Source organism: Spea bombifrons, chromosome 5, assembly GCF_027358695.1.
Source record: "Spea bombifrons isolate aSpeBom1 chromosome 5, aSpeBom1.2.pri, whole genome shotgun sequence".
Taxonomy (NCBI): domain Eukaryota; kingdom Metazoa; phylum Chordata; class Amphibia; order Anura; family Pelobatidae; genus Spea; species Spea bombifrons.
The window spans coordinates 22,990,441-23,109,319 of record NC_071091.1 but is presented as its reverse complement, the minus strand read 5'-3'; the positions used below and the strand labels follow the sequence as shown (position 1 = coordinate 23,109,319).

Here is a 118,879-nt window from a genome sequence, read left to right as displayed (position 1 = left end):
CTGTAAAACAGAGAGGAAACAATGAATGGATATTGTTTAAATTTTTGTAGTTTTTGTGGTGCAAGTACACAAAAAGATTCAAATACGAATTTAATTGGAGTTTTTCAAAGAGTTAACTTTCACGGAACAGACTGAAAATTATGCAATGTGTACATTCTCCTTTCATTAGAGTGTTAAATAATATTCCTTATTAGGTTGTATTAAAAACAGTCCTCATAAACTATATTCCAATACAGCTGAGATGATTTAACATATCACATTTGACGTGAAACAGAATTGCAAATGTGCTAATTATATTCTGTTTACTAAAGAGTTTACCACATACCATTACCACTTACTTTGTAATGCCTTAACAGGAAACAAATGACTAGTATGAAAACATTAATGGACAAACATAAAAAGCTGGATAGTGTTCTGTCTGGCGAAAAAATGCTAAACACAGGCAGAAAAATAAAGTCAGGACAGGCAACCAAGAACTGCATATTATATTTAAGAAAGTCCAAGTTTGCCTATTGTCGAAGAAACTAGTTTTACTTACACTAGTTGTGTTTCTGGTAAAAGATGCTTTGTACATGTCTACGTGGAAATTGCAGTGGTACAGCTTGCCTTTCCACACTTAGGAAATGGGTGACAAATTGAAATCTAACAGTGACCGGATACCCCTCCCCCATCTCAGCACAGAGTGGATATTTTTTAAACCATTATATTTGTACAATAATAGTCTAATGGTCATACAGTTATTCTAGTGGTATGTTTCACATGTTAGTATATATATTCATGTATATATATATATATATATATATATAATCATCATGGGGATATTTCTTCTTTCCCTTTCATCAAGTGAGTCCAGTGCTTAATTGGCAGCCTTCAGTCTGGCTAGACGACCACTTTAGCCTTGACCTTGGCCTCCAGCCGTTGAGCTCTCATGTAGAGCTGAGCATACCTTCTGTACTGTGCTCAGGGTATCTGTCCTGCGCATTCACACTACTTTGTTTTTTATTTTAACATTTTCACTGAGCATTTCTTCCTTAAGCCTAAATGTAGACAACATGATGCATCTAAACTATTTGGCTGGGTGTGTAAGGAATTGAAATAAATATTCTGAGGGGTGGTACTGGTAACCTGCTCAATAAAACTGCATTATACAAACATTGGATGGTTATGAGAAGATGATTTCACCAGTGGACTTGGAGAATAACACGCGAGTTTTCTATATTTATTAACTCTGCAGATGAATGTAGAGATTGAACTCCATACACTACACACGATGGAAAGTCGAAAATGTTAAATGTAGGATATTTAAATTAGTTTTAGAAAGTAAATTATAGATATCAGTATATACTATTTATTATTAGTAGTGTTAGTAGTAGTAAAAGTATGTATATATATTTTTATTTATTAAGCAATAATGTTATCATACAATAATGTATACTATTTTAATAATAATAGTAAAACATACGATAGATCAAGAGGCGAGCGACATCCAAATTGTAACAAAAGTAAGTATTATTCTGAATTTGTTTCAATAAAACATCCATGATATATGTGCGTGCGTATGTGCATATATATATATATATATATATATATATATATATATATACACACACACATATATATATATATAGATATAGATATATATCTATATATATATATATGTGTGTGTGTGTGTATACATACACACACACACACACAGGTGAACATTGTATGTATGTGCCTTATACAAGATTAAATATATTACAACTGCATATCTCTCTGCAGTGCCGTTTATTTCACAGATCATGCATCGTTGGATTTTGAGTTCAGCTTTAAACTGTGAAAACACAATATATTGAACAAAAAGATTGGAAGTTGTAATTTTAATGTTCTGAGCGCAATGGTATCATAAATGCTGTTTCTGGTAGTTACTAAAGTAAAATAAACCTAATCATACATTACATAAGAATAGGATTGGTGCAAAAACCATGTTAAAGGGGAAAATCAAAGGAAATCTGCACATAATCCTCTTTAATCATGTTTAGCAACCTGCAGAATAGTGGACCGCAAATACCGCTAATTTTGCCAAGATGCGCTGAGGATAACGCTATAATGCTGATTTATATATTTAAAATAACAAGGGGGGAAGAAAGAAGGAAAAATGAATTATCTGCATTCTGTTCCTCTGTGGTTTAGTATCTGCTTTGCATATCACGTGCCCCGACGCAGCCAATCAGGAGGCGCCCTGTGCGAGGCTGGCGCGTCAGCCCTGGTAAGGCTGAGAGATTTCGAATCTCTTTTTTCAGTCTTTGGGGCTTTTAAAAAAGAGCCACTAGTCTCAATGCTGGACGGGCTATGACAGCTTCAGTGCTCCTCCATCCACGCTGGGCCGAGCCGGTGATGTTTCTTTACGACAACAGCTTGGATGAGATTAATAAAAACATGGAAGGTTTTGCAGGAAGCAATTTTGCAGCGAACCAGTGCAGGAATCTAATGGGACACCCAGCATCTCTGGCACCCAGCAGCGCCTACTCTTCCAGTGAGGTGCCAGTGTCTGGCATTGCTGAACCTGTCAAGCAGTGCAGCCCGTGTTCAGCAGTGCAAAGCTCTTCCAGTGCCAGCTTGCCCTATGGATACTTTGGCAGCGGATATTACCCCTGTAGAATGACACACCATAACACCATCAAGTCCTGCTCCCAGCCTTCCTCGTTTGCAGACAAGTATATGGAGACCTCAGTGTCTGCTGGAGAAGACTTTTCCTCCCGAGCTAAGGAGTTTGCTTTCTATCCGGGATATGCCACAGGACCTTACCAGCCAGTTCCGGGTTATTTGGATGTGCCTGTAGTGTCCACCATTGGAGCTCCAGGAGAACCGAGACATGAGCCTTTGTTGCCTATGGAAAGCTATCAGCCCTGGGCTATCACAAATGGCTGGAATGGGCAAGTATATTGCTCTAAGGATCAAGCCCAACCAACTCACCTTTGGAAATCTACTCTCTCGGGTAAAACACCTTATACATGTTAAATGTGTTTAAATCGCATAATATCTAATATATAGTACTTAAATATGAACACGATCATATACTATATAATTAAATCATATAAATGACATAATGAATTAAAAAAAATAAGATATGTAATTATAGTAATTAGAGGAAATCTACTTTAATATTTCATGTTTAACTTTATTGTTTACGATCTCAAACACTGGCATATTTAGATTATATATATATATATATATATATAAAGATATATATATATATATATATAATTTGGTTAATAAAAAAGTGTTAATTTTGGAAGAGCATATGAGATCGTTGAAACCGTGTATTAAATAATTGAGATTTGTTAATTGTATATTTTACAATATAGAACTGATTATTTAGTGATTGATCACTAATAGAAAATTAGGGTACATTGTATAATTGTTAATTCCTTTTGACATTCACTTTCCCTCTTTAGATGTGGTTTCCCATCCACCAGATGCCAACTCCTATAGACGAGGCAGAAAAAAGCGAGTGCCATATACTAAGGTGCAACTTAAAGAACTGGAAAGGGAATACGCTACAAATAAATTCATTACCAAGGACAAAAGGAGAAGGATATCTGCGACCACCAACCTTTCAGAGAGGCAGGTCACTATCTGGTTCCAGAACAGAAGGGTGAAAGAGAAAAAGGTTATCAACAAGCTGAAGACCACTAGTTAATAAACGCATCGCATGGAGATGGGAAGGATCTTTGCTTCTGGAACTCGGCAATTCTAGACAAAGTAGACAAAGGTCATCTCGGGAACTTCTCAATATGATTTTAAGAAATCGCATTTTTGGGGTGGGGGAGGAGCAGTGAGAAATATTGCAATGTAATTACCAGTGAAGGCCAAGACTCACTTGCTGGTAGCCAAGAAGCGCTTAATCAAGCATTGGGATTATTGGAAATCCATAAACGTATGATGACAAACAAAAATCTCGATGCTACAGAATATGATTTGTGATTTAAAAAGGGACACACGTAGCGTGTAATCAAGATGCAGCTTAATTCGAGAATATAATTCTAATAATTGCGCTTTGAACCTTCAAACCAGACTGCATGTTGAGTGACTGCTCAGGTAAATTATAGATGTAACATGTACTGTATGCTTTCTATACATTCTCGCATATTAGGGATGTATGGATATGTTTTTAAGAATTGTACAGCTAAAAAAAAGTTTGGGGAGGGGGTTAGGGTGGGGACAGGGAATATTGGATAATTTAGATAATTTCCAACGTTATTCACGTCTAATGCAAATTACAGAAATCCAATGAAAACCAAAGTTTAAATCTGGTTATATTATCTATAAATGGGCATTTGTTTTAGAATTTATACAATTTATGCCTCAGGTAGTAGGATCTCACACTTTTCAATTATTTCTGAAAATTTGGATAATAACCTTTTTTCAGGAACAAAATTGTTCATACATACACGGAAAAGCATTTCACAAAACCCGACTGTATTCAATTAATATTACAGTTTTTAAGTATTGGAAACCGTAAGTGGAAAATGTTTAAACATTGAATGTTTTAATATGAAAACTAATTCTTGTCGCTTTTATTGTTTGTAATTGGGCCATATTAGAAAATTGTAAGCAATCTTTTTTCAGCACTTTTAATCTAATCAGCTATTTGAACAAAGCGCATTATTTTTTCATCTTTATTCACTCTAAATGTTATCCTGTAAATAAAAAAAATTAGCGCACTGTGAACGTGTGTGTGCCCACTCGATTTTTATTTCCACCTTAAAGAAAAAAACGCTATGAAGATTTAATCTGTAATCATTTTACACCATTTAATAGTATACTAATGTGACAATTTATTTTGAGATACAAAAAAACAGAAATTCAGATCCTAACATTGGAAGCCCCATAACCTCAATTAGTTAAATCAAACCGATTAATTTCCATAACAATTAATTGTAGACAAACGAATTGTCACTGTTATTACTGCTTTCTAGGGCAAATTAGTTAGAGCCTGAATTATGAAATAGTGTCTGCAAAATCAAGAGAAACTCCCATGATAGAGCTTTTGCTATTACCTCAGACCTGCCTCCTGGAAGAAAAAAAATCTAAGGCGATAGTTGAAACGACTGGATTGGAAGGGCTTTAAACCTTGACCTTGACAAAAAAGAGACAATTTGTGACCTTGACTTCTGACGGCTCACGAATAGGCATGAATTGGATTAATGGATCATGAGCGCCATCTGGTGTTCAAAACTATTTCTGCAGCTGTGCTGCTACATAAAATTACTACAGGATTCACGTTCGCTTTTAAACATGTAAACTAATCAAGTGACACAAATTACAGGGGCTATCAAATAATATTATAATATATTTGTCTTTTATGATTTGCTTTTACACTGTTCAGAACGTATAGCTGGTAGAAATGTATATAGCAAACATGTTTTTTGATTTAGCAGTGAGTTTTTACGAAACTGTTTAGTGTGGAATGGTTAAATTATATTAATTCTTATTTTAAGAAAATATCTTTAAACAGCCACATGTTTGTACTTCTTATACTTTAGATTTTTTATTCCAAAATCTAATCAATGCATTTTTAAATGTTATCCTAGTTAAACGTCACATTAAATTTGTAATATTTTTGAAAACAACAAACAAGAAAATTACGTAATTCCACAGCTTTATGTATTTATTTACTTCATATTCAAAATACAATATTTAGAATTAAAATATTATTCTGGGTAAAAGTGTCAGTAAATGAAACATTACAACAGTATTGGATTGCGGTGTATTATCTCTCATTATGATAAAATGTAATTAACACTAGTCTATCTATCTATCTATCTATCATCTATCAATCTATCTATCTATCTATTCATGTATCTATCTATTAAAACTATACAGGAAGAGAGAGATATTTAATCGTCTTTTCTTTTCAAACATTAGCTCTTATCCTAATAACTGTAATTTCACATGTTTTATTGTTGTGTGTTTATTAACATTGACCATGGAATCAGACTTTAAAAATAATTAGAAATAGAGATTTTTAAATATACAGTATAATTAAAGTCATAAGACGCAGTGACTGATTTAGATGTATACATCTTTTGACTGTGTATCTCTTTCTGCCTGTATCTTAGTAGATGTTTTTGTATCATAAAGTGATTAATTAGAGGAAATTTTAAGTTGTTTATTCAAAAAATGGACTTATATGGAGGTTAAATATAGATTTTGTTCAAATATTTTTTTAAGTGCTTCATTTAAAATTGATGGTAATTGAGCTACCATAAACATAGTGTGCGTTAGGGTAATGTGCAGCTGCTCCTAGAATTCGGATTTGTTGTCTTCTTTCTTTGTTTCGCTTTTACAGGGAAGAAAATGTTACAAATAGCTTAAAGTGATTGAAGCACGAATTAATGCCTTATTCGTTATTATCTATTTATTTTTTACTAATAGTAACACCCAGTGGTTTAAATAGCATAATTCACATCTAATATTAAAATGGAAAATGCTCCAGTAGTGTTTCTGAGTCACATAGGCCAGCGTCTCATCCCAAGACTCTCTCGAGTCCTCTAATGTGACAATCCGCTTTGTAAAAATTTTATTCTCCAAATATATTTAAGAGCGAGGAAAATGTGTCACTCTATCCAATACTTTGCCAGGGAAATTAATATTTCACCAGAGCATCCCGGGATAGCATTAAAAGATTACTACAGGTTCAACTTTATTAGATATAAAATGTCTTGCTGTCCATATAATTAAATACTAGACAACTGTTGACATTCTACATGTGCCAACAAGTTCATAAAAGTCCTTGCTTATGATTAACAAGTTCAGAAAGTCCACAAGGTAGTGGGTGAGATGGTCTACAGTAAAGCTGTTGTGTCTTGTGACTAGCTATTTGCCTGCAGTAGTTCAGACATTGCTGAGCGAGGAGGCGGTCTTGGACTTTTAAGGCCACTAATTCTTTTCTCGCCAAATAATCTAATATGAATCTGTAGCGATTGTTAGGTCTCCGGGTTATATAAAGTGACGTAATTAAATCGCACCTAAGATATTAACGTACATCATAAACCATTCTAATTAATGCTGACATCCGAGGCCCCAGCATGTTTGTGGTGTAGCATCTAATGCTTTCTGTATCCCCTCCTGTTTAAAAAAATTCTTCATCCCTCAATTAACTTCCTTTCCACCACTTTCTTCTTTAGCGCATGATATTTAACTGGTTGGTATTGGTATTTAACAGAAATGTTTATTTATTAAAGTAGTTGATAAGTATAGATTTAAATAAAGATATATAGTCTATCCATTAGAAGACTCGTGATATTTTAATAACCAATACGTATTTTAAAAATAATATAAGGTGATAGATCTTATATATATATATATAGATCACTCTCAATTCTGGAAATAGTAAACCGTATCCAATACAATTGCTAGCATTTTCCAGTGTTTCATTTCAATTTCCATAATTTGTATTTATTCATGTTATTACCACAATGCTAAATAATATTAAATGTATGTATATATATATATATATATATATATATATATATATATAGTAAGAAATGCGAAATTAACGTTTGCAAGTTAAGTTATTATACTAAGTATATATATATATATTTACAAATAATTACATACTGTGTTAAATTTATATGCTAAATATAAATTGTAATGTATAATAAATATAATAATAGAACACATAGTGTATATATATATATATATATATATATATATATACATATACACACTAACATGTATACAAACACAGACACTAGAAAGATTAAGTATTTTATTACCAAGCTATAACGCTTACTTCCATACAAATTCATAACAGAAAACATTCTTCAAAAGTTCTTGTTTAATATTTATTCACATCAATAAATGTTGTTATTAAAAAAAAGCCATGAAGGGTTGATCATCAATGATGAAATTTATTACAAATATTACATATCTACTTTCTTTTAATCGTCATTAGTATTTTAAATAGGGGTGGGCATTGTAGACCCAAGTGAAATTTAGCTTCTATCTATCTATCTATCTATCTATCTATCTATCTATCTATCTATCTATCGTCTATCTATCTATCTATCTATCTATCTATCTATCTATCTATCTATCGATCCATGTGTACGTGTGTTTCTTCTAGGAACGACAGACTCTCCCCCACTAACATTACTACTTACAAAGAAGAAACAATTGCGCAGATCAATATTTTTGTTATTTACTATTTGTAAATTATTTAGTCAGCTCTCTAAAAATATTTTGGTAAGATATAATTTCCTATGTTTAATTTTAGTTTCTGTATGTATAAGGTTGGTTAGCACACTGCAGTTGTTGATTCTATAGGGGCTGCTATAAGGAATGGTGTTAAATTTCAATGGCTTCGGCTACATATGTGGAAACAGACTATTCACTGACTGCCAGACGGTCTAGACTGCACTTTTTCACAATGCTGAAATTGCCTGCAATAAGCTGAATGACTTGCACCTGTAAATGACCACTAAGGACAATGTACTATATACCGCTTTCACATATTATAAAACACGTACACAGTACAATTTAGAGTAATTGTGACGCTCGGTTCGATGGTTTGAGAAAAGCACAAAACACAAACATATGTATATATATATATATATATATATATATATATACACACACACACATATATATATATATAAATCTATATCTCTCTCTCTCTATATATATATATATAGATATATAGATATATATATATAGATATATATACATTTATATATAGATACATAGATTTATATATAGATACACATTTATATATAAATATAGATACACATTTTTATATATGTAGTTATGTGTGTGTATGTGTAAGATAAATTCATTCTTTTGCTTAGTCCAAACGCCCAAAGTAATGATTAGTCCAGTTGACTTCTGTTTGCAAATTGTGCTTTATATTGTTCAGCAAAAAAGAACAGAATGGTTAAACAAGTGCGTTTTGTTAAAGAAAAAAATAACAAAATCGTTTCTATTAAGTGGTGATTGGCGATCGCAGCATGTGAAATTATTGAATAATAACTCATCTTAACCCTTTTTTTTCTTTAAGAAAATTATGCAGCACACAATCTAGAAAACAGATATATCTGTACATTATGTTTGAAAATTACAGAACATATTTCATTTAGATGTCAACATATTTGTATCACTCGAAAGGGCAGAGAAACTAAACAAAGCGCGTTTGATGTGTACAAATTAAATTGAATGAAGAACCCGTGGCATGTGAATGCAAAAATCATGCACGCAGTGCTACTGAAACACCAAGCAACACATTTCAGGATAGAACAAATAATTATGACCTATTTGTAGTTAAGATGCATTAAAAACAAATGTATACAGAGGAAAAATATTTATGTGTTAAGATGGACGGGCAGAGCCAGAGGGTCAGGAATTGCAGAGACCAGACGCTTCCTTAAGAGCTCCAGTCTGTGTTTAAGGTCAAATGCAAGTCCTCGGGTAGGCTTAGAGCGAAACAAATGTTCACAAAGAGGATGTTTGGATGAATATGCAGAAAACACAGATATAAACAACAGATAATTAAGAAGTCCCAAAGAGCTCTCGAATCCCATCCAGTCTTTAAACCTTAAGGAAATCTGTCCTTTGTGTACTTGCTGCATTGAAGATAATGTGTAAAGCTGTTTCAACACCAAACCTCGGTTCGTATTCATACCCCAAGATGTTAAAGCCTTCTCCTTTAATCTGTTTCTGAAAAGGAAATCATTATCCACATACAAACCTCATGGCAAAGGGTTGCAAGTGATATCACATAATGTCAGGATGTATGTAACATATGTAGTGAACGTCATGTAGGTGGCGTCTCTTGCGAGCCTCTGGTCGGGTCAGCCATGTCTGCTCTGACACAGGCTGAAGTTGACTGCCAAAAGAGCTATAAAACCGCAGGGTCAGTCTAGAGCTGGACTCACATCTCCTTGACGCACCTCGTTCAATTATAGCGTTAAAAACCCAATACTAGTTTAAGAAGTTCTTCTCCTTAACAGGAGGCGGGGTCAGCATTGGGAGCGGTGGTGCCTTTGTCTCACGGTCAGAAAGCTTTAGCTGACAGTTCTATATATCTGCATACATATAATATATCTAAAATAGTTTAGGTTTCATCACATTTAGTGGAATGATTTAATTTTTAGATGTGTAGTTTTAATGGGCGATTAATAAAATATATAGTAAGTGAACAGTATTATAATATTGATATTAGACATTGCACGTATGTTGTGTGTGTGCGAACATGAATGTGCAGTAAAATATTGTAAAAGTATATTGTATGTATGTGTGCGTTTTTTTATAGACTGCTCAAATGTCTACCTTCTAGCTCTATTTGATTACGTGTTGCAGTTATCTATCTATCTATCTATCTATCTATCTATCTATCTATCTATCTGTCTATCTCTCTATCATTACACACTATTAAGAATGGTTTGTTTACTAATCTGTCTTTGTCATATTCAACCTTTAAAGTTGATACTTTTTATTGAGCCAACATTCAGTAAAATGAAAAAGTTATATAAGCTTTTAGAACCACATAGGTCTTTCCTTCAGATAGAATCATATTTAGACTGATATTTTTCCTGGTGTAGCTAATTAAATATAACACAATTACTCGGGAAGCTAACTTTATAATAATATGTCAAGAAAGTATTTTAAATTTGTCAAACCGAGACAATTACTCAGCACTCTTTAACATTGATAAATTAGAATTTGGATAGATAAATCTTATCACAGATTAATATTTATTTCGCATTTTTTTTTCAACAGACAGTGAGATGTTCAAATTTTTATTGTTGTCAGCTTGTAGACTTTTCAGAGCAAAATTAAATGATCAGGTTCAAGTCTTGGGAAGGAATAGTGAACTTAACATTTGTCTGTAATTGTTAGTCAGGGAGTAGGAACAAGCCCTGTGATCCCAGAACACAACATGCCCCCCTCTCTTCTCCTACACAGTACAGGCTTTTGTCACATATCAGTTACTAGTCCAAACACTCAGTTTAACAGATGGGATTTGGTTGTAACTTTGTGCAGCATTGAAGTTGAACGCCATGGCAATCAGGTTCCATGCATTCCTTAGCAAATCACACAGACATCTTCTTTCCATTAGTCCAAAACGTTTCAAGGAGAAAGACAAAAAAATCTTTAGTTAACATTACTTTAAAAAGACCTTCAGAAGCAATTACATTAGATGAAAAAAGGGGTCCACCAGTGCCCTACACTCCATTAGCACTACATGCTCTCCTTCCTGACCAGAGCTCTTGAACAAATGCTCTTTTTTCTAGCTTCTCCCTCAAAGAGACGAAGAAAAAGCACGAGTTAAATTTCAGATTACATGCTTCTATGTAACTAGCAAGTGACGATCTGTTGCTTCCCTTGAGATGCCTACAAAAAGAAAAGGACCCATACTCGCAGCTTGTCAATTTCAACATCTGATCACATGACCAGCACCTCCCTGCTTAAGGATGGGGATAGATTTCCACGTCAGCTTACGTCTTCAAATTTCTACTTCACGGATCTGCTTCAAAGAGGCAGCTGCATTAGAGAATCATGTTAAGCTCGGCTAATGCGGACAGCCCGAGGTAGCCTAATGATGGATTTTGATGAGCGTGTTCCTTGTTCCTCTAACATGTATTTGCCAAGTTGCACTTACTACGTCTCGGGTCCTGATTTTTCCAGCCTCCCTTCATTTCTACCCCAAACCCCATCTTCTCGTAACATGACATATTCTTATTCTTCAAACCTACCCCAGGTTCAACCAGTGAGAGAGGTTACGTTCAGGGAATATGCCATTGACACCTCTAGTAAATGGCACCACAGGAATAATCTGCCCCACTGCTATTCAGCGGAGGAAATCATGCACAGAGACTGCCTTCCTGCCTCCAATGCTGCTACCATGGGGGAAATGTTCGGGAAAAATGCCTCTAACGTCTACCACCATAATGCCAACGTATCCTCCAATTTCTATAGCACGGTGGGCAGGAATGGAGTCCTACCACAAGCCTTTGATCAGTTCTTTGAGACAGCCTATGGCACTACGGAAAGTCAGCCCTCCGACTACTCTGTGGACAAGAACTGCGACAAGGTCCAAGGAACTGCATCCACAACTTCAAGTTCGGAGCCCTGCAGGGACCCAGAGGAGAAGGAGAGGAGAACAGAGAGCAGCAGCAGCTCCCAGTCTTCTTCAGGCAACAATGAGGACAAAGCCAGCAGCTCCAGTACGTATGAATACAGAGCCTTCCTCATGAAAAGCCTTTGCAATCTAGCGCACTGCTGTTAAATTTTTATATGCTGTTTTATAAGCATATAAGGTTTATAGAGGGCCTTTAGATTTCCCCCAACAAAACTTTCTTATAAAAGGCAAGATCACGTGTTTAGCACTGAAATTGGCCGTGAAATACCAACGACCAATGGATGCTTTAAGACAATCCTTCCCCTTTTTCCTTTTAAAACTCTGGGGTCGGTTTGTAGAGAATACAGTAACGAAGAATTTGCGCCAATAAAATTGCACACAAAGCAAGCTACCTGCTTTGATATCAAAGTGATCTGTGCATGCATTGCCAGCAGGACTTTTCTGACACTTTTCTAGGCTTAAAGAGATATTTAAACCCTGCTAAGACTTCTTAGAACGCTAGGTATGATCAACAGTTAAACCTATGTATGTTTGATGCCAAATACCTTGCATTGTTTATAGCTAAAAAGCAAAGCACCATACTATCATGTCAATAGTTACTTAACTTGGTGCATATATATATATATATATATATATACATGTAAATATGTATATATATATATGTATATACATATATATATATATTAAGGTGTATATAGTTGTTTTCAGCTATAAGTATTGTAAACTTAAAACAGTGATTATACAAAAGAATATAGTTTAATCAGTCTAAACAAAACCAGAGTATTACATGTTTTAGACTCTCATTTTTCCGGGGATAAATTGCATAATCTGTATATTTGTTTACTTAATCTGTGATAATGCTAATTGATGACATTGGCCTTGCTCCTGCTCTGGGGTATGTTTCAAAAAATTAGTCGGTTTTATTAATTAAGTGTAACTGGTTATTCTAAAATAATTTTCTTAAATGTTTCAGGCGTTACAAAATAAATCATTACAATTATTGTACAACTAGAAGCACTGTAAATTATATGATATATTATATTTTGTTCCATAATCAGTCATTGGTCGGCGTCCAATAATATTTTTAGGAACTTTTTTTGTTGGAGAATATACAGCATTCCCCATTAACACTTCCGTATTTCTTTAATTCCACAGGTGGACAGCGTACCCGTAAAAAGAGATGCCCATACACTAAATATCAAATTAGAGAACTGGAAAGGGAGTTTTTCTTCAGCGTTTATATCAATAAAGAGAAGCGCCTACAACTTTCACGAATGCTGAATTTAACCGACAGACAGGTCAAAATTTGGTTCCAAAATAGGCGAATGAAAGAGAAAAAAATTAACAGGGACCGACTGCAGTATTATACTGCTAATCCATTGCTATGAGACTACATTCCACATATCATATCTGTTACGTGCTTTGCTCACTAAAAGGTCAAGTCACAAGGTTACATATATTTGTCAAGGTGAAGCTCCAAAAAAAATTGGAAATAATATTTCCCCTCGAAACCTCCTACTGTTTGGACTTCAAATGATTCTAGATGCCTGTAATTAGAGAAAAGGACAATAGTGGTGGTTAAAATATCCATTATACCTTGTATTTCCAGGCAATATGTTATGAGTGCGGCTCATACCAATGAATTATAAAGAACTTATAGTTGTCAACATAACAAAATGCATTGTATGTTGTGTTGAATGTTCCGAGGACCAGAAAATGCTATTAAACTTTGGTTATTATGACGTTCCTAAGGATATCATCTGCTAAATCAAGAATTCCTTTTGGCAACTACATGATATAAATGCAATGGAAAAACAATGCACATTTTGCAAGTGTTGTTTTAATGGGCTTTAAAATTGAATTTTTTAATGAACAGGGTTCTTGCGGAGGGGAATTTTGGTGATTGTTGTAATTTCAGATCTCTCAAGTCATCTGATTAGTTCGTACCTACCAATTATTTGCTATCAAGATCTCCAGTCAAAACCCAGCACTTTGTTTGCTATTCTAAATCCCTGCGTGGGACATACATGCCAGAGTCACAGTTTTTGAAAGACAAAACATTTCACCATTTGTTACCTGCTTTAGACAACAAGACAGCCAGACGGTGATAAAGGAATTTACAAATAAATAATAAATATATATCTTTTTCCATACCAAATGACATCAGAACTGAATATCGCCTCAGTGTGCACATGTTTGTTCATATTATTTCGTCGACATATATATATATATATATATATATATATATATATATATATATATATCTATACAAAGTAGCATAATGTTGCAGACAACAAGTTTGTCTTTATTGGACAAACAGTATTTTGTAATGACAAGATTTCGAGAGTCTTTCTTTTATCAAGTGAAAAACATTTCTGACCAGCAAAATATAACAGACAGGTTAAATCTCACATGTCCTGATACAGACTGTGTGTGTTGAAAACAGGGGTTAAAACAACAGGGCATTCCAATAAAACAAGGTATAACAAGATTCTGCAACATTCTGCTGCTTTTTAGGGTTTATACGAACGTATACAGAATAATACACCCTATATATAAGTTATCATAGTTATATATATATATATATATATCTAGATATATATATCTAGATATATATATATATATCTAGATATATATATCTAGATATATATATATATACGCTCTCTATGGATTTTAGGGTTTATACGAACGCATACAGATTAATACACACATACAATGTAACACGAAGAGACATTAAGGCATATGCTATATCGATATGGATATCACACATATGCATATGTTGGTGCGTATATATCTATATTTAGATGTAGATATGGCATACGGCTACATCGCTATGTGTATGTTTTTTGTGGGTGCGTGTATATATATGCGGGTGCCTATATTTTCATGTTATAAAGAACCAAAGTTAACAAATGCAATTATTATAAATGATATATTGTTTTATGGAATAGAAGGTCCTTTTTGTATTATCTTCGTTTGTGCATTTGAATGTAAGTTTCGTATAATACTTTAATAAGGTGTAAATAGGTGTCATTTGGTATTTTGTTGAAATACGTTTTTTTACACACGTGGTGGAAGACTTCTTACTTGTGCAACAATTAATTATGAAGGTGCTTGTTTTCAATCATACAGCATTCTTAAAATGCTAAATTTTCTTGATGGATAGGATTTTGTCACACTTCACAAACGGAAACGTCACTTATGTCACTGTTTACTTACTAATCCATGCATTATATGTATATATCGTTTGTTTAATGCAAATGAGTGGGTTGCATGTATAGAGCAAGATCACGCACAAGTTAAATAAATAAGGTTAAAACTGAATTCACGTCACATTGTGGTGCCTATAACGACCCGATGTATCTGATCGTTTGTGTGAGAGAGATGGGTTGATTTCTGGAAAATAACAGATATTCAAAAACAGGAAAATATTTCTAATCCTTTCTATCTCTCTCTCCATGGACATGACGGATCTCACTAAATCGATTGACTGAGTTTGCTGATGCTGCAGTCTGTAATGGAGGAGTATTTACGACGTTCAAATACTGATTGCAAAATCTTAAGTGTCAGGTATACCCTAATTCATTAATCTGGGGAGGTGTCACTTTGCTGACAAAATTCATTGTAATTAAATAAATGAATCTTCTGAGCATATTTAAAAGCAGTGCCCACATTCAATATTAAGATTGGAATCAGTTCTGCTTTCCATCCTGTAATCAGTTGCATTTCACACAGCATGTTTTTTAATTATCAATGTCATATTTGGACGATTTCCGAAAGCCACTGCCTTTGAACTTCTGCGAGGCTTTAGTGAGACAATACACATAGCCTTGAAAGGAAGGCTTTTTGTTCAAACCTTTGTTTACAAATTTGTAGAATGCTTATATTTTATTACTCAAGAAATGCCAGAAACTGCAAAGACTGGCACCCAGCTCCATCTGGATAGGTGTTTACTTATTTTAGTTGTTACTTGGACAAAATGCATCAACCCAGCTCTAAACAAAAAATGAGTCGAAAGAATGGCTTTAGACAGATAAGGAGAAGGATGACAATGGGCCTTTTACAGGATATTTCCTTTTCGGGTTAAATATTAACTTGTTTCCCTTGCAATTGCTCTAGACCCTGGAGGCCTGCAGTTTATCCGCCAGAGTCTTTGGTCTTCTGACCCAATAAAAGAACATGCTCTGTGTTTCTAAGGCAATTTGGTAATAAAACGTGTCTGTGATTTGCGATTTGCATATTTGGAATGCAGGGCTATAAACTAAACACAGCCTATGCAGCCATTTCTGAGAAGGTAATATCAGTGCTTTCCAACAGTTGCTTGAATGACCATTCAAGCATCTCTTTAGGATAAGGGAAGAATTTCCATAAAATCTTAATCGCCACGAGATGGCGCTCTACAGATCAATGTCAAAGCCGAGCTGGTAGTGGCATCTAGTCCTAGCATCATGGCCTTTGTTCCTTTCCTATCATGCGAGAAGGATCTACACAGATACAACTTGTTTTGTCTTAGGAAGAAAAAACTCTCACAAAATTATTGCTTAAAAGAAGCCAAAAAGCCTCTACAATGTCAGAAAAAATCGGATAATTATGATGGATGTTACTTATTGAGGTAAGTAGTTAAACAAGCTGTATATTACGTCATCAGTTTATATAATTTGTGTTAATAATATTCTGGAATAGTAAATGTACACGGATTATTTTTAGTTAAAAATAGCATGTTTAGTTTTCTACATACCAACACCTCTACAAAATTTTAAGCAGTACAGCTATAATTTAATAAAAAAATGGATGTTAAGCAAGAGGGAATCGTTTACAAAGATGAAAGAAAGAAAAGAAAGAAAGAAAGAAAGAAAGAAAAGAAAGAAAGAGAAAGAAAAAGAAAGAAAGAAAGAAAGAAAAAAGATATAGACAGATAGATGATACATACATATATTATAGATAGAGAGAGATAAATAGATAGATAGAGAGAAAGATATGTCTGTGTGCATATATATATGGTTTACAGTAGTCTACAGACTACTGGGGTACAATATGTATGAATATTGTAGCAAAGAAGGTCCCTGCCTCATAGAGTTTACTGTACACGTGAGGGTAAATATTATTTAGCATTGGCTTTTACTTTACATCACACTTATTTATATATCACCAGCATATTCCGTAGCGCAACATTTCTGGTACAGATTAGGGGAGAATTAGTCTCCACTTTATTGTAATATATTTATCCTAAGTAATTTAATTCAGCCCATGGTCTAATACATAAAAATAACAGGAAACACACTTTTCTCTCACAATATTACTTACATGTACACGGAACAATAATTAAATGATTGAGTTCCTTACTGTAATCATACATAGAAATCCAGTAGAAAATGTGTAGCATGTGAATACATTTTCTGTTTCAACTGGTCATGTTTATTCAGTTTTAAAATGATTTGAACGAACTAACTGTTTTCAGAGAATGTTTTATATAATTAAGTATGAACACATTCTGATATGTGTATATATTAAATATACCAAGCGCCAACATTAAACATAATCCATGGAAAGACTGTGAATGCATTATTATTATTATTATTATTATTATTATTATTATTATTATTATTGTTATTATTATTTAAAGTGTTAACGACATTAAATACTGGTCCAAGCAGCGCATAACTACTGCACCACAGCCTATGTGTACAGGGCCAAAAATAATGTCTGGCTCCCTATGAAATATTGAAAACAAATGTAACAGGATAATTAATAGCTAATACTAAACTAACTGTGTAAGGAAATGAGGAAATGCACGTTGTTAACATTTTAACTGCCCTCCGAGGCGACATTGTATTCGGGTTTTCTTGTGTGTTTCACGTATAACTATAACGTTTATAAGTTACCATTTTAAATGGATAGACACTAGGTTTTCGAAATTTACTATATGTCTTAATTCGCTGTCTGGCAGAAACATCGAACAAGCTAAAGTACCCCAAATATTATAACGTCTTATGTGCCTGGCTTGAATACTGCAGCCTGCTCTGGTACTCAAAGGGTTTAAAATTGAGTTCAATGAATGTGGTGCCCATGATGCCTTGTAACTGCCTCCGACTACATTTACTGTCTGCCACAATTTAAAAATTTCTGTAACCTAAAAACCACACTGTTATGTAATCCAGGGCAGTACATCACGTCTGACCAAGTGTATTTTATTTGGGGATCTGACAAATTCAAAAGTTTTTAAAGAATCCTGTTGTTTCAAGCTCTCAGCATGTTTAACCCATTGAGGCCCTTTTTCTGTTCAATGTAAAGATCAGCTCGCTTGTACATAAGTGGTTAACCAGTAAGTAGCAAATATATGGACATTAGTCACGTAATTGAATATGAATAATGGGAATTTATTCACAAAGCATATCTTACTGTAGTGTATGTACGGGTTCTTGTGTAGGAAGTTCAATAAACTATTCCAGTGTTGAGACCTGTTAAATTTTTATATCCCAGATGTAAAGGGCCCAAAAATACTTTTTTTCGTATTTCATATGCAATAACATAGCTTTACTTTTATGTGTGTGTCTGCAAGTATTTTTCTGATGGCAAAAATACATTTGTCCCAAATCTTGGCACCAAATAGAGCTCTGAAGCCCTCCATTTGATTCAAAGCACCACCCTGGATCCGGTCCAGAGGAAAAAGAAAGTAGTTGGCAAACCACACACATTCTTGACAGTTTACAGTTGTCAAATAAGAACATCAGAACAAAATTAATTTGTAAATTGTCACCTTTCAGAAAACGTATATATATATATATATATATATATCTATATATATACATACATATATATCTATATCGTTTATAAGAGAGTGTGTCACTAATAATCAGTTATTAATATGTATATATGTGTCTGTGGGACAGTGTTTGTTTTACTTTTTAGTCCAAGAGGGTTGTTGAAATAATTTTTAATTCATATTTTGTCTCAGGGGAGATCTTATCGTACTGAATTGGGAAATATACCTCACCTCCTTACTTTAAATCCCTATAACCGAACACTTGAAGAGCCATTCACGCCAAGCTTTCCTGCTTGATCTGCCAGGGAAAAACTTCATTCACTTTAAGACCCATTAGTTTTTGAAAAGAGATTTAATTCGGTATTTAAAAAGTAGTTTGGCACAAAACACCTCTTTCCCTCTCTGGGTTCCCCCTTAAAGCTGGAAACTGACCATTTATCGCTTATAGTTAAGATTTAAATGCGCTGTGTTAGTCTTACTTGAATGAGTTTGATGATACTAGTTTACTGTTTGCCTTGGCCTTGTTAGTGACGAAACAAAGGCTGGATGGTGCACACCACTGAGCTATTAAACTTCACGATCAAGACGTGTGCCTGACTATAAAAGGCTGCGATATTTCTTTGTATAAACAGTTTTAAGCAGATTCACTGCTGCAAACATTTACATTTTTAATTTTAATTTCCTATTAATAAGAAATGTAATGAATCGGGGTAATGTTAGTTTATTCACAAAATATATCTTCCTGTGGGGAAAAAAAGTGTATATACGGGGATCTTGAGTATGAATTTCAATAAACTATTCCAGTATGGAGACCTGTTAATGTTTTATATCCCAAATGCAAAAGGCCCTAAATACATTTTCTTATTCTATATACAATAACATAGACTTAATTTTTGTGTGTCCACAAGGATTTTTCTGATGACAATAAGCATTTGTCTCAAATAATAAAAAATACTGTGCTTAAGTTTGAGTTTACCAAAATAAGTGAAAAATACTCACAATTTCAATTGATGGAAGCAAAATGATAACTGGCATATATATCTGAAGATTAATAATTATCCCTTGCAGTTTAGGTGGCACTCAACGTTCCAAATATGGTATCAGTTTTACTAAGACGTCAAGGAAGACACTGGGTACCTCCTCCTAAATCTCACTGTGTAAAATTAAGTTTGTAAAACACAAATTGCATTTGTGGGAAATAAAATAGTTATATATGAATAATGTATTTCTCAAACAACTGTAGCTGTGCAATAAAATAGTTTCCCTGGTAGAATATTGTCCAATTAAGGTCTTATTGCACTTGTATAAAAGAGAACGTCTTTAGTCGTTTGATAAAGCTGGAAAAGGGTTCACTAAGTGTTTTACTAGGTTGCTGGTAGCAAGAAGAATTCATCTGTAATTCAACGCGTCCACCAGGGCAGCAACCTTACAGAAGGGCCCCTAGGCTTTCTGTTCTTGCAGAAACATCTGAACTCTGTTCATTTTGCACGCCCTTCCCAGAAGAAATCCAGAAGTGGAGGCTAATAAAAATGTACAGTTTTAAAAGCAGATTTTTTCCCCTCTATGAGCTTAGAAAGCCAGGGTTGCGTATTATACTCCACAGATCGTCTGAAAGCCAAGGGTAAGTGCTTTGTTATTGCATTACTAAACAGTGCACTGATTTTCTTACTAAACCACTAATAAACGCTTTGATTCATTTCTGGTATTCCCACACCACATCCGAAATGTGTGGTGTGATAAAGAAATAGATTTTCAATAATATATATTTTTGAATCATTAGAATTTTTTCTGTTGCAACCATGAGAAAGCACCCGTGAACATCTGTAAATTAACGTGTTTATCACATAGGGTTGTAAACAATAGACGTTCGGTCATATTTCCTCTAGCACGAGGATGTAACAAAATAATTACTTTAAAGGCATAGGAAGAAAGTAAGTTTTGTGACAAAACACCAGATTGGATAGTGCAAACGAAGGACAACAATTCTATTGTGCCCTATTTGGTGGTTATTTTGAAGAAAATTACTTTTTTAATACCTCTAAAACTCCTTCTTTGTGGAATTAAAATAAGTGATCCAAAAGCATCCAGAGATCGTCCACAAGTATATTTCTAGAATAGACCAAACGCGAGAAAATAAGACATATATATATTTCTCGAGTTCAAAAGTCATCATCGTTGTGATTCAGAACAGTTCCTTGAATAATATTTGGGATATCCATAACAGTGGCATATAGAAACATATTGTGGAGTTCTTCATTCAAAATATTTTATTGAACTGCTTTCATAGATAAAATATTATTTCAACAGTATAACAGTCTTTTTCAAGAACATTTGTAATAAAAAAACTTAGAATATAAATAAAGCATAGATATATATATATATATATACATATATATATATATATATATATGTATATATATATATATATATATATATATATGTATATATATATATATATATATATATATATATATATATATATATATATGAGGTCGAGCTATGATGAACCTTTGCATACGAAACTGGACTGGGAGGGGTTGATTCTAGAAGCGAGTTTCCATTGGCTGCATGCTTTTGCCGTGGTGCAGGGGTATCTCTAATCATATTCAGCATGTTTTGCACAAGAAATGTCAGCCAGAAAGGAATATCTGCTCTCTTCGCCAAATTATTCCACAACAATGTCATGCTCGGAGAGTCCAGCCGCGAACTCTTTTCTTGTAGACTCTTTGATCAGCGGAGGCAGAGGAGATTCTGGGGGCTATTACCAGAGCAGTGGGGTCTACCTGCCACAAGCATCCGATGTGTCTTATGGACTGCAAAGCTGTGGACTTTTTCCAGTTTTGAGCAAAAGAAATGAAAGTATACCCTCAAGTAACACTACCCCCACATCTCAGAGCTATGCTCCAGGAATGGAGGTCTGGCAAGATAATCCAAGGTCCTGCCGAGTGGAACAGTCTGAAAGTCAAGCAGCCACCTCTTGCTCCTTCACACAGAACATTAAGGAAGAAAACTCCTATTGCCTTTATGATTCAGACAAATGCACTAAGAGTTCATCTGCAACTGACCTGTCCACCTTCCCTAGGGTAAATTCTGGATCTAGCCCTGTCCATACTGTCAGCTCTGTTCCAGTTCCAGGTTATTTTCGCTTATCCCAAGCATATGGCACCTCTAAAGGGTATGGCTCTGGGCAGATTGCTGCTCCCCAGTTTACACAACAGCTCCAAGTTCGTTTTGATTCTCCTCAGTCTTTGCCTTCTGTGTCTGCAAACGCTCCAAGAAAAGACAACGTAGACTCTTCCCCAAATAAGTTACCCAGTGGCTCCCGCCACAGAGAAGATGAGGCTCACACGTCTTCTTCTGGAGCTGAGGAATCTTCCCCTGCTCCTTCTGACAGCAGCAAGCATTCTCCAGAGAAAGATACCGTAGGTGAGCACTAAAAATCCATGATAAAAATGAAATTACATCCCAAAGAAAGGAGGAAACTTAGCAGAGATCACAGAGGAAACCTCAGTTTTATTATGATCCTTTGAACTATTTAATAATTGGGCGTGAGTATGTCATAAAATCCTCTCTGTCCTAAACTTTACACCACATGCTTTAATGTGGCTTCGCTTTGTCCTACAGGAAGCTAGAATCCACTATAAAGTAACACGGTAATTTATTGGTCTTCAATTCAAGTGCATTGAAGGTGCCATTACATGCAATGTATCCAAATATGACATTAAGTAGCAGCAATATAGGCGCTATTAACTGGCTATGAGGTGCCGTCTGAAATAAGATATCACATCCAGAGGCCGAACCCGAACACTATGTAAATTATAGTAACCTACCAGGAATTTGTATTGGTACCATTACAATATATATATTTATATATGCATACACATACATATAATGATACCTTTAGCAATTACACTAAAATTGTGTCCTTGGCTGTCCTGTATTTCAGCAGAATGCTAGTTAGATTTTTATGCTCGCAATAGGTACAGATTTTTGTTTCGAAATCTAGTAAATTATAATTTTTAATATAACCCCAGACATTAATAAGGATGTGTGTGTGTTTATATTTGAATTTCTAAAGACTGCGCATACATGTGAACATTTATAACTATAAATATATACATATATACACACATATATAAACATAATATTTTGTATGTATGTATATATGTATATCATATGCTTATTATATTAATATATTATATTACATATCTATCTATCTATAATATATCTAGTTATTTATAATATATAAAATGGATACATAGCACATACCACTGTACATGCACATATTCAAATAATTACGTAGGTGGGTGCGGATGATACGCGCAAATGCATTTGTTTCTACAAATATCTCTCAAAGGCTCATATATTGTAATATGTGCCTGAAGAAGAGAAAACTAGACTTTCTAGAAATGTTGCGCTGTATTAACCAATATTTACCAACTTTGCTAAAATTCTCTATGTTCATTTAGTTGTCATGTTTTTTTTCTAGGAAACGGGAAAAGTGAAAATGCTGCAAATTGGTTGACTGCTAAGAGTGGAAGGAAAAAACGTTGCCCTTACACCAAGCACCAGACTCTGGAGCTTGAAAAGGAATTTCTGTTCAACATGTACCTGACTCGAGAGCGGCGCCTAGAGATCAGTCGCAGTGTGCACCTCTCAGACAGACAAGTGAAAATCTGGTTTCAGAACCGCAGAATGAAACTTAAGAAGATGAACCGAGAAAACCGGATCAGGGAGCTCACAGCCAACTTTAACTTCTCCTGATGACCCTGCAATTATTTTTTTGTCATGTATCAAAGAGCCAGTAACTTTTCGCATTCTCTTTACCTGTACGGATTTTGCATTATCAATATGCCCACTATATCACCCCGATTTCTTAATCTGGGTTTTAAAGCCATAGTTGCACACCTCTTGTTTCAGAGTTTTTTTTTCTTCATGCTTTTATTAATTATTTTCCTAGACAAAGATAATTTAATGAAATGCAGTCGCAGTGCGTAATTTTCATAGAAAGACCATATATATATATTTTTTTTTTTAACTCTGGACGGCTTCTTTTTTACATTGCTGTTTTGTATTATTTTATTTTGGAAGCAAATTAAATGATTTTTTTAATTTGAAATAATTAAGAATGGACACGCTCTAGAAAACTACAGTTTAACGTTTTATTTGGGTCGAATTAAATGGTCTTAATTTGTCCTGAAAAAAAACAACTGTTTTCAAATAAGGATAAACATATCGCTATATGGACTATATATATTTATCTCATTTCTGTACTTTACTGGGATTAGATAATTCCTTGATGCAGTCATGTGTATGTGTATTTGATTTTATAATGTTACCCTTGGTAACTTTCGAAAAGCACACGGCAGAGAATAATTTTGTTTACTTTTGCTGTTTAAATACATTGATTTTTTTAATAATAATTTCAAATTGCAAAAGCCTGGGATATATAAGAAGCATTGAAAAGGGAGGAGTCTGCATTCCCAAATACTGTGAATTTACGTGTTTTAAGTTTCAAGACTATACGTAGAAGGAAAAAAATGAACTTTATAGATACAGATGTGTGTAAATGTTTATTATGAAAAAATACCAATGATCTTTAAGTAAATGCATTTTAAGTTTAATATTATTGTTAGTTTTAGCTGCATTGACATTACTCCAGATAAACTGATATGGCCATGATGCTGCTGTGCTTAACCAGACCAAGTTTATGTTCTCAAAGAAGAATGAAATAAAGTGTAATGAATCCTTCCTATTTCACATCTTTTGTGGTTGTTTATCTCTATGTCTTACTCTACCTCCTAAAGAACTTTTACAACAGGAGAAGTTGTCTAAACCCCCCTGCAATTACTATAGGAATCTATTTAAATATTACCTAGACAGTCGTAATTTGTCTGGGCTATAAGGCAGTGGTGCTGTAAGCTTCCCGGCTTTTGTTCACTTTTATGACATGCTAGTATATCTGGATTGTTGCAGAGCTAGAAGAGCTGTTTCAGTTGTGTAAAGGGTTGTTAGACAGAGGAAGCAAATACCAAGAGAAGAAGGGATTTTTTTATCTGAAATGCAAGAAGCTGTTTCACTTCCATCCGGGAAAACATAAGCTATGACACTGAAGAAGTCCGAGAGGTGAGATTCCGCCACATTACCTTCTGTGCTTTATATAACAGGTATATTTTGCCTTAATATATTACTTTTGTCAGATAATTTTATATTGTGGAGTTGCTTAATGATTGGATATCCCATCCAGTGTTTTTTGGTAGAATATGAATGGAAGGAGGTAATTTATTCATTGTTTCCAAACCAGGTGTGGGTCATGTGTTCTGATATCCCGTTAGTTTATTTTTTGTGCACATATTCTTTTTGATAGCATGCCATGTTGTACATGTTTTAGCTCACATGAAGATCAGGACTCATTGCAAGACTAGCAGGGAGGCCGAATGTTATGCGAATGTTTCTGTTGTATTTTTTTCTCTTTATAGCGGATCCAATTCTAGAAAACTGGAGATCGCCAGTCCAAAAAGTATTAGGACAGAACTGGCCTGTGGTTTAGGTAGTTTCATGTTGTTGGGGCTGAAGTTTTCTCTCTCTACAACACGAAACTGCCTTAATTACAACAGTGAAAAGCATCACCCTGGTAGAAGAAGCCTTTTTACTTACTGTATGTATGTGTGTATGCATGTGTGTTCATCTTGCCTGCATGTATGTACATGATTTTTAAAAAACAAACAAAACAAGAAATACATAAAGAAAATTCAAGGTCAGGTGTAGAATAATAATGAATATGTGATACCTCCATCTTGCTTCTAGAAATCCTTTGTCTTTAAGAGCCCGCCTCGCCCTTACTCAATATTCAGAAGTCATTAGATTTTTCCCGTGATGTTCCAGCATACACAGTTATTAGATAGTATATGTATGAAGGTGATACGGGAATAGCCCTTGGACTGAACTGAATATAATGATTTCCTGCTCACAAGGCCTCGGTTATGACCATTATTACCATGTGCCCACAGTCTGACATTCCTAAGAGCTGCACCAACAACAGCGAAGCCACACTGCTCTCCAAATAAATAGGCACAAACTGCAAACACACAAGATATATTGTTTATTCAAGAGATCTCTTCCTTTTCCATCTACATCTCAACCCGCATCAAATTTACTTAGATAAACCCATGTTATTGACCTTTAATCCACCGAAAATAACAAACCAATGGGATTTCATAAAATAAACTGGGGGGGGGGGGAGAGAAAATCCATCTAAGTGTGAAGATAAAGCTATTTTTCATTATAAGACCCATAAAAGAAGTAAAACTTTTTTATATATATATTTTATTTGATTATCTATTCGTTATCCTGCTCAGCCGGTTGATGCATTATTCATTATGAGAATTATCTTTTTGGTTTGACAAAAAATATAAAGAGTTTGTCTTGCCAAATATCAACACATTGGTGTTATAAACATCATTTGTGAATATTGAATTACCAAGAATTATTAGAAAATAATCAGTCAATGGAAAGACTTGAATTTCCACCCTTTCTGATTAACAGATTTCTGTATCAATAATACTACTATTTCACTGAATCCGTCGTTGGTGTGTTTATGGATATTTTTAACAATATATTTCATAAATACGTGTTGACAAAAAAAATACAGTGCCACATTCATTTACTTGAAAGAATTTTCTCCTATGGATATTTGATCACGATTTTACTTATTACTGACCTAGGTTTTGAAATTTCGGTATTCACCTAATAATACACAATGAAATAATGGTATTATAGTTTTCCATACTAATAACCCTCTATATCACTGTAATGTGTTTTATCCCTGTGGAATTCCACCCTTAGCTATATATTTTAATATGATATATGTAGTGACTGAAACAACTAGTTATTATACTAGGTTTGGATTATTTTACCTTTAGGGTAGGTCCCTGTTTTGGTGAGGCATAATTCTTATTTAATGACAGTAAAATGTTTTCTTAACGTTAACATAAGACTCATGGTGGTAAATAATTTCAAGAGGTGTACACAGTTATGTATAGTTATATTTCTCTCTTTATATATGTATATGTATACATATTTATCGATATATGTGTATATATACACATATATAGATACAGATATATCTACATAGGTAGATATATATATATATATATAGAGAGAGAGAGAGAGAGAGAGATAGAGAGAGAGAGAGATTGATCAGTAATCTATAATATAAATGATATTTCTGCAAAAAAACATAATCCGTATAATAGAAAAAAAAATTATTTAAACTAATAGGCATATCAATAAGGATGTGTATGAATGTTTTACGCGTACCATGTTCAATGTTCAATGCCACACAACCCACACATGTATACACAGACACATAGTTGCTTGCATGCATATGTGTATATATATATATATATATATAAATATGTAAAAACAAATAATATATATTCACAGTTGTATAAATGTGTATGTCTATGAAGGTAACAGATTTGCCATCGATGCATTATTTACGAACGAGAATTTAGGCAGCTGAACTCACAACAATGGACTTGATCTGAAGACTGAGCTTTGAAAACAAAGTAACCATCCGCCTTCTGTTTATACGCTTGCGACCGTATAAAATGAGTGGATTTACCAGGAGAAATCATGCCGCGCTGCTGTGGACTCTTATTAAACTTGGTGTGTGTGCGTGTAACTTGTAACCCCTGCTGTAAGATCGCTATAAACTATAGATAATATTACACAGTCATTACTCAGTATCACTCCCTTATCATCACTCCACGCCCATATTTTCCCATGGATTGCATGTAACCCCACTCTGCTATATTTCCTGATGGTCTTTTTTTTATATTATTTTTACAAGGTAGCACCGATGTATTTCGTGATCTGATTTTTCTCCAAGTGTGAGACCCCGTAAGAGACTCATTGTAGGATTTTTAAATGTAATTGTAATGTAATATTTCGATTAAACATGTTCGCTTGATGTTGATGTACTGTGTTCCTCGTACGTGTATATTAATATATATATATATATAGAACATTTTCAAATAAATGACTTCTTACAATAATTATTTTATATATATATATAAATAAACACACACACGTTTATAGATATACACACATACACCAATGCATGCTTTTTCAATATTCTGTTACTAAATTCTAAACGATTTATGTCCTATTTCAGAGACATCGGATATACATGTTCCATTTGATCATATATTTTTATCATGGTAGTTGCACTGGATCAGATTAGTATGAGAATATGTTATGTGCTCATTTCCATACTGTTTCGAAATCAGTCTTAGTACAGATATTGAGTGCAGAACAGCTCCAGGGACGTGGACGATGAAATTTGCATTTTAACTGCACTGCTAGCTTTGATCTACACAACATACATGCTTCTGGTGCTAAGCCACAATAGTAAAATGTACCAATTTATTAGCATGTAATCTTTTCATGGTCACTGTTAAGCATGGAAGAATTTAGAATAGTTCCCTTGTCACCCTGAAGTCTTTGCATAAACTGTGTGGTTGTATTAGTAATAATGCTATTTTTATTTCTGTATGGATACCTTGTATAGCTTTGTTTTCGGTTATATTGCCATTTACACATAAAATACTTATATAGGCGAATTTCGAGTTTCAATGCAGAATGCCTACATCCTACTGTGTGATTAATAATGATGGTAAATAGTCCCTGAAATAGTAGCAGTGCAAAATCTGATCTTTTAATCTCTCTTGGCCACAATTAAAAGGGACTATATAGAACATCTGAAAAATCCTTTTTGCATAAAAACATATGACTTTGCTATAAAAAATTATGACTGGAAAACACTGACCCATTAATAGCCTGCGGACTGATTTATACCTTATTGTTCTGCTGCACAGTCACATGACCACAGCAGCCAATAGAAAGGCAGGCTGCCTTCAACTTATTAGGTGACTGTACTTCTTTGTGGGACCAAGTTGTTACATGAAATCTGCAGTTTCATAATTTCAGGAGGTCCTGCTCTGTTGAATAGCAATGTCGACTTCTGGGACTCTGAGCAATTATTATGTGGATTCTTTCATAATTCACGAGGGTGAAGATCTGGTGCAGTCTAGATATGCATCTGGCTCTCTAGCTCAGCCTCCAAGACAGACAACATTGGGGGAGCACCCTGAATTTACTCCATGCAGCTTTCAATCTAAAACTTCAGTCTTTAGCAGCCCCTGGAATTCAGTGCACCCACAGACTGCTAATAATGTTTCAAGTGTATACCATCCGTATGTACATCATCAAACACCGATAACAGCTTCTGATGGCAGGTACATGCGTTCCTGGCTGGAGCCCATGCCTGGATCATTGTCATTCCCTGGCTTACCTTCAAACAGACATTATGGTATTAAACCAGAGCCGCTCTCGAGCAGAAGGGGTGACTGCACCACCTTTGATACCCACACTCTGTCTTTGTCTGATTACACATGTGGCTCTCCTATTGACAGAGAAAAGCAAAATAACGAGGTTGCATTTTCCAGCAGCAACGGGGAACCTCTGGCAAACGCAGAGAAGCCTCCTATTGACCCAAGTAAGTAGCTTCCATCTCATTTTGTATGTGTTAGCAGTAGATAGAAAAAGTAGCAATTTTGATATAGATTATATTTTATTGGCTAATTTGAAGTAACATAGCTTGTAAAATTTCTAGATTATCTAAATCTGACACATCGAATTTTCCATTATTACAACAGCATGGGTGCAACATTATTGGAATAATAGGCATTTCTACGTTTGGATTTACTATATTTAGTTAGCTGCACACTCGGTATAGATTAAATATATGTATTATTTTAATATTTTATAGTCGCCATTTACTATCCAGAAATTGTTTACTCCAGTTTCACTATGAAATAATAATTGTATCAATTAAATGCTATTCTATCCATCTCTTACATATATGCAAATGACTGCCTGTAATTGATATGATACAGAGAGAGGCATGTCCTTCAGGTGAGGCGTCTTTGCCTCAAAATGAAAAAAAAAATCAATATCAAGCCACGAAAATTATAGAGGGTAGGCGTGATCAGAATGGTCAGTATCAATACGAGGGATTTGAAGGTTTGCCTACCCAGCATATACAATAGAAGTATCTCTTTGAATTGATTGGTTCACTCGTGTTATAGTAAAAGCTAAGTGACATGGAAAAAATCTTTTTTCTCATCTTTAGACAACCCGGCTGCTAACTGGCTACATGCAAGATCTACAAGGAAAAAGCGTTGTCCTTACACCAAACACCAGACACTGGAGCTGGAAAAAGAGTTTTTATTTAATATGTATCTGACAAGGGACAGGAGGTATGAAGTGGCCAGATTACTAAACCTTACCGAGAGACAAGTTAAAATTTGGTTTCAAAACAGAAGAATGAAAATGAAAAAAATTAACAAAGATCGATCCAAGGATGAGTGATTCTGAAAAAAAAGGATATTGCAGAGTCTCAGACAAGCAATGCTACAGTATCAAGGCCTCTTTTTATCCCTGACACAATCTTTATTATTGTAACAAAACCCAGTAGCACCATATTCTTGGTTTGCCTGTACTATCAAAGAGGTACTGTACTACTTCAATTCTTAAACAAATAAAAGGAAATGGGGCATTAGAGGTGGGCTGGCATAGAAATCTACCTGTTCTTCTTTACAAAACTACCTTTTTTCATTGTGCACAAACATTTACTGACTATAGAGTCTAGCTGAGATGTAGTTAATATAATTTGCTCTATGTGAGGCAGAGATATCTGCTGATATACTTGAATAATATGTATTGTTGTAGTAATTATATTTGTAACTAGGTTTGTGTGCTTGGTGCTGTACAAGTTATGATTGTTTAAGCTAGTACTGAATTGATCTCAGGTTGTTTAATAGGAGAGAATAGAGTTAGACTGCAATCCTGTAATGTTAATGGTTGTTTCCATATACTGCTGTTGAGACTAGTGACCAGTTAAAGTATTAAATGTTAACCCAGATTGTATGGCAATTAAAGGTTTCAGGAAATTACAATTGATTACTTCAGAATGCAGGATATGGTATTCAATGAATGTCAGTTGTATAGGCGACAAACAAAAATATGCGAAACAATACACTTAGCAAAGTGTTTTGCACCAGTGAGCAAATGGCAGTCTGGTCCTACCGAAATATATATTGAGTGAAAGGGTCGTTCAACTACCTAAAGTTTCTGTTATGTCCTACTTAAATAAAATAACGTTCATTGTATTGACGTTAAATTTATTAAGAATAAATTATTAACAATAAAAGTATTGGTTGATAGTATATTTCTATCTCTTTTAACAGTAAAAATAAAATAATTTATGCAGAACATACTCTTTATATTTTGCAATAGTTACCTCATGGCCTGTTGACCAAACTGTTGAGTTAGATTTCTATTTATGTTTTTTTGTTGTCTTTTTTTTTTTTTTTACAAATAAAATATTTTTTTTATCCATGATCTCTTTAAGTTTTCATTGAATGTGGGAAATGTTGTAGTTTACTTTTTATTTTCTTGCCTTTTTTTATCTTTTCTCCTAACCTCATAGGAATTTTGTATGAGGCGTATGTGCATCTCCTTGTAATATAGTCTAAATAATTTTAACTCATCGGTTAAAAAAGATCACTATTAGGGTTATGAAGAGATCAGTATAGAATTGTGTTTAGCTCATGGCCGCACATGGCATACCTTCTATGATGTCAGCAGAAATGTCTCATTGGGAATTATAGAAGATAATCATTTAAAAAGATATAATAATCTAGATACAAGCAACACCAAAGCTGCATGTGCAAATTATTTTTAAAATGCCGATAACAAAAAAAGCTTATTTATCTACATATGTTGATAAATAATAATACAAACGTAACTAGACTTAAAATAATTTATATGTTTGCAAGGAATTTGTAGTAAATTACCCTCTGGCTACTCACGGTCCACCATGCATCTCAATAGGAACATACAGTGTCCAATATCCTGCAAAATATCCTTTCAAACCAAGTGTTTGCATTAAGCCAAAGCACAGAAAATGCATAATTCGAAAAAAGGGGGGAAACAAGTCAGGTCAGCTTAGACTCATGTCTTGACAGAGGATGTTGTTTGGAAAATTCTGGGCCATATAGGGCAATAAAAGAAAATTACAGCTCTAACCATTTATAGAGTGTAAACCCCTGCAGGCTTTTTAGCAAAACAGAGAGGTTGCTGCTTAACAACTTCAAGTTTGCAAAAACAAATTGTGGATTTCCAAATCATGGAATAATTAAATACTCGACTGATTTAAAAAAAAATAAAATGAGTTCTTAAAGTGAGAAAAAGGAAACAAAATTACAAATGCTTAAAAAAGATTAATTGTAATTCAACCCAAAATGCAGTTGCAGGGTTTTTTTTTTTACCTCCTCTTTCCGGGGACTAGTTTGTAGGGACGCCCTCTGTTTTTGCAGACAGAATGGAACTTCAAAGAATGGACACACTAAAAGTGTGTAATAAATGGCTGGTCTGCAAACTGTCTGGAATTCGCCTTTTAATGACTTTATAGCTGTCCAGCCACAATTAAGATTTTCTATAGAAGTCTTTCCATTTGTTTTGTCTGGCGGATTGAGATAATGTGTTGAACGGAAATAACCATATTTTATTAGTTTGCAATCTAGAAATCTTAAGCTTTTTCTGTATCACTAAACCAAAATGTAAACCTACGTGGGGATGTTGCTGCTTACTCATAGTGTACCCAATATATTTATAGGAGCATTGTAGAAACACGACTTTTTGTTCTGTATTTTTTTTAAATAAAATACGGTATATGATGCACATTTAGAGTTTTGCCAGCAGATGGCAGTGTTATTCCATTAAAAGTTGTTAAAATGGCGTTGGTCCTTTGAAAAAAACATTTATATCTGTAATGTGTATAGTGTTAAAATATTTTTCAGTACTCGAGTCAATAAATTTTTGCAACCATTAAATAACTATATTAAAAAGGTGTTTGTTGAGAAAGTAGTATTGCACTTAAGTAGTGTTTTCGGGGGGATGTTGTAAAAAAAGCTTTTTCAAAATCAAACAAAATGGTGGCATTCCATACACATTTTTTTTGTTTAATATTCGATTTCATAGCATCCATGTCCGCAAATAAAATGGTCAAAATAATTAACAGATTTAATTGGATATGTTCAAGACAGTCCTATATAAACCCTTTTAGGATTTACTAAGATTCTGTCTTGAAAGACCGTGAAACCATGCAATAGGAAACGAGTGTGTCATAAGCAGTCTTTTAAATTGTTCTGGTCGGTTTGCTCGCCATAACAAATTGAACTGTTTGAGGTCAATATTTTGTATCTAGAAATGAATGCAATTTATATGGAATGTTGCATTTTTTATGGAATGCACAATGGCAACATTTGTTAATTATACTATGTATATGAAAGTAGATGGTTCTGGTTGTCAAACCCACATTGTATACAACTAAAACCATGTAAGAAACATCTCTCTCTCTCTCTCTCTCTCTCTCTCTCTCTCTCTCTCTCTCTGTATATTTGATGTTGTAAACCATATTTCCATTCCAAGAGCATTTAGATATGTTTATTTCCACAAATAGGTAACAATCGAATATTGATCTGTCTATCTATCTATATATATTTACACACAAATATATGTCTTGTCATTTTACTACAATATATTTGTTGTGTTTAATTATTGTTATTATTATATTCTAGTTGTGATCAGGCTACTTAGATATTTTTATTAGGAATAATATTAGATTACCATTTTATGTAGGTGTACAGTGTAAGTGGGTCTACAAACAAAAATCATTTGCTATAGCAAGAAAATCGTTATACATATTTAATATTGGAAAAAAAACTCACGTTATTAAAGCGAACATAATTTAATATTAATTAAAATAAGTAATTAATAAACACTTCCTGCAAGAAAGACCAATACTACACATCACTGATCTGATAAATATATTTATCGTTCATACACCCACATATATATATGTTCCTTCTTTATGTTTATTCTTTGTGTGGGCCCAAACCATGTTCTATTCTCCTCTTTATTTATTTTTTAGTATTAAATATTTTTAACATGCTTTTTACAGTAAAGTAGGCTCCTCCAATGATTCGTATATTTTTGTTATATTTCTATGTTTATAATAAATAAATGTTATTTTTAGGCATGTCTTATTTTTCCATAAGCATTATTTTGTTTTGCATATACAATGCTTAATGCAAATGGTATGTTATAGATAAATTCGTGTACAGAAACAAAACAAAATTGCAGAGCTTTCTTTTATTTACAGTCTTTGAAGATATGGTTTAAAAAAAAAAAGCTGAGATCGTGGGAAGCTCTTTGTACAACAGATGAACAGACTATATAATTTAAGGTATAATTTCCGGAGCAATCCCATTCAGCTTTTCAAGTTTATGATGTGCAGTATAGCAGGGTTGTAAAAGCTATCTCACCACTGCAGCCTGTTCTCTTTTGTCTGGGGAGAAAAAAAGACATTTTAGCGGTGGTTTAAAGAGAGGACTGCACTGCAATATTATATATTTGTTTTTGCTGCTGGATTCTTTAATTAGGGGACTCAAAGAATCATATTTTCTCTGGGATGATCCTTAAATACCAATATTCTTTTTAAGGTAGGTTACTCACGGGTGAGCAAATCACAATATTTAAATTTATATATGGATCTCAAGGCTATAGTATGCGTATATTGTATTTTTTTCCGCTAGAATTCAAATGATGCATTTAGATTTGATATAGCATCACATTTATACCAGAAAGTTATTTACAGCTTAGATGGATAGACAGATAGTAAGACCCAAACACCTATAGTGAGAGGGGAGGAGCAAATACCCTTTAAATACCATATTTTATATTAACGTATTTCTTTTTATTTATTTTTTTTATAAACACAATTATGATTAATTGCATATGTTTATTTTGCTTTTTTGGGCCGTAAATGTCAAATACGTTTGTAGAAAATGATGTTTTAAAAAAAAAATAAGTGAAAGCGGTTGGATAAAAAAAATCGATTTGTGATTATTTGCACAACCTCACATTTTAATCTTCAGCGTGTAAATATCAGGCTATTGCGTTTAGCGGATTCGGGTATTTTTCTTCAGAAACAATGCATGTTTATAAATATAGTTGTGTAAAATAACGCGCGGACACAATGCTACGGAAATCTGGGTGTTTTCCTGCAATGCACAGCGTTCTCCCACCTGTGATGCTGGAGCAGATTGGATGGATTGGTCATATGGTCGGAGATCACGTGCAGGAGGCAGCTTCAGTGCAAAAGAAAATGGGGTTTTGTGTAAATCTAGGGGTTTAATGTTATCATATATCAAGCTACCTCGTAAAAACCGACACTGAAGCCTACCGGACAACAAATCACAGGTCAAAAATATGACTTCTTCATATTATATGAATGCTCTTTTCAGCAAATATACGGCCGCTTCTTCTCTCTTCCAAAACACAGACTCAACCTCTTGTTCCTTTGCCACCAACTCTCAGAGAGGCAGTTATGGAGCCGGTGCTGGGGCTTTTTCTTCCTCCATGCCTGGCTTGTACAATGTGAACAGCACCTTGTATCAGAGCCCGTTCTCTGGATATAGTCTGGGTTCTGATCCATATAACCTGCACTGTTCTACGTTCGATCAGAACATCCCTTTGCTCTGCAGTGACCTGACCAAAGCAGCCTGTGACAAGGTGGACGAATCAACCCTGCACTCCCAGGCAGACAGTAATTTCCGCATTTACCCCTGGATGAGATCTTCAGGTACGGGTAAGCTGCAGGGAATAGCTCAGCAATGCACACATAGCAAACACAGCAGTCTTTATGGATTTAATTAGAGACCAGGCGCCATGGCAGCACAAAGCCTATAGTACTCAATGGAAATGAGCTCAGACCTTTTTTTTTTTATTGCCCACTTAATGGATTCTGTGCTTGTCATTTATATTTGTTTTATTTCATCTAGAAGTTTATCAGCTTGCTCGTATTCATTAGGTGCAGACCATCTTTATGTTTCCATAAACTGAATATTTAATTTCGTTTCATGTAATGCAATAAGACATAGCATATGGAACAGGGATTGAAATAATAACATTAACAATATAAACATATTTTATTAAATATTATTTATTATAACATATAGACAGGCGGATAGAAATATTTAAGGGCACATGGTTTTCTTTTGTGGGTGACTGTCTTCTGTGGGTAATAACATTTACAACTGTAAATAGTTGTGTAAAGTTGTTGTAGGTTGGGTATAGAGACACTACAGGCCTATATGACCCCACAAAGATTATGATGGGGTGTTTATTGTGCAACGTGCTTGGAAATGTACAACTGTAAGTAAAATATAATATAACTTTTACAATATATAGGAGCTGACAGGAAACGCGGCCGCCAAACTTACACCCGTTACCAGACCCTAGAATTGGAGAAAGAATTTCACTTTAACCGCTACCTAACAAGAAGGAGAAGAATTGAAATCGCCCATGCTTTGTGTCTGACAGAGAGGCAGATAAAAATTTGGTTTCAAAATAGGAGAATGAAATGGAAGAAAGAACACAAAGAGGACACTGGCACGTCCCCAGAAAATGGAGAAGAAGCAACACCAACAGCTACACCTACAATGACTTCTCCAGACAAGGATGAAGAGGACAAATAAACTTCGATGATCATACGTTCAGTATTTGCACGTTTCTGTGAAAGATATTTTGAAATCATTTGTCTATATTGGTATTTTTGTTGTTCTTGAAAAGGTAGATGGTGAGGCAAAGCAGGCCACAGAAAACCAGGGAGGATTCAGCTCCATCACATGTGGGATAGTCTATTAAATAAAAAAAATAAAAAATGTCAGTGTATTCGTATGCAATATACATTTGTAATAGACAGTCACCCACTACAACTCCACAAAATAAACTACCTATGTTCACTAATATTGTACAGGCAAAAGTGCATTAGACGCATACTACCTAACCTAAATATCAGCTTTATTAACAGTGCCAACAAAACTGTAACACGTAAGAATACAAGGGTATTGTACACATAAAATAAGACAACCACTAAATGTATTCACGACTTTATACTACCTATTACAACTACCTATTTCTCTAGAGCTGTGATGCTTTTGCTACATACTAGACTTTTATTTTAATAGTGCAAAATGCATAAAAATGTGAATTGTGTGTGCCCTTTTTGTTTTTTTTTAAAGAGAGACTGTTCAAACAACCCACCGATATTGTAAGGTTCATTGTAAAATTGTACGTGTACATTTTCTCCTGTCCACAATCTTCTACCATAAAGTTAAATTCCTAAATTTTCTTAATTTTGAGTTGATAAGTGAATGGTGACGTGGTCAGGTTATTTGTTTTCCAAGTTATCGTATTTGTATATACTCGTTAAATTGGAATTGTATTAATTATTAATTTTTTAAGCAGTTTCAGACAATTGTCGCACTTTGTTATCCTTGTAATGATATAGCATGAAATAATATAAAAAAAAATATATTAAAAATTCAAATGGTGTTTGTTTATTGTTAATGTGTTAGATGTGGTTTCGGAGTTTTAAAAAATATACATATGTTAAACAATAAAATCATCTCTGTTACGGTAATTTGTATGATATATATTTTTTGTTACAGGTAATAAAATCAACAGTGTTTTGTCCATAGCTTTCAGTGTATTTAATGCTGTATAAAATGTTTCACACTCAAAAGTCTGAAAAGATGAAAGAATCTCAATGTAAATAATTCGAATGGAGAGATTTTGATGAAACAGCAGTTGTCTCATAAATTGCAATAAAACAATAATATTAAGGATTTTAAGATTATCCCTAAATTTGTTGTATTTGTCCAAAAATAATAAAAAGTCTAGATCATAAAATATATGAGGCTGTCTTATATGGATGTGTGTGAGGTTTACTTAATGTAACAAAGGCAGGTCTAAATTAGATATTTGGAGGAGATGGAGGAGACATATTTTAGCTAGATTAAAAATATTATCTTAATTAATATTAAAAAAATATTTTATTTTTGAAATATTTGCGATCAGTATGTAGGCTGGGGTTATTTTGGAGTTAAGATGGCGGCTTTGTAAGACCTGCCTCTTCTTAGTGATGAGGCAAGGGCTATAAATCCGTTGTTGTTTATGAAAATTTACAACTTTGCTTTACAAGTTTATGAGTTGCTCGCTTTTTCCATTGGCCCTCGCTGGTCATGTGGCTAGTAACCGTGAACATGAAGTTTTTTATAATTTCCCTTGCGAGAATAGAGCTGCATTCTTTTTGCTCTGCTCAGTCCTGCTTCGGATCTCTCTGGCTCCTTACCCCAGCCCATTTGTTCTTTGTAAGGCAATAAGGAGAAGCACATATGGAGGTCCGGTTCAAGCAGCCTCCTCACACTCAGGATCAAGGTGGCGATTTTCGGTCCTTCCCTTGGAAGGTGTGGCATTTTGGATTCAAAGCAGAGGGGTGGCAGATTTTCAACTTGCAGCCTGGCTAATTTCCTGCTTCTTCTGGCACCAAAAGGAGCTGGATTCCTGTCCTGTGCAACCAAGGCGACAGCTGTCAAAGTGGCAAGGATTCCTGCGAGCCGGTCCCTTAAGGTGAGAGATCGAAACTCCACGCATCTTACTGAAATGTTCGCCAAGTCAATTCCAAATCCCGTTAATAGTGATGTTTTGTAATTTACCTGTCCAATTAAGCAACGTGATTGCTGTATCTATGTTTTTTTGCCGTTTCGACGTTACGTACTGTTTCCATGAAGACATGATTTGTGATATACAATAATGAGCGATTTTAGACACACACATATATATATATATCTACTATAAAATATTTAATGCAGATCTACTATTAATTGGTATATATATATATGACATTTGAAGAGGACACCGATATTTACAACAAAAATATATATTGTAAGGAATCTTATTCCAGTCTGAAAATTTTGTACTGTTATTTCTAAACATTAACACAAGTGCTAAGATAATTTTGCCTGTAACAACGAATACTATAAATCTATTTTTCTATACTATCCATCTATATCCATATATCTATTTATCTTTCGATCTATGTACCTATCTCTATCGCTAAGTAATCTGTCGCCATGTAATCTATTTATATTGTTTTTAAATTGTTTGTTTTTGCTATATATATTTTGAATTGTGTTTTTTCTTCTTTTCAAAATAACAAATTAAGTGCTTATTTTGATTTCCACTGTGTTATGTGTAAGAACAAAAAAAAGCTTGCTGTTATATTGGCGTTACATTGGAGCTGTTTCTAGTCGAGAATTTGAAGTGGAATATTTGCATTGCATTGCAGTATCTGCTTGACTGCATTGAGAGTGCGATTTATTGTCATTATATCTCAGTGCTGCCACAGTGTGGACAGAAGCGGTAAATGCTAGCAGAGCAGAATGTGGTTTTCACGCATTACGTTAGACGGTGTTGTATGTAATGGCTACTTACAAAAAAGAACAAAGTGCTTTGAAATGTGTCTGATATCGTTCTCATTCGATAACATTAATTGTTTTCAGATCGTCTGTTAGATTTTAAAATACCACGTCGTTTGTACAGCCACGTTTCTTTTCCCTATCTCGTGTGAAAATATATATTTAAATATCAGGGGACTACTTATAGTTTTTTTTCAGTGATGCTGTGGAAAAAATGCAGCCGAATTACAGGGTTTATTATTATTGTTGTTATTGTTATTATTATCAGTAGGCCCAGTTTTATTCGCACCTTCATTTAAGGTTTAATTTAATTAGTTATACGGCAGAAAAGGAGATTTTTGCTGCTATGGGAAATGTTGTTATAGGAACATGTCAATTAATAAGAGTAACGCACACACCAGTTATAAATTCATTAATTGTAAAAACGTAGTCATAAAGTAATATACCCTTTGTTTACAAGATGACTGCCACAACCAACGTGTAATGGGTTAAACAGGTTTTATGGCTAGGAAGTAAGATAAAAGCCAAACAGAAGGGGCAGTGTCTTTTAACTATTCTTCTCTTTGAAAAATCTTGTTACATTTCACAAACCTAGAGACAACTGGTATGCTCACATTTACATCTGAAAATTTCTAATACATTTCTGTGTACCTCAGTACACTAATAAATGTGCCAGAGGTTTGATTGATTCAAAATAATAATAATAATAATAATAATAATAGGATTTTAAATTGCTAAACGTATCAAGAAAGAAAATTTCACATGAGACCTTTCTTGAGTTTTACAATATTAAAAATAGCCACGGTAAGAAATGTATTTTCTTTCTTCTACTTGGCCTAAACTAAAACATGCATTTTCTGCATTTAAGGAAACTTACTGTATATTGGACAAACAAGACACGTAGTGTATTACCTGCTACACGTTCAAATGCTCGATAGCTTTTATTATAGAATTAATTTTAAGTACCGGATTAAGCCATTGAAGGCTGCGCAGCAATCAAGTTATAAATTCCTCTGAAGCATTGGCTTTTTTAAAAATGCCATGAAGGGAATTAAGCCAGGATTCCTAGGAATGGGCCATAAAACACTAAATAACACTGAGATAAGAGAAGGCGAGTCGAGCTGGAAATCCTGCATGGTAAAGGCATAAATGGTATTTATCGAGAGATGAAAGGTTTTGTAATTAATTAATGAATGATTTTTACGTGGTATGTACAAAACTGCAGCGTGGGTTCTGCATACAAACATTACAATCCTGTGAGGAGAGAAGTGTATCAAATATAACGTTTGGTATTGATAAATTGTTTGGTATATTTGATTTTGTAAGGTATTTCATACTACTTATTATGAGAGTTAAGACTAGTATACATAGACAGTAGGGTGTAACTTTATAGTAAATATGTAATGAAATTCAGTATAATTAATACATGTACAGACACGCATTTAACCCTTTGACGTGCAGAGTGTTTGCTTTTGTTTTTTTTTTGCTAGCTATCTATAGATAGATAGATAGATAGATAGATACATAGATAGATAGATAGATAGATACATAGATAGATAATATGTATACATGCCAGTACATTTGTGTACCTATATATATGTAAACCTACAGCCGATCTGTTTCCACACACATGAGATTACGGTACTAAATGTAACAATTCGTTAACTTTATTCCCTGGGAATTTTGTTCGATGGGATGTAAATTGTTTTATCTTAATTTGTTTTATTTAGAGCTATCATATATAGGGTTCTGTCCTGGAAAAATAGAACATTTGGAATGTTATTGTGTACATGTGGGGACTATAAACTCTGTCTAGGTGTGTAAGACTATATGAATTATTTTATATTTCTAAATATAGTTGATATTTGATGTCACAGTACACACGGACGAAAAAACGTAGGATGAAAAAAATGTGGGAGAATATCCCCTGTAACATGTTGTGTATGTTAGTGTTATATCTGTGCCTGAGAAGCTGTGTGTTATTGGGAAGTTTGCTGGCTCAGTCCCCAGTCCCTAGGGAGCACCATCATAACTTGCTCCTATTGGCTACTGAATGATCAGCTGCTTATATTTGCCTCTGTCGCTTTTGGCGCTCGGCCATCCAGAAACAAACCAGTTCGATGACTACTAATAGTTATAGGCAGATGTACTAATACACAACAAATCACAGTACTAGAGAGTGCAGAGCAAATGAGTTCCTACTTTGTGAATAGCACTTTTACTGGGAACCTGCCTAATGGCCAGGACTCGTTGGTGGGGCAGATCCCCCTCTACTCATCAAGTTATGATGCATTGAGGCATTTTCCGGGTTCTTTTGGGACGTCTTCTCTACAAGAGAAAACTTATCCATCACCATGCTTTTATCAACAATCTAACACAGTAATTGCCTGCAATCGAAACACCTATGACTATGGGACGTCTTGTTTCTATTCGGACAAGGACAGCACCAGCAGCCTCTCCCCATATGGGGCCAAGCAGAGGGGTAACGGTGGGGAATACCTTCATTTCTCTGCAGAACAGCAATACAAATCCGCGAATATTCAGAGCAAAATGCTGCACGAGGAAGCCACTGACCGGAAGTACAGCAGCCCTGTCTACCCGTGGATGCAGAGATTAAACTCATGCACAGGTAAATGTCTACAATATTTCTTACATACAAATATATAACGCACACCTACACACACACATATACGTGTGCATCTACACCTCTGGTGTATGAATATATATGTTTTAATAATGGTTAGATAAGTTAAAGGTAGTATATATATATATATATATATATATATATATATATATATATATATAGATCTATCTATCAATCTATCTATATGTATAAACTGATACAAAATAATTACTGTAACCGAAAACAAAATGTATAAATATTTTCCAAACGAACTGAAAATAAATACAGAGGTAAAATGCAAATTGCGGGAGGTAATAGTGTATCCATCCTCGTTTAAATTTCTCTTTTCTCTATAAGAATAATTATATACATATACTGACAATTATATACATATACGTATATATTATCAGTGTTAAAAATATATCTTAGATCAGTAGAAGGTAGCATGTATATATATATATATATATAAAACTTTCTATTGATTTAATAGATATACCATTTTTTTTTAAAATCAATCTCTTGTTTTTCTGCCAATCCAAAGAAAGGGGGATAATATTCTTTTGTTCCAATGTTTCAGGTGCAGCTTATGGAAGCCACGGCAGGAGAGGAAGACAAACCTACACCAGATACCAGACTTTAGAACTGGAAAAAGAATTTCATTTTAATAGATATCTGACAAGACGGAGGAGAATTGAGATCGCAAATGCCCTTTGTTTAACTGAACGACAAATTAAAATCTGGTTTCAAAACAGGAGGATGAAGTGGAAGAAAGAAAGCAAACTCATAAATTCAACACAGCCTAACAGCGACCCAACAGAGGACAAGTCGGAGGAGCAAAGTAACACTTAAAATCAGTCATCAGGCCTCCCCTTCACGAATCCTAAAGTCGTACTGTGACTTTTTTCATATCTATCTATCTATCTATCTATCTATTTATTATCTATCTATATATATATCTATAGATATATAGATAGATAGATAGATAGATAGATAGATAGATAGATAGATAGATAGATAGATAAACTTGGCCCTTCCCATTATTTATGCACAGCGTGGATTTCTTAATATATGAGAATCTACTTACTAGTTCAAGCTGTACATGATTTTAATTTAAAATGCAAATGCATAACAAAGGCTGGTCGTGTACATCTTGAAATATTGTACTGTAAGTATGTGCTTACAGCAGTTTCTTTTCAGGAAAATTGTAGTCATACCTAAGTGCACTATGTCCTGCAAGTCAAATCAAGAATCTGGGTTCGGATGATAGTAGATTTCCCCTCAGACATTTTTACATAGTCTGCTCTATAAACTGAACTATCCGGAGGAGATGAAGTATATGCTATGGGGGAAAATTCTAGAAAAAAAAAAACTGAAACGGAAATCTGAAGTCATCCTGTTTTTGTCCCTGTCTCTGCAGAAAATGTGAATGTCAGCTTCACTGGAATTATGAATAATCAGAAAACTCTGGAGCCAGTTAATATTTTTAAGGTAACAATACGAGTCCATTAAATCAAAGGGGAAATACGGATTAAAAATGTGATGACTTGCTCAATGTTTTTAAAAATATTCAACTTGTCTACTGAAAAGAGTTTCTTTTGCTTATTTCAAATACATTGTTAAATTGAAAACAAAAAAGAAACAACATTTGGAGATATTCCCTGCTTATAGGTACGGATGATATTCTTATTCAGAATATGAGAAGACAGACACACCCTGCTGTATTGCACAGAATTGTCTTTTCGCACGCAGTTTTATAAAAAATGATACGTTTTAAATGACCACTCGAATAGGAAATAAAACCTAATATGCTAACATCTACAACCCTTTAATGCTTATTTTTTTAGATAAATAGCGCTGTCTGTAATGTTTCTGCTTATTCGTATCGACGTTTGGCAACAAAAACCGGTCGATAATTATTGCTAGTATACAAGCAATAAATTAGATATCACAAACATCGCGAATAAAATAAGAATATACATGTATATATCTTAAAAAAACATATTTTGGGAGATATGACCGGGCAGCACCCTTTATGCATTTTTTTCGGTATTAATGTGCTTTTTTCGTGAACTGTGTCTGTGAGACGGTACATTTGGTATTCACTAATGGAGCTGTGAGGGGAATGCAATAATTTTCCTGTAATGGGATGTAACCTCAATTCGACCCCGGCCCTGCATTCCCTATAGCTTGCTGTTGGAGACTGCAATGGCAGCTAACTGTCCATACGGTGGCGCTAGAGTCTGACTAAAATTGTGCTGCAAGAGTCGGGCCCGCGCATGAAATGCTCGCTCCACTTAGCATCCTCCCAGCTCCCCCCTAGTACACCAGTTTACCTCTAGAGGTCATCAGGCAGGATTTACGACTGGACAACAAAAGCACGTGATATCAAGTCGTACCCCATATTTGGGTGCCTACGTAGGAGGGAACCAAGTACATGTCCCAGTCATTTCCATAATTCATCATAAATTGTGCAAGGGTGCTATAGACGCACAAAACGACCAAGAACCACAAATCAAGCACACATATCAAAAAACAAATGAGCTCTTATTTTGTAAACTCATTTTGCGGTCGCTATCCAAATGGCCCGGACTACCAGTTACATAATTATGGAGATCACAGCTCGGTGAGCGAGCAATACAGGGATTCAGCGAGCATGCATTCCAGCAGGTACGGATACGGCTACAATGGCATGGATCTTAGCGTTGGACGATCAGCTTCCAACCACTTTAGTGCCAATGACAGAGCAAGAAATTATCCATCCAACCCAACTTCATCATCAGAGCCAAGGTATAACCAACCTGCAACGTCTTCACATTCTCCTCCACCTGACCCTCTCCCTTGTGCTTCTGTGGCCACTTCGCCTGTCAGCGAGAGTCACCAAGGGGTGAAAAACTCTATAACTAACTCAAACAACACCACCACGGTCAATGCCAGCAACAAAAGCAATAACAACAGCTCCCACATAAACAGAGAAGGGCTTGGTACTTCTTCTGGTGCTGAGGATGACACACCAGCTAGCAGCGACCAGGCAAGTTCACAGAATGGCCAGAGCCCTGCTCCGTCAGTCCAGCCCCAGATCTACCCCTGGATGAGAAAACTGCACATAAGTCATGGTAAATAAAAATGATTATTGTTTTACTGCCGCCTGTAAGTAGGAATGCATAAAAATATAGAACAGAGCTGTATGTCTGTTAATGGCAAGGGGGCGTCCATCCTAATGGCAACTTACCCATGCCAGTGATGCCCATAGATATTTTTAACTATTTCCCAGTGTTTAAAATATTTGCAGCTTGGACAACAATTTATTTTTAGTTTTTTGTCTAACTGAATTGTGTCAGTAATAAGCACATGTAAGCATTTGCAATTAAATTATGATTTATGCTTTAGAAATGCTTAATTTAAGATTCCAAATTGGCAACTTGATATAGCCATTTAAAAATATAGGACACATTTATTCCCATCTGTATAAACTACGGGATGTTTTTTTAAAATGGTATTGCTAAATACATACATTTCGGAAAATGCATATTCCATAACTGCCTATGCTACTATTTACACCGAATTTATTTATTTTATTTGATAACGCTTGCCAATATGCAGTCATGTGACGTCATATATGTTGGCTATTTTCTTATATATTGATTCTTTCTTTTTTTTTGTATTCGTGGAATTAATATTTAATATTACAATGTTATTTTTCTGCAGATAATATAGGGGGACCAGAGGGGAAAAGAGCTAGGACAGCCTATACCCGCTATCAAACCCTGGAGCTGGAAAAAGAATTTCATTTCAATAGATACCTGACCCGCAGAAGGAGAATTGAAATAGCACATGCTCTTTGCCTCTCTGAGAGACAAATTAAAATCTGGTTTCAGAACAGAAGGATGAAATGGAAAAAGGACAACAAACTGAAAAGTATGAGCATGGCAGCAGCTGGTGGAGCATTCCGCCCATAAACCTATAATCAATGAAATAAGTACTGACTCAGTATTAGTTAAATATGTATATTGTCACCACGACTTTCTAGAACTCTTCCCTGTGACTTCTGTGAAGACCCCTTGTTATTGTTCTCCTTTAAAGTCTAGCCAGGAGCCTTTATTTGGTTAAAATTGCTACAAATAAAATGCTTTATGTAAATGTTTTGTTTCGAATGGCAATGTCTTGAAAATTAAATGTTTTAACTTATTTGACTATGTAAAGCGCTCTCTGTTACTTGAAGTAACTGTAAAATAATGTTTATTACAAATGTTCTGTGTTGCATTGGATTGACAAACTCAGTATGTGTTCGTAATGCGTGATTATGCCTGAATGCCAACAAATTTCACTAAACTATCTAGAATTCCCGTGAAAAATAACTATGTTGTAGAGGTAACTTGTTCAATCCAGTTTATCCTGTGATCTTGTGGTGAGTAGTAAAAAACATATTACAGAAACTGTTATCCCAAGCACTCTGTCCTAGCTGTTCCTTTTGTGTACCCTGTCTCTCTGCACGATTTCCTAAAGGTGGCTGTGGTCTCAGCTTCGTGTACGTTAATATGTGTTTTGTTCATAAAGTTAAGAATGTAGTCAAGCTTGGCTGTTAAAGCAATTGATAAACTTTATTTTTTCCCTTTGTAAATGTTTTCCTTTTTTCCAAACAACATGACTGGAAGTAAAAGAAAAAAAAAAATAAACTTTTTACTGAAAATAATGTTTTATTTATCATTAGAGAAAAAGTTTTTGGACTGTGTTGTGCATGCTGATTGGATTCATATTGATTTGTGAAAGCCATGTTTCAAGACAATAATTTCATCAGGAGAGCTATCTGTGGTGTCCACTTACTTGAAATATCAGTATTGGGTGCAATGTGGTAAATAAAATTTCACTTTGAAAACTGTAAATGAAAATCCACTTGGTATGACTACTGTTAACTCTACTATTCCCAGTTAAACTGCATTTGTGAAATTAAGACGACGTCTTATTACAACTTTTGAAGCCACACAGGGCACCTAAACTTTCCCCAAAACCTTTAGGTTGTACTTACCTCACCTTAGCTTGGATGGCTAACTCTTCTCATCTTGTAAAGGAAATGAAAGGGATCCTTTGCTAACTGCTTACATTCTTGCCTTCCCTAAGTTATATGACAGTAAACTTTATAAGCCCTAGTTCCGGCTATGTGACATTTGGATGCCAAATGAATAGGGTTTTGTCTATGAATTAGATCGTAAAATCCTCCATAGCACAGACAGATAGGCTCACTGGCTATAAAATGTCACGTGGGGCTATTAAACTAAGTTTTATGGTTTTGGGGAGTAGACGTCCAACATTATATAGCACATATGATATAATCTCACTGATGCTGGACATCATTTGGCTTTTAGTAGGGCATGTAAGACTTGAGGACAGCACCCATTAAACATAAGAGAAGCCTTATCCAGTTCACTCACTCTTATGATCAGATTGCATGTGAAGGTAAGTTTTATGCACATGTTAATTCTTCCCTGTTGAGTGTATAAGTAATTTAAGTTTAAATGAATAAATAATATGTTAACAAACTGGTCAGGGTAAGATAACAACAGGTCAGTCTGAAAACGAATTTAGACATACACAACTGAAAGGCCTAATGCTAATTTATGATACTGGTACCAACTATAATTAGTGAACTTATTGTTACATCTAATCGAAACAATCTAGTTAACTGCTAACTTTGAAACCTTAGCCTGTGAATTATTTGATATTGTTCATCCATGGTCCAGCCAGAGTGTATTTTCAGGGGCGATTCTAGATGAGCTGTTTGTGACTAAACAGAAATGAAGTTTTTTTTTAGCGAACTAATGAACAGGTTTCCTTGAGTGCTACATAAGATCTGTACTTACCTTAAAAAACTCCTTTTTCTGTAACAAGATTCTTATCTACCCCAAAAAACGAAAGTGGGTTATTTCAGAACAGCTGTTCCAATCCTCAAAGCAGATTGTAAGGAAAAATCACCCACTTCCAAATAACCAAAGGATATGTTATGATTCTCAATTTCTGTTTTAGAGAGGAATCTGGATAGGCCACAGCTGTGTGTTAAACTAAACATTCTTTTTAAGTGCAATTCGCACTGTTCTGTGATTACCCAGCAATGAACTTTATGACCGGATTTAACTGTAGTCTGAGATTCAGTGCTAAAAAATGGGGTGATGAAAACCCTACCTTCGTTTCGCAGATCTAAAAAGAAAATGTTTTGGGGATACTTTTATACACCAAACCTGCTTTTTGCTACGTTCTGATTTGCTCTGAAACAAAGAGCACTATTTCTCTTGAATACTCTTGTAATGTAATATAGAATCGTATTTAAATGGTAGTTATTGTTAACTGAGAAGTGTATCCGTGATCAGTTGACAAGAGTTCAAACATGCTATAAAGTTTTATTGGTGTCAGTAGAAAACATTTGGTTACTTGAAAGCTTCCTCCTTATTTACTGATCTTCTTTCTTCTGAACCATCCAAATTAGCATAAAATATGACCTGCAATATAAATGAGACGTTTCTTTTTTTTCCCAAAACCACTATGACTTTAGCAAGCCAATAAGAATGCCAGTTTATTTGGTTATTTAGTAAAAACTCTTACAAAAAAATTTCAAATTCCCCAAATGTTACTCTTGTTGGCTGGTACATTAAAATGTAACAGAAATGCTTCTGTCTGTGAAGTTTCTTTAAACAAAATATGCGGTGAAATGATACATTTCTTAGGTGTAGTGGTTAAATTTGATGCTTTTCTTTTGGTTTTCCTTTTTCACATATCCCCCACGATTTATTGAAGTACTGTATCTCACTGTGGGATTTCCACATCTGGATTTGTCTCTTGGCAAAGCATGCAGTATCATCCTATTGTGTCCAAAAGGTCATGCTTATGTTTGAAATGCCTAACATTCAGCAAGGAAAGAAAGTTAAACTGTGATTTTAATACACTTAATAATTTATTCGTTATTCAACCCTGAAGTGACCACTGAATTTTAATATTCTTATGTTATCATGAGAATACTTTTTAAACATATCATAAAGAATGTATTTTGGTGTTTGAAGGCTACACATTTTAACATTGTAATGTTTTCATTTATTTAAATGTAAGTTAAACTATAACTGGGTGGATTGTATAGGTTATGTTTCGGAATTTGTAAATATTAAATATTTGAAGGTACACTCGAGAACATTTTAGACACAATACATACGTGTTACTGTGCCTCCCGAAATGTATCTGATCCTAACTATAAAATTAATTAAAATACAAATATCCCTGTTTATCTTATAAGATTTATTTCTTTAAAAAAATATACTTTTATCAGGTTGGAACATGACTTTCAAAGAGGCTGAGGCATTTAATTTACAATATATAGGCACAAATATCACACCAGTGGTTTGTGACTTGATTTCCTCAGCACTTAAAACGTAACCATGACTCAAACAAACTACTTTTAAGCCTTGTTATCATTTTTTCATAACCTTTAACACTATCATATTTCATATCCGGCCTTTTTAAGAACAATGTTTGACCAGTTTTAAAAGTGTTATATAAACAATGTATCCAAATCTATGTTGGAAAAAAAAGATTTTTTTGAAAAATTTAAAAAAAGGACACACTTTTTGTTTTATAAACATTGCCATCATCAACCAGATGTGGCTGCCTTGTTATTATAAGTTAATGCATCTCCTTCCAGGTGCGATAGCATTGCTTTTCTCTTCCAATACATACCACTTAATGTATAAAAACACTTAGGGGACACATTTTTATGTAATAATAATAATAACAACAACAATAAAAATAATGTTTATGTATGTGTGTATATACATACATATCTATATATATATATATAGATATATATATATTTCGTGTAACTTTTTTATAACTTTTTTTTATATTTTCTGCTTTGAAAATAATATTTACCCAACGTTGCTGTTCAAACAATTGCAATTCTGTAGAACAGTCTTGCTTAAGGTAAAGACTGTCAGTGCTTAACAAATCACAGCTCTCTCAGTTCACCGCCAGGTTAAGTAAATGCAGAATAGATAAATCTGCAAAGCTCAAGAATCACCAGCAGAGCTCGCTTCAGACCAAGTTCACCGACAACACAGTTGCTTTTTTTTTCCAAACTAAAGTTACTGACTTTTTTCAGGCAAGTAAATGAAAACGAAACATAAACAGTTAATATTGGTTGACCGAGAGAATGTTTATTTTTGCTACAATTATAAAGACCTAGTTCTGTTCATAGATGCAGACACATAAAGGGGAAATCTGCCTATTTTACTTGTATCTGAAACGTGCTTGGTATTTTATTTATTTATTTGTATAGTTGTTTTGGGGTTTTTTTTTTTACAGCCCAATGATACATTTTAAATATGGGAGATAAAATGGAATCTGCTTTTGAACAAATATCTTAAGTGTAAACAGGTAACGTGAAGCAAAAGGGATTTGCATGTGTGTGTGTGTGTATGTGTGGATTGGGTGGGCACAACCGTAGGTCAAAAAGCAGGAGGTCAAAAGTTTAGACTTTTGCGCTGGTCTCAGTCATCCATCCAGGCAAAGTTAGATGTCAATGTTATAGTGGAAATGTTGCCTATCAGCACAAAAGATAAAACGTGTTTGAGTTACGCGAGCATCTTAGACTGGACTTCTGGTGAACTCTAGCGGTTGTGTGACCTTAATTACATATGCAAGGATAGAAAAATGATTCTTTTCAATAGCTGGGGTCGTATTTCATGATGAGATCTAAGCTCGATCGTTTGAATAAAGTTGTTCCATATGCAGCAGTTAGACTTGGATACTTGTAATTGTGATACTAAAGAGAAGTGGAAAATGAGAAATAGATATGGAATCTTTCTTTCGCAATTATATAGCACATTATTTCGTTTATAGATACACTGCGCTTTGACTGCACTCAGAAAACTAAACTCTGGTCAGTTGTTTAGTCTGTAACATTTTTAGATTTCTTACACTGATAAAACAGATTTGACTACAGGATCAAAAAATATAATTATAACTATAATAAGTACAATCATGTGTTTTCTAATATCATGATAACTTACATAAATCTGTATTTAGCATTTTTCCTAATATTAAAACATTTCCTTTGCGAAGTACTATTAAGATCCATAGAAGCAGGTGGGTTTTTAGAAAGAGATTGTACTGTGTGTACCAAAGTGTCATATGAATCAAACGATCCACATCACCTTTGTGTTCTAGTGCTCTATGTTTCATTTTTAATACTATTTTACATTTCTTCTACTTTATTTATTGAGCAGTAATTATGAAGTTAATTGTTTATTTTTATAAGATAAATACTCCAATTGCCCTACTGGATGACAATTAATCACAAATAAATGTTTCCAGATTTCTCATAATGAAGGGAATTTAAGCCGTTTAGAGAAGTTGATATTGTGAACAAAATGAACATCTCTTGTATCATGTTATATATTGTAATATTGTAACAAACAAACGTTTATGCAACGCTCTATGCCCCTTACCAAAAATCCTCTTCAATGAGGTCACTTGAGTTTCCTCGGATTCAGAATCAACAAGAGTGATACATTTCATAACCTCTCTAATGTGTACTTTTTATGTTATTTATTCTTAATTTTCTGTCACAAGAAGTGACCTGGCAGAAACTCCCTGCTGTCTTAAAGACACTTAGTGGACCTTTTACAAAAGCTAAGTCCAAGGCCGAGGTGAACTTCAGGTCACCGAGTCTAACAAATATGAAAATGTCGCCTGGTGAACTGCAAACCTCCTTACTTAACAAAGAATGTCAATGAGAAAGATTAATAGGAAACAAAATGCGCACAGTGTCACTCCTCGGTCACTTCGAAGGAGCCCGAGTGCAGCCTGCAAAAAAAGCTATTTGGAAAAACATAGATTCCAAAGAAAATCATGAAGACGAAAAAAAAATTGTTTAAATAAACATATTTCTTCCTTAAATTGAGTTTGCAATCACATTTATTTTTTGCAGACAAACTGATTTTACAAGTTGCAGAAATGTACCAAAACTAGAAAGAAAAACAACAAGAACAAGCCATCTCAAGGGTGGGATTTTGACATCATCTTTATATAGGTAGGAGCTTTTTGACTAATAATATTATTTAATATCTGTTCAAAGGTGCTAAATTCAATTGAAACGAAAAAGACTCTTCTTTGCGTGCAGAGATATTGCCTCTTTAAAAAATCAGGACACAAAAGGGTTTCAAAAGAGCAGATTTGGCTGTTTATTGCTAACTGAGATAGCCATAAATCTTGCAGTGCAGTGTTTAAATGTCGTATGTGAGATAACGCGTGGTGGTCTTGGCTTAGTACTTTATGATAAAAAAAACCACAATCAGGAGTAACAGGGCTTTTGAAATCTACAGATTAAATTGAAAATAAAGAGGTAACAACAAAACATGAAGGGCAACCTCATCACAGAGTTGTGAAATAAATATGTAAGTAAAAGAAACCCAACCATTCTCATTATATTGCTCTTTATGAGTTCACTAAATTAAAAACTAGTACATGATGGGTAAAAGCTGCTAATTCTCAGAATATATTAATTTATGTTTCATTTTTTATTAGGTATGTGTGTGCAAACTATATGCCCACACGCTATATTGTTAAAAAAATGCAAGCATAAAAATGAAACGGAAACAAATATCGAAAAATAATTTTGTTTTTTTTTCCATTTTTGCAAGATTTTTTATTATGGTGAATATCTAAAATCATTTAACACTTAATATCGTTCATATCTATTTTTTTTGGCTTGAAATAATTCCTTTTCTATCCTTTGAGCCCACGCATACACAATCCTTCTAAGTCAACTTTAATATTATTGTGTATCAATATCGTTGTAAACCTCATTTTCCAAATGGTTCCATTGTGTTTTAAAATACAATTTTATTTCAAATTGTTTGGGTAGTTTAAATGTTTTACTAAAAAAAATATTTATTCATACCGATATGGGAATATAATTATAATCTAATACCAGCATATGATCAAGTTGATTTTTTATGTACTATACTTCACTTTTTTATCGAAAAATACATTTTTACATGTTGCTGCTGTTACCGTACATTTTATTTAAACAATGCACCATCTGTCCCGTCTATGCTGCATGTAGTGATTTTTATACTAGTATAGTGAAAATCTATTTCATATTTATATGTTTTTTTTGCTAAATTGTATATGTATACATACACACAAGGCTAACTGGTCTTTTTGTAAACACAAAATTACCCTGTGTGTGTAATGACATCAACCTAATGATGCAGTCTAATTGTTTGCATATCTTCATCTTTGCCTATAAATAGTTTACATGCATCTGGAATAATTCCAAGTTCCAGTGGTACAAACACTCTAATACATTGTCTACAAATATAATTATGCAGAATGTATATGTATATGGGTTTTTAGTGTTCCTAAATTGACCTGCAGCTCAGAGCAAACAAAAAAGTTAATGATTGATAATTGATTATAATCCTCCTACTAGAGTCTTTCAAATTTTTCATATAATCTGTCTGTCTATATGTCCATATTTATATCTATGAGCTATGTGCATGAAGTGCATGTATAATTGTGCATGCGTTTGGGCGATACACAGTTACACATGTTACACACTGCATTGATGTGTAACATACGCATATTTTCTGGAATTTGTTGCAGGTCAGCAAGGATTCATTACTGTGGAAAAGGGTCCTAGCATCCTCTTTGCAGTCAAATAATTACAATAAAAGAGAAGAAAACGGTAGGTGAGCGCTATTTACAACTGGGATAGAGATGCCTCTAATAATATTTACATAGTGAAGGAAAAATATTGTTCGATTATTCTGTTCATACATTCAGAATTTTGGATGGATTGTTCTGGTTTAGTCATTTTAACTTGTAACCCACACACGGTCCCTTATTTTATGCTGGGATTTCAGACACCAAACCTGACATATGATTAGCACATTTTCTAGATATTAGCAGTATGTTTGCCGTTTCATATACCGTTTGATAAAATATATATATATATATATATATAAAATAAAAAAACTGTACTAGTCTGATTCAGTGCATTTTAAAGAACAATGCCACAGGCGACATCATACCATATTTGGGAGATCATTCTGTACAATATGTGAACATAACATGTGAATCCATGTTTTTGAAATTCCTTTCATGTTGAATGCATTAGTTATGTGCAAGTTACTAGGGGAAAGAACAGATCCAGAGGAACTGCTGCCTTTTCTGTTTGATGACTCTCTAATATCACAACTGCTATTCAGAGAAGATACATTTCTGCTTCATATATAGATTGGAGGCACTAATTAACCCCATAAGAAAAGATGCTTGAATTAAAAAAAAAATCATTAGCAACTGAATGTCAATACACCCCCAATTCAACTCATCCCCTGCCCCCAAAACCTTTTTTCCTTGTGGTGTAGTTTATTACAGAGGCAGGGGATGCTATCATTGCAGGCACAAAGGGTTCTGTTCTGTAGGTACCATCACAGAGTAGACAGGATCCACCCATTTCCAGTGACCTCTCCATCAGCCTCCTAGATATGGGCTGCCCTGCAACTGGGGTATATTCTTGTTGTATGGCTGGTGTTAATTGATTCGTGTCTCTGTTAATGGCTGTTATTATTGCTATTTAATATCAGTATCAATGTTATTGATCTTTGGTGTTGTTTACCCTCTTCCCATGGACCTCTGGCACCGATTTTATACTCATGATCAGACGCCTCCAGTTAAGTACATAAGGCTCGCCTGCCAAAGCATTTATCATTCCTTGCGTTTCCTTATCCGGGGTCCAGGGGAATGCTGTCATTGGTCGGCTCGGTCACGTGGCCTGCTAACTTTGCACACTTGACAGGGAGTAGGAGGGTTTTGTGGAGAACAGAAAAACGACAACGCGAGAAAAATTAGTATTTTTTTGTTGCACTTCCACAAATTAATGGCCATGAGTTCGTTTTTGATAAACTCCAACTACATCGAGCCCAAATTCCCACCCTGCGAAGAGTATGCCCAAAATAATTACTTGCAAAACCGGTCTCCTGAATACTACGAGCGGCCGAGAGAGCCCGGGTTCGAGGCTCCTCCCGAGGCTCTGTATCAAGGTCCGAGCACGTACTCTGAAGCCAGCTATGGATACAGCCACATCACGCCACCGAGCCACGAACCCGTGGCTGTCCAGGATGGGATATCCCCAAAAGGACACAGTCAACCTCAACAACTTCTCCAGAGCCACGTCCTCAGGCAGCCACCCCAGCACTGTGAAGCTCTAGCAGTCTCCAGTGACAGTATCCACCCTGACAAAACTGCCCCTGGACTCAAATGCAAAGAGCCAGTGGTTTACCCTTGGATGAAGAAAATCCACGTTAACACAGGTAAGTAGCAGAGAAATTAAACCACCACCATCGTCATCACTGTCTTATGGGGTCTGTTGGCCAAGGAAACAGAAAGCCTTGTTTTCAGTAACATTGGGCTTTTTTACTGCAGGGTTTATTTGAGTCTGTTTAGAAAATAATTAGAAATCACATAAATGTAATTGCCCTTCCATTGACTCTGGGCCACGTGCCTTTGATGTTTTACTATCCCCAAGCCTCATCACCATAGTTTATGGCATTCTGTTGTTTCCAATTGTCAAGAGCCCGTGGAACACTTTCATTTCTGAGTGTTCTATATATTATGTGAACAATGGTAGCCAGTCATTATCTAATGATTATGTACCATTGCTTCTTTTTTTTTTTTTTTACAGTTAATGCAAATTACAGTGGAGGGGAACCAAAAAGATCTCGGACTGCCTACACCCGACAACAAGTATTAGAATTGGAAAAAGAATTCCATTTTAACCGTTACCTGACCAGACGCCGACGAATTGAAATAGCTCATACATTGTGTCTGTCTGAACGTCAAGTCAAGATATGGTTCCAGAATAGAAGGATGAAGTGGAAAAAAGACCACAAACTGCCCAATACTAAGATGCGTTCTGCAAACCCATCATCTTCCAGCCAGCAATCGAATGTACAGGGGCATCAACACACAGATGGGCCATCAGCCCCATTATTATAAATTATAGATGTATAATTGCAGTTGCTGGTAATCAGTTGGACCAAATAACTATGGGGGAAAGCAAATTTCCTTGCTAGTGTTGCATAGACAGCAGGAGGACTGCTCTCATAACCAAGGGATTCCACTGAGACTTTGTTCTCTGTTGTACTATTTATGTCAATGTTCCCATATAATATAACCAAGGGGGTAAATGTGTATATGAATATTTACATACAGTTGAATGTCTGCAAGGAACTATTTTGTATACTAAATACAAATACCACAGATACTTTTAAGAGATAGTATGTGATAATTATATGGGCCAACTAGTGTATTATATTTTCCCCAAATAGCTGTGGGTATTTAAGAAACCAAACATTTTTATGATTTATTTAATGGACTTGTAAACCGCTCTACTATGGACATTAAGGAATCGGATTTGTAAATACTAGTCTGAATAACAGCGTTTGTTCAGAGATAAAATGGTTGTCTTCCCTACTTAATTTGTTGAGACCAATGTGTTTGACATTAATGTGGATCTTAGCTTTATGGTAGGCCTTTGATCGCCTTGAAGGTGATGATATGTTATAGATACAGTATGCGTACTACATATTGTGAATTTTGTGATGTATATTGTGGTGCTAACTTCTGACAATACCGAAGAACGTTCTGTGAAAATTAAAATATTTCAAAAACAACCACAAAACTGTTTCCTAAATAAATAATTTCATTAGGCAGCTTAAAAAGCCAAAGGATAACACAAGACTATATTAAATCATTCAATTAAAATAATGGTTAAAGTAATGGGTTCTAAAAGGGGGGGGCAATAAAGATTACACATTTATATGAATGGATGCATGTTTTAGGAAAACTTAGGGATCATTTATCACTATTGTGTTTTAAAATATGCTTATAATCCATAGCTAGAAAGATAGCTTTATCTGCATTTAATTATGTGTACACATTGCTAGATATGTCCGTTGTGTTATACATTGTTACTAATACACAATTTTGTAGTTATTATGCACGTCAGATTCAGCTTGATAGCGAAAAGGAAAATGTTGTTATTTTGAAACAAACTGGGTATTTGTCTATCCTGAGTTCTTCGGTTTATAGAGAAAAAGCATATCTGCAGATACACACTCTGTAATATTGACAGGTCTGTATGTGAAATATTATTAAGTCTTGCATTATTGTACATGATTCTACTATTTTTATGTTTTAGTTGGTTAGACTTATATATAGCTATATATAAATACATATATATATATATATATATATAGATAGATATATCTATATATATATAGATATATATAGATATATCTATGTATATACAGAATTTGCTTACAAAATTTACTAAAATAACAACATATTTGTACTTCACCAGAAATTCTGGAGGATTTCCTTTGGATAACAAAGTCTGTGGAGGAGGGCTGAAATTTCTTCGAAAATGCAGTGGATTGTGATGAGTGACCATTTTATAAACCAATTAACCATGATCATACTACAAATTGATGCTGGATAGAAAAAAGAAATCACCAGACTGCCTACATTCTCATAAGGTAAATTGATTTACGTGTGTATATTTGCAGAAATTCCTATAAATGTGATTAAGGTGAAAGGACCTAGCTAAAATATATTTTCCATATCTTTTATTTTAGTCCTTAGAATTTCTTGCCTGTTCTTTGCCCTGTCACATTGTCTGCCCTTTGCTAAGGCAACCAGAGTTCACTGAGAGGACACCGTTTCTGTCTATTGATTGTTTTTTTAGAGATGCAAGCTGACCCTCAAACCCTTGACCTTTAGGGTAGAATTCCATGTAAGATGAGAGATCCCAGTTTCTGTAACTCTGGCTTACAGTCATGCTAACAATTTTTGTAGCTGACATTATTTTATTTTCGTTGATGATTATGGGTTTGGAGAATAAGCTAGCAGGGTAATTTTGGTTTTCCATTTGTATGCATATTATTTTAAGGAAGAATTGTGGAATTCTGGGTGCATGAAAATAATATCCCTCTATACTATATTTCATTGTCGGATTGTGAAGCATAAAGTAAATAATAATTACAAAATAATACAGAATAAAGGTACTCCACCAGGGGCAGTTGGCGTGTTAGAGGTAATCTTATGTTAGTGTCCCAATGTGGCTATTTTTTATTTGTCAAAAAAGGTACAAAGTAGGTACAGGTCATTATTATTATGGCTGTAATGAAGTTATGTATCTTTCCTTATAAAGATATATCGCTCCATTGTTAACATTTGTGGAAATAGATTTTTCGTTTTGTATGGTTGCTGTGTTTATAGTATTTTTTCATTGTATCAAGAATGCGCTTTTTTATGATTACAAAAGTACGATCTACAGGACCCTATTTGCTGCCCTAACGTGTGTTATGGGGTATTCTTTTTTCCTATCTGTTTGTCTCTCTCTCTGCTTGTCTGTCTGTCCCTCTCCCACTTACATATGCACACACATTTCCCCTCTTACTCTCTTTCTCATCTTTCGTTAATGTATCCCCTTTGTCTTTTTTTCTACCTATAAATCATCCAATCCTTATCGGTCTGTCTTTCTTTGCCTCTCTGTCGTGTCCATTTGTCTTTCTTTCCTTTTTAACCCATTCCACTTATGGTCAAAAAAGACAAATGGTTGGTACATAATAGTAACTTGTGGTTGGAGTGTAATTATCTCATTAGAAATCACATGAAAGATAAGAGTTTTAAAGGGGTTTCGCCCAAACCCCCGAGCCTTTTCGTATCTGGAAGTCTTGAACAGTATATATTTTATGCACTACACCCTACACATGCACTCTACTGCATGTAAAAAAAATAATGATTCTCAAACACGTGCTGTCTTTACATGTAACACTGATACATGACAGAAAAATATCAACATAAAACAATTTATTAATCTGTCATTCCTAAGGGATAATAGAAATTATTGAAAAGTGTATTGAATATTTCTGTATTTGGTCATAACATGTTTCTTAAAAGTAAAGGAGGGTATTGTTTGTAGTATTTAGAGTAAAGTATATAAGGAAGTACTGCTGTGAAAGATTTGGCTTCTGAATATAGGAAATGACTTGATCTAATTTGGCCTACATATATCAAAATCTAATATTGTGTTTGTGGTTTTAAAAACTAATGGTTTGTTGTATTTTGTTTTGGAAATACAATGTGGAAATGAATGTAACCTACTTTGGCATGGAAATATAGGGAAGGCTTGCTGTGATCTGTTTTGTTTTGGAAATTCAAGAAATATGATGATGTGACCTATTTTGGCTTGAAGATGTGGTGAAAATCACCTGATCTATTTATCTTGAGCATATAGGATCAAATTATGACATTATATTAATTTATTCTCAGTTGCTTTTATTCTAGACCTTGTCTAGTGTACATTAGTATCGCTGGGCTATATAGTAGACCAGTTTTTAAATGGCTGTGCCAGGTATGGCAGTCTAGCACCTTGCAACACTCTGGTTGATGGACTTTCTTTTTTGTAAGACAGCTACTGAAATTATTATCCAACCCTTTAAAGAAAAAAAAAACTAAAAATGAAATCCAGCATTCTTCATGAAATTACTGTTAGAGAAAAAGTAAAAAAAAAAAAAACATATTCTGTAGAAGAAGGGTTAGTTGAAAATGTATGGTTTTATGTGCCATGATAGAACATTTTTATTGTCTTATATTTTAGGTGAATTAAAATAGTTCACTTCTAATGTGCTTCTGCTGCATTATCTGATGTGCTTCTGCTGCATTGTAGGCCTCAGTGGCAAAGAATGGGTTAATCTTTTGTCTTGGCTGATCACCCTGATGTGGTGTGTGATTGAGAACCGGCAATGCTGTCACTTATATTGCCAGCTACCTGGAACACGGCATTGTTCACCTATCAGGGGTTAATGAATCAATGGCCTCTAAGCCTAGGGCCAAGAGAGCAATAAGGCTGGGCAGATGAAGGGCAAGTACCTCCAAGTGCCTGTGTACAAGTGTACTGCATAGTGAGAATAAATGGAGAATTAACACGGTTTTATATCTGCCAGGTGCCTTATAGATTGTAACCTTAAATGTAAAATTTTCTGGTGGCTATAATGGTAAGTGTTGAGTTTGTTAATTGTGTATGTAAATTGTGCCTGTGTGTGTAATTGCCCTAAAGAGAATGCTGGAAATTGGTGCCTGTGTTCTACATGCCCCCATTAATGTGCTCAGCCCCAAGAGGTACATGCCAGAAATGACCTTATCAGTGTTAAGAACTAGCACAACTTGTACTAAACTGAGAAATCCTGGGGTTATTGGCATGTCTTTATACCAGATGCAAATTACAATGTGATTCTATTGAAGCATTAGCATAGATAAATATTTGTTCCCAAAAAAATGTAAATTTCTGTTTTCAAACTTTACTCCCATAAACATATATGTATATATATATATATATATATATATATATATATATATATATATATATATATATATATATATATATACATATATATATATATATATATATATATATATATACTTATTGTTACTTGTTAATTATTCCAATTCTTTGTTTGATTCCCCCCTAATGTTGAATAACATCAGTCTTGGTTGGTTGCTTTTTATGTGCCTTTTAAACCATGATAAATATTATTACATATAAATACAGATAAGGTTATGTTAATGCCTACTCATTTTCACCATTTGTAGCTTTCAATCTAATGTTACAATTTGTATTTGAGCTGTTTTCTGGTCAGTCTTGGTGCATTTCACACTTTACGCTTTCATATATTTACCCAGATGTATGTATACATATATATAAATATGCATAGAGAGCGAGAGAGTGCAAGTGATTTAAATATGTGTATTTATACATGCAATATTCATGTATATATAAAGAAATATAGACTAATATTTTCAGTCGCACACACGCATGATACGGTGTACAATTCCGTGTTTTTTTTTTCTTCATTATAGCAAATTTGCCCAACTAGTAAAATAAGAAGGACAAAATACACAAGGCATTGCTGTGTGCTCAGAGAAAAGCTGAACATTTGCTCCACGTGGATATGTTCACATTAAGTACACGATACTATTACACTAAGCTTTAAAGAGGGGGACTTAGCTCTAAAAAGTGAAAAGTGGGTGATTTCATGCTGGTCGTATCGGGCTGCATTATTTTAAAAAACACGCCGTTTTGCTTTTTTGATGATTCTGGTGTAATATCAGATAGAGGAGTACTTTCGGGTTCCTGATAAGCTACAAACCGTACAAGTACTTACACTTAACCCCATCCACAGATCCACACACACCACATATATAACACACAGCTCTCATCTCAGTTTAGTGATTGGAGACCCACAACAATTTACCTACGTTTTTGGTTTAGTTTAGGCAAAACTACAAGTCTTCACTTGCAGAATAATGGTTGGTGGTAATAAGGAGACCACAAAACAAAGGGGAAAAAATAACAACTCAAAATAGTGTATTTTCATTTATAAACTGCATCACCCAACAGAAACAAATCTCAATCTGGTTCTGTGCTGCTGTTATTTAGTTTTCTAGTTTATCCACGAGGTATTTGCATTAAACTGCTTTGTTTAGTAGGTTTTCTTATAGAGTGAGCTTCACCGATTTGCAGCAAATTTGATTAAACGCTAACAAATTATGTGTGATGTCATTGTGCTAGAGAAATGATATAGATTTTTGAATTCTCAATCTTACCGGTTAACTTGGTACCCAAATCATTTGTTGTTTTTGTTGCATGCCAAATAGCAATAAAATACACCTTCAAACACTAAAATATTACACTCTAAAGTGCACCCGTTGACATTTTTATTGAATTTCTTTGTTAACACTTGTTTTTCAATCAAATTTATTCACAAGCCATAAATCCAAAGAAAATTGTAACAGAGATTTATTTGTCAGGTTTATATCTTAATAGCCCAAACATATGATGGTTTTAAGCAGGTCAGGCGTTTAACCATTTGATTGTATGTTTGTGCGTTTGGCTCTTAAGGTGTTAATCCATGTTACAAAAACTTGCTAGAACATTTATCCATGGCCCTATGAAGTGACTTGGTAGAAGCTCTTGGCAGTAATCCTGATTTAACATATTCTCGCTAAACATTATTTAACAATTTCAATGCCAGGAGAGTATTGTTGCTCAGTCGTTTAGAGAGATAACTTTATAATATATTAAAGAAAAGATCTTTTAGAATTTTGACAACTCTGCAAAACAAACCATTTCAGCAAGTTCGAGTATTGCAGCCCACCATCCCACACACGTAATGTAGGAGAGATAAAGTGCCCATTGTATACAGTGGCGTGGTTTAGGTTAAAGGAGTATTTCAACAGATCTATATCGGATATTCATAAAATCTGTAATAAGTGAAAGAAAAATAGAATTTGTACACATTTGTAAATTTCATAGCAGCAGTAATTACCTCCCAGTTTTGAGTTTAAATACCCACCCTTATCTCTCTTAGTATAAAACCGATTTACCAGTTTACACGGGACACAATTAGTTTGCTGTAAAGTCCAAGTCAGTAAGTCTTTAACTTGACGCGTAAAGTCTTCCAGTCCATATGAAATTAATCCAGAAATTGCTTGCCGAAAAGGAATAAATCAGGCGACTTGACTCCTGCACTTTTCTGCGCGCCCAGGCTCAGTTTGAGCTCCGTTTTATGTGCTTCTTGATCCCAGTTATTCTGGCGCCATGTTTGATTTCTGTGAGAAAGAGGTTTGTAAAGTGAGTAAATTTCACACATATATATATATATATATATATATATATATATATATATATATATATATATATATATAGTATTCTCTGGCGTTATTATAGACTGCTGGTTTCTCATAAAGCTTCTAAAGCAACGTTCACTTGCTTCAACTAGAGATCTTCTACATTACTGAGCTTCTCAACAAGTACCCAATTATCCATTAATTTCGGTCAGTCTTCTGCTGTGGGGCTTTGCTTTGAGCTTTATGTGGGCCATTATATCCTAGATATTCATTAACTAGCTGCAAAATGATACGTTCAGAGCAGAAAATCAGCTTTTATTCAGACTCCTAAGTACAATGAGCACATTTGAGGTCCTCTCCTAAATATTAAAGATAAGGGATATCCCTTTCAGAGGTTTAATATTGAATCTATTGAATACAATGGTACAGTCAATTGGTTACATTTTACCAACCAGCATCAGTAAGAAGCTTGTAGAAACAGTGGTAGCTGTAGGGTATGCTGTATGGTTACACATATGATAACATCAAAGATAACCTAAAATAGCAAGATTTTAATATTATTAGTATTCGAGCAGACTATGTGTGAACAGCGATTGGCATTTTTTGGTTACTGGCATTTTTAAGTCTATTTGCATATAATGTTTGATATCTGTCTTTAAAAAACCTTTAGGTCTGCTTCTATGGGAAATTAATACCTGCACGTTTTACAGGCTGGATTTTATAATTCCAGGGAAATTTAGATGCATGACCCTGGACCCCAGCCCTTAATGATAGTTTCAAGCATACATACTTCTCCAATAAAAGAGACCATTTTGCATTTGTCAGGTAATTAAAGGTCCTTTTAGTTTCCACACTAGAACATGTGTAATGCGTGGGAGTGAGCAAGCCTTCCTCTAAGGGGTTCTAATGGATGCAATGTGCTGAGCTTAGTAATCAAACAGTCAATAAGGTTCCCATCTGAAACTAAGATTCCATGGGCTGATCAACTCATGTAAGTTCTTGTAATGTATATTATGTCAGATTTCTAAAGCTTGATACGAAAATATGCCTATATGTTTACTGGTGTATATATTTTTTATATTTGCAAGTAGAAAAATCAACAAGGTGCAATAGTTTGCTTAATTATATTGGTATTTTGAATATTCGAGAAGGCAAAGGTTGTATCTCAGCAGAGCTCCTTCCTTATCATTGCCTTTTTTTAAAATAAAAGGATTTAAGTTGACGTATGACCACGTGAGCACATAATACAGAGCATTATTGTGGCATTTGGAGAGGAGACACAAGCAGGCTTTGCCTCTGATTACGCCTTTCCAGTATCTTCATAGAGCAAGTGCTTTCATATTCTCATGTTAAGGGTTTCTTTATTATAGGGATACTGATCTTACCAAGGATATCTTCTTGGAAAACCGATAGGACTAAATGCTTCGTTAGAAAGGATGGATTTTATTTTAAGGTATATCCGTTGATTGTTCATTAATGGGGTGAGTTATTGATGTCCTAAGCAAAGGTCAATAGAAAGGCTTAAGGGATTGTTTGTTCTCGCACATAGACTAACGCTATATTTCTCTATCTTAAAGTATTATTATGTGATATAGAATTTATGAAGGGAATATATTTGTTTCTAAAATATTGTTATCATTTGCTTTCTCTGCATTCTGCCTGCTCTACCGAGACTGATTGTGTTCCAGAATAGAAGACTATAACTATATCTATACATTTTTATTATTTTTTTTAAAGCAGTTGGGATATTTGTTTAGTTTTCGCAGCCTGATAGCTCATTTTTTTCACTTCACACAGAGTAATGAAGAAATTAGTAGTTTTATTTTTTATATGCGCTAGACAAGCCTCACAAGTATCTACAAGGTTATGTCCCTGTAAAATATTAAACCAGTTCAAGGGAAAAAAGTATCCTAAAATCTAGTAACACCTCTGAACCCTGCATTTAATGTTTGATACAGAGTAAAGAATAGTCGCTTTAATCTAGCAGTTCAAATATTCAGTGTGTTAATACGATATAGTGATATGTTATTGGCATTTTCCAACGTGAGATAAACAGCATATAAATAAATATGTTCCTAAGGTTTGTGAGCGGGGTATTATGTACAGGCACTAATGAGAGGCGCTTGGGAAGAGGTCAAAGTGTTGAGATTTGATTTATGTTGCTATTGAATTGGGGCAGAGGATCCTGATAAGATGATGTACCAAAATCGTTTACTATTATGCCTCACGGACGGTGGGTCTTAGTACATTTAGTTTATATTTTATCGCTTATATTCTATTTTTCTTGTGTGTCTGCCTCTGTCTCCTCTGTGTCATTCATTCAATCCCTGTGTGTTTGTGTGTGTGTGTGTGTATATATATATATATATATATATAATAACTGCGTGGAACTAGTGTATTTTACTCCTTTGCATTTTATGTATATTTTTATGTTTTTATGATTGAGGCGTTTCAATAGGCTTATGGGCTATTCTACCAATCGTTTTTTACTAGAAGCATATCAAACTTTGGATTACGGTTGTTGGACTGAGCTACAGTTCTTTGTTGTGGTTCAGGTTTGACTAATGTTGAGAGGGATTGCTACACGACAAGATAAATTATTGCTATATACCGGTTAGTTACATGTTACTGCACCTTTTACCCTAAAATCATAGCGGTTTAATACTACATGTATTCCATTTAGATTTATTATTATTTTTATTAATCTCTTCTAACTTTCATCTATTTATTTTGTCAGAGTAATAATAATAATATAGAAACAATGGCACCTATATATACCATTTATCAGCCTTAGACACGGAACATACAAGGGTAGCAATACAAAATGTATTGAGACAGGAGGGTTTTAAATAATCTCTTAAATTAAAAGAACTTATTTTTATATTAATATATCGACTCAAGTAAACATCAGGGAAATCTAAACTTTTTTTCATGCACATTATTTACCAAAATTGTACCTGATTTAAGCGTTGACGATAAATCAAATATCTCCCGGCAAAGGTTACATTAAGAAACATTTAAAACAAAATGTAGGGATGCATGCAGAATACAATTTCTATGTAGTACTGTACGGCTCTGCATTTTCCAAACTGGGAACCAGTACAAGATCATACAGCAACCGTCTGGAATGCCTGTTTTGGCTGGGAAGGCTCTGTTCTGAATACTGAAAAAAACAAAAACTGGGATCAGCAGTTTAAGTAGTGGGGTAAATGATTGACCAAAGTGGGCTTTCATCAAATAAAACACTGAGTATTGGCTTAAATGAAAATGCATACGGGCAGATTTTTGCCTCTTCCCCCCTCCTACGCTGGGTGATTTCTCTTTCATGTGGTTCCATTGCTATATGCAGTAAGAAGGGAGCCTTCTCTGTTTTAGTGTCCCGTTAACAGCCTTAGTGCATGGAGTCATAAATCTTGCCTGACCATAAATGACAAAATCCATTGGTATGCAGAAGAGGCCACCCGGTCTTATTTTCCCCTTTACTTCTGCTTTGTCCAATGTATTGTGTATGATTTTTATTTTTATTTTTTAATTTCTGGGTTAATATATTTCTGGTGGGCTTACTACTTTAATTTCATTTTCCTGGCACCTGGCGTGTGGAAACTCTATATTCTTTGTAATGGCAATAACACCAAAAGCTTTTTAATCTAGATTGGAAAATTGTGAATTTTTCTTAAAGACCCAAAGACACATGTCAAGAGATGTGGTTAAATTTCAAAGCATGATATGTTCTCAATAAAATATGAACTGTTAGTGCTCACATGTTTTAATACGGGTTTTTAATGAAATGAATAAACTAGAACCATGATATTCATATACAATTGTGTCTGCACAAAGGAAGGAATGGTTGTTCGCCATTAAGCTGTTAGTCATGTAGTTCATGTGGAGAGGCATTAATAATTCTACATGTCATAAAATGGCTTCACCTTACTGCATATACAGATGTATACGTTAAAGCATAACGAAACACGGTTTTTAAAACGAAATAAATGAAGTCTGGCACGACAGATTTTAAACAGACCTTTAGTTACTAACTGTGTTCATTAGCATAATTTTCCCGAATCCCAGTGACGCCTCCTTTCTCAGGATTCTAGATCCTCCTCCTCCAATTTTTTTTCTTGTTATTTTATTTTTCTTTCCATGTCTAACCCATCTCCCTAGACTTTAAATTTCTTTCTCTTTTCCCCCTCTTCCCACATATCCCTGTTCCCAGATGAATATACCTCTTGGAATCTAGAATCATTCAGCACAAGATATTTGTAAGAAACATACCATTTTTTGATGGAATTACACTTGGAAAGCACTGCCAGTTGATATCTCTTATCTTTGTGACCGGGGTCGCCCATATGTAACCTTAGGGGCTGTCCATTTTTTGGCAGACATCTCTTGTTCAGATTTCCTGAGCTCTGTTTCCATCCTGGGGTCGTGTTGTGCCTGGTGCTTGTAGGTGATAGAGCTTGTAGGTGATGTCTTGGCCCCCTTATCGTGGCTAGGAATTAATTTGGGAACCCAGATGTGCTGGTTCTGGAGTCAGACTGGAGAATAGTCTGTTGTGTTCCTCATCAGTCCTCAGGAACTAAGGTAAGCAGGCCAGAAATCCTCTATCACTTCTGAATGGTGGAGTTTATGTCCTGGTGATTTATTGCCATAGTCTTAAATCTCAGTTCAAGAAGAGTTCACAGGCTCAAACTTCCTTTCAAAAAGTGACTGATACGTATAGTTTGCTAATTCAGGCTGCCTTGCCTCTTCTCTCAGCTTTTCCACATATTCCACAGTACCTAAATTGATCTTTTTTTTATTTTATTTTTTCCTAGAAAGAAATTATGCGATTCATGCATTTGAACTTTTTTTTCCTAGAATTTAAAAGTGCAACATTTGCAAAATTAGGCAACACTAATTGACAATGAATGATATACTGTTAAAAAATGATCATTGCAAAAAATAAATCATTAACAGCAGCAGCGGTTATCAAAAGTTTGATCTGTTATTGCTATGTAATTACTTTCTAAGAATTTGTTGTATTGTTTAATAACTTAATTTTAATAGTCGTGTTGATTTAAATAGCTGTGATTAGTTTGCAATATTTTGAAAAGCATGTATGTAATATATATATATATATATATATATATATATATATATATATATATATATATATATATACAATATATATAAATATAAATATATACAATATAATTAAATGAATAATAGCATAACAGAATTTAAACACACACCATAACATCAATAGCAACATTAATTCCAACAAAGATTGCGTTAACAATATATCATTGCCATGTGGTTTAGCTGCACAAGTTACTGTACTATATTTGAATACTTTCTGAGCTCTTGGATATCAAGTACATTTCTCTTGCTGTGTTGTTCGGTCAGGGGCATTTCATTATTAAATCAATCAAAGCGGTGCCCTGAATTGTTCTGAAATATTCTAGCCTATAAATATGGCAAATTAATTTACTTAACCACAGTACACTTTACCATAAACTGTTTCAGGGCAGTCAATTTGGGGCCTACTTGATATTTAATAAACATGAATTTTGATTTAAAGTTGAACTTAACGGGTGTAATACTTATTTCGACAATGTGGTTATTTTCACACACAGACATGTAAAAGGCAATATTTCCAACAGATGTTAAAATAATTCTAGCATGCTTTGAAGACATGATAAATATTTTCAACATTGTTTGCCTTTCAATACTGCGCTAATAGATAGGTCTCTGAAATGTAGCTTTTTTATTTCTCAATAATCTTTTTTTATTTGTTCAAGAGCATTCTGAATGTTTTGCCTTTTGTGTCCAGGCGAAGTTTAAATAGTTATTGGGAGATAGGTAAACAGTAAGATTTAACAAAAGATAGACAGGATCTTCGGAGTATTTTACGGTTTGTGTTTCCTTCATCTACTCTCTCGCTAGCCAAATGACCCCCATACATCAATTTACAGGGCAGTTGCAAAGACAGAACCTATTATCGTTAGGGACTGCAAAGAAAGTTCATGCCGTGGTCATGGAGATGAACGCTGGTTTTTCTGGTTCCTGGTGTTTTTTCAAATCCATCATGTTTTAACAGGTATAATTGTGTACGTTTCATGAGTACTATTTTAAATCGCTTAAGAAGAACTGGATCTTAACATACTCAACATATGTGTGTGTATATTGCATTTTCATGCGCCTATCTAGTTGTATTATGCATATTTTTCTTTGTTTCTCTCTTTGTTATCCTCATTGTTGTTATTTGTTATTTTTATCTCTGTATTCGTTTTTTTCTGTATATTCTAAAAAGTGGCTGAAAAAATGCATTGAGAGATTGCTGCAGGTTGAAATGTAAATATTGTCCGTAGGCCTGGTGCTTAGAAAGCTGTATCTTCTAGCAGATAAACGATTGCTTACTGAATCAATATTGTGCAATGCTATCACAATCATATTATGATTTAGAATGAGCACTCAAAGCAGAGGTTATCGTCTTAACAAGCGATTTATCAGATCTATGGACGTGTGAAAATGCTCCATATATCACTGGCTACCTAACCTTTATGTAGCAAAACAAAATATATATAGTGCGTTCTTTTAATCCAATACACATTCCCCCTCTACAATTTTAAATATTAAATAAAAATTTGTAAAAAATAAATAAATAAATATATATATATATATATATATATATATATATGTATATATATATATATGTATATATATATATATATGTATATATAAATCTATGTGTGTGTGTGTGTGTGTGTATGCAAACATTCACAGGGTGGACAAATATATATAACTGTGTTTAGAAAGACCCATACTGATATTTATTATATATGTACAATATGCATATATACAGACACAAATACCATGTAGTGATATAAAATGATATAATTCGTGTTTGCATATTGTGAAGTCTAGACAGGGATGCAGTCATTGAGCACACATTTAACTGTAATTTGCGGGCGAATGAGAATTAGTTACACGTTAGTGAGAAGCCCTATCATCTTAATACACACTTCTCAATATTGCTGAACACTTTTTCCTTTATGGCTTTCATGTCACTTAGCTATTGTAAGTAAGATGGATTTGTCCTATTTCTTCACTGTTCTTCACTGTAGTGTGCTTCTTCTGCACCACAGGTCTGACCGGAGAGCCCATTGGAGGAGAAAGGCCACGTGACACAGGGGTGCCAATGTTATTCTTTACGGGTGTCAAGACCCTGTCAGTTTGTGAAATAAATATTGGGAAACAACGAAATGCAAAAAGCGACCTACTACGACAGCTCTGCAATCTATGCTGGATACCCCTACCAAGGAGCAAATGGTTTCACTTATAATGCAAGTCAGCAGCAATATCCTCCTTCCTCATCACTGCTGGAAACAGAGTATCATCGACCTGCTTGCTCCTTGCAGTCACCTGGCAGTACAGTGCCACATCACAAGGCCAATGACATAAACGAGACTTGTATGAGAAGCATTGACAGTCAATCAAACCAAGCCCCGGTCATCTCAGAGCAGCAGCAGCAGCCCACACCACAAGGGCCTCCTCCCTCTGTGTCACCACCTCAAAATGCCAGTAATGCAGCCACAGCTTCAACCACCAAGGCCACAAACATCACTTCACCTACCATGTCAAAGCAGATTTTCCCATGGATGAAAGAATCTCGACAAAACACAAAACAGAAAACGGGAAGCTCTAGCTCAGGTAATTTTCCGAATTACACACCATGGTCGGACTTAGTTGTACTGCAACTGTGGCTGCAGACTGTATGTAAAACAATCCTACCTGATGTGCAAGCTGAAAAGCCCTGTTAATATTTTGCAGTATTAGAGAGAGAGATAGCAGTGTGTTACTTGCTGACTGAATTCATTGAGTTAATCATATTGTAAAATCATTCATCTGCAACGTACTGAAATGGTTAAATATCCCATACTACACTGGTGCTGTATAATGTTATTATACTCGCCAATCCTCACCAATGCCATAGGCCTGTATAATAAAAACTATAGGGTACTGCAGGAATTCCAACTCCTCACTAAGCAAGGAACGGGTTAACTGCGCTTAATCAAATAATTCACGTGAGAACTGTATTAATCAATGCAGTGACTACATTGACCCAAAGCAAGTAATAGGAATCTGCAGACACTGCATGGTAGAATACAAAAGGTGGTTATTATTAACATGCTTTTCTGTTTGATCAGCACTTCCTAGCTAACACATAAATGTTGGCTAATTTATGGTATATTAGGAAGGGTAGTCAGGCTTAATTGATTAATTTACCAATGAGGTATCCAGACCTGAAAGTTAACAAAAGGTGTGTTGCGGGAATCACAGTCCCTTCATATTAAGGTTAAGTTTTCGATGCCGGACGAATGATTAAGTTGTTACACATCTCGCCAGTACAGAAAGGGTTAAATGTGCGTTAATGTTGTGTAAGATATCATCTATGTTAGGAAACACGTTATACATTCATATATTCTATCTCTCTCTGATGTTTGATCAAGATCCCCTGTCAGTGTTAACTATTTATAATAAAAGTATCATCTCTAGGTAGGAGTTAATTCTCGGATAGGCAGGATAAACTACAATTCGTTAGCTGTGATCATATAAACTTTTAATATGCCTATAAGTGGTATTATTTAATAAGACCAGTTGCTATCTACCAACTAACCCTCTGCTATTTATTTATTTTTTAAAATTGTAATTAGTTGTATACGTCATAGATTACTGTACACCTAATTTAAGTAATCAATTTACTGATTCAGTACCTGGAGTTGAAATACAGATAACATAATATGGGACATACTCCAGCTGCTGGAATGACAATTCATTTTTAAACAATTATTCAAGGTAATTAGATTGCAACTAATGGAGAATCACACCAATCTGTGGCTCTATATGATGCTGTCCTGTCACATAATGTCACTTGATGACTAGAGATAGCCTAATCCTATGTGACAATAATACTTTGCTATAAAAAGTAGAATCAAATGTGAGGTACAGAGAATAGTTACAACAGTGAACAGGATTTGATATTCAGAATAAACTTACTCTCTATTGACACAGTTTATTTGCACTGGCTTACTTTGTGTCTTGACTAGTCGAGCTGACAACATAAAGTAAATGAACTAAATATTACGCAATATCAGTGTTGCTCTGTAGTTCTCTTTTCTAGTTTTACTCTCCTATTGTACCCTCTGGTTCCACATATCTCCCTTTACCCCTGCAATTGCTGTTACTCCTTTTCATTCCTTATCTGCTTCTCCTCCTCAGTATCTCATTCCCTCCTGGGTTGTCTCACCTATCCATTTATGTCTTCTCTGAATCCCTTTCTGCTTCCCATTGGCTTCTATCTATCCATCCATCCATCCATCTATCCATGCCTTTCTTTCTTAACAGATATAGTAATAAGAATGCTTGATCCAGTCCTTCCACGTTTCTTTTTTTGTAGAATGCTGTCATCTGATGACAAATAAAACTAGGTAAATGTTATGGGTATTTCCAGTGTCCACAACAGTAGGCCAGGTTCTGGCAGGTATATTATATGGTTGATCAGTGGTTTAACTATTTCAGCCATGGAGCGTTAATGCTCAAGCTCGTGTTTGAGGCCATTTCACCAACATGGTAGACTGAATTGATCTGGTGATTATAAATAACATCATACTCAGACAGAGGTGGTTGTCTTCTATTGTGGGCGCCATAGCAGAGACAACCTTTCTATTTATTTAAATAATCTGGTGGTAGGGTTTCAATAAATGTAAAGCTTTTCTTTCCCTCTCTCACCATTTGTAATATGGTGAAAAGAGGGCTTATATCTAAATTAAGTCAAACTTTGTTCTCTAATATTGCATGTTTAGATCTTATATGCAAGTATGCTGGTACAATTCCTCCCCTTCATATGCTCAAAAAGGAGCACATGGAATGATCGGTATGGAACCATAAAGATAGTACACATTGTGTCCTTATTTGCACCTCTCCACCTAGAATTCTTAAACTACATAGTGCAAGATGTATTTACATTCCCTTAATATATGTGACAGATATCCAAAAGATGGAAGAGATAGATAGATAGATAGATAGATAGATAGATAGATAGATAGATAGATAGATAGATACATGGGTAGATACATGGATAGATACATGGAAATATATATTAGATAAAAACATTTCAGACTTCTCTTGTACTTTTGGATCTCTGATAGATCTGTATATCTGAATTGTAAGTATGTGTTGGTAATATGTTGGCAATTTAATAACTATAAACTCTGCGATCTAATTTTTATTAATGTTTGAACTATGTAAATGCAGAGGGGTAATCTCTAGTTATCTTGTTTCATTAGTTTGTTTCCATCTAATTTGTTGCAACCATTCACCTGGCAAAAGACAAGGCTGGTGGTCCCTTCCGAAGATAAATTGTTAATGATATGTTTGTCAGAACATAATGTCTCTATATTACAGATGTGTAGAGCAGGGTGTGTTTTCAGAAAACCAGTTCAATAGCTGTTGACGTTTCGCTCTTGTGTGTTCCCCTGCAGGTGAGAGCTGTGCTGGAGACAAAAGCCCTCCGGGGCAATCCTCTTCTAAGAGGGCCCGCACCGCCTATACCAGCGCTCAGCTAGTAGAACTGGAAAAGGAGTTCCATTTTAACAGATACCTGTGCAGGCCCAGAAGGGTGGAAATGGCCAACTTACTTAACCTTACAGAGAGGCAAATCAAAATCTGGTTCCAGAACAGACGCATGAAATATAAAAAGGATCAAAAAGGGAAAGCTATGATGACCTCTTCAGGAGGGCAGTCACCTTGCAGGAGTCCTATACCCCAACCGTCTATTGGAGGCTACCTAAGCTCTATGCATTCATTGGTGAACAGTGTCCCCTATGAGCCTCAGTCTCCTCCATCGTTTAATAAACCCCATCCAAATGCCTATGGTGTGCCTGCACCTTACCCAAGCCCCCATAACAGCTGTCCTCCCCATCAGAAGAGGTACACAGGAACTGCTGCTGTCACTCCTGAATATGATGCCCATCCGTTCCAAAACAGCAGTGGTTATGGAAATCCTCATGTACAGGGAAGCCCCGTCTATGTAGGGGGCAATTATGTGGATACCATGACCAATACTGGATCTTCCATGTTTGGCCTCTCTCAACTTTCCCACTCATCTTCTAACACGGACTACAGTGGACCTGGACCAATGAATAGCAGCCACCATCATGGACCATGTGACTCACATCCAACCTACACAGACCTATCTTCTCACCATAGTTCTCAGGGAAGAATCCAGGAAGCACCCAAGCTGACACACTTGTAATTATATTGGGAAATTAGATAACCTTTTTTTCTACCTTCAATTAATTTCTTTATTTTATACTCATCCCCTTTTTTTATTTTAAGCAATATTCATTGCTGAACATGCTCTCTATGGTGCATAGTATATTTTGTCCCCATGAACTCCACTTGGAAATATTTTCTTTTGCATTTTATCACTTTTATCAAACAGGGTATATGATCATATTTTATATGAACACAATCGTCTTGAATGTGAATTTGCTCCTATACTTCTTATCCCACAGGGAACGGATTTAAATTATTGCACTTCCTTTATCTCACTAAATGTCAGGCTAGCGATCAGTGCATTACAAACCCATTGTAGTGTACTAGTCATCCGTCTGGCGCTCAGTGGGTTAAATTGCTTGACAAATAGCAAAATGCGCTTTGGACAGGGTCATTCTGGATCATAATTATACTTGTAAGTCATTTAATGTGTGTATACTGGTACATTTACTCCGGTTAATTTATTGTTTCTTTTTTTTCTGCAAGCAAAAAATATCGAAGTGTTTACATATTATTTATCCCACATTTCATATTTATAAACACTATATACCCTTACTATTCAGGTCGTGGTACTTGGCCTTCTGTTTGATGGCATCATTACATAGGGATTCTTGTTTGAATTTTTTTTTCTTTATAAATGCAATAAAATCGGAGAAAAAAAACTTAAGATAGACAATTAGCATATTTGTTTGTAAATTTTATTAATGATAGATTCCATATTTTTGGATTAAAAACATGAAAACAATAAAACATGCATAAAATAATGCAACCTGCATTCATCACATACAGGGAAATGATAGGTTTAAGGTGACTGAGTTTATTCATTGTACGTTTTTTGCCCTTTTTTGTTATAGTTAAGCAGAGTAAAATTACTGTTGTTGGGGGACTGTTTTCTTTCTGAAATAGTCTGTTAGACATGTCGGTTTGAATGCAGTTGCTAGTGATTGATAAGATGGCTGATAATGGGGGTCCTGTAGGTAACAGAGGAGTGCTGATGAGCTCTTACGCCATGTTGAGCTGAGCCCTGTGCTCCAATTTACAGCCCCCGCTCCAAGGCATCTGTTCACATGGAATGGCTTCCTTCTGCTTCTTCAGGAAAGGTCTTTGAAAGAAGCAAAGCATTTTCCTCCTACACTTTTCTTTCCAGTGAAAAATAGACGTTTCTGTGGGTGGATTGCATTATTCAGAAAAGCATTACAAAGAAAATAAATTCAATGAGGTGTGATATATATATATATATATATATATATATATATATATATATATATATATATTCATGTTTTTAGATCTATTGCTTTCTGCAGCTCTTCTGTGGAAATTCGTTTTTACAGCACATTGGTTTTGCTCCGTCCCTCTCTTCCTTGTCTTATTTGTGCCTATGGTTCGTTATTAGATACTTCACATACTTAATGGAAGCTTAACCAGGTCATACACACAACCCTGAAAATGCATGGGTTAAAAACCTTAGTATGGATTTTTCCCCCTAGAAACAAAGGGAAAACATTAACCGACAACCTACGTATGAAAATGTACCTCGTTTAAATAAAAAACAGAATTATTGTATTTTAATTTTAAATAGTAAACATGATTTGACCAAATTAATGTGTTTTGAAATATGTAAAGAAAAAGACACATCATCGGTTACATCATTTTAAAGATATTTATTGATAAAAAAATACATGCAAAATTAAAGGATACATTTATTAGACAAGCTTCAACTTTTTTCCTTTTTTTTCAACATTTCTTACAAAATAAAATTGCAAAGAAAGAAGGGATAATATATTTGAGTAAAAACCCCAGATATTTAACTGACAAAATGTCATCAATGTAAAAAAAAAAAAACATAATTGCAAAAAATAAAAATGACCTCGCAATAGTATAGCTGTAATTAATTATATTGCTATTAGATAATTGAAAGAAAATACACAATAATTCATATATAAAAATATAATATATATATATATTCGTTTTTAATATTAGCTCTGGTTAATGCGATATTACATTTCAAAGATAAGAAAACAATCATGCGCTATTAAAAAAACAGGATGGTACAATAAGTGTTAATCCTATACATATAACATATCCTGAGATTAAACTAAAAATAAAAATGAACCAGAGCAAAATCTTCTTTACCATACTAGCAAATTGTTCTCAGGAGCATGTGTTTTAGGTTGAAGGACATATTGTATTATTTTAACTCCTGGTTCCTGGTAACCATATGTCATTGGCGCTTATTACATTGTTCTACAGAAAAAAGAGCCTTCTACTTTTTCTTATACCCACCCTTATACACATAATAAAAAGTATATGTTTTTTATTTTTATTATTTTGAACATATTTTATGTTTTACTGCCCTATGCACTAAATGTATAGGTAGTATTTGATGTAGACAGCTACATCCTTTGTTTCCAGTTCTGTTCTGCCAAAGAACAAGAGAAGAGGTTTTTTAGAAATACTTACACCCACACACACACACAGCAACCTACAAATCAGCATTAATTGTGCAAAAAATCTTTCTAGGTCCAATTCCCTAACAATTTTTTGTTAATCGTTAATTATCGGGATAAACCAATTTTTAGTCTGGATGTAAATATCAAAGGAAAGAAAAACAAAGGTGCCATACCTGTGCTACTGAAAACATCCGAACTCACAAAGCAAAAGAAGTAAAAATAAGTCCTTCTTTACTTGCATTTCTGACTCAAACTCCTTTCCCAGTAACATTTGATCTTGGAAGAAACAAGAAGCTTTAAATGTGATCTTTAAGGCCAGAAGCTGTCAAACCATTTGGCAAGAAAGATTGATCACACACAGACTTCCTTCCAGCTTTGTTTGGAATAAAAGCAAGAAAATTAAAAACCTTCCATCCAACTACTGCGTTTGTATTTCGAAAAGGCTGAATGCAAAATTTTATAAAAACATTTTTTAACTTAAAAGTGTCTTAGAACCGTTCTAATGATTTAAAATATAGATGTTCATTTACTATTTACAGTTAATATTTCCATATGGGTTTCTGGAGATAATGTAAACGTGTATAGATTATGAATGAGAATACAGCAAACAATTCGATCTATCGCTTCTTTTCATATATATTACACCTACTTATATATGTGTGTACATATGTACAAATAAGTATGTATCAGTATACATGTATAGAGAGAGCTGTGAAATAATCGTAATAGTCTATTTCCTTTCTTTCTTTGTTTCTTTCGCTCTCCCTATCTGTATATATATATACATACATATATATATATATATATATATATATATATATATATATATATATATATATATACTTATATGCATATATACACACACGAATATATATAGATATATCTATATATACTCAGATGCATTTATACACACACTATTTATATATATATATATATATATATATATATACACATACATAGAGACAGATATTGCATAGCTCCATTTCAAATGTTAAATGCACATCTAAAGGCAATCTGAAGCCTTATGTTTTGTAACCTGTATAAAAGAAATACAGTCCAAAAAAGAAAAATGATAATTTTTATATACCCCATTAACTACAGCAAACCCTGAACAGTGCATTTTATTTTTTTAAATCAAAAAGCACTCACCTCGTCGTGCCCATTGGCTGCACAGGCATATACCTTTGTTGTTAATTTTATGTGTAAGCTCGGCCATATTGCGCTGCTGCTAAATTCTTTACTGAGACATCCTCACGCTTCCCATATGTGCCAATCTTGGTAACAATAGGCTCTGTGCCTAGCTCACTGTTCTCTGTACAGTATATATATATATATATATATATATATATATATATATATATATATATACACACTTAGCTGGCATCATTGTTACTCAGATGGATAAACCTACATTCTCTGAGTAAAGTGCAGCAAATGAATCTAGATTCTGTTTGGGTGAAACTTCTTATGTATCTAGAATGAAGGGGTCTTTGGTGTCAAAACTTTGAAGATTAATGGACTACTTTGTTAATGACTTAAGGCGTCAGATTTTGGTCCTTAAATGATTTGTGGGATGTAAAACGCCTTCCTGGCAGTCTGGAACAATGCAAGGGAATGGAAGGAACTGGAACTACCAGCAGGAGCAAAGCGGAGACGCAAAGAAAATAAAAATTAAAAATATATTTCATAAGGGTCTATATCTTTAGATGTAAATAAAAACCTTGCTAGGCTACAACTAGGCGTTCCTTCTTGACTTTTTTTGGATCAATCACACAGACAGTGGCTTCTTTTGATTAAACCCCAAATTGTCATTGGACAGGAGCAATCATGTGACAACCAATTCGGTCCAATTTCAACCTTGTCTCCATGAATTCAATAGTTTAATAGTAGCACAGTCCCCATACGGCTGTAATCAGTGAATTAGAAAAAAAAAACACCAGCAAGGATTTTTATGATTTTTTTTCCCCCTCGTTGTTACCGGGCCTTTAAACGTAAAAGTAGGGGCTAACTTTTTAAAAAGGCTTTGAGGAGAGGGCCATGAATTACGAATTTGAGCGAGAGATTGGTTTTATCAATAGTCAGCCGTCGCTTGCTGAGTGCCTGACATCCTTCCCCCCTGTCGGTGATACATTTCAAAGTTCATCAATCAAGAGCTCGACGCTTTCACACCCGACACTTATTCCTCCTCCTTTCGAGCAGACCATCCCCAGCCTGAATCCAGGCAGCCACCCTCGCCACAGCCGACCCAAACAGAGCCCAAATGGGAACAGTGGCAGCCCAGTGCCAGTCGGATCATTGCCTCCGGAGTACCCCTGGATGAAAGAGAAAAAAGCCTCCAAGAAGCCCTCTTTGCCGCCAGCCACCACTGTCCCTTCCACTACAGCCTGTCTCAGCCAGAAAGGTCAGTGTATAAACTCCAACTCGGGAGTTCGCGGGGAATGAAACGCTGCATTGCAGAGATTTTGGGGGGAATTTCTTGAATTTTGGAGGTTCTTTTTAAACTTGGCTATTTTTGCGATCTTGGAATGCCTACTAAGTTTGTATCTGTGACAGCCATCACAAGGGGCTTCTGCTGCTCTAATTGTCTCGTGAATGACTGCTAATGCTTGATAAATTCATCTAAAAATCAGTAGTTTATGGTTGAGAAATATAATTCTATTTTCCCTGCTTTTTGCAAGTGTAACAATCTTTTTTTTTAGCAAGAAGTAGTGTACAAACAATGGAGTGTGTTTCACAGTGAGCGGCCATTTTGTTGCAGTGGATCTAGATATAGGTGGATTTTTTACTATTCTAGATTTTGTGTATTGCTGATTGGTGACTGTTTACTTTGTGGTTTTATACAGAAATCATTGAAATACAGGATAACAGCAGCGGGGGATCCAGAAGATTAAGGACGGCTTATACCAACACCCAGCTTCTGGAACTGGAAAAAGAATTTCATTTCAACAAGTATTTGTGCAGACCGAGGAGGGTGGAGATAGCTGCCCTTCTGGATTTAACTGAGAGGCAAGTAAAAGTCTGGTTTCAAAACAGGAGAATGAAACACAAGAGACAAACACAATGTAAGGAGAATCAGAATGGAGAAGGGAAATTAAAAAATCTTGAGGACTCTGAGAAAAGTGAAGATGACAAGGAGAAGTCTCTCTTTGAGCAAGCCTTGAATAATGTATCTGGAGCTTTACTGGAAAGAGATGGCTATAGTTTTCAGCAAAATGCCCTGTCCCAGCAGCAGGGACATAACCCACACAATGGAGAATCACAGACTTTCACAGTTTCGCCTTTATCCAGCAATGACAAAAATCTTAGACATTTTCAGCATCAGTCACCCACTGTTCCAAACTGCTTATCAACAATGGTGCAAGAGTGTGCAGCTGGTCTCAACAATGATAGCCCCGAAGCCCTGGAAGATGTAGCTTCTCTAACAGACTTCAATGTATTTTCTTCAGATTCCTGTTTACAGCTTTCGGATGCAGTCTCGCCCAGTTTGCCAGGATCTCTGGACAGTCCAGTAGACATTTCTGCAGACAGTTTTGATTTTTTCACAGACACGTTTACCACAATCGACCTGCAACATCTCAACTACTGAATCCTCCATAAATTGCACCGTATTTTTCTATCAGACAATTTCCCGCTCAGACAAATTCGGGTTTGACATTTTTAATCAATCTCATCCAAGAGCCATTTCAGTATTTAAATTACAATGCATTTTAATGTTATCTGTTCAATCAGAACCATTGAAAGCAATAATCGAGGCCTCTGAGAAAGTGATTATAACTAAATGTATCCTCACTTTCTTTTTTATTTTTGTATTACGGTAGAATGCGTTGTCACATAAGTATTTTTTGGTAGAATAAATGATTATTTCCCCAAAAGTTCACTTTCTTTTATTCCCCTCCCAGCCGAATTTTTCCGTGTTCAAATAGCCTAAAAATACAAATATAAATTGAAGGCAACGATTAGGTCTGCCGGTGTGTAGATATATTTATTATAAATCTAATATATTTTTATTCTCTATAGTTATTTTTAATAAAGCCAACGTTTTAGACATTGAAATATATTTTTCAAAGCACTGTTAAAAAACTTTTAAATAAATTGTTCAAATAGCACATTTCATTAAATATATGTTTTTATTGGATGGTAAAAACTTTACACATACAGACTAAAAAATATAAAACAGTATATGAACACAGAATCGCTCCTTGATCCTTACATTGATTTTACTTTTCTCTGCGAATTTTATCTCCATCCTAAAAGAAAGAGAATAAAATATATTCGAATCGGTTAAAACAGTTTGAATTTTTATATTAAAAAGCATGGCATAAAACCAAAAGTTTTAACTGACTCCTAAAAGTTGCAACAAGTTCATTTTTCTTTGTAAGAAAGTTAACAGTTTCCTCTGCTAATATCCAATAGCTTGCTTCGTTTTATGGTGTATGTATATTAAATGATACATAGTTTAATCATATGTTTGAGGGATATAAACACATATTTGAAATATCCCTGCATGTGCACTGTGTATTTTCAGAAGCAATGTTTGTTTTTGTAGTTCTGAACACAACACAATGGGAGGCTGCTTAAGCAATAATATCTAGAAGTGTTGGATGCAATTCTTCCTAAACTCATAAATCAAATGCTTTCTATGAATGAGACTGTCATCAAGGAGATCAATTGCACTAACGCACACACAGAGCTCAAAAACCCCTTCTTACGTATCAGTCTGGACTGGGGATTCCATCCAGAAGCTTTGTGCTAGAAGGCGTTTAGCCATAATTCATTTTTATTGCTCTATTAAAACAGCAGCTTGACTTTACTGCCGCTGCGGCAATAAAAGGGAGCCCGCACAAATCTCCCCATTAATTACTATGTAGGAGCACTCCGCATCTCTCTTCGATGTCATACACCGATTTAAAATTAAATATATTAATTTTAATATCACTGCTAATATTTTGTTAATTTAAATGCTATTATGGAAAGACAAAAATAATATATATATAGAATAAAAAAAAAAAGACTAGCAACTTAAAGTGATCATTTTTCAAGAAGGATTTCTGGATACACACATGTTGATTAGAGTTAATCGTATAGACTATATTGCAGTATTATATTTATCAAAGTTTAACCGTGTTGGATGTAAGTTTTTAACAAAAGAAATTCCTAAGAATCTAAGGTATAAAAAGGCACATTCCTTGCATAGTTATGGGTAAAATCCATTATAATTCGCATTGAAGTGCAGAAGTCGGAGCAACAGATCCCGAGTCTTTGTTAGTGACAGTAGTAACAAAAGATGCCCTCTTTACACAAAGCACAGCAGCACCAGTAGTACAAAAACACTATAAAAACCCTTCATTCAATGCATAACATTACTATATATATATATATATATATATATATATATATATATATATATATATATATATTTCATTATATATAATGAAATCATTGGTTTACAAAGTGCGCAAAAGTACTTATAAAAAAGCGTCTCTAATAAAATATTTTCCCACCAATTTCTAAATGAAATTATTTTAGTACTTAACACTCATATTTGTAGTTACAATAAGCATTTACTCTATGTGTCATGGTGTATCATATCAAGAAAATTGGGCGCCTAGAAAAATAATAATGGTAACAAAAATACTTGTAAATTTAAAAATCTTTGTAACAAGCCCGATTTATAACAAAATTGCCTTTTCTTTAGCAATTTTGAGACATTCGGCATAATCAGCAAAGCTAAGACAGAGATAAGGCTATTTTTTTTTATTAGGAAGAAAATTCACTGTGCTGGAAAATTATTTTTTAATTTGCTTTTTAAAATTAATTGAAAAACTGCGAATTCATTTCAGCTCTAAAGGTTGCGATCCGATCTCAGAAAAACAGTAATATTTGGTAAAAATAAAGTAGAGGAAAGTCATTTCCCCCGGGACTTTATAATTTCCAAACTATAGAGACGGTATGTGGCGCGCCTCCAGGTCACGTGATGAGATCCAGTCCAGGTTTTCTAACTGGCTATCCCGAGTCTGAGATTGCGCGACAGTTGTATTTTATTAAACAAATATTAAAAGAAAATACACCATGACAAAAAAAAACCCAACTTGTTTACGTGTTAAATTATGGCTTGTATTGCACTCGCGCCCCTATATAATCATTAATTCGGTCGTTAATGGCTTTAAAGTTTTCTGCATAAAAAATGTTCTACTGCGATTATCAAGCGGGCAACCTTAAAAAATGGCCACTTATTTAAAGAATTTAGAATTTCAGCTTATAGATATACACAAACAGAAACTTCATTTGCAGACACCGCAAACAGAATTATTTTCCACTTGTGGACACTATACTTGAGCACAGGGGGGGGGGCTGGGCCTTATGTGACATGGCGGCCTGGAAGACACGCCTCTTCCCCTGACGTCACGACTACGGTTTCCTTTTGCTCCTAGGCCCTGCGTCTGCCGTTAACGCTCAGGCGGTTTTCTTTATTTGTAGTTATTACACCCGCGTGTGTTGACACGGTGCGCAATGAACCGTTTCTGCGAATAACAGGCTGAATGATTTTAATATTTTCTGGATCAGGGCTTCTAAAATGAAGCACAATTCATTATGCGTTGTAGACGGCATTTACAGGGTTACTGGCAGTTAACCGGTTACGTGAATGACGCCTGTGTTTCTTGTAAGGCGTTTGCCCTGTGGATTGATAATGTTCTAATATATACAGTGGTAGGTGGCTGGCCTTTTAGGCCCTTAAAAAAAGGAATCCAGACCAGGTTCTGGAATTCCTCTGTTATCTCAGGCACAGTCCATTAATCTGCCCGGGTAAATTCCATGCCTGGCTATTACAAAAGCAAATTGTTATCACAAAGGTGTCTGCGTGTTCTTTATCTATAGTCCTATAACTGTATTCTAGGGCTCTCCCAAAGAAACATCAGTTATGACATGGCAACAATGTCTAATTTTTTTTTTAAATAGAGAAAATCTGTAAATATTACCAGATTTGTTAATATATATATATACTTTTGACTTAATTTGCTACTTTAAAACAAACTAATTTTTTGGCCAAATTTTTTTCCTAAAAAAACACTGTAGAAAACAGAGGTAATATTAAAGTGGCATTAACATCTCAAATGTATATACTTATTATAGATATCATATAGCTCAGTTAGAGCACTCCTATCTTAAACATGTGAAAAATATATAAATGACGCATTTTTAAAATGGCAAGAAAAATAAATACACAAGTATATGTGGCATCTAATACAAAAGTACCAAATATATATATATATATATATATATATATATGTTACCCCAAAATGTTCTACTAAATGGAAATCAAAGATTATTTCAAACTAAGCCTTTTTATAAGTAAGATATATGCTAGTACCCAAGCCATTGGTTAGGCTCCCACAATGCAGTGCATGCATGCATTATAGGTTTATATACAGGAACAAGTCCCCCAACATCTGGCAAAGAAGTTAAAAAAATCAGACCACTATAATGTTTGATCTATACGTCCATTCATGTTTAGTGCAATGTCCAGCTCACTGCCTGGCCTTTAACGTGCATTATTTTGTTATATGGATATAATAGTATTTGTGTAATATATGAACTTTACAACTGTGGCTTCCCTGTATGTTGGGTCTTTTCAAAAAATCCCTGATACAGGATGGGATATGGTCACTACTCCCAATTAACATCCCTTAATCTGCTTACTTTGCTGTACATCTAGATCCTTAGGTTGTACTGGGACTAGAAAAGCCCCCCCCCATATAAACGTTTTTATTAAAATGTGATCAGTATTATTTAATAAGGACAATAGTGACACATTGCTACATTGGGGGGGAAACTGAATACTACATGAAGAACACAGTTTAACTTCCATTTAAATAAAGCCCTTCTAATTTTAGTGTTACCTGCAGGTGTGGCCTAAACCTATAGGGGTTGTCTGGGGATGGTGGTAAGTTTTGGTCACATGCGCTGCAGTGCAAGTTTCTAATTCCCTTACTCTTGTTTGGGGTTAATTATATATATATATATATATATATATATATATATATATGTGTTAAGAGTTAGTATTTGAGCCATATTTTAAGTTAATAGGCTAGTGATTTTTAACCTGCTACTTAAAAATGCTAATATTTTAATATGATTCAGTTGTTTTTTTTATGGGGAAAACTGTGATCAAGGATACTTGATGGGTAATTCTATTACCTGGAGGAAGGTTGCTATACAATCCAAACAACTATTCTAAGAGTCATGTGGGGTCTCACTTTCTTCGATTTAAGGAGAGTTGTGGTTTCAGCTCCATTACTTCACTATATCTTATGACTGTCCAACCCCATTGGGCTTCTTCCTCAGCCTGACATGCCCTGTGCAATGCATTGTTAAGTATTAAGCTAGTATCACAACCTCATGCTGACGAGTCCCATTAAGGACGAAACAGATGTCCATGAGTGTTGATCTGGCTACTGCACCTCTTACCCGAGTTTTGTCTGAAGGGTATTGTCTTATACAGTGGACAATTACTTTCAAGGGTCCCATGTATAAAGTGGATATAGAGGCAAAAGGTGATCATTGTTGACCTTATTTGTATGCGCCTACCCAGAATCCCTTGTGGTTGTGGCACCATGAGATTTCTGAGGGAAAAAAACAAGCCTTCTGACTTTTCCAGTGTCTGTAGATGAGTGTTTAATAATAATACACCCTTGTTAAATAAGTGAGATTACTTAAGTCTTCTAACAAATTTAATTATGCAATACACAGGGCCTGCTCAAGCCTTCTTGTAGGAGACAATTGTCTGTGTTGGCCCTTCATAATGAACAGGGAATAGAGTGAATCACAACTCTCTCTTTAGTAAATAAACCCCACATTTATTCACAGTTGATGCCTACAAAGAGACACATTGCACCCTGTATATGGACATTTAGTTTGACTACCTGTGTTGTGATATTTCATTTCTGTTATGTTTTGCAGAGGAGGCACACCTGTCACCCTTTTTGCATGCAACAAACATTATCCTTCTATTAGCATTTAAGATATGTTTCAAACAGAGGTGTACATTAAAAATGTGATGTAATTTTTTTTTCTTTTACCAATAAATGAATACCCTCATTGTGTCTAGGGGTTTGAAAACACACTGTGAATGGGAGCTATTTATGGTGTCTACCTAAGGATAACTAGTAAAGTCTAATAACCAATCATATCACAATAATGTATACAAAGCTATATATTGTCATTAATATTGAAAGATAAACACTAGAAGGGATTGGTTAATACTTTACACAATGTGTAATTTACATCTAACCTGTGGAACATTATCATACTTTATAATTTCAAAATAAGTGATTTGAAATCACTGTGGAGAGAATGTGGAGCTATTTCAGGTAACGTGAGGTCACTCCCCCTTTTTTATGGAAAGGAGCCAACTAGTTGTTGTAAATACAGGTGATTAATGATCGCCAAGAAACCATTAGTTTTTTTAAGACTAGAAACCTTATTCCGGAGTATATTCCTACAGCAACACAGCTGGTTAACCATTTCAGATTCAGAGCAAATGTCTGTGTCTGAGATGCACGAGTGTCCACTAAAGCAGTCTACATCTGTTGACAATCCAAAAACCTCGAGATCTGAGACTGTTCAAAAAGGTCGTGTAATTAGCCAGTTAATGTAGACTTTTGTCAACCAGTATAGTTGACAAAAGTCTACATGTAGGTCTAATGTGTAGGTTAAAATGAAATACTACCTCGTCTGTGACCCAGGAGAATACTGTATGCCTACACTGCAAGTACTGTGCAGAAAGAACCACACGTTGCCATAGTAATCAGTACCCCTTCCATCAACAGCCTGCTTCCGTGTTCTTTGGAAACAATGGGGAATGCTTTTGCATTTGTGTACTTGCTACATGGCTTCGCTGATCCCTGGACTGCTCATTACAATGCTGCTTTTACACAGGCGCTGTATGAAAAAAGATTGCACTAAAAACATTAAAAAATAAAATATATAAATATATATTTACAGTTACAACTTGCTAGTTATTAATCTCCGGAATACAGTTAGACAGAAACATGGGCTAAATTACAGTAGTTACTATTAGTTGATAAGGCAATATTGCCCACATTTGAAATGACGATCTGGCGATTTCGTTAATAAACGAGCATTTTTGATGCTTAGTAACGGTGACAACATGTCATATCCATTCATTGATAAATAAATCGATGCTCAATGCTTACCAGGGCTTGAGGTGCGTCCATGAGCTCCGCTCGGTGCCTCAGAGACAGTTCACCCGGTGTCGGTACAGACCTCTGTGAGAGCTCCAACGTAGCGCTGTGCCTGTGACCGGCAGCTGCAATGCACTACCAGGAGTGCGCGTCACCTGGACGGAGCAGCGCCCGGAATTTAAATGCCTCTGAAAAGACGACCCCTCACCAGCCCGAGCAGTCAAACTTTAGGAAGCTGCGCAGCCATTGGCTGATGAACCCACGTGACGAGACTTCACTGTACATTCATATCATTTTCTGCTGGCCCTATGGAGGAAGTAAGAAAGTTGGCACGGTGAGCCTGGACTCTAAAGGCACCATCACCTTTGTGATAGATGGACTATGCGAGAATGAGCTCCTTCTTAGATTACCCATCTTTAATTAGCGGAGAACATGGGACCTGTTCATCCAGAGCCTTTCACCCTGACCATGGGATTACAACTTTCCAGTCCTGCGCAGTCAGTGCCAATAACTGCAACACCGATGATCGTTTTATGGTTACCAGGGGGGTGCAGATAGGTTCTCATCACCATCCCCACCATCAAGCCGGTGCCTTCCAACACCATACTAACCTGGGCATGTCCTATTCACACCCCAGCTGCGCTGCCGGCTATGGGTTACAGAATTTTAGCGCAAGCTACTCTCACTTTGCCATTAACCAAGAGACAGATGTCAGTGCAGGGTATCCTCAGTGCACCACTGCTGTCTACACTGGAAATATTGCTTCTTCAGTAGCCCAGCATCATCAGCACCACCAGACCTATGCAGAAGGATCAGGAGGGTCAACTCACTACATCCATCATTCATATGGAGCAGATCCACAGAACATTTCTACTTACAATAACAATGTCTCCAACATCCACATCAACCACCAGGAAGTTTGTCGCTCTCCTTCTGCTGAATCGTCCTCACCTGCTCAAACCTTTGACTGGATGAAAGTGAAAAGAAATCCCCCCAAAACTGGTAAGACACTTTTATGTAATGTGTAACAAGCGCTACTATTGTCTGTGTTTGTATATACATATATATATATATATATATATATATATATATATATATATATATATATATATATATATATATATATATATATATATATATCATCTTTCTTTCATATCAACAATACTTTGTTAGGAATGCAATGTAATAAGCTATATCATGAATTCAGGTTACATTTGATCCAACTGACGTTTATTCTTGTATTACAGGTAAAGTTGGAGAATATGGATATGCTGGCCAACCCAATACAGTCAGAACCAATTTCACCACTAAACAACTAACAGAGCTGGAGAAGGAGTTCCATTTCAACAAGTATCTGACTAGGGCCAGGAGGGTGGAAATAGCTGCTGCCCTGCAACTCAATGAGACCCAGGTGAAGATCTGGTTTCAGAACAGGAGGATGAAACAGAAAAAAAGGGAAAAAGAGGGTCTCCTTCCAATCTCCCCCTCAACCAGCACAGGAAGTGACGAAAAATCAGAGGAGCTTTCGGAAAAATCCAGCTCTTCTCCCTGTGCCCCATCACCTGCTTCTTCTACCTCTGAGCATCTTAATTCTTCCAATTAAGCTACTGTTTTCCCCGAAGGAAACCTTACTGAATATGACTTCATGGTTAATGTTATGTGAAAATGTCTTCAGAAATACCTTGTGCTCTGTGCTAAAGAACAATATTGGACGCCAGGATCAGTATTTGGAAATATCAACCCTTGGTGTGACAGAGGACTAATTGGTGGTTAATAACGCATCTGGGAGTCAATGGGTTAAATCAGACATTTTCAAAATGAACGGCTTGCTATGGATGCATCCATGGAAAAGGACTTTTCTTCTTGATTGGTCAAAATAGGGTACAGATCCTTTGAAAATAATGCACTATTGATAAAAAAAGTTTACAAAAGTTACAATGTTTAATTTAATGTTTTAATATTCATTGTGTTTATGTTGCTGTAAATATATAGTTTAAGAAATTTATCTTTAAGGTCCTTTTGTAGAGTCTCTATGTAACTGTCAAGTGGTGTTGTGGTGGAAGGAGACTGCAAAGTTTTATAGCACAATCTAACCTAATGTTTAACTCATTCCCCCTCTAATTACCCCCAATGCACACCTCATTATGGCTCATTGAATAGATTCAGCTGGCAAAGCTATTATTTTATACACACACATTATATATATATATATATATATATATTTATATATATATACACACACACGTCATAACCTTAGTGTATTAAACATCTTTTGTCATAACATTCCTCATCCCATTTCCAGAAGTCTGCCTTTTTTGACAGATATTTTTTAACCCTTTATTTGTTCAACCCATATTATCTTTATTAAATAAACTTTAATAATGCAGCTTAGCTTTCAGCATCATAATAAAAACACATAATAAAAGCCAAATAAAACAACATATCCGATGGTCAATAGTACATGTTATTTTATTGCTACATATAACTATATAGGATGTGATCTCTGTGCCAGTCTTTGCATGATACTCAATGCTACAATGTATCTAATATAACACTGAGTTTTATCAGTTGCAAATTGTGATTTAAAACCTGTTTCAATATATAAAAAAATATGGCCATACGAAATGTGTATGTTTTGGGTATGGTGGGCAAACAATACGGGTCCTGAAAATATAATAAATATATGGAGATTTTAATTTGATTATTGTTGTCTGATTGTACAAACACAACACTCACCCCACTGCATTTTTGTATTCATTGATTTATATAGCGCAATTATATTCCGCAGCAATGTACAATGTTGCATCACTATTCTCCACAAGAGCTTAAACGATTTTTATTACAGTAAACGCAATAAAAGACTAATGACATCAAAACTGAAATATACATATAAGAATTTTTTTGTAGTCTAGACCCTTAGCACCAATTAATGAGAGAACATATTGGGTCAAGAAGTAAGTGAACTTTTCACCTCAGTCTTAATGTTGACATATGTAAACAGAGGAGCCATGAAGAAAATGTGAGACTTGTCTTCAACCAGTCTTTCCTCGCATAACTCCTTATAAACACAAGGTGTAATATCCATTGGTTGCTAAGGTCTTATTTTTTCTTTCTTCCATTTGCTTCCTTACTAACCACAAAGTGTTAAATTAAAGATACAGTGATCCGACATATATCTTTTTTCCTAATATTCAAAAAATAAAGTAGTCATTATTTCAAGTCACTTTTTTAGTTTTTAATATGTGAGTTAAAATTGTAGGATGGCATGTAAGATACAGATAGACTAAGCGTTCTATGCCATTAGCGCCAGTGTAACCTAATCATAAATCTGACGCTATTATTTCTGTAAAGACGTTCAGGCGGCATACTGTACTTCAAAGTAAAAACTGAGCTTTCTTGCATTCATTCTCACTTCTTTGTCTTTTGAAGTTGGAAGCAAGGTAAAGCAGATGGTGTTTTCTTCTTATAGTGTAACTTTGTTGCTTTCAAGTCATTTGCATATCAACAAAAAAAAATTCCATTATCTAAAATAATATCTAAAGAAGCACAGAAGTAGCAGCAACTTCAAAGTGCAGCACAACTTAACATTAGAGTAGCTATTTAACGAATGTAAATGGTGGCGTAGGGTAACTTGTAATTCTTGAAAACGAACACGTAAACAATACAATGACATGGGGTCAGGGAAAGGACGCACATTGTATTACATAACGGATTTCCTATAGTGATACTGACAATTCGGATTATGAAAAGACTGTCGAGTTAAATCGAGAGTCATTATATATATATATATATATATATATATATATATATATATATTTATTTACCGGTATATATATAGTTCGTTTTGTCAAAAAAGTGAATGATACCAAGAGGAAAAATGCATTCGTTTGCAAACATTCACTATTGTAATATAATGACAAAAGTCGTTGAAAACGAATTATACGAATTAACGATCTAATTGACAATGTAAAATATACTCCAATAGCCAATTTTCTGATTATGTATCGAAAAAAAATAATAGCAGCCCTAAAGAAAGTACAAAAACTATATTTTTAGAATTTTGTTTTTTAGATTATGATGAAAAAGTCGTGACCCCATATCTTGTCCTCGGGTTTCCTGAAAAGTTTACTTTTACGCAGTATAGATACTTAAATGTGTTCCTCTGGGGTATTCTGATTGAAACTGATCAATATTTACTTAGTCTAAAAGGGCTGTTGAAAAGGCATCTAACAACAAAATGTGTAGCAGCCGACCCCTGTTTAATCTCGGGTTCACGCAAAGTTCAGACAGAAACACATTCAGTCCTAGGTCCCATTACAAGGCATTCTAATGGTATCTCTGCTAGATCAGTTAAAGACAGCAATTACACAGCACTCCTGATTACCAACCTCACACTGCTCTCTGCTAATCATCATTAGGAAATGAAATCAGAAAAAGAATGAACAATGCAAGGATCAAGCTCTGACGAAGGATCCAGAAAAATATTGACATTTGCACTTCTCATCAAACTGAAACATGGATAATTCACTATTTGTCCAGTGACCTGTCAGGTGGAATTCCTTACTGGAAGATATTTTGAACAAATATATTATTTGAAGATTTTTTTTATAATTATATAAGACGTGTTAAAAATGTATCACACAAAAATATACATTACGTTTTTACAAGATTATGTATAAATAATAACGCAAAGAATGATAATAATAATAATAATAATAATAATGTAACAGCATATAATACAATAACATCAAGTGCCTAGAACTTATCTCCTGATGCTGCTGGTAGTACTAATAAAATACACATCTGATAAAGAAATGTATATATTATTAAAGTATATAATCCATTTAAATGTCAAAGCAGAATTCTGAACGCTAAGACTTTAAGCACCCGACAACATTTCCAAGCGGGTTATAAACTGAAGTCATCTTACTTTAAGAAATATATAAAATCAAAATGATGCTCCAGTTGGCTACTTATCAAGTCCTGTTGCTTACAAAATAAAAGCTGATCTTGTTCATGTTTTTTTTTTCTCTAGCTGTAATGTTTACATAATAAAATTAATACTAATAATAGGCACTGGATGACCCAACGACAGATGCGAATTTCGTAATGCACCTAGATTGAAAACTCTTTTGAGCAGAGCCCTTTTTAATTCTTCCTATTTCTGTAAATCCAAATTGTAATGTGAGTCACTGCTTGTTAATTACAGTATATCCCTTATACAGCGCTGCATAATATGATGACATTATAGAAATGAAATGATGATAATAGACATACAGAAATAATAATAATAATTATTGTTATGCGTTATATGTGTGTGTCAATATACAATATGAGACCTGGAAGGAGTTGTTACTGTTGCCTGCTCTGTTACTGTTGCCCTATTCAAATAGATTGAGTGCTTTTTACCACCGAACTATTTCTGTCAGCAATAGTGACAGACACTTTGCAGGAAACATTATATCAGAGGCTTCACCCAGCGCTGTGCACTTCATATGCCTCTTTACCTCACCCTCTTGGTGAAAGATATTGACATGTATAGATCTTGGTAAACAGCAAATTTTCATACCACATGTGTTCTTCATCATTGCCTACCATTTGAAGACCCAACTGAAGGCTGTTCCTTCATCAGGCTGTTAATCTTTCAGTATCCTCAATCCCAACTCCCAGCTAAATTAACAAAGAATCTATAAGAAAGTATTCACTATGAGAAATTTTCACCTGATTCCAGATTTTCTCAGAGGTCATATTCAGAAGACTAAACATGGACAATGAAGGATACAGTCCACGGGATGACTTTTTATATAGTTGACAGACACATCCTATCCAGCCACCATGAATTAGAGGCACAATCAAGGGCTGCCAGATCCTATTACACAGCTTTGAGAAATAATAAAACTTTAAGCAATCAAGCACATGGCGTTTTATTATCTTAATTATTAAATTGATATATATATATATATATATATATATACACATCAAAACCAGCCTCAAGCCCCAGAGGCACTGCAAGCATCTAACTTCTGACACACTTGTATAAGCTCAGGCTATCCTCTCAATATCAGCTACAAAGTCTGTATGATTAATCACTTCTCACCACATTTGTCAAACTGAAAGGTTACATTTTGTAGAATCTTGCATTTTCCTACCATATTTAAATTATCACTGCTAATAAAGGAGACCTAGAATCAGCCTTTACAATGTATTATTATTCTAATCATTCTTTCTAATGATCAGTGTTCTTCCATACTCCAGATCAATCATCCTTTTTGATTGCCGGTCATGATTTGTTCTAAATGTTAACTGTTTCTTTATATCCCTGAAGTCACTGTCCCTCTACACATTTAGATGAGAACTGGGAGTGAATCAGATATACAAATGATTGCAATGTCAAGAAATATACTACAAATCCAGCCATTTAAGATGGTTATATAATTGGATATGGTTATGCATATAACCTGATGGATAGATCTTAGTGATTTTTAACCAACTGATAATTTGAATTATTTATCCTTTTTTGTTTGTGTCAATGAATGTACAAGTATGTGTGTTGTATCTCAAGGCATTGTACAACAAACATTTCATATATGTAACTATAGTGGTTTTCCAGATATGTTTTAGGTAGGAACAACCTTTATTTTATGGGCATTTCAATGTACTTTTGTCTTAAAGGGTATGGTTATCTCCTAGGAAGCCATTGTGGGTAGGGAGAAAATATCACTAGGCAAGGTAGATAGGGTCCTGTGATTTTCATTTACTAGGTGACTGTGGACATGTAGCATATATTTGTCTTTCAGACTATAGGCAATTTACCCCTTAGAATTGATCTGGAAAGTCACTGGAAAGTTTGAGATGTATTCATTATTCTATAAAGTTTATATGACAGATAACTAACAAAGCAGATATTTCCTTTGCCCTTATACTACAATTTAGAAAAATGTCACCTCTACAATGCATTAAATTACATTATTCACCTGCATATACCCACAGAGGCTTTCATTAAGGATCCTAAATCCATTGTGTCTAAACATCACTAACACTAATAGCACCAATATCATGGAAAATAGATACACGACCAGGAAAAACAAAATGGTTAAGTTTTGTTTAAAGAAGCTTTTGCAGTAAATGAGTGGAATTCTTAGCATGGCCAGAATTCACATATACTATATTCATTAAAAAAATTGCATAGGTCAGATTGTAAGCTCATGAGCAGGGCCTACACAAGCCCATCTTTCCCGCAAAGAACCTTGTGTAGAATGACCATGATGCTAGATGGCAAGCTTACAGGGAGGGTTCTTAACTCCTGATCTATCTTTATGTATTAATGTATCTTTATAGTTATGTTTTAACTGCCCCATTTAAATTGTACAGCACTGTATAATTTTTGGTGCTTAATAAATAAAATGTACCCTGCTCTTAATCGACATGCACCTCTTCTCCCTTTCTAAAAACACACCTAACATTTATTTATTCATGTTATTGTTACTATTGTATATTGGAAATATGAATATTATTGTTAAACTTGTCTCCTTCCCCTCACAGTCACAACACTAGGGAATATGAAGGCCCTCTACAATACATTAATAATGATGTAATAACACAGAATTGCTTTATTCAAACACCACAACCAAAGATCGTCGAAAATATTGAGAATCAAATGTCTATCATATAATGAATTCAGAACCTTGTTGTGGGTGGGATAAGTTTGTCAGTTGTCTGACTGACCAGTGCAAAGATCTGCATTATTCATGGGAACCTGGCAGCTGATTAAACACTGCAAAAAGTCAATAAACATATATACATTTTTTACATACATTCTGTTTTCTCACCAAACACTTCAATACCAGTATATTAAGAGCTAATATTTAGACTAAATGAAAAAAATATACATTGGTTGCAAACAATGATCTATATATTTGTAAATTTGTGAGAACAATTGAAACAATGAGAGAATTTATCTCATATTTACTTTTTTTGTAGTCTGAAATATGTACAGAGCCATACTTCTGATAAAGGTTGGTTGGTTGGTTCTTGATCTAGTCAAAATGATTTACTTAATTCCATAAACAGCTATTAGTTTGGAAGCAAACAAAAAAAACCCAACCAAATCCCTACATCTAGACATGTTTATACCAATATATTATAGAAATATTAGTAGGAAGGCAAACCCAAGGTAGAATTGTACTTTCCTAAACCACACATCAAAATTATTTTTATGTATTTTAATTCTGCAAATTAATTTTTATCAATAATGAATTACACTCACTCAGTGTTGCCAGGAGATTTCTCCTCACCTTGTGTTGGGTACCAAATTAGTACTTATTCATGTTGGTGCCTTTAAATTGAACTTGCCATTGCTCCAAAAAATATATATATATTTTTTTGTTCAGCAAATGTAATAACCCCATTGAAAGGTATTTACACAAAAAATCACCATAGGTTTTCTCCAGTGGGAGCAGTACCTTCATGTTTCTGGGATTTGAGTTTTCCTGTCTATCTAGTCATTTCTCCCTCTTGAAGTTAATGCCTTCTTTTGGAGGTTCCAGAAGCCTGGTCATTTATTGATTTATATTACATATTCAACGGTGCTGTACAGGCCAAAGAAGGTGGATTGAGGACAAGGTAGAGCCATTTACCATAATCAGTTTTATACTTAGAGATACCTAGATGAGATTTTGACTTTCTGCCAGGACAACCAAAGCGATGAGAAGGTGTGAATACCAAAAATAGCTCATAAAACTAGTAGTGGAAAAGATAATCTTTTGTTTGGAAAATTATTAGATACACGAAATAAATTAATACTTTTGCCTTTTCACAGACAGGATCATACTTGCTACAAATAAGACTATACAATTATAATAATGTCATTATCGTATTACACAAAAAGCTTTGAGAAATAATAAAACTTTAAGCAATCAAGGACATGGTGTTTTATTACCTTAATTATTAAATTGATATAGATAGATAGATAGATAGATAGATAGATAGATAGATAGATAGACCATTTTGCAAACTTTGCAACAGAATAATATTTTTCTACATAACCCCTATTGTTTTTTTAATGTGGTACAAAGTGTCCTCTTATTTAAGCAATATTACCACTCTTTCCCTACATCTGTGGTTTGCAGAATTCCTGTTTACCTAGCTTTGTGTAGTTCAACAATTGCCAACACATACCACCATTAACATACAATTCAAATTAAGGGCTCGAAAGGCCCGCCTACTAATGCAAGATACACTGATCAGCAATAACATCATGACCACTGACAGGTGAAGTGAATAACACTGATAATCTTGTTGTCATGGCACTTGTTATCAGGTGGTGGGGAATATTAGGCAGCAAGTGAACATTTCGTCCCCAAAGTTAATGTGTTAGAAGCAGGAAAAATGGGCAAACGTAAGCATCTGAGAGACTCTGACAAGGGCCAAATTGTGATGCCTAGGTGACTGGGTCAGAGCATCTCCAAAACTGCAGCTCTTGTGGGGTGTTCCCAGCCTGCAGTGGTCAGTACCCATCAAAAGGGGTCCAAGGAAAGAAAAGCAATGAACTGGCGACAGGGTCATGGGTGGCCAAGACTCATTAATGCACGTGGGGGGAGAAGGCTGATCCATGTGATCAAATCTAACAGATGACGGGTCAGGGCTGTTTTGGCGGGAAACGGAGGGCCTACACAATATTAGGAAGGTGATCATAATGATATGGCTGATCTGTGTATATATTAACTGGCTTACAGTGAGAAAAACTAACCAAATTTGAACTGATTAAAAATGCTACTACTTTTGGTGGCCACTTTAAATCAGACAAGCACAGCCTGTAACATCACTGTCTAATTCACCCTGTTATAAGAAATAGATAACAACTCTTACAAAGAGAATGTATGGGTGATATGAAAGCTGCTGACGGGACACTTCACATTGTACAGACATGGGAGGGAAGACATAGACTGTCAAAGAAGCCTCTTCCTGGCTCCAGCTTCATGCCATACATTATAAAACATCCCACTGAAGAGCTTAGCAAACACACTCAATGTGGACAAATCCCATATAACCCACAGTGCTGACATCCACTTAGCTAAGTAAAATACACATTTTGTGCTAGGAAAGCCGCAGTCTTTAAACACTGAACAAAATATTTCCACCTTGAACAGAGGGACCATTATTCTGACTCTGGTAAAGTTGATTACTTAGTGTAAATTGTGCCCTCAACCCCAGCACTTTAATTCTCTTCTCCTTAAGGAACGCATTAAAAACTTTATGACAAAACCAACGTCAAGTTATTTTTTCTTATATAAGAAAATGTTAAAAGCATTATGTTAATTAAGAAGAAACAGCATTCACCTTTAATGTACCCACATGAGTTTACTGATATTAAATCATTGTTTACAGTTACAATAAACTCAAGGTTTTTTCATGTATGATAATGGAGTTATACAGTATACGTTAATATGAATTACACAGCGATTACGTAACAGAATTCTCCATTCCACACTCATTGTAAATGTAATCAGTGCTTTGTTGAAATACTGTGTAAAATGTATGGAAAGTTTATGGAAAATATTAACCACACCTGTTTGAAAAGTGATAACTGATGTAAAGGCTCTGTGAAAAGAGCCAAGTTCAGTTTTGGTTATGTATATGTTTTTTGTTTAGAGAAATGCAGGGTTATTAACAATGTAAAAAATTGTGACATAGGTCTATGGTCCCTTGTCGGCCATCTTAAAACAGTTTGACCCAGAGCGACCCTGAGCTCAGCTGGTGGCGAGTTACTTAAGCCTGTTTGAGACATGAGATCAAGGAGATATGCAATGTATCCTGGTAATTGTAAGGAAGGAAAGTGTGGTCATGCGCTGTATCGTTTTTTTCTCGTCTTCCTTGACCAGTGACTGTAGAAGTTGTGCCAGATGTTTTCTCAAATACTACTTTAAGTAGTAAAATTTTGTTATCATGTGATTTTTGATACTTAACCATGTTCACTAAAGCCCCTTGCTTATCAGTCTATGTAAAGCTTTGTAGGTCCTTTTACCATGGACCTCGGGCCTTCATTAGTCAGATGGTTCCCAAGGGAGATTAAAGGAACTGTCAGGTCAAAGATGTTTTTGCAAATACTGAAGTTCCTCCCAGTTTCCTTTTGTCCTGCAAAGTGCGTCTTTGGGAAAGTCCGCCGTGCCCCTCCTAGAGCACCTCAAGGTCGGATTTCCACCACCGTAGACAAATCATAGCGCTGATGCCACTACTTCTGCATGCACTTGCCAACATGGTGCCCTAGAGAGCTGCCTACTCTTCCTATATGGTGAGGCTGCCTTATGGTCTCATTTCAAACCCCGCTGTTAGGGTAGAAAGCATTGGGAACCCATGATTATGCATGCACAAATAACTGCTGCTGCTGTGAACAGATGCAGGCTTCACACTGGTAAATGAATCAGTGGCACTGATTAGCCCAGAACAGCATTGTGGTGGAGCTCTGTGCTCTACGTATATAAATATATATACAATTGGCTCTCTATGTTACAGATAAGAGAGGTGAGACTATATGGGTATTAGAGGGTTTTTGGAAAAGTTTAAAAATGTATCACCTTATGTAGGCTATCTAGTGACAGACAACGCATTTGGTTTTGTCTCAATATTACCCTGTTATTTTGCTATTGTGAATATATTTCTAATCTTTGTTCTGTTTAAACTTCAGTGGTAATACTTACAGTATATGACTGGCACAAATGTCTTGTGATCGCAAACAGTATCTCAGTATGGTATCTCAGCCTGTGGTTGACAATGTACTCAGAGCAAGAGCAAGTGCATTATTTAAGAGCAATATTTACACAAACACTAGATCAGGTATTGATTATTGATTCACGGTTAGCTTGTCCTAATATAATTTGACGCTGGCAAGCCAATGACTCAGATGTTAGCTGATATGTGCGTATCTTGGATACAGAAAATAAACAGAATAACCAATATGTGCATTTTAGTATGTTATCCTTATTGAACATATGGAGAAATGTGAATAAAGTATATAGATGCTGCCAAATTATTTATATATATAGATATTGCTAAATTATTATAGTCAGTAGCTGTGTACATTTAGGTGGCATTTATAAACACAATGACATACACAAATTAAAACCAGAGAGCTTCAATCTAGACAATATAATTATCAATACTAAGTGGAAAAAAAACACAGAGCAAGTTATCTTTTTTAAAAATGTATTTGAAAAGACACAGTGATTCATCAAACAGCAAGCATACATAAGTCAACAAATCCAAAAAGATTATACAATAGGAAAATGAACAAATGGAATCCTGTCCCCACCACTCCAAGGCCCCTGAACACCCATGGATATAACAATGTGGTGCACCAAGAGACAGAAAAAAACAGGACCCTTCCTGGTCATAAGCTAAAGTCTACCCAACTACGGTGTCCATATCAGCCTCAAAAAGGAAATATGACACAACCATGATTAGAAACCAGACCCCCACTATTAGCCCAACTATCTCTAAACAGTGAACAGAGGCATTCTATCTAAAATTAAGGGACAGCCTCACCAAAACTATAGGAGTAAATAACCATGTGTTCAAAGACTTGGAGCGCTTAGCCAATGAGATGCAACCACTGAAATTGCAGCATCATCAGATGAGCCATAAGAGTAGTCAAATTAAATTGAGGTATAAACTCTGGAGTGGCATCCAACAAGAAGCTTAGCATGCCATGTAGCCCTTGCCAGAATGTACCGTCTCACCAAATGTGTAAAAAAAAGTCCCTATTCTGGTTAAACAATTTAGGGATACTGATGCAAAGATCAAACTCAGGGTGTGAGGACTTCAAAACCTTATGTGAAGCCTCCTGAAACTCCCTAGATCCTGTTCCTACAACGCAGTATAGTAAGGCAATCAATTCCTGTCCCTGAGGCCCACCAGCTAATTACTTGTTGATACTCCATGAACAGAGTGCTCCACTCCTCAAATGCCTTCTGCGAGTGAACATACCGCCTGTCATGGTGGATTTTAAGTTGGTTATAGAAAGAATCAGGGCATGCAATGGGCACATTGCCCCACAGAAACCAGAAAATTAGCTTCAATTAAATGGCAAGCACTAGGGTGTGGATCTGCATGCAAGGGCCTTCAGAAAGTGGCATCCATACCTGCTTGGAAGTCATGAACAATGGTAAAAGAGGCGATGGGAAGGAGGAAAGGAAAGATATAGAAGATCCCCATATCCTAAGGGAGTCTATCAGATGACTGCAGCAGTAGGCTCCAGCTAAAGATTGTTGAATCCAAGGAAACACATTTAATGGTATAGGCAGCGCTGTCTGCTCCAAAGTCTGTGGAATATGACGGAAATATAAAAAAAGACAATAAAAATTAGTCAATAATAATGACCGATACATCTTCATTGAGTAGAGCGATGTGTAAGACTCACAATGGTACAGACCACAATGAAACCACTTAAGTATAAACCCACTGTCTAAGGTGAAGTGAAAATGCAAACAAAGGTGCATTAAATCTAGCGCTTTATTGGATTTCTCGTTAAAAAAACAATATTCACAACGTCCCCAAATGCAGATGCATTCTCCTGATGCATTTTGAATTAAAGCAGCACCGTGTGAAAGGCTTAACACCAACAGTCAACGTGCAGTTACGATAAGTTCTCTATTAACCAAGGTCCAAGTTGGTTTGGCTGTACATTTGAGACATTTTTTTTTTATCTTGGTTTGTGCACAACCTTCATCCAACCAAAGGGGGCTCACCAAATTGACTCGCCAGTATCTCTTCAAATCTTCTAGTGCAGAATGTCCATAGTTTCTAAAAACATAAGAGAAGAACATAACTCATGCAGAATGTATTTTTTAATAAAAATTCAGATCCAGAACAGTAGTTGCACAAAGGATATATGGGCAAAAAAAGCTATATAAGGATAAGTGTCCCTCAGCGTGATAAACAATCACGAGTCCTTCAATAGTCCTCAACTGTCCTCAACACATTTCACCACGAGGAAACATATGTCTAATTTCATGATTATCAAGGTCCCCTTCTTATATGTGGCATGTATCCCTTTAATTTCCGCTTTCGTCAAAGAGATGCCCCCATTTCCCTTCTGCTTCCAATAATGTCTCTGTTAATGATATATCAGGTTCCTGTAATGAGCCCCACTGCTTTTACAATCGTATACAATTTTAAAAAGAACACCAAAAATCTACAGAGAAACTCATTCATCTAACACGAACCTCAAAACCTGTCAAATATTATGCCATGCATCTGTATAATATGCTTGTTCATTAACATGAAAATAAGGGTTCGTGGTATGGCATTGGATTCTCTCTAAAAAAATGCAACTCGGTAAACGGACCCCGTTTCCGTTACTGTAAATCTGTAATGCTTTCTGAATGTATCTTTCAGCCTAAACTTAATAAACCGTATTTCAGGCTCAACTGATATGTTAATAAATCCAGCGACTTACAATGCATACAAACTTTCACCTCCCCTTTGGTATTACTTTTATGAACGTTATTAATATCCAAACTATTACCTGTCGTATCCAGTATAATGTTGACATTACTCATATTGCTTAATCACCAACTTATTCTCTGAATTACTTGGGAGATTTCTGTTTAGTTAGGCATGGACTAACGTGACGACAGATTCCAAGTAACATTTGTGATTCGGTTTGTATAAGTAGCATATTCATCATTTAACCATACATTGCTTTTATCGCAAGTGCAGTCACTTCCAATAGCTTGTTCCAGCCCTCCTGTTCCATTGATATTCCCCTCTATGGTTATTTTCTACGTTCAGCTAATTTATTGTGCTACAGTTCAGACACAGAATGTCTGTGCCTTTTGTTTTTGATTCCAACAAACTCTATGAGAATCTCTCTCTTGGGGACCATATACAGTATATCAGAGATGCCAAAAGCTATCGCCTTGTCTGGCAGAAGAATGCGTGGTTTCTTTTTCCACACAGATGAAATTGCTTAACTATCAACACTTTTTTTTTTTTTTTTAGCTTTCTCTCTACTTATGTTTTTATCCATTTTAAAGTGAAGAGTATGAAAAACTAAATAACATTAATAAATAAAAAGATCAAATAACAAAGCTAGAAGGTATGCAGATAATGTGTACATTTTCATGTCATACTGTATAAAAAATAATAATACGATAATCAAATTGCCCAATTGCACTATAAAGACCATTTACAACATAGTCTGACTATTTGAACGAGTAGGAGATTCATTGCTTGTAATAATATTACATTTGGATGTCTGTACATCATTTTCCTGGAGCTTCATGGTTGAGGTTCTTATGTGGATCTTGAAAAGTGGCTCCTAAGTGTCTGTGTCTGTCTCGTAGATTTGACAAACCTTTGATAACACAGACACAGACAATGTGCTATCCAGTCATAACACTCCCAAGACTAAACATGCAAAATAGATGAAGCACAGGCAGGATATAGTCATGGTGTAGTGTTACCTGAATTATTTGTTACACTTGATACCACCTTGGAACACTGAGATGCTTCAGTTAGTAGCCAACATTCTTAAGATTAATACAGGGGGAAATTGCCCCCTCTTCTCTCTAGTGATGAGGGGACAACTCTCAACTGTGTTGTGGGATGAGCCAATCTGGTATGGAATCTGGATTCTGATCTCTAACCTGGCTAATGGAGCTGTAGTGTGAGTTGATCTTACTCTCTCTTAGTACACATAGATCCACATGCTTGGATATAGGAAACTATTGTCAGTTCTAAGTTGGCTTGTGTTCCTGCCTCTAGGCTAGCTTGGGCCAAGCCATGCATTAAATATGAGTTTGTGCTGGTCCACTTACTATGCATGTTGCCTTAAACAAATGGAGGTACTATGGTAACGTTTGCCAGTCTGAGGACAAAATACTGGGTTTAACTGTCAGCTTAGTGCTGCAATTTTGCTTTAACCAGTTGGGTGCCAGAGTAGGTGGAAACACACTGCAAACAAGAGGTTAACACATATTTACACAGATCAATTACCTCTTACTCATGATTCAGAAATATCAGAGGCGCAATTCAATTTCTGTCATCATTACACAACTAATGACTTTTTCAGAAGTCTGTTCTCATTCAACAGTAAGACCCCCTAGTATAATATGTGTTGACCTTTTACACAAGGAAGTAAAAAAACTAATACAAGGACAGAATTGTAGACCCAGCACATAAACCTTAGAGATACGCCAGCCTTCATATGCACTTTAACATATGTGATAACTGGGTGGTAATCCCATTTGCTTTTGCCTCATGTATTATTGTTATTTAACTTGCAGGAGATGTGTCCAGCCAAATGTACATGCTGCCACGTGATAGCCTTACTGTCTGTCAGCTCCAGCACAGGCCTGGCAAGCATTCTGAAGGGAGGATAACAAGACTGTTCTAGACTTTCAGCCCATGCTACTTGACATGCACCCTACACAGTGTATTCTACTGTGCACTGATACAGATTCATTGAAGCTTACCTACGGTACTAAGTTATACTGTAATGTCGCATGCCCTAAAACCAGTTTATAATAAAATGGAATCCAATATGAAGAAGCTCACATAATAGGGAACAACTTGTGCTCACCAAATTGCATATAAATAGGCACCCCAGTGGTTATATGTAGAAACTTTAATCAGTAGCTCAGGATGTTGGACCTAAATTATGCAAAAATAAAAAAGCAAAGTGAAAACAATAAAAGCAAATGAGTAACGTACAAGGCTTACATCTGCATATGTGAGAAACCGCTTGTAGTCTATACAAAGTGCTTGGTACGGGTAAAAAAATGCAAGTGCGATACTGCAGTTTATCCGACTTCCAACCCAAAATAAATGTTCAGCTAGATGGTGAAGATGTGGCTCCTTCTTGGGGTCCTATGTCAGCACTATGCGTTTCACCCTGCCCAGAGGCTTGTTCGAGGTGCATACATCAGTGTCCGTGATTGGAAGTTGATATAGTAGCAGCTTTAAGTGGGTGGATGTATAATAAACATAACGTATAATGATGATTAATGCCAAACTGAGAAGTCTGTAACAAATATTTACCATTAACAAATATTTCCTGACATTCTATGCACTGTAATGCAGTCATTACATCAATTCATTTTTTCCAGGGCTGAATCGTGTTATACTGTTTTGTCTAAGAGACTTTTGGTCTCAAAGAGGTCATTGAGGTACAATAAATATTTGTTGCACTAGAGATGATATCTGGGACATTATCACATACACTATGTGGACAAAAGTATTGGGACACCTGGCCATTACACCAGCAGGGACCTTTATGACATCACATTCTAAATACATAGACATTAATTTTCAGTTGCAAACCTCTCCCCCCTCTTTTCAGCTGTAACAGCTTCCACTCTTCTGGAAAGGCTTTGATGTGTTTATGTGGGAACTTTGTCCATTCATCCAGTAGAGCATTTGTAAGGTTAGGGACTGATGTTGGACAAGGAGGCCATGTTGAAGTGGACATACCAAGACATTTTGGACAATGCTATGCTTCCAACATTCCAACATAGTTTGGGGAAGGCTTTTTTTCTATTCCAGCTTGACTGTGCCCCAATGCACAAAGCAAGGTCCATAAAGACATGGTTGGATGAGTTTGACTGGCCCACACAGAACCCTGACCTCAACCTCATTGAACACATTTGGGATGAACTGGAAAGGAGATTGTGAGCCAGACCTTTTAATTGTAGTAATAAATATTAAACTAGAGTGAACATTAATGGAAAGATTCAGATATTTTGGATGGTTGAGTTTATTAAAAAAGAGTGAGTTTGCTGGAGAGTTTTTTCAAACTCCTCCTTAGTGGGAAAACCTCAAACCTGCTGTGCAGATGTCTTTTTGTAGAATATAGTAGAGTATTGTAGAATGCAATGTATTCATTAAAGGCATGCACTGTCTAGCAGATGTCATGTTGGTTTTTACTAGAGCTTCAGGCACACTATACAGGATAGAGCCTCAAGGAAGCTCTTCTGTCTTTAGGCTAACAAACTGGAATGTAAAACAATATTATTGGAGTTGATGACCACTGTATTTAAACTATGAATTATAGACTATAATCATCTTACATACATGCCTCTGAGTAAATATGTCTACAAAGCCTGGGACAGAGGTGCAGGAGCCAGTCTACCACTCCTGGACAGATGCTTGGTCCATAAGTGATGGACTGGCTTCTGCATCTCTGTCCCAGGCTTTGTTTAAAAGCTGACTAGCACAACACACATTACCACTAATTGATGTATAGAGTGGATTTAGAAGCAAAAAGATGTGTTCATTGTTAAACTGATTTCTATATACTTACCCAGAACCCATTGCACTATAAGATTTCTGTGGGGAAAAACAAGTCTTAGGCTTGGATGGTGGAAGTTAATGTTTGGTAATGCTTCCTTATTTCATCTTCAAGCATATGTACCATGTAAATCAATTGCCTAAAATAACATTCCTTAGGGACATATTTGTTTGTATTGATGAGGGTGATGGAAGCAGTTAGATTATCTCATTAGAGCCCCCTGCTGAAAAATTCACTAAGACAGACCTGGAGAACATAGAAAACACATCTCCTTCACTGAGCTGAGGATAGGCAAAGGGGCAAATGCCTCTAGATTGTAAGCTCGTTTGAGCAGGGCCCTCCTCACCTGTTGTCTCTGTAAGTCAATTTGTTGCATAATACTTGTTATGTCCTGTCTACCCATTGTACAGCGCTATGGTATTTGATGGCGCATTATAAAACAATAAATAATAATAATAGTAATAATAATAATAATAATATGGGTATTCTGCAGTATCCCTGCATGCATTTGCAAGAGTGACACCATGTAAATTTAAAGGGACGTCTCAGTTATCACATGCATTAAAGTACATGTGATGGCTGTATTGTCTGTTGAAATTCCTCAGTTACTGTTTTGATACACATATTAAAGTTTAAAGATATATATATAAATATATATACATATATATATATATATATATATATATATATAAATATATGTATAAAAAAATAGCTACATTTATTGGAGCCTTTTCTGCACTGAAGGGGTGGATTGGGGACAAGGACGCATGATTTGAGAAGTATTTCATACCTCTAACACACCTGAATTTAGTTTACCGCAAATACTCTGAAGTGAGGACAGATTGACAGCATTGGCGTAAATTGCCAGAAGGTGAACTCTGTTATATAGAAATTAGACGGTGTCACAGATTTAAGATAAGCAAATGGTGATTATCCTTAGGTAAAGATATTTCAACATAACCTAAGAAGCTTTAGTCACTTTGCAGAGAAGAAAAACATAGTTTTAATAGAAACAATAAACCGCTCAATTTTTTAACTTGTTGTTCTCTGACATCTTTTCAGATGAACAGATCTGTCATAGTACCGATTCATGTGTCCGGTACAGAAGCTTCTGAGAAGATGAAAGATAAATTGACACATCTGTGAAACTGTGGAAAGTCACACAACTTAGTGTGCTCTTAGATTACAATGTGAAATTATAAAGGAAGTACTGACAGGACCATGATATTATTCAATTATTTTATTATATGGAACGCAACAACTGATTTGTACTTTTTCTATTCTGTAAATGCTTGTCTTACATGTTGCCAAATATTCATGTTCTGCAACTGCTGCTCAGCACATGTTGCTAAATTGCCACTTGTGCTAACTTTGTACTAACAGTACAAACATCAAGTGCTATTTTGGCATCTTCAGTAGAAGGCTGCATAGGACACTAGGGTACCTTACATTAACTTAAATTATTCCTACTCCACCCCAGCAACCTTCTTATACAAGTCTGGAGAGGCAATGTGGTGATCAGGATCATGCCTCTAAGGAATTACATGGAGGTCAATAGGTCATCTATTGATCTAGGAGTCTGTGGACAAGGTACAGAGATGAGAGTATTTACACAGGACTATGATCCAACTACCAGGTTGCATCCCAGCAGGTAAATGGGAGCGGCTGTTGTGGAGTCACACTGGTGGGGCAATTTATGGTGTTATAGTTCCCTGTCCTACTGAAATGCAACAAGGTTATTATGTGGAAACTGCAATGCTTACTATGGTGCTGTAACAGATGTGATAGCTAGGGTCCAATGCCCATTCTTATTAGGACCATCTCTTAACCTTAAAGTATTGCAGGAGGAAAGTGATCCTACATGCTAGGTTTAGATTTCCCATTTATTCACCAATGTTTACAAAATAGGATACAGTGAAAGCTAATGATGGATACCGTACTAGTCACATGACAATCCCTCTTTGGCACCCGACTCCCTCTGCCTCTCAATTCATCATTGACGTAAAACATAGAAACCATTCGGCCCATCTAATCTTCCTATTTTTCCTGACATAAGACTCGGGTCATAATCAGTCATATCCAATGCATGTGTAAATTCTACTGTAGTAGCCTCTACTACTTCTAATAGGAAGCTGTTCTGTTTATCTACCAAACTACATTACACAGACTACACTGTAAGACTACATTACATCTAACCCTCTGACTCTTTAGTTTTAGACTATGACCTCTTGTGCTGAGATTTCTCCTCCTTTCAAATAAACTTCTTTCCTGTACTTTGTTAAAATCTTTTAAAGCATCTCCTTGTTCTCTTCTTTCCTCCAAGCTATTATATTGAGTTCCATTAAACCTTCCTGATAACTTTTTATTCTGTAAACCATTCACTATTTTGGAAGCCCTCTTCTAAACTCTCTCCAAAATGTCAATATCTGGGGTCACCAGGACTGTCTAAAATACTCTAGGTGTCCAGAGATCAGTAAATTGCTAGAACCACCTCCTCTTTCTGCTACTATTACCTGTAGCTATACAACCCAGCACCCTGCTTGCTTTTTGTGGTAATTTATTACATTGCCTGCTCAGAAATAATTATTCCCAAATCCCTATCTTGTATTGTCACTAACAGAACAGTGCCCCCAATACTATATTCTGGCTTGGGATTTTTTACTTCCAAGTGCATTATTTTGCATTTATCAACATTAGACTGCAGCTGTCACATTCTTAAACTTTCTTCTAATTGAACTAATTATTTCTGGGAGTTCAGAACAGTAGAAAACATGTTTAGAACTTAAATTGCATTCATAAAATGCAATCCTTTTCATATTAATTCCTTACTCAGTATCATAAATAGCTATCAATAGGTCACAAAGTTATACAAAGCCCCACATAAACTGCACTCCCCAACCCTCCAAATCAAATAATCCCTCCTTTGCTACAAACAGGTAAAACAAGAATACTGCAACCTTTGGCGGGGCCCATAGGCAATTGTCAAGATTTATTTGTGGCAAATTGTCCATTGACTTAATACTCCATTACCCCATTGCGTTTCCTTATATGATAATAGTGAGCTTGAGGATAGAGACATTTGGACACTGGTTTTAGTTTTCATGGTTGTTGCTCAACTTTATTTCCTTTAAGCGATACACTAAATCTTCTGTTTTGGCATTTCATGCTCAAGAATGAATTCAGTCTTAAATCTTGAATGCAATGGAAAGGGATATTGCAGGTTGTATGTACTCTTAATATAGATGATAAGCAAAGACAGAAGAACAAGGTAGTGTGAGACCATTAAACAAAAAAAAAAAATGAAATACTGCTAGCTTATGCTAAAAAGCTGATTTTCGGTTGTTACAATTTTGTAAGGGAATTAAACTAAATTGGCAAGCCTTCCATTCTAAAACTGCAATGCCAAACTTTCACGCAAACATGTTGAAAAGGTTTAGAAAACACATTTAAGGAGAGTGTTTTCTATCTACCACATGTAAGTCTCTGCCCCAAAACATATGCAACTCATAGCTTTCGCTGTCAAAAAAAAGCTATGAAATGCAAAATAAGTTGAGTCACCCACCCTTGTTTGTCCTGTTCTTTCCCCAGGTGAAGAGCACTAGGCAGTCAATCAAAGGACACAGCATGTGCAAACATGCAGATACCTACAGTAGCTATTCTTGTGCTAAGCACCTAGTGCAGCTGTACATGTGAATAATCAGAATACCAGGGATATTGGTGTTTTGTGCTACGGGTTCATGAACTCAGATTCAGAAATCTAAAATCTGTATCAACAGCGGCAATTCGTTTTATCAGAAGGCCATTTAAAAGGTCATTGCATTTCATAAATAGTTACTGTCAACATATTTACCTTCACACATATAGGTAATGCAGCTGCAGGCAGGCAAGCACTGAAACTTCCTCCGGTTGATATCTGCGAATAAAAGGGGTTGATATTTAATACGCTGGGAATCAGGGTTTTCTTGTGTAGGCTCATTTATGCAAGAGGAAGCATGAATTGCCAAATAATGACAGCATCCCAGCGAAATAGTTAGGGGCAGCTGTGGCTGTATCTTTACAGATAGAACTGTTTGTAAAGTCAAACACTGAAAAGTAAGATGTGCAGTGCAGGTACAGCATGTGCCTTCACATTCTATGTGTCTGTTCCAGAATTTGCTTACAGCATGTTCTCTGCCAGGCAAACAATGCTGTTCTGTGAGTACTAATTTATAAGTTATTATAAGTTATGTGCCAGCTTCTTATTTTAAGTGAGTGAGGCTGCTACACTCCCCATATTTAATTAATCGTTAAATGTTTGGAAGGAACTTAATCTGCCAGAGCTGGATGTACCCACCCTGCATCTGTCACACAGATCCTACACTCTTGGCACATTGCACCTTCATAGTTCCACAGAAAAACTACCCACAAGAAAGTCTTGCTTTTTTTGAGAGCATGGGAGCTGTGCATTATTATTTTATTTGTTATAATTTCTGGTTTCTCCTGTATTGTCTCCTTACCTATCTTAGAATGGGTAGCAGTTCCACACTACTAATCCTTCTTTTCTGTGATTAACCATGAATAAATGCAATTTTGTGTGCTCTGGACTGGTGGCTAGAAAATGGATTTATCAATGGATTGCAGACAGTTATAAGCTATCAATTTGTAGGGAAACCAAAATCAAGGCACCAGCAAGACTTGGTCAAAGTGGCTCCTATCTGTAAGACTTGGTTGGACCAATACCAACAACCCTGAGCAGATGGCAGTGGAGAAAAAAGTGCAGAAGGGAATGCTACTGTGCTACCTGGGCCCTGTTTGACTCATAATGATTACTTTTTATTGTTTGATATGTCTGTGCTTAATGATATATTTACCTTGGGCACTGCTGTAGGCCTGCCTGACCCAATGCATGACCCACAGCTGCCAACTCTGCAGCTTCTCTCCTCACCGCTCAACATTAAGCAGGGCTTCTAATAGCATATATTGTTATAGAAAAGGGTGGTCAAATCGTTTATTGGAGCTCATAGACCAGCCTGCCTAACCTCCTTCATATACTTTCTATGCTACTATGCGCTGATACAGACTTCTATTGAATCATACCTAGCAGGCTATACAGTAGGGTCTCATGTCCTAAAACTAATACGTGACTACATATACTTAATGACCATTTTGTGCAGTCATGCAGCCGTTACATCAATTCTTAATTCTACACTGTGTGTAGCAACATAATAGGTTACATTAAGAAAAGTGCTGGCTCAGGCCCCCAGTCCATTTCCCTGTGTTTTTCCAGTTGCTTCCACGGATGATGTTGTTTTTCCACCTCTAAAACAACAAGAGGAAAGAACAAGCACGGAACCATTCCACTCAGATTAAATTGCACACGAATATGAAAGTGGATTAACTATGGGGATATTGATAAGTCTAGTATTAAAATGTCTGAGATCAAAGAAGAAAAGAGTATCAATGGAAATAAATGTAACAATTACCTTGTTAATAAAATGCTTATGGCATGAAGCTGACACAAGCTATCATTGTGCAATCTGTCAAAATACCTTCTAGCTTGTGAGCTCAGTGGATTGTGAAACAGGTGTAACTTGTTTTGCAGTGTTTGGTAGTTGTTACATTATTGTTACACTAAACATTATCTGACTTATCGTATTTTGCATCTGTAAGGAACTGAAATCATATTGTTTTAAGGGAGAATGAGATGTTTTATCATGGATAGGTTATACGTGTGAAAGTTGTACCATGCTAATAAGGTTAAAGAGAGAAAAATCTCAATTGACATATCAGTCGGACCCTGTTACATTGGCAGTGCATTACAAAATGAGAGGCACATTTTTTATCAACAAGGGAACCTACAACCCCAAAAGTATGTTTTTGAGCCTTGTCAGAGTGGTATCCCACTAGGCACAAGTGAGCAAGAAGATCGATCCACATCTAGACTCACCTTTACACTTGGTGCAGACCTCAAGAGATCCCCAAAGGGTGAAATACCATCCAAAAAAGTTTTAGAAAAGTCTCCATTGACATGATCCCGCTACAGGGTCCATCTAGAACAAAATGCAAGGCAAATGGGAATACCAACTCTGTACAGCATACATTTTGGAATTCATGGCGTCTGGTTAGTATCATTCGAGGCACAAGTGATCAAGGAGGTCCACTTCTGCACTCAAGGGTGGACCCGAAGAAATCCCTGAAGGGTGAAATGCCATAATGCTTAGCACAGGACATGACTTAGTGATGATTTGTAAGCTTTAAACCAAAATCCAAGAAAATGAAATAAAATAAGTTGTTTAAATCATTTATTTTCTTCAAATAATGTATCCCTCAAGGAGCCTCATCCTTTAAGTACACTGAAGAGATCACAGATTATACATGAAGAGTCTGCAGTGAGTGACCTGAGGTTAACCTGAAGAGACATAGGTCTTCTGATATATGACAGTGATGGCTATATTGATAGCAGAATAATAGCTAAAGGCAACCATCCTGTACATATTGCTGTCACACAGGTTACAGATAACTATGATCTTGGTGAATGTTTCTTCATGCAGGCACAGTTCTAGGTTACACAGAAAGAAAAGTATATTACAATGGCTAGCTTTTTAAATACCGTATTAGATAAGTATAATAGTTTTCAAAGTTTTTCAGTCAAAATGAATATACCTGATCATATTCATATCCATGATTAATGTTGATTGCTTCCCCAAATAAAATAATTAGAATAACATACACAGCATTCACTAATTGTAGGGACCATTAAATAATATCTTTACAAGTTTATACATTTAACACACTGTATTCACGAGTATTGCAGTTCACACCCCATAGTATCACCATAAAAAAAGAAATCTAAGTGAATGGCACATTCTAGGCCACATGGACAAGGTTAAAATTTTGTATTATTTTTTTTTATATAGTGCAATCATATTCTGCAGTTCTGTACATTGGTTTATATATAAAATGTATATGATATATTATTTCCTGAAAAATCACTAATTTACCGTACATGGTAGGTCACCGAATTGTTCATTAATCACAAGCAGCTCTCTCTGATATTCTAAACCTTGACTATGAATATGTTGAGTAAATTCTTGCAGCTATGATTGTTTATACATTGTAACCAGATCATTTTAACTATTATTTTGTCTAACTGTATTGTGCTTGTAATAGATTAGCGCGTACTAAATAAAAATATATATTATCCGACACAATTAAATTGAAGCTCAATACTTTTGGAAACACCAAGGCATTGTTATTGGGATTCATTGTGTGAATGGCATTTTTACAGACGTCGGCTACTTGCTCTTCATTTCAATGGTATTACTGGTGATGGTGGGGCTATGACTAATAAATTGGTTATGAAACAAAATTCAATAACAACAAACTTAATTACATGTTTGGAAGAATATAAACTTACAGCTGGATCAATATGTAAATACTGACCTTCAATGGTATTTTTGAATTTTTTTTCCATTAAAGGTTTAAAACCCTGGAAAATGCCCTTTACATTCGGAAATAAAACATACCCTATGAATTTTTTTAAAGCTGAAGGAGTAACGATTTTGCATACTATTGCAACCCTGAAAAGTCTATGGTGCCAATCTTGTTGACATTTTAAAGTGAATCTAATGAGTGAGTTTTTAAAAATTAAATAATCAGTTCAACGCATTGGATTTTGTGATACAAACCATTTAATAACTAAGTGACTTACTATATTAAAATAATCTTTAAAACAAAAATTGAGATAGTTCACCAGCCCGCTTTGAAATTCCATTGCCATTGTCAACTTTTTTATTTACCAATTTGGCACGTATAATACAGTAGTGTGAATCGTTATGTTGCTGACTTAACACAATGGTAACTATTCCAAGCAGATCTAGGCCTGCATCTTTGATCTAATGATATTTTATGGCCATACCTCTGCCAGTTTGAGCTCAGCACAACCTTTTTATTGCTTTAATAACTGCCTGTTGCAAACTTTTAAGATTTTTTGTCAACAGTTTGTTGGCTAAGACACATGAGAAAAACACACAACCTATTCTCACCTTTTTAGTAGATATAGTCTTATGCTGGTTTTGTGCATAATGCTGCTTTCATATATTTTGCCAAAAATCTGTTGCTGCACTTTAAAGACGACAAGGAAAAAAAAACATGAGTAATTGACAGGCAAGTGGTTGAACATGGTGTTGAGGCAGGCTGTCTGTCACATTCAATTGGTTTGCCCCTGCTTTACCCTACAGTTGCAGCTAATCCATTAATCTGTGTATTCAGAGCTATAATAGTTTTCATGTAACTAGTAACATGAAGACTATCCATTATGAGTCTTTCCTGGTATCATTTACATTTAATGCCATGTTTGCTTCTGGTATTTCAAACAACGTGTAAGATTAAGATAATCCTCTTTAGAGCAACATGTTTTAATCCTTCAGTGCCTGGAAGCTAAAAAAAGTCAGATCAGACAGATTTTAGTGCGATCACTTCTCTACACAGTTTACAAGTCTTCTGCCTTCCTGAGCATTCTAAGCCATACACTGTATCTAGAAACCGTCAACTGTCAAATTCTAGGTTTCTATCAGTGGTCGACAAGGTGTCCATACACTGAAACCAGCATCCGCCACAAAGAATTCTGGTGTCCCCCACTAGGACCATCTTAAAGTTGAAAACTGATGAAGACCAGGTCTATTCTTGCATACCTCTGTTTCTTGCTTCCTCATGATGTGCATGATCACTTGAATATGACATAGTAACCTGGCACTCAGTAAAAAATGGATGATGAGCACCAAGAGGGAGTCCTGAAAAAAAGGTCTATAAGAACAGTCTTTTTTTCTCCCACCACATGACCACTATGATAAGAAGAAAAAGGAAGGAGAGGGAGAAGAAGAAGAGTTTCTATGTTGGCAGAAGTATATCCGTGTAAGTAACTGTGTTTCTGTATGGGCAATCATTTGTGCATGTGTATATATGGGCAGGTGTCATAATGGCAAGTGTAAATCATGCATGCAACCAAGGGGACTTGAGTCTGGTGTCTGGGTGTATAAGTGTGTGTCAGTGAGAGTGCCTGGGTGTGTAAGTGTGAGTGTCTGGGTATGTTAGCGTCTAGGTGTATATGGTAGTGTTAGTGTCAGTTGTATTAGTGTAGAGGCCCTCCCGAGGTGAACCTCTGAATCTGCCACTGGGGTAAATGTGTGTCCATTTGTATTTCTGGAATGGCATTGTTTTATTTGGGTGAATTACAGTATATAGGTTGTCTATGCAAAAGGCCGGTCTTTCACATTTTTTTAATACTTGTCACTGTGCACACAGGGGTTCTGGGGTTGAACAGGTTAATAACCCTTTGCTGTCACAGTGACCTGTGTCATATGGCAACCAATTGATTGGGTCAGTGTTCTTTGAAAAGGTCATGGTCAGAGAGCTAGCCTTCCAACAAGCCCACACCAGGGCCTTGTAAAAAATCATATTGGCTAGAAAAATAATAATAATAAATAATAATAATGAAAGTATAATAAAATTAAGCACACAATATAATGAAAGTATTTGCATCTGACATCTAGGTAAAAATCTATGCCCCCACTGTGGTCTAAAGGCAGGGATGTTTCGATCATTGGGTTCACCTATAATTTGTGCACTATAAATGTAGCCTGAAATCTCAAGGGACGTTGTAATGACAGTGCTGTCTATAACAGTATCATCAAGCCAGACATTGGCATAAATCATTGGCACTTTGCAAAGTGTCACTTCTGTCAACCTCACTGTGATGTGATCTTTAGGCTTTCAAATCTATAGACTGGCATTTGGATCAGCTAAACACCTTACAACTTGCCTTGCATATTAAGAACCCTTTAGCCAATATCAAAATGCTGAAGCATTACATTTCGAGAATTTTTTTTTAACCCTTTAATGCACAAGCCAATAAATACTTAACAAAACACAGTTCGAGCATTTCAGTATAAAACTTTCTAAGTCTCCAGTACACTAATATTTAATAGAATAAAGTATCTTTATGATGGGTGTTATGTATTCTGCAGCGCAAAACTTTTAGTTCTGAATTCTCTCTCTCTTTTTTTTTTTAAATAAAAAGATTTCAAGTTTTATCATCAACATGAAAAAGTTTAAGAATGTTTAACTAATAACATAGCATATATGTTGCAACATGTTAATTGAAGGTACTCTGGTCTTATGGTCTGAAGGCAGAGTTGTTAGTAGGGACGCCTCAGGCAGGGATAAGGGTCCCACACTGTCACATCCAGGGCCGGCCTTTGGGGTGTGCGACCTGTGCGACCGCACAGGGCGCCACACTCCAGGGGGCGCCGCCGCCGCCGGGTCCTCCCCCGCCGCCGCTGCTGCCGCCGCCGCCGCGGGGTCCTCCTCCGCTGCCGCTGCTGCCGCCGCCGCCGCCGCGGGGTCACCTCCTCCGCCGCCCCCTCTTCACCTAAATGAAAACGTTGTTTTTTTTGTTGTTGGTTTTTTTAACTTTATTTAACAACCTCCATGTTAAATAAAGTTTTTTTTAACTTTATTTAACATGGAGGATGTTAAATAAAGTTAAAAAAACCAACAACAAAAAAAACAACGTTTTCATTTAGGTGCAGAGGGGGCGGCGGAGGAGGAGGACCCCGCGGCGGCGGCAGCGGAGGAGGACCCCGCGGCGGCGGCGGCAGCGGAGGAGGACCCCGCGGCGGCGGCGGCGGAGGACCCCGTGGCGGCGGCGGCGGCAGCGGCGGCGGCGCCCCCTGGAGTGTGGCGCCCTGTGCGGTTTGAAGGGGCAGAGGGGGGGTAGTTTGAAGGGGCAGAGGGGGGGTAGTTTGAAGGGGCAGAGGGGGGGGTAGTTTGAAGGGGCAGAGGGGGGGGTAGTTTGAAGGGGCAGAGGGGGGGTAGTTTGAAGGGGCAGAGGGGGGGGTAGTTTGAAGGGGCAGAGGGGGGGGTAGTTTGAAGGGGCAGAGGGGGGGGTAGTTTGAAGGGGCAGAGGGGGGGGTAGTTTGAAGGGGCAGAGGGGGGGGGTAGTTTGAAGGGGCAGAGGGGGGGGGTAGTTTGAAGGGGCAGAGGGGGGGGGGTAGTTTGAAGGGGCAGAGGGGGGGGGTAGTTTGAAGGGGCAGAGGGGGGGGGTAGTTTGAAGGGGCAGAGGGGGGGGGTAGTTTGAAGGGGCAGGGGGGGTAGTTTGAAGGCACAGGGGGGGTAGTTTGAAGGGGCAGAGGGGGGGTAGTGAGGGGGGGCGCCAGAGGAGTAGTTCGCACAGGGCGCCGGAACACCTAAGGCCGGCTCTGGTCACATCCACTTCCGGAAGCGGAATGGAGTGCAGGGGCACCACTTGCCTGGGAACACCTAGGCAGCTCTCTCTCTCTTGCCCCATGGAATTTACATCTAAGACATCCTGCAAGCTTGAACTCTAATGCAACTGAGACAACTTAGAAAATTGGTAACACAAATCCCTTGTAAACATCCCTTGAATACATTGTAATCTCCAAAATGATAAGATCCCTTGCATGTTCCCACACTACAGACATTCCTCACTTTGTATAATTAGGTGGGGTGAAAGGCAGCCATCATTATTTCAAGCTGCAAATAGTAGGATTATTAGACATTTAGATGCCTTAGGCACATTAACCATCTCGCCAATTTGCTTCATGGAATGATTTATTCAGTCGTGACTTGGAGCAGAAGACAATGTTGATGTAGTCTGAACCCATACGGTTGAGAAGAACTTTAAAAGTGTTGCACGACAATAGTTATCCAATATTGTGCAGTTATACAGCTGCATATCCTGCATTTAAAACAAACAGAAAATGGGAACTGTAAAACACATTATCAGTTAAGATGTGATGTGCATGCAAGCACTGTAACTCTGAAAAATATACATATGTAAAAATACTATATTTGAATGAAATGCATGGCCGAGATATTGTAGAATCCTATTTACGTTTGGTCATACTATTTAGTTTCATATAAACAGAAACTCACATGACATTATTATTATTATTATTATTATTTTATATAGCGCCATCAAATTCCGTAGCGCTGTACAATGGGTAGACATGAGAAAACAAGTAGCATGTAACATAACAAATTGACTAACAGAATCAACAGGTGAGGAGGGCCCTGCTGAAACGAGCTTACAATCTACATATTAAACTTTGCTAAAACATTGCAATTCTTACCTCACCTTGAGGAAACTATACAGGTTTGCTATATTATTCTCTTTAGCCTGTTTGGTCCTTGTGTTTTAACATCAGTTTCACAATTATTGATTAATGTTGAAATACACAACTCTACCCTAGTGGTCGCAGGGGTCTCTAGGGGAACACCTCTGACCATTTTTCTATGGGGCTTGCATACTTTGTTGCGCATCCTCAGTTCTATTACGGGGTCACGTAATGTTCCTGACTCCTCATGCCAGTTCAAAATTGAATACAAAGGGTTGGTCTGACCTGGTCCAGGCTATTCCAGCTGTGGGTGAGGTAAGCGGTGCTATAAGGAATATGTATGTATGTTTTAATAAGTGTATGTTAAAATGAATGTTTATGTATAAGTGTATTTGAGCATGAATGTGTATGTATAAGCTTTTGTATGAGAGCATGAATGTAAGTGTGTGTTAATATGGATGTGCGTGTCTAACTGTGTGAGAGCATGTATGTGTAAGTCATGCGAGAAGGAGTGTGTTACCCTGAGTATGATAAGCTGGTGGCAAAGAAGGTACAGATAAGCTGTTTGGGGGCACTGACAAGCTGTTTGTTGGAAAATATGGCAGAGGTAGTCTCTTTGGGGGCAAAGATGGCATAGTCAGACCTGGGGGCACTGGTGAGCTGTTTGGTAAGAAAGATGGCATAGGCAGGCTGTTTGGTAGCACTGGCAAGCTATTTGGTGGCAAAGATAGCACAGACAAGTTGCTTTGGTGCATGGGTGAGCTGTTTGGGGGCACAGATGGCACAAGCAGGCTGTTTGGGGCCTAATGCAGCACTAATAAGCTGTTTGATACCAAACTTGGCATTGTAGGACATGTTGCTTGGGGAAGTTTGGGTGGTTTCTAGTTACACCCCCAGCCCATTTGACATCAGCTGGACATTAGTTTTATAAACTACTATGAATGCTATATATAATATACTGTATAGTATAATAAACATACTTCAACAGTATTTTAGATCACATTGCAAAAGGTGTTTCCTAAATGTTTTGGGGTTTATATAGATTCACACAGTTTACATAGAAAGTATGCATGTGAATATTGCAGTACAAAGAAAATCTACCCACTTACATCCATCATGTATAACTCTTTCCTCACTTATATATTTCGTGCTGTTAACGAACTTTTCGTTTATATGATGACCCTCAATGAAAGAATATTTCAGCAATTTACTTTAAAATATAAATATTACATATAATGATAATTCCTCCTTTAGTATTGCTTGTGTGCCCAATTTTTATACAACAAATATCAGATAAAATAAAACATGAAGCCAGATGCAGATGGTATTAGATACAGTGTTTTACAGATGTGAAATACATACACAGAGTCTAACCTATTTTTATACTGGAAAGCATGATATTTAAATAACAGTTTTTTAATATTTCCCACATTTCTTAATAATCATGTATTTTAATATGACGTGGACATTTTATACAATATCAATGGGAGCGAGAACGGTCTATCCCTATACAGAGGTGCAAATTAAATGCATGGCTAATTGCTATCACTGTTGTTTGACCTTCAACTAATGTTGATTTGTCTGATAAAATAAACTGACTGCAATGCATATTATGTTTGACATAACACTTAAAGGGATATCTTTAGCAATAAATCATGCTTATTTTAAATAGAAACATGCAATGCTGTAAAAGACATGGCTTTGCTAAGCACAGATGATGTATAAATCAAATGATTCATACATTTTAATGTTTTGGTTTTTATAAAGAATAGTACATACACTTATCTATCACCTGGCAGAGTGACCTTGT

At 35.5% G+C, this 118,879-nt stretch overlaps 11 protein-coding genes and 2 long non-coding RNA genes across 18 annotated transcripts; 11 read left to right on the top strand and 2 right to left on the bottom strand.

Annotated features, from left to right (window-relative positions):
• The first annotated feature begins 2,289 nt into the window (after positions 1-2,289).
• On the top strand, positions 2,290-4,744 carry HOXA13 (homeobox A13). The gene is made up of 2 exons (XM_053466796.1): positions 2,290-2,977; positions 3,438-4,744. Exons 1-2 carry the CDS (start codon positions 2,332-2,334, stop codon positions 3,680-3,682), a joined length of 891 nt encoding a protein of 296 aa, XP_053322771.1. The 5' UTR covers positions 2,290-2,331; the 3' UTR covers positions 3,683-4,744.
• A 6,154-nt stretch (positions 4,745-10,898) lies between these two features.
• Positions 10,899-14,357, top strand: HOXA11 (homeobox A11). Its single transcript, XM_053467060.1, has 2 exons — positions 10,899-12,209; positions 13,280-14,357. Exons 1-2 carry the CDS (start codon positions 11,558-11,560, stop codon positions 13,510-13,512), a joined length of 885 nt encoding a protein of 294 aa, XP_053323035.1. The 5' UTR covers positions 10,899-11,557; the 3' UTR covers positions 13,513-14,357.
• A 7,025-nt stretch (positions 14,358-21,382) lies between these two features.
• HOXA10 (homeobox A10) lies at positions 21,383-24,647 on the top strand. Its single transcript, XM_053467703.1, has 2 exons — positions 21,383-22,313; positions 23,377-24,647. The coding sequence occupies exons 1-2, from the start codon at positions 21,515-21,517 to the stop codon at positions 23,649-23,651; spliced, it is 1,074 nt and encodes a 357-aa protein (XP_053323678.1). The 5' UTR covers positions 21,383-21,514; the 3' UTR covers positions 23,652-24,647.
• Positions 24,648-28,248: 3,601 nt separating this feature from the next.
• HOXA9 (homeobox A9) lies at positions 28,249-31,338 on the top strand. Its single transcript, XM_053468006.1, has 2 exons — positions 28,249-29,448; positions 30,085-31,338. Exons 1-2 carry the CDS (start codon positions 28,905-28,907, stop codon positions 30,321-30,323), a joined length of 783 nt encoding a protein of 260 aa, XP_053323981.1. The 5' UTR covers positions 28,249-28,904; the 3' UTR covers positions 30,324-31,338.
• Positions 31,339-35,057: 3,719 nt separating this feature from the next.
• HOXA7 (homeobox A7) lies at positions 35,058-37,556 on the top strand. 2 transcript variants are annotated; one of them, XM_053468171.1, is made up of 2 exons: positions 35,058-35,667; positions 36,270-37,556. In XM_053468171.1, the coding sequence occupies exons 1-2, from the start codon at positions 35,289-35,291 to the stop codon at positions 36,554-36,556; spliced, it is 666 nt and encodes a 221-aa protein (XP_053324146.1). In that variant the 5' UTR covers positions 35,058-35,288; the 3' UTR covers positions 36,557-37,556. The 2 variants fall into 2 exon arrangements, with proteins under 2 accessions (XP_053324146.1, XP_053324148.1); XM_053468173.1 differs by having other exon boundaries at positions 35,059-35,661.
• A 620-nt stretch (positions 37,557-38,176) lies between these two features.
• HOXA3 (homeobox A3) lies at positions 38,177-74,901 on the top strand. Of its 5 annotated transcripts, none has more exons than XM_053468160.1 (5): positions 38,440-38,492; positions 53,607-53,688; positions 57,367-57,541; positions 69,824-70,388; positions 73,220-74,901. In XM_053468160.1, the coding sequence occupies exons 4-5, from the start codon at positions 69,941-69,943 to the stop codon at positions 73,990-73,992; spliced, it is 1,221 nt and encodes a 406-aa protein (XP_053324135.1). In that variant the 5' UTR covers positions 38,440-38,492; positions 53,607-53,688; positions 57,367-57,541; positions 69,824-69,940; the 3' UTR covers positions 73,993-74,901. The 5 variants fall into 5 exon arrangements, with proteins under 5 accessions (XP_053324137.1, XP_053324135.1, XP_053324136.1 ...); XM_053468161.1 differs by having other exon boundaries at positions 38,471-38,492; positions 53,607-53,692; XM_053468162.1 differs by lacking the exon at positions 53,607-53,688 and having other exon boundaries at positions 38,177-38,492.
• Positions 41,331-53,930, top strand: HOXA6 (homeobox A6). The gene is made up of 5 exons (XM_053468169.1): positions 41,331-41,969; positions 42,541-42,801; positions 43,381-43,451; positions 51,928-52,029; positions 53,607-53,930. The coding sequence occupies exons 1-4, from the start codon at positions 41,531-41,533 to the stop codon at positions 51,934-51,936; spliced, it is 780 nt and encodes a 259-aa protein (XP_053324144.1). The 5' UTR covers positions 41,331-41,530; the 3' UTR covers positions 51,937-52,029; positions 53,607-53,930.
• HOXA5 (homeobox A5) lies at positions 43,822-46,849 on the top strand. The gene is made up of 2 exons (XM_053468168.1): positions 43,822-45,076; positions 45,669-46,849. The coding sequence occupies exons 1-2, from the start codon at positions 44,500-44,502 to the stop codon at positions 45,917-45,919; spliced, it is 828 nt and encodes a 275-aa protein (XP_053324143.1). The 5' UTR covers positions 43,822-44,499; the 3' UTR covers positions 45,920-46,849.
• Positions 54,044-56,685, top strand: HOXA4 (homeobox A4). The gene is made up of 2 exons (XM_053468170.1): positions 54,044-55,315; positions 55,687-56,685. Exons 1-2 carry the CDS (start codon positions 54,883-54,885, stop codon positions 55,998-56,000), a joined length of 747 nt encoding a protein of 248 aa, XP_053324145.1. The 5' UTR covers positions 54,044-54,882; the 3' UTR covers positions 56,001-56,685.
• On the bottom strand, positions 61,768-67,129 carry LOC128497932 (uncharacterized). Its single transcript, XR_008354358.1, has 3 exons — positions 66,969-67,129; positions 65,654-65,859; positions 61,768-62,678 (listed from the first exon to the last, which is right to left on the bottom strand). It is a non-coding gene; the product is annotated as an uncharacterized LOC128497932 (long non-coding RNA).
• A 2,801-nt stretch (positions 74,902-77,702) lies between the features above and the next one.
• On the top strand, positions 77,703-80,573 carry HOXA2 (homeobox A2). Its single transcript, XM_053468166.1, has 2 exons — positions 77,703-78,866; positions 79,309-80,573. Exons 1-2 carry the CDS (start codon positions 78,503-78,505, stop codon positions 80,049-80,051), a joined length of 1,107 nt encoding a protein of 368 aa, XP_053324141.1. The 5' UTR covers positions 77,703-78,502; the 3' UTR covers positions 80,052-80,573.
• A 6-nt stretch (positions 80,574-80,579) lies between these two features.
• LOC128497933 (uncharacterized) lies at positions 80,580-87,001 on the bottom strand. Its single transcript, XR_008354359.1, has 3 exons — positions 86,680-87,001; positions 86,193-86,424; positions 80,580-80,712 (listed from the first exon to the last, which is right to left on the bottom strand). It is a non-coding gene; the product is annotated as an uncharacterized LOC128497933 (long non-coding RNA).
• On the top strand, positions 86,994-88,788 carry HOXA1 (homeobox A1). Its single transcript, XM_053468167.1, has 2 exons — positions 86,994-87,669; positions 87,915-88,788. The coding sequence occupies exons 1-2, from the start codon at positions 87,042-87,044 to the stop codon at positions 88,268-88,270; spliced, it is 984 nt and encodes a 327-aa protein (XP_053324142.1). The 5' UTR covers positions 86,994-87,041; the 3' UTR covers positions 88,271-88,788.
• The last annotated feature ends 30,091 nt before the right edge of the window (positions 88,789-118,879 follow it).

Excerpts from the sequence above, each read along its gene's own strand:
- HOXA13 (XM_053466796.1), top strand. The coding sequence starts at position 2,332 with ATGACAGCTTCAGTGCTCCTCCATCCACGCTGGGCCGAGCCGGTGATG. Across the intron at positions 2,978-3,437 it reads TTGGAAATCTACTCTCTCGG|ATGTGGTTTCCCATCCACCA; the intron begins GTAAAACACCTT and ends TTCCCTCTTTAG.
- HOXA11 (XM_053467060.1), top strand. The coding sequence starts at position 11,558 with ATGCGGACAGCCCGAGGTAGCCTAATGATGGATTTTGATGAGCGTGTT. Across the intron at positions 12,210-13,279 it reads GGACAAAGCCAGCAGCTCCA|GTGGACAGCGTACCCGTAAA; the intron begins GTACGTATGAAT and ends TTAATTCCACAG.
- HOXA10 (XM_053467703.1), top strand. The coding sequence starts at position 21,515 with ATGTCAGCCAGAAAGGAATATCTGCTCTCTTCGCCAAATTATTCCACA. Across the intron at positions 22,314-23,376 it reads TCCAGAGAAAGATACCGTAG|GAAACGGGAAAAGTGAAAAT; the intron begins GTGAGCACTAAA and ends TTTTTTTTCTAG.
- HOXA9 (XM_053468006.1), top strand. The coding sequence starts at position 28,905 with ATGTCGACTTCTGGGACTCTGAGCAATTATTATGTGGATTCTTTCATA. Across the intron at positions 29,449-30,084 it reads GAAGCCTCCTATTGACCCAA|ACAACCCGGCTGCTAACTGG; the intron begins GTAAGTAGCTTC and ends TCTCATCTTTAG.
- HOXA7 (XM_053468171.1), top strand. The coding sequence starts at position 35,289 with ATGACTTCTTCATATTATATGAATGCTCTTTTCAGCAAATATACGGCC. Across the intron at positions 35,668-36,269 it reads GATGAGATCTTCAGGTACGG|GAGCTGACAGGAAACGCGGC; the intron begins GTAAGCTGCAGG and ends TACAATATATAG.
- HOXA6 (XM_053468169.1), top strand. The coding sequence starts at position 41,531 with ATGAGTTCCTACTTTGTGAATAGCACTTTTACTGGGAACCTGCCTAAT. Across the intron at positions 41,970-42,540 it reads GAGATTAAACTCATGCACAG|GTGCAGCTTATGGAAGCCAC; the intron begins GTAAATGTCTAC and ends CCAATGTTTCAG. Across the intron at positions 42,802-43,380 it reads GGACAAGTCGGAGGAGCAAA|AAAATGTGAATGTCAGCTTC; the intron begins GTAACACTTAAA and ends CTGTCTCTGCAG.
- HOXA5 (XM_053468168.1), top strand. The coding sequence starts at position 44,500 with ATGAGCTCTTATTTTGTAAACTCATTTTGCGGTCGCTATCCAAATGGC. Across the intron at positions 45,077-45,668 it reads AAAACTGCACATAAGTCATG|ATAATATAGGGGGACCAGAG; the intron begins GTAAATAAAAAT and ends ATTTTTCTGCAG.
- HOXA4 (XM_053468170.1), top strand. The coding sequence starts at position 54,883 with ATGGCCATGAGTTCGTTTTTGATAAACTCCAACTACATCGAGCCCAAA. Across the intron at positions 55,316-55,686 it reads GAAAATCCACGTTAACACAG|TTAATGCAAATTACAGTGGA; the intron begins GTAAGTAGCAGA and ends TTTTTTTTACAG.
- HOXA3 (XM_053468162.1), top strand. The coding sequence starts at position 69,941 with ATGCAAAAAGCGACCTACTACGACAGCTCTGCAATCTATGCTGGATAC. Across the intron at positions 70,389-73,219 it reads AACGGGAAGCTCTAGCTCAG|GTGAGAGCTGTGCTGGAGAC; the intron begins GTAATTTTCCGA and ends GTTCCCCTGCAG.
- HOXA2 (XM_053468166.1), top strand. The coding sequence starts at position 78,503 with ATGAATTACGAATTTGAGCGAGAGATTGGTTTTATCAATAGTCAGCCG. Across the intron at positions 78,867-79,308 it reads AGCCTGTCTCAGCCAGAAAG|AAATCATTGAAATACAGGAT; the intron begins GTCAGTGTATAA and ends GGTTTTATACAG.
- HOXA1 (XM_053468167.1), top strand. The coding sequence starts at position 87,042 with ATGGACTATGCGAGAATGAGCTCCTTCTTAGATTACCCATCTTTAATT. Across the intron at positions 87,670-87,914 it reads AAGAAATCCCCCCAAAACTG|GTAAAGTTGGAGAATATGGA; the intron begins GTAAGACACTTT and ends CTTGTATTACAG.